The sequence below is a fragment of the Pinus tabuliformis genome, chromosome 8 (genome assembly GCF_031772625.1).
Source record: "Pinus tabuliformis cultivar Carrire ecotype Pingquan chromosome 8, CPIR1, whole genome shotgun sequence".
NCBI classification, from domain to species: Eukaryota; Viridiplantae; Streptophyta; class Pinopsida; order Pinales; family Pinaceae; genus Pinus; species Pinus tabuliformis.
Window position 1 is genome coordinate 159313651 of NC_142294.1, and position 144179 is coordinate 159457829.

The 144179-nt window shown below is 38.5% G+C and overlaps 1 protein-coding gene across 2 annotated transcripts; it reads right to left on the bottom strand.

The window, feature by feature from the left end:
- Positions 1–39148: 39148 nt before the first annotated feature.
- LOC149234623 (pyruvate dehydrogenase E1 component subunit beta-1, mitochondrial-like) lies at positions 39149–114378 on the bottom strand. Of its 2 annotated transcripts, XM_089371890.1 has the most exons (16): positions 114025–114378; positions 113722–113815; positions 111834–111907; positions 111470–111547; positions 77093–77173; positions 76942–76968; positions 76742–76804; positions 76531–76617; positions 69721–69846; positions 69439–69572; positions 69156–69228; positions 69002–69067; positions 40769–40807; positions 40563–40687; positions 40347–40461; positions 39149–39654 (listed from the first exon to the last, which is right to left on the bottom strand). In XM_089371890.1, the coding sequence occupies exons 3-16, from the start codon at positions 111885–111887 to the stop codon at positions 39586–39588; spliced, it is 1137 nt and encodes a 378-aa protein (XP_089228016.1). In that variant the 5' UTR covers positions 111888–111907; positions 113722–113815; positions 114025–114378; the 3' UTR covers positions 39149–39585. The 2 variants fall into 2 exon arrangements, with proteins under 2 accessions (XP_089228016.1, XP_089228015.1); XM_089371889.1 differs by lacking the exon at positions 113722–113815 and having other exon boundaries at positions 114025–114373.
- Positions 114379–144179: the final 29801 nt, after the last annotated feature.

The following is a 144179-nucleotide window of genomic DNA, read 5'->3' on the forward strand; positions in this document are numbered from 1 at the left end:
ACGGTCCAATCGGACTTCAACCTTTATGTGTCGAAGCTTATTTTCTCTGTCGAATCTGGTTTCCCATTGGGCGCAATCTCCACCATTAGATTTGGGGCCTCCATATCCTACGGTTATCGCTCTTATCGCGCGGTTGACTTGCTCGGACGTTAGCCCGCGATGAGAGCGGTTTTCTCTCTCATCCGCCAGACACACATCAATCACTGTATGGCATCGCTAGGTCCTCTGACAATTCCGCTTACCACCCAAAACGCTTCCGATATTCCACCAGTTTTGGAGCACGGGACCCACCTGTCGTTTCAGCGCTTTTCCCACAGTTTTCAGGTTTTCCTTGTGACCATGCGCTCGGGGCTTTTCCTTCTCGAGGGGTTTTTCCCAGCGATGCGCAAATCGTGCAAAGAAACAGCCTCCATTTTCTGGTCTGAGCCTCCTAACTGCCATTTTTACGCCATGCATAGTCCCCATGGGCCATCGGTCAATGCACTTTGACCGAAGGTCCTCGTTGCTCTGTGCTGGCTGCAAATTGTCGTTGTTCAAAGGTTATTTCTGATAGGCTTCGACATCCATAAGACTTTAAACTTCGGTATGAGATTTTACAGAGTTCGGGTAGCTTTAAGAGAGTTTAAGGATCCAATTTCGGATCACGCCTTCCCACTAAAAGAACTTTTGGTCCACCAAAAGACTGATATACTGATATGAGCAGTAAATGAGAGTAACAACACCCTCTTCTTTCAGCCTCCCTACACTTGCCTTTCCATAGTGCCTCTGAGCCAAAATATCTAACCACTTCCCTTCTTGGATGGGTTGGTCATCTCAGGAAGAATGGTTTTCCTCCTTGACTTCATGCAGAACTTCTGCTGTGAAGTTTATAGAAGGTAGTTTGAGCTTCTTTGCCTTGATCCTTGATCCAAGGTGGCTCAAACAAATGTGAAGTACATCTGCTCCACAAAACTTTCATTTGTACCTGTTTGAAAATCTTCCAACAACAATTGTTAACAACAGCAGGCATACAGACAACAATTGCATGGGCTAACTCCTGCTTCAACAAAGAAACAGATTTCACATCTTGTGAACCCTTCCATGTCTTACATCTGCATACAAATGACAAGCCAATAAAACATGCCTTTACAACAAACGACCCTTCAAGTCGAGCATGTAGGAAAAAGACCTTTAGGACTCTTTTCCAAAAGATGAAACACTTCATCCTTATCTCCATTTTAGGAACCAAGTTAACTTCTCCCAAGCCAGCATCACATGCATCTCATGCTCAGGCATGCATTCCATCTTTCAACTTTCGCTTAAGTACACTGTACTTTCGAAGCTGAAATGAACATATTGTTGCAGCAATAAAGTGAGTTTCCTACTCAACTTCTTTCTATTTACCATTTGGTAAGATCCTGCAACTTGCATTTATTCCACAAAGAAATGCAAACAGATGCATCACTAGACATGCAGCCTTAATTGGATAAGAATTCTAACCATTTCTTACCAATCCATTTCAAAGGTCCCTCCTTTGTTTGCACATCAGCATCAATATGTGAATCATCCTGAACCACATCAATCATGGAATCTTTATTTCCATCCTTTCCATTTTCTTTTTCCACCTTCTCCTTCAGCTTTGGTGGAAGCAGCGCTGGATTCAAAGTCCAACACCTTTCAACAAGATGCCCTTGCTTATGGCAGTAAGTGCAACACACGTGCATCCTTTTGACAGCATGATTTTCCTTGTCTTGTGGACCTTTGGCTGCTTGCTTCTTTTCCTTCAAAAGTTTCCTCTATGCGGCCATCCTCTTCCAACATCTAGAAACATAATGGTTATCCAAACCACAAAAGGAACATGAAATTCTTTTTCCATGCTTTACAAAATCAAAAGGAATGTGTTTAGAACCAGATTTATACCTGCCTCTTTCACCTTTATTGCCTTCAGGAGGAGGTGAGACAAATGAAGAAGTAGCTCCCTTTGGAACACTATCACTTTCTTCAAGGCTGTCAGAGTTTCCACAACTCTCTGGTTCAAGTATGTGCTTTTGAACACCTGCATCATGCGAATGATGTTTTGAGCTATTGCATTCCTCCTGAACACAATCCTCACACTTCTGAGGTAGAGTACATGCACTGAAACTCCTTTTTGGAACTGTTTCAATGGCCTTCATGGCAACTTTGGAACTCTCTCCATAAGACTGTCCATAGCCAAGACCCAAATACTTAGGCCTTTCCTCAACCATTATTGGCTCAACAATACCTTGTGCATGTTTTCCCAATCCTTTTCCTTCATAGCCCATCTTGGACATTAGCTTGGAACCTATGCCTCTAGTATGTTTTTCAAAAGAACCAATATAAGAATTCTTAGAAGAATTTGAAGACAAACAGGAATGGTTTACCTCTTCTTCAAGCTGATACTTGGCCAAGGCTTCTTTTGCAACAAAGAGTTGTGACTCCAACTCATGCATCCTTTTCAGGTTCATACTTGCAATATGAAGTTGCCTCTCCATTTCCTGCAATTTGTCAGAAAGCATCTGCTTCTCTTCCTCCATGGAATTCAACTGCTCTCTAAGTATGTTGCTCTTCCTTCCATCCTCATACATTTCTCTCACCATATCCAGCATGGTGGACAAGTCTTGCTTCATGTCTCCATCAAAGGAACTTCGGGAGCAAGAAGAATTTGAGAACTCACTTGTAGAAGTTGTCATTTTCAAAATGCATAAAAGAACTTCAAACAAGATTATTAAAGAGCTTACTCAAGCAACCTTTTGCAACAACCTCTTATGCTTCAAGGATCGCCTTGAGGTCCTTTGGGATAGAAGAATGCCTTCAGCCCTTCTTCCTTCTTGTCCTTCCTGGACTGAGCTATCACTAGCTTTCCCTTCACCTCTACAAACTCAAACAATAGTCAGTCTGCAACCAAGCATACAATCGATGAGGCAATCAATCCTTGACTGTCCAAACACTTTTCAAACAAGCAATCTTTGCCCTGTCAATCAAGCATTCTGATACAACCTTCTTTGAAGGTGGGGTTAATCAATCTTAAGCTCTGATACCACCTGATCTGAAAATGGGGCTCTTAGGCTTCTTGTCTAACTTACAAGAACCTCTCCCACTTCCAAAGCTTTAAATTTTCCCAAGTCTATTTGATTAACCAATGCGGAAATAAGAAATTCTTGACAATATGGGTGTATGCTTGTATTTGTTTTCAACTGATTATTTACTTTAAAATCTGTTGTTTGTGTTGATATGGGAAGGTACTTAAACTGATATATAAATGCATATAACAGTAGTTAAAGTAGCAATAAAAACAAAGACATAAGACAATGGTATAATATGGAGTTCACCCTAATATCTTGGGCTACATCTCCTTGAGCTCTAATCAACTCGATTAGGCTCTCTGGGATTATGGCAATAGTTCTTTTACAAGTGCCTACACTTAACTCCAATGTTTTATACAGGAACATTGGGCTCAGAACACCATCCTATCCCTTGGCTCTTGGAGCTCTTCGGCTTTCTAGCTCTAGCTCTTGGCTTTGGCTCTGGCTCTTGCTCTGGCTGTGGCTCTGACTCTAGCTCTGGCTCTGTGGCTCCGGCTCTGGTTCTGGCTCTCAACTCTCGCTTCTGGCGCTCGCTCTGGCTCTTGGCTCTGGCTTCTCTAAGCTCTTTCTCCCAGCCTTTTACATGCCTCTGTGAGTCACTCGACTTCCAAGCAACTCCAACAGCAATATGCTACTGTCAATTGAGCTCTCTGGCTTTTCCACTCGACCTCCAAGTGACTCCCCAGACTCTCTACGCATTCAGCGTCTTCTCGTTGTTTGCTTTTTTTTTTCTCCTCTTCTACTCTCTATCTGTTCGTGGCTCTTAGAACCATTCCGTTCCCCGACTGTTCATTTCCTCTCCCGGCTCTTCGGATCGCCTGCCTCTGTGCTGGAATTCCCTGCTCTGCATCATCATCACTGTAACGCTTCACAGAGAGGTGGCCACTTGTCTCCTCATGAGCTGAGCCAACTCTTCCTCAAATGGTTTGTTACTTCGGTTACTCTGTGAAATGATTCATCCGCCAACTCAGTGGTCCAATCAGACTTCAACCTTTATGTGTCAAAGCTTATTTTCTCTGTCGATTCCGATTTCCCATCGGGTGCAATCTCCACCGTTAGTCTGGGGCCTCCAGATCCTACGGTTATCGCTCTTATCGCGCAATTGACTTGTTCAGACATTAGCCTGCGATGAGAGCGGTTTTCTCTCTCATCCGTCGGACACACGTCAATCACTGTATGGCATCGCTAGGTCCTCTAACAATTCCGCTTACTGCCCAAAACGCTTCCGATATTCCACCGGTTTTGGAGCCAAGGACACCCCTGTCGTTTCAGTGCTTTTCCCACGGTTTTCGGGTTTTCCTTGTGACCGTTCACTCGGGGCTTTTCCTTCTTGAGGGGTTTTGCCCAGCAAAGCACCTTTGCGCTAATCGCGCATTAGAAACAGCCTCTGTTTTCTGGTCTAAGCCTCCTAACTACCATTTTTGTGCCATGCACAGTCCCCATGGGCCACCGGTCAATGCGCTTTGACTGAAGGTCCTCGTTGCTCTGTGTTGGTTGCAAATTGTCATTGTTCAAAGGTTATTTCTGATAGGCTTCGACATCCATAAGACTTTAAACTTTGGTATGAGCTTTTACAGAGTTCGGGTAGCTTTAAGAGAGTTTAAGGATCCAATTTCGGATCAGATAGTATGCAAGAACCTGGAATCTGCATCCACCAACAAAAGACATATATCAGCAGTGTCCATTCAAAATATCATCAAATGAAATAAAGTACATAAATGAAGGCATGGAAATTTATTCTAAGAGCATAAATGACAATTAATTCATGAAATACAACTAGTTAAACAAAAATATCTAGGGATAAAGTTACAAATATTATACAAAAAGATGCCCCATGGCATCAGATATTTTCTTTGTAGAACAATTTGAGCAGTTGGTTGTTCGCAGGTAACTCAAGTGGTTCTCCATCCAAAGTGATCAAATGGTAGGAATTTTCTCTAGTTGCTTCCTTGATAATGTATGGGCCAAGCCACAAACTGTCAAACTTATCATGATTACCTGGCTTTTCATTCCTGCGATCCCATAGAAAAACCATATCATTGTTAGAAAACATTATATTCCTAGATGATTTTTCAAAATTTCTTTTTACCTTGGATTGATTTTTACAACAATGCTCAAAGGCTCTTCTTCTAGTTTCATCCAATTCTACGATTTGGTCAATCCTAAATTATACAGCATCTTTATCAAATGTAAAACTTTGTAGCAATTGGTAAGCTAGTAGCCTCAAATGCACATGAAGGGTAACATCCAGGCCATAAACTAACTCAAATGGAATATTCCTAGTAGAACTCTTCTTTGTTATCCTATCAGCCCACAAAGCATATTTAATTTTACTATCCCATGCCTGTTTGTTATCCCCTACTATCTTCTTGATTATGGTTATCAAATTCTTATTACTAGGCTCTGTTAATCCATTGCCCTGAGGATAGTAGTTTGATGAATGGCATAAAACAATACCATACTTAAAGAAAAACGATGAGAATTCAGCGTAGCTAAAATCCCAGGCATTGTCAGTGGTAATCTTGGAAGGGACACCAAAATGAGTGATAATCTTATCTTCAAGAAAATCTATCACTACTTTGTCGGTGGTGTATTTTGTAGGGATAGCCTCTACCCATTTAGTAAAATAATCAGTGGCAGTTATAATCCATGAGTAGCCATTACTATAATTTTCATTAAATTTCCCTATAAAATCTAGCCCCCAATATTGAAAGGGAGTGTTCATGACCACAAGTTGAAAAGGCAAAGAAGCTAACTTTTGCGTCCTAGTGAATAGTATACAAGCTTGGAAACCTCTAACATACTTGTGTACATTAGCAAAAATAGAAGGCCAAAAATAACCAACTCTCAAGATTTTGTGGGTAGTAGTCTTAGCAGCATAATTCCCTCCACAAAATCCTGAATGAAACTCAGATAGAAGCTTTTTGGCTTCAACTTCATCAACACACCTAAGTATTACCCCCTCTGGATTTCTCCAACCTAGACCATCCTTCATAATGCATTACTTAGTTTCTCTAATCCGCAATGATCTTCTCCTATGGCCAACTAAATGGTTAGGACATGACAAATTTTGCAGATAACAAATAACGTTTTTATACCATTCAAGTTGACCCAATCTTTGAAGTTTTGATGAAGTTAATTCCTAATTATTTTGACAAATCATTCCTATCGCTTTCTCATTCCCTTCAATCGAGATTTTGGCCAATCCCTGGCCTTTCACAAGCTTGGTAGGTCTAATATCCAAATCATACTCTTGAATCTTCGAGACTCATCTAGCTCGAGTTCCTAAGCAATCCGCTTGGACTAAAATATCCTTTACAACAGAGTGGGGAACAAATGCAATTACCCTATAATACCCCACATAAACTCTGAATTGTTTAAGAGACTTGACTAAAGCATAAGCTTGCTTCTCCATGGTGTTATACTTCAACTCAGACCCTTGAAAGGACCTACTCATAAAAGCAATATGTTGCTCATGCCCTTCATTATTATTTTGAAGCAACACCCCATTAATAGTATCTTGGATGCAAAAGAGAAAACCAAAATCTCCTTTGAATTATCAGGGCTTACTAGAACAAGTGATTTGACAATAGAATCCTTTATTTCCTGAAAACCTTTTCTACTTTCGTTTCCCCAAACAAAATTAGCATCTTTCTTGAAGAGGGTTTGGATGGGTTTGGAAATCTCAGCATAATTTGGAATGAATCTTCTAAGAAAAATAATCTTTCCTAAGAAGGATTGAAGGGTTTTAATATTATGAGGCAAAGGAATCTTTTGAATATCTTCAACTCTTTCAGGGTCAATCTTGATCCCATCCTTTGAAATGATGTGACCAATCAACTTCCCTTCAGTCACTCCAAAAATATATTTAGCGGGATTTAATGATATTCCATACTCTCTACACCTATCAAAAATTTTCCTTAGATGGCCTATATGGGAAATTCCATTTTTAGAAAAAAAAAAAGTTAAATCATCATAATAGATCTCGATAAATTTCCCAATTAGACCCTTAAAGGCATAGTCCATAGCCCTTTTAAAAGTTTCTTCAATGTTCGTTAATCGAAAAGGCATCCTTAAATATTCAAAAGTACCTCATGGAGTGGTGAATGTTGTCTTATGTCTATCTTCCTTCTTCACCAAGACTTGGTTGTATCCTGAAAATCCGTCTAACAAAGACATCATTCCAGATAATGTTACCCTTTGCAATAATGTTTCCATATTAAGTAAAGGGTAATTATCTTTTTACAAGCTACATTAATATTTCGAAAATCTACACCTATACTTATTCATCTATTCTTCTTCTTTACAATAACCAATTTTGAACACCATGTGGAATGCCTAGTGTGAGCAATAATACCAGCCTGAAGCATATTTTGCAATTCTTTTTGCACCAAGGGGGCTAGCTTAGGATTGATTTGCCTAAGTTTCTACCTAAAGGGTTTGGCATTTTCATCTTTAAGAGGGGTAGTATGTTCCATAACATCTTCCCTATAACCTTTCAACTCATCATATGAAAAAGCCAAAACATTTCTATATTCATGAAGTAAATTTATCAAATTATTCCTTTCTTGCTCATTGGTACCCTTGCCTATTTTAATAAGCTTTGGATCATGAGGGGTACCAATATTCACTTCAATATATTCCCTTGGGTCAATTTTCTTATCATCTTTTCTCTTTGATGCATCATGTTTGTCAAACACTTGCTCCAAGGCTACATGTTCCCTAGGAGTGGGATTTGTCACCACATTACACTCCTCATAATCACATCCTTTCTCTTTGTAGCCAGCCTTAAATTCAGAAAATTCCTCCATGTTGTTTAAAAAACGAATCACATGGCTTTCATCATGAAAGATTTGCCAATTCTCAAGATTATCGGGAACTGACGGTCTAAAGATAATCTCCATCTTAATTTTATCAACCATCAAGTTCTCTCCAAGCTGTAACGTAGATGCAGCAACATCTAGCTCTTCAGCTTGTTTATTTCCTTCCCTAGGAATTGTTTGAAGGTCTAATGCATCAAAATATTCCATACTATCCCAAACAACATTTCGATACTTCTTTAATCTATCATTCTTACATGCAAATTGATTCTTAGTTTGAAGAATGACTAGATCATAATCCCCCTTGATACTCAGAAACTTTATCCTCAAGTCTTTTTCCAACTCAAGACCCAACAATAGAGCCTCATACTCTGCTACATTGTTGGTTGCATCGAGTTCCAAGCTATAGGCAAACTTGAATATGTGACCAAGAGGGGAGGTAAGGACAATTCCAACACCCTTACCATCCCTAGAACGGGCACCATCAAAATTCATGTGCCAAACTCTATCTTTCTTACAATCCATCTCCTTCTCCAAAGGTGGAAAAGAATTAGCTAGGATAGCATAGTTTCCCAAGTTATCAGATTCATACACAATTTCATTATGAGGCTCCTTTGGATTTTCTATATGAAACTTTCTCTCCAATTCCCTATCCAACCTAACCATGATTCCCTCACTATTAGGGATGGTAGCATAACTTAAATCTATTTGCAAACTACCCCCAATATCAACGCCCCACTTTCTAGACAATAACATCCCCCAAGCATCAAGCACATCAATCACCACAATATCCATGGCGATCATAATGTCAGGATGTACAACTAAGTGGACTTGAAGATCTTTTATCAAACCACAAAATTCAATGATCTTTGAATCCATTGCACAAATGTTGTGGTAGGGTCTAGAAATCCTCAAATTTAATTGATTCTTGACTTTCTTAGTCATGACACAAGATGATGCCCCACATTCAAACATACAATTGTGTAAAAGCATTCCATTGACCAACATAGTGATGAAAAAATTTTGGTGGTCTTTGTTATCTCTACACATAGCACTACTTTGCAGAGTGATAGGGGCATCCTCATATCTATCCATAGACAAATTAGACATTTCTTTTCCATTGGGAGCATCAATGGCTTTCAACAATTTATATCTTTGGGAGGGAATCTTCATGATTTCAATGACAGACACTAAATTCTTAGCATTATTAATCCATCCTCCCAAGTCAATATTCAACTTTGATGTGGGTGGAGTGAAATTTTTACTATAATTTCTTTCTTTATTCTTTCCCCTTTCCTTATCCTTGGCTATCTCTAAAATCTGAGTTGACGAAGGCTTCTCTCCATATAACTCAGTGATCCTATCCAAATCTTCAAAAATATTTATACTATAGGAGGATGGAGACTTTTTATTTACCTTTTGGCTATTCTCCATAACTCCCATCCAATTTTCCAAGGACAAATGATGCTCTTTTCCAACTACATTGATTTTCTCGCTTGTTCCCACCATATCGCCTTCTAGGATACTTCTTGCATAAGGACAAATGATTTCATCATGTATGTCATCACAAGGTCTACAATAAAGCATGGAATCATCAAATAAGTTTGTCGACTCAAGTGGATTAGGTGGTATATGGTCATTGGGAGGTCCTTTCTTTTGTCATCTATCATTTCCTCTATTTGGTAATCTCTCACCTTGATTTCTTTCCATAGCCACTAATCGATTTTGGATAGCATTCATTTGACTGGTGTGATTTGCCTCCATACTCTTGATGAGTTGGGTTAAATCCTTAATATGATCATGTGTAGTCTCTTCTTTGGCCTTGCCTTTGGAATCATTCTGTTTCTATGGCCCTCTAGTGAAACCATGAAGCTCAAACTTTCCTGATTGTTTTCTAGCCTTTTTCATTTTTAAAGTTTTAGTTTGAGCTACACCTAAATTCACAAGCTCCTTCTTCCTCAACTCATAAGCAGTGTCAACACCAAAAGCATCCAGATATGAGTATAAAAGAAATTCATCAGAAGGTTTAACAATAGCATGCATGATTTTTACTAATCCATTGAATCTCTTGTTAAGCTTCTCCATGGTTTCGTTTTCATTTTTCTTCATATTGCTAATGGCGTTGATCAAATGCCTATTTTCTTTCTTCTCTCCAAACTTATCTTAAAATGTAGTTAGAATGGCTTGTAAAGAGTTATATGAGTTAGCAGGTTGCTCAGTGAGCCAATCAGTAGTATCCTCTTCTAAATATAAAACAAAAAGTCTCATCTTCACATCCTCATAGTTAGCAGAGTTAAACATTTAAAGATACAAACATTAAATTTTTCACATGTGATGTAGCACTAATGGCATTGTTATTTTGAAAGGAAGGCAACTTTTCGATAGCCTTTTCAAGGATATTGTGAGGATAGCCATTTAGGTTAGTGAAGTCACAAGGATCGAAAAGATCATTCATAATGTTAGGCTCTACTTGTTCTTGAAAAAAAAATGAATATCAGAATTAACATCTTGCCCAAGACTAGCAAGAGCTCTACTATGAGAAAGTATATTCAACCTCTCTAAAAAATCTTTCAGGATTAGAAGAGGGTCTAACTAGACCACTTGAGTTTCTTTTAGTAGAGATTCTTACAAAATTTGGATTGAGTGGAGTCGCCACTAGAGAAAAATCTAAATCTAAAGTTCAAAAATGCTAAAACCAAAAGGTTATTCGATTTCCCAGGTGCAAGAAAGCTTGTCCCCAGAAACGGTGCCAAAAATGTTGACCCTGTCGCCTACACCTACCTACAAGTCAGTGAGAAAATCCTTCAACCCCAAAAGGTGTGGTTGGTGGCAGGGAAGTCAGAGAAAGGGTTGTCAAACTAACACTGACTCTCTCTGTTTGAGCTGTCTCCTAGGTTAGCTAAGCGGGGTGGTCCCTAATGAAAAGTTAAGATAAAAATATGTGAGTTTCTAAGAAAACTGTTAGAGTTATATAGATTATTTCTTTAAGATTTATAAGCAAAACGGATATGAGCAATAACCATCAATACATAAGATAAGCATGAAATACATAAAGAACTAGTGCCTTCAAAGTATTGTTCTTTAAGAAATGAAATTGTATTTCCTTAAAATGAAGTGAAATGATCTCAGATGGAAAGCCAACATAATCATGAAAAGTGAAACAATAAATTGTTAGCACAAGATATTATAAATGTTTTTAAGAAGAATAAGTCTAAAAATCAAAGAATGGAAATTATCTTCATCAAAAAGATACCATTAGAAATCTACCTTTGAGAATGAGATGATAAAAAGAACTCAAATAATAGACCAAGCTAACAACATGCAATTAAGTTTACAACCCCAAAATAATAGTACTTGAAAGTGAAATAAACCATTCATGATAATATGCAATTAAACCAAAAGATAAGCCAATTTCTAAGTACAACAAAATTAAAACTTATTGCAAAATTAAAAGGGATTACATTGCTTGCATTCAAAGTGTCTCTTGAAATAAGATTTGAATTTGAGACTTTAAACCATCAAGATAGCAAGAAATTTAAGAAACGCAAAGAAAACAAATGTGATGAAATGTTGTTCTTGTTTTATTTTATTAATTAGTGTTGAGGCAAAGTTACAATTGAACTTTAGTCCTCAGACCTCATCCTCGCCCAAATATTTGGATCTCACAATGAAGAGTCAATAGAGGTAGAGGGTCCCTAAAACTCTATTAAACCAACTTAAGTTGGAGGTAATTTTTAGTGAGGCTTGAGGGCTTCCTATACTAAAATGCCTAGATGAAGTGCAAATTGTGTTAATTCCCCATATTAAACTAATGCAAATGCAAATGCTTCAAAGATAAATAGTTTGCAAAACTTGAGACGCTAGAATGTAAATAAGCTCATATGTGTTTGCACCATTGAATAGAAAATAAGCAAGTAAAATGGAATAGATTTCTTTAAGCTACAATTGTTTCAAATAAATGATAGTGATCCAATAGTTTTCATGACATATAGCATAAATTGACCAAGTAGTGAAGCATATACTTGAAGAAATTATGAAACAATTAAAACTTGCCAAAGTATGAAGTGTTTACACATAAGATGAGATTTTCTCAAGTTTACAATTTGGAAGCGTATGCATGTGGGAATTTAAATACAAGATTAGTAAAAATTTGCATGTGGAGTGAAATGTGTTGATTTTAAGCATGCACAATATGAAATTAAAAGCTAGAAAGCTAAAAAAAACTAGAAGCAAGATTAGGCCACCCACAAGATTCCCTCCTCTAAATGAGGAAAGGGGATGTCATGGGAAAAATCCCAAGTTCCCTCGAACAAATTTTTTTGTCTTTTATTAGCACTTAAAACGAGTAAAATGGCCTCTAAGAGGGCAGCCCCACAATACGGTAGAGATATTTACAAAGATAAGACTCAAACAAAGCTAGACTCTCTCCCCAAAAAATATAACAACAACAAACTTGAAGATGGAAAAAACTCTCCAAAAGAGATTCATAAGGCTCAAAAGGCCCACAGCCTCAATGAGTTTGCAACTCTCTCCCAAGTGCTTATGGTCTCCCTATAAATAAGTCCTTGGATAGCGTGAAGGGATCCTGCATACACACAAGTGAGTGGTTTTCCAAAGCTTCTCCTCAAACTCCTTGCTTCCCAATACTCAAGCATATGGGCTACAAAACACAAAAAATACCAATTGTCAGTGTGAAATTAGGAAAAATAAACCAAAATCAAACTTAGAATTTAATTTACAAAGTACTGGCTCAAGTAATGGAAATGAACCCCCATACTTGCCTAGTTTTGGAAATGACTCTTGAATAGGAGACATAACTTTGAAAGAACTAGAATTAAAGAAGTATTTTGAATTTAAATGGATGATCAAGTAGCTATAGAGTAAAAAAACTCTCTTTTTCTCTTTGTTGGATGGAAAACTTGAAGCGAAAAAATGGTTGAGTCTTGGCTTGTTGTGACTCTAAGAGTGAATTAATCTAATTGAAATTTCTCCCACTTCCAGATGGATTCCTACACACAATACAAAAGATATTTCCTACACACTTGAACACATATTAGTTTGCACAAAATTGGAGCAATATAATAAATAAGATAAATCAAACATTCCTCCTAAAATGAATTGGCAAGCTTATCCCTAGAATACTACTCTAAATCAATGATATGTGCAAGATAGCTTGCACACATCAATCCAAGCAAGATGGAAAGTATAAACTAATATTAATTCAACATGCGAAAGAAATTAAACACAATAGTAGTAGCATGAAAAGACATCATCTCATAATGCCAAGAGAACACCACCCATATAGCCCCAAAGTCTTGATTATATTAAGTATGCAAGTACAAAATGGCAAAGTTTCCTCAAGCCCAATAGCTTATTACATGATACAATATGAGAGAATATAGACTCATTATACATAGAATTGGGAGCAAATCCTAAGGAAGAATGCATGTGAGAACTGAACTTGGAGAAAATCTCAAAGAAAGATAAGTCAAGTTTGACGTGGAAAAGATAGAGACATCAGAGAAAAATTGAATTCCAAATGTGCACATCAAGGGAAATCGAATTCCATATATGGCATTGTAAACTCATCCATGAGTGATAACAAGTACCATGATAACTCCAGTCAACAAATGCAAACTCGAACTAAGTGATGCCACATATGTAGATGATCCTCAGATAACTCTGCGTGATTCCTCTATGTGCAACTCGTAGTCCTCAAGAGTGAAGTTGCTAAGAGTAGAAGAACTTGAGATAACTGTGAGATGAGGCCCCACCTAATCTTCAGTCCAAATATACTATGGTATATTCCTTCAGTGCATGAGCTCCTCTAATAAATTTGATTTTCCACATGTGCAACTATTGCTTTACCTCTGGGAAATTCGATTTTATGAAATAATGGTGTATTTATGATGCAATATACTCAGTCATCTTCACATGTCCGTTGACTCAACTATTTGACTCATGATAATTTCCGAGTCATTTTCACGTCATTATGTCACATGGAATATTTTATGTATCTCTATTTTATTTAATTCTAGCCTAATTGAACGCCACAATTTCCACTAAACTTAGTAAATGTGGGCTTTTGAGGGTCCAAAACACATTATTAACCCCTCAAAGTGTGTCATAGTAGAAATTTGAGGGTGAGATGTAATTTTGATTACTCATACCCCATACAACTTCTCTAGACTACACTTAGTACAATTTAAATACAATTTTATTTGCAATTTTTTACTTGCGGGAAATATAAAAATAAATAAAAAATGATTGCCTAGACCTAACCAAATTCCACGAAATTTTTTGTGTGATCTAGTATGGTAATATGAATCAACTCTAGACACTAATATGTGTTATGAGCTCAACCTTCAAACCGTCACCCCGGCTTTGGGGTAAAAAGTGAGTGAAAAAACCGAGAAAATTATGTGCCTCTGAAAAATAAGGGATAATTAACTAGATAAAAAAAACACTCCAAGGTATACTCATTTGCTGATCAAGTCCCAACATCCTAGGTCTGTCACAGAGTCAAAACTCATCATAAAGAGTATCACTTATTACAATTCCCCGTGGGGTGTGGAATATGGGTACAAGAAAGATGATTAGAAGATAAAAGGAGAGTTTAAAACTTTGTTGACTAATGATATCTTATGGTACAAGTGTTCTCTGGATCATCCCTGGGCATGGAGTATTTCATATAATCATCAAGTATCATCCCAGTGGTCAATAAGGCTGACTTGGTGTGGAGAAGACTAAATTCATTTTTGACTTAAAAATAATTTCTTTTACATGATTTGAAAGTCCAATAAGGCTCTATTTTAATGGACAATGACTCTAATGACTCAGAATAAATCCTAGAAGTCCTCAATGGGGATTTTGACTTAAAACAAGATGACCCAAGCATGAAACCCATGCTTTAATAAGTCATAATAATAATAATAATAATATTTTCTTCATTCTTTTGATAAGTACAGTTCATTGTAACTAAAATACATTTATGAACACTGAACCTAGTTGCATATTTCAACACTCCCCCATAATGACAAGTACAAGAAAGATCTCAAAATGCATGAACCGTGAAGAATTTTAAGCACCACAATGCCATGGACTAGATTCTTGACCAGTGCAATCTATCCAAGGTTCTTCAACAGTTTAGGCACCGTAATGCCATGGACTAGATTCCTGGCCAGGGAAATCTATCCAAGTGGGACTAAAATGGACTAAAGCTTTCAGCCTCTCTAGGTACCATAAGGCTTACTTACTAACCATCAACCCAGAGATCTTGGTGTGTATCGGAGGTCAGAGCTCCATGACCAATGCCACCCTCCCTACTTCGGGAAAGAGATATCAACACAAAATGTCAACTAGATGTCCTATGCATTGTGTCTCACACACAAAGCCTCAACTTTCCCGATTATTACAATCGGTAATAAATTCTCCCTGATGAAACAAATCGGTAACAAAAAATATCTCCCAATCAAAATGATTGATAACTCTAAGCATGTAAAACATGTTATCAAGCCTCTGAGAGATTTACCTGTACAAACACAACCCTAATCAATAACAAACTTCCAAATATACATAAATAAACCCAAACCTTCGAGATCTTTCACACATCTTGATGTTGATTCTAAACTTTTCACAGTAGAACTTAGAGCTTTCCAAATGAATCTTGATAGAAGATTTGTTAACCATACACGCTTCCTTTCCTACTTTTCATGTAGCAACATATTCTACAAATAGTTCTGACTTATCTCAATAGACCATCAAAATAGATTCTTTGATTTCTTCTTTCAAGGTGTCCATCATGACTATGATATCACCTCCCTTTCAACTAGGGAGCTTCCTTTCATCCAAGCTCTCTCTCGACTTAGGGAGATTTCTTTTATTCAAGCTCCCTCTTAACTTAGGGGTCTCAAATTCTTTTCTACGACATCGGAGAATCTTTCATGGCTTCCATCCTTCTTATCAAAGTTATCATGACCATTATCATTCACATCATGCTTATCATATCAACTTTACTTTAAGAACATCTTCACCATTTTGAAGATTAGGTACCTACACAACTTAGGTAGAAAGTACAACCAAAAGTATAGAAGCATGAAGTTAACCATATCAAAATCATGGAAGCATTCAAATTTAGATATCAAATACCCAAACTTAGTTACAAACAAGAGACACATACTTTTCAACTTCTTGGTAGGGTTTTTGTCATAAACCCTAGACCATATTATCAAGACTTTGAGCAATTCATAACAACCTTCATTACATCTAGGGTTTCAATGTTTCTTCCAGAGGTACGACATACCCTACTACATCATATTGCAAACCCTAGAAGAAAATTCAAACAAATATAGATCTATAATGTATCTAACAACTTTAGAATTCATATGTTAGACTTCCTAGCGAAAACCTAGATTTCATGAGTTTTAACAATCAAAATTAATCATAGTACAATCAACAACATGACTAGCCTCTACAAGGGTTTGTTGTAAACCCTAGATTCTACTAATTCTCAACAAACATAACTAAAATTCAGATTTCAGCCATCTTACACAAATCTCAAATTATCACATTGCCATCATATATCAAAGATTTGAACTTCTACTAAGGTTTAGTTACAAAACCCTAGAATTCACAAATATTATCATCCTAGAGAATCAAATTTCGACTAGGGCTTAGTTCTAAACCCTGTGACTCAATACCATCAAAAATTAGGTCAACATATATATAGGACTTCATCATCATACACAGGCATATCATATCGTGTGTTTATTCAAACCCAAAAACACAAATATCAATAAAAGTTAGACATAACAAACTTGATCAGACTAGGGTTTGATCAAACAAACACACACATGCCAAGAATTTCATTTCTATGACATTATAAGGGTCTTGCTTATACACCCTACAAAACCCTAATGATCTAGGGTTTCAATATAAAACATAGAAAACCCTAAATTACCAATACTTCAAATGTTTGAGATTTCAGAAATTACCATTCAACCCTAACTTCCATAACCATACCAAAACCCTAAACATGACATTATCAAAGCATCGGGTATTTTCTTTTGACTTCAATAATAACCCTAAGTAGGCTAGTGTTCCACACATTATTATCAATACACCCTTAAGTTAGGGTTTTCACAAAGAACATTTCTAGGGTTCCACGAGAGTAATCAAAGATATAAGGAGGGTATATTTATCTAATGATGAATCACCCAATCAAGAATCTTTAAGATTCAAGAAAGATAGACACAAATATGTTATTAATAGTTTATCAAAAATTAATATGAAGAGAGAAAAATCTTGTAGTTCAAGACATATCTTTTTGTTTCTTAACAATCCTTGCAATTCCAATGCTTTGTCTTGTAAGGCCTTCCTCCTTGAGTTTTCAGCGATTTTTCCTAAACAAGGAAAATATGAATAATATGAATAGAAATGTGATTAGTACTTAATGCAAGCAAAACTAGAAATGAAAAAGGTAACAAGATACTTATCTTTGGAGATTGGTGAGGGCTCCCTCCAAGCTTAAGGGATACCAATAACCTTAAGAACAAAAATAAAAAATAAAAAAAATGTTTTTCTAAAATATGTCAAACCTACAAATACTAAAAATCAAAATAAAAATAACTAGAGCTTAGATCAAAGGACTTAGTAGTGTAAGTCCCTTATATCCAGTTCTTCGGGCTTAGTCTTCTTTGTAGATCCATATTCAGTAGCATTGGCTTGGTCTCTGCTTCTTTTCTTATTCTTCGGATTGTCAGGACAATAACTTCTATAGTGACCCATTTTGTGGCATTGGTAGCATTCTATCTTGGACATATCGACCTTCCTTCTTAGCCCTCATGACTTCTTGGATTGTCATTTCTTGTGAGAAGCAGAGTATGCATTTGAAACCTTTTCTTCTTCATTGTTGGATACTAATGAGATTCTCATCTCTTCTTGGGTGCAAGCATTCCATAATTTCTCGAAGATAGGAGCGTATTTCCAATTGTTGAGACCTAACGCAAAAGAACTCCAAGAAGGTGGTAATCCCAATAATGCAGTGATTATTAGCTCCCTTTCTAGTACAATTTCATCTATGGCTTGAAGTTCAACTCTAATTCTAGATATCCTTACAAAGAAGAAAACCACAGTATCATCCTTTCTCATTTTTGAAGTCCTTAACTCATTCTTCAAACTTGCTACTTGACCGATGTTTTTGATAGTGAATAATTTTGACAAAGCTTCATTAATTTCTTGAGCATGGTCTATATTGGATATGTATGGGAAAATATTGTCCTTTATGTTTTCTACCATCAGTGTCATAGCCAATCTCTCTGACTCTTTATACTTCACCTTGTCTTCATCACTGGATTCTTTGATAGGTCTCTTCACCTTTCCTTTGACCAAATCCAAGACCTTGTTCTGTTCAAGAATGAGATCAATTCTCTTCTTCCAAGACTTGTAGTTTGATGCTCCTTCCAATTTTTTCTCTCTTTATTGTGTTAGGCATTGTCCTTGAAGATAGTGAGCTTCTTTTCTTATAAGATCTCCTTATATGATCCCTTGATCAGTCCTCTAGATTTCTTCTAGTAAATACTCAAAATTGCCTTTTTCCTCCTTTCACCTTAGCGTTGATCCCATGTTAGAAAATCAAAAAGGCGGAAAGATTTTCTTATATAGATAATTACGTTTGATTCTTTTATCTTCATTTATCTTTTAGTTCATCAAGCAATTACCAAAACAATAACACAAGGACAACAGATGTAGGTGGACAGCCAAGACAAAACCCCTATCTAGGGAAAACCCAGCCAACAATTCTTCCTTCAATAGTACCTCAAGATAATCCAAGACTCTTTGACCTAGACAAAGAATTCCTCCACACCAAGTCAGTGCTCAATCCTTCTTGCATATGATAACCCTTCTAAAGCAACTTTGACCTAGCAGCATCAATCATGTCGTAGTAGCTTCGACCCCCAGTAACAGTGACAGTAGCAGCAGCAGCAGTAGCATCGACTAGACTAGGAAAACTTAGATCTCCTTTGATGCATCTCAGAAGTGAGAGAGAGTTGGCCCAAAATTTCAATCTTGGTGTCTTCTATCTTCCTCCAAAAACTCGCACTCCTTTCCAACTCTTCTTCTAGCCCTTTTCCAACTTCGCACTTCCCAGCTTCCAGCTTCAGATATCGAACTATGTGTGAGAGAGTGAGATGCTCCAAATGAATTCGAACTACCTTGTATATATAGCCTTCCAGTGAGGTCGAATTACCTGTCTTGAGGCTGACTTGGTGTGGAGAAGACTAAATTCATTTTTTACTCAAAAGTAATTATTTTTACATGATTCGAAAGCCCAAGAAGGGTCTCTTTTAATATACAATGACTCTAATGACTCAGAATAAATCCTAGAAGTCCTCAATGGGGAATTTGACCTAAAACATGATGACCCAAGCATGAAACCCATGCTTTAATAAGTCATAATAATAATAATAATAATTTCTTCATTCTTTTGACAAGTACATTTCATTGTGACTCAAATACAATTATGAAGACCGAACCTAGTTACATATTTCAACACTAACCTCTTGGCCTTGCCTAGAAGAAATTGTGCTCAGAAATGACCTCTTTTTCCCACACGTGCAAATACAAACTTGGCCTTCAGAAACACTTGCGCACCAGAAAAATATCAGCCTCCTCAAACAAATCGAACTGATATTTTTTCTCCCTCTAGATGTTAGAAACTCAAAGAAAATGATAAAAAAAAATCTCTTTGGAAATATTCTACTCAATCATTGTTCATTCCTTGCTACTTGGTGTCCTCCATGCTATCATTGCGCCCTTGTTCTCACTACAAATATGTGTCTCGAATTTGTTCTCCAAATGCCTATCTATCTCCTCTTATAATCTCTCGTTGAGCAATCAATGACCAGGATCTAACTCCAATGGATGGCTAAATTCATCTCGACTCCTAAAATGACTTTTCTCTAAGTCACTAGAGGGAAATCAATTTACCTCGGTTAATCTTGATTAATTAAGTCATTTCCCTAAGTTATACTTAAGAAAAATAATAAACTGGCTAATTCATTCTAATCAAGGCAATTTTCCTTAGAAAATTTTTCTAGATATTAGAGACAATTAATCCGTTGTGTTCCTTAGCCTCATGGACACCATTTGAAACTAGAACACTTGTTCGAGCTACATAAACTAAGACTTCCTCTTAGCGAGGAAGGTGTTCTGCATAACATCCATCTCGTCTCTGAAGAAGATGAATCTCGCCTTACCTAGTGCCTTTGTCAAAATGTCTGCTACCTAGGTGTATATTGTAGCTGAACAATCATGTGTTGTACATAATCCCTAATGAAGTGGTACCTGATGTCTATATGCATGGACCTATCGTGAAACACTGGATTCTCAGACAACCTAATGCAACTATGATTGTTGCAATGTATCATTGTCATCTCTATCCTCTGAGCAAACAAGGCTACTAGCATCTTCTAAAGCCATATGGCCTAGCATGTACCATGCTTCTTGTTATATACTCTACCTCTGCAAAACTAAATGTCGTTGACTTATGTTTCCGATTGTATCAAAAAGTTACTCTTTACCCCATATTGAAGCAGCGCCCTAAAGTGCTTTGATGATCCACTGTATTACCTGCTCATTTTGCATCAGTATAGCCCACCAACTTGATACTGACACCTCGATCAAATCAAATTTCATACTCGATAGTACCACACAAATACCTCATCACATTTTTTTCCGTTGTCCAATGCACTCTCTTCGGTTCCACCACTATCTAACTGAGAGTTTACTGCATAGGATATATCTAGTCTGGTGTTGACCAAATACATGAGAGAGCTAATCAACTGTCTGTATAAGGTGGGGTTTGCATCCTTCTCCTTGGATGCGTCTAACTTCCTCCAATTCATTATCATGGGTGTAGACATGGTTGTGCAATCCTCCATCCCGAACCTCCTCAAGATCTCGCTACAATAAGGAAAATCTCTTTATCTGTTTGCCACACCTCCATACCTAGAAAGTAGTGCATGAGCCTCAAATCCTTCATCTCAAACTTTGTTGCAAGATCCCTCTTGCATTTTTCTATGAGCTCCAGTGAACCTCTTAGAAACAAGTCATCCATGTACAAGACAAGAAGGAGAACCTCACCCTCAACCACCAAATAGTAGAGGTTGGCATCTACCTCACTCTTCACGAAGCTCATTCCCTGCAAACATTTGTCAATGCGCTCATACCACACCTTGGGAACTTGCTTTAGCCCATACAACGCTCTCTTCAACCTATATACATGGGTCTCATTGTTGTGTCCTACAAAACCCTTTAGTTGCTCTATTTATACCTCCTATTGCAACTCACCATTAAGAAATGTCGTCTTGACATCCATCTAATGGATCTGTCATCCCATATATGTTGCTAATGAGATCACGGCTTGTATAGAAGTATACCTGGCCATAGGAGCGAATGTCTCCTCATAATTTATTACCTCCTTCTAAGAGAACCCTTTGGCCACAAACCTCGCATTGTATTTTTTGATAATACCATATGCACTGTGCTTGATCTTATAGATCCAACGTGATCCAACCACTTCCATATCTGTCAATCTAGGCACAACCTTCCAGACATCATCTACAAGATTGAGGTGTACTCAACCATAGCATCTCGCCACACCTGTTGTGTAGTCTCTTGATAATTGGAAGGCTCGCTATCTACTAACTAACTGACCAATGCCATGCATCCAGTGTACCTCTTTGGTTGTCTCTGTTTCCTATTGCCCGTTTTAGGAGATCCCACAAACTCCTAAGCATCCATGAGTGTCTATTGAACCTCACAATACCTCTGTCAACTATAGATGATAGAATATCCATTATTATGCCCTCCTGATTCATCTCACTGATATGCTACATTCATACTCTACAAACTCTCAAGAACTCTTGCACCTAATCATGTGCTTGTACTAGTAACTATACTCGTGCTTTGTTGTCCCTGATCCTGCTGCTAAACTCTAGGAGCTTTCGTTTGTTTCTCACTCCATTATCTACTGTTGGAAAATATCTACACCTCTTGTATGCCTTGCCTTCCATGAACTTGACATCTCATCTGACAATAATCCCCCTGGCCCCCCAAATGAAAATATGATATGCCTTAGAGGTCTCACTGTACCCCACAAAGTACCCCCTCTCTGCATTATGATCTAAGCTTAAAGTGTGTATCTTCTTAAATGTGACAATACACTAGGCTACCAAATACCTTGAAATGACTAACATCTAGCCTCTTCCCTATGAATGCCTCTTCTAGTATCATCTTGCCCAATGTTGTATGTTGAACCCAGTTTTGAGCGTAAATTGTCGTACTTCATGCCTTTGCCCATAAGTAGTGTGGCAAATCTTGGTCATACAAAATAGCTCTCCTGCCTCTAATATAGAACGATTCTTCCTCTCAACAACCCCATTATGTTGTGGGATGTAAGGAGATATCCATTCGCTCTTGATTCCTGCCCTAGTACATAATTCCTTGAACTCATTTCCTATATACTCACCTCCATTGTCCAACCAAAGAACATTCACCTTCATGTATGTCGCATTCTCTATTAGAGCTTTGAACTCTTGAAAGCCACTCAAAACCTCATCCTTGTCTTTAGAAAGTATATCCAAGTCTTCCTGGAGAAATCATCGATAAAAGTAGCAAAGTACTTGTATCCCCTGAGATACTCCGTTGACATTGGCCCGCATATATTTGAATGCACTAGATCAATAACACCCTTCGATTTGTTGTCACTCCTTGGAAAAGTTGTTTTCGCAAACTTCCCCAACACAAAACCTCTGCAAACATCGTCATGTTATGTGCTCACCTCCAAAACACTTATCACAATCTTACAAAGTGTTGATTTGTGGCAGCATCTGATGTGCTCTAGTCATGAAAATTGGTGGAGATGCTAAGGCACATAAGATCTCCAAGACCCAGAAATGGTTGGAGGAAATTCCACCCAGTTGGAGAGATATTAAAGTAATTAATACTTCTAATGGGGTTCCTAAGTCTAAACTTGGAAAAAATAAAATATTAATGGGTATTAATATAAAACTAGGTGAAAATGATATAAATGACATGTATGAAACCAAATCTAATCTTAGTTGTTGATAAGGGACTTAATCTGAGTTGTTGAAGCCTCAACAGGAAAAATATAAGAGGAGGCTTCAGGGTCAATTGGAGATACACCAAGATTGATCAATCAGTTCGATTTTCTGAAGCAAGGTTTTGCTGAGATAATTAAGCTAGTGATCTGTTGCAGCGAGAGGCAGTTCCGAACGAGGCCGAGAATACATAGCAGAGAGGCAGAGATAGTGCCAGAGAGGCAATTCAGATTTTGGAGACGCTGACGCAGAGGCAGCTGGGACTTACACAGAGGTTGAGGAGGTCAGCGTGAGTGACGCTGAGGGCCAGAGGGATGATGCGAAGAGCCAAGGGGCTGACGCAGAGGCATTAGTAGCTGCGCAGAGGCTAGCAGAGTTGACAAAGGGCCAAGAGGCAGCGCTGGAGATTTTCATGAGTTAGACTGGCGCTGGGGAGGGTGACACAGTCCTTAGCTGAGTGACGTAGAGCAGTGGAGAAGCTTGCAGCAGCTTTCATTGTCCAGTGAAGGAGCTGCCATAGTTGTTGTGGATCGATCATTCGTTAACTAGCCAAAATATATGTCTCCAAGGAGAGGCACTTCTGCCGAGGGCATTCTCCATTGGGTGAGCCATTTCTGGCACCCTAGTTGTATTCAAAAATTGCATAATAATAAAACCCTCATATCTGTTGCACCAGTTTTCCCGCATTGGGTTTTTCCGGTGACGATTGTCCAAAAATAACAATGTCCCTTGTGTGTTTGTCTCAGTTATTTTAGTTGTTGCTCTGTATATGAGTTAAAGCTGCATTTGTGTTTATTTCAGTTATATTTATAAATAACCTGTTGATGGAATAAACAAGTAAGAGAAATTAAACCAAAAAATGCAGTAGGGATTTCTAACGTGTCAATCTTCGAAATTTCAACATGGTATCAAAGCATTGCAGATCACAGGGGAACTGAAGGCACCAGCGATAATCTGAAGAATTTGTAGCAATAACAACTGTCCCGAGAGACAGCGTTGTTCCAGAGCAGAAGCAGCAAAGAAGAAGTGACACAGAGGCCCTGTGTCATCATTTCAAGCCAGAAGGAGGGTCAACGCAGAGGCAGAGGGGCAAATCAGACCTACGCAGTGCCCGGTCATCTTTCTCAGCCAGGAAGGATCAATGTTGTGGACAGGAGGAGCATATTCTGTCGTTTCCGAGATTGCGCAGAGCCTGAACAGCTCGGTTTCTTCAACTATCAGGGCTTGGGGAGTTGTGGGCAGATTGTGATTGAGACGCTGGTGGGGTGTTGTTTATGCCGGTGCAAAACAATACCTAAGGGGACAAAACCAAGGTAGAGGGAGTCACTACCTTGACGGATTGCTAGCCAAGAAATTCAGATCCAAGTTGTAGTTGCAAGGAGGATTGGAGAGGAGTGGTTCGACATTTGACGGGAGAATTTCCAGCAGGGAAATCAAGACTTAGAGAGAGATTTCCATGAGGGAAGTCGAAACTTAGAGGGAGTCCAGAAGATTAGCGAAAATGGCAGTGAATGGACTAAGGGATCAGGATAGGTTGGACGAGGCTTCCAACTTTGTCATCTAGAAGACCAGGATCCTGCCAGTCCTAGATCGACATCGCATCAAGGACTTTGCCTTGAGAACTGTGGCTATCCCGGTCGACCTAGCTGAAAATGAGTAGTCTGAGGATGCAATGGTAAGGGCAAAGTGCATGATCCTAGACAGGGTCAAAGATCATGGCATACCACATATTGATGAAAAGAACACAGCAAAGGAGATGTGGGATACATTGACGACCTTGTATCAAGGCACTTCCGTGCAGTGGAAGATGCTATTGGAGAATCAGTTGTGGTCGTATCAGACGCAGAAGGGAGATAAGATAGATTTGTTCCTCCTCAGATTGCAAGAGATTCGTGACCAACTTACTTCCATGGGGTCTACACCGGATTCGAAGTTCATGGTAAGGACTGCCCTGAATGCAGTCTCTGAAGAGTGGGAGACATTTGTCCAAAGTATTTTGGGCAGAACCACTCTTCCAGGATGGAGGAGATGTGGGTAGTTCCTCGCCAAGAAGAGATCAGACGGATGACCAAGGTGGGGAGTAGTGGCAAGGGAAGTCGCATCAAGAAAGAGGAGGAGGAGGATGCGGCTCTAACATCTGTGGGACAGCAGGGGAAGAGGAAGAAGAAGGACATCTCCAAGGTGAAGTGCTTCCACTATGGGGATCTGGGACATTATGCATCCCAATGTCCCAGGAAGAAAAACAAGGAAGAGGCTTCCAATTTCAAGGCAACTCCAGCTAAGGTGGATAAAGAAGTTGACACTGATGATGATTGTGCTGAGTGCTCATGCACCTCTAGAGAAGAGGTGGGGAGACATTGAGTTGTGGTCAGGAGGACTACAAATAGGGGCAGGGTCCTTGAAGCGCCCAAACTCATAGATCATATCCGGCTATGGGAGCCCTTAATGACAGTAGCAGAATGACAAATGTTGGGTGGAGAAAATCGTAGTGGAGCAGCAAGGCAGCTTGGGTGCAGAAATATGAGGTAGTGCAATAGAGGTTGAAGCAGTGCGAGAGGCCCAGAGGTATACGCAGTAGCGCAATGGCAGCAGAGGGAGCACAGGATAGCAGCAGAGGCAGCTTCAGTTTCACGTGGCTTCTAAACTCACTGGGATGTCAATATTTGGGAGAAGTCAGTTACCTACTTCTCGGTAACTGAGTTGCAGTGTAGCAGTTAGCAGTGGCAGTGCTAGGGGCAGCATGGGCAACATATTGAGAGGGAGATGCAGTACAGATGTGGCAATGGAAGTGGTAGTGTCATGGGCAGCAGTATAGGAAGCAGCAATGCAGATGATGTGAGGCAGCAAGCCAAGCATGAGCACAGGTATCGGTGTGGAGAATCAGTGCGAAGTTTCAGTGATGGAGCATTATTAGAGCACATTCTTCGCTAAGAGGGAGCGTTGATTTGTGGTAGCATCGGAGGGAGAGATATTAAAATAATTAATATTTTTAATGGGGTTCCTAAGTCTAAACTTAGGAAAATTAAAATATTAATGGGTATTAATATAAAACTGGGTGAGAATGTTCTAAATGAAATGGATCAAGCCAAATCTAATCTTAGTTGTTGATTAGGGACTTAATCTCGGCCATTGAAGACTCAACAAGAAAAGTATAAGAGGATAATTGAGGGTATGTTGGAGATACACTAAGATTGATCAGTCAGTTTGATTTTTTGGAGCAGGGTTTTGCTGAGAGAATCAAGCTAGTGATCTGTTGCAACAAGGGGCAGTTCGGCACGAGGCCGAGAATACATAGCAGAGAGGCAGAGATAGTGTCAGAGAGACAGCACAGAGTCTGGAGAGGTTGATGCAGAGGCAGCTGGGAGTTACGAAAAGGCTGAGGAGGCCAGCATGGGTGACGCACAGGGCCAGAGGGCTGATGCAAAGAGCCAAGGGGCTGGCACAGAGGCATCAATAGCTGCGCAGAGGCTAGCAAAGCTGACGCAGGGCTAAGAGGCAGCGCTGGAGATTTTCGTGGGGCAAACTGGAGTTGGGAAGGGTGACGCAGTCCCTAGCTGAGTGACGCAGAGCAGTGGAGAAGCTTGGAGCAGCTTTCGTTGTCCAACTAAGGAGCTGTCGTAGTTGTTGTGGGATCGATCATCCGGTAATTAGCCGGAATATCTGTCTCCGAGGAGAGGTACTTCTACCGAGGGCATTCTCTGTTGGGTGAGCCATTTCTGGCACCCTAGTTGTATTCAGAAATTGCATAATAATAAAACCCTCATCTCTGATGCACCGGTTTTCCCGCATTGGGTTTTTCCGAGGACAATTCCAAAAATAAACGGTGTCCCTTGTGTGTTTGTGTCAGCAATTTCAGTTGTTGATCTGTATGAGTTAAGGTTGCATTTGTGTTTATTTTAATATTTATATTTATAAATAACTTGTTAATGGGATAAACAAGTATGAGAAATTAATCCAGAAAATGCAGTAGGGATTTCTAACGTGTCAGACTTAGAAATTTCAACACGAAGCAATCTAAGTGTTCCATATGTATATGGTCCATCCTCCTATGCCATAGCTCCCCCTAATCCCTCGGATCACTGCTGCTAACAAGTGCCTTAGGAGTACCCATCTACAACCTATATAACCAGCCATTCCTAACTCTAATCGTTATAGGTGATCTTCAATCCTTGTACCTAATCGGTGCCTACACCCCTCTAAAGAGTACATCATATCCTTTATCCTTGAGGATGGAAACAGGAAATCAAGTTCATACCCAAGCCTGACACATGTAATACATCATGAATAAGAATTGTCTTTTCATTCTCCCTCTAAAATAGAACAATTTCTCATGCAACTGGATTGCACTTATGTTCCCTATCTGAATCTGGAATCTGATGTTTTCCTCCTTATAGTTGGATAAGTACTCTCTAACTCATGTCATGCGAAATGACACCCCATTGTCTATATACCAAACACCTTGTGAGATCAAGCTAGATAGGCAAGCAATAAGTGCAAAATTCCCGATCCATTTTGCTGGAGAGCTCATCTACACTTGCTAAAAGTGGTGTTTTCTTCTTTCCTTTCTTCTCAGTCTTCTTCCTCTGTGGACAATTGCTGACATTGTGACTGAACTCGCAACATCCATAGCATTTGATCTTGGAAAAGTCATTTTTCTTCTCACTTTTTGGGTTCAATCTATTACTAAAAGCCTTCTTCGCTTTTCCTTTCCCTGCTAGGGCCACATTCTCCTCCTTCTCCTCACTCTTTTGAGTCCTACTATTGTTGCCACTGACAAAACTAAGTCTAAGCTCCTCCTAAGTGAAATCACTCCATAATTGATTCCAACTCGGTAAAGTGTCTCATCCATTAATTACTTGAACAAAGAAATCTTGTTGCTTCATAAATCCATTCAAGGCTATACGCACCATCTCGTCATTATCTAGTTTATCTCCCACTGAAGCTAACTCATCATTTACCAATCTAAGTTTGGTAAAGTAAATTCTAGCGTCTTCACCCTTGTTCATTTTGGTATTCCTCGACTTTCCTCTTGGAAGTGGCTTCCTATTTGTGGTAGCATCCTAGAACAGCGTCAAAATAACACCCCACACTTGCTTCGCTATATCTAACTCAGCGATATGCAGAACTATATAATCCTTGACTCCATCAAGGATCATTCTCCTTGTTCTGGCATCTTCCTTCGGGTATGTTATAAGCTATGTTGGATCCAATAGTATGACTATCACACTCATTGCATACTTCTTGAAACCATTTTCTTCCAACGGCAAAATAATTATGGCTTTCCAAACACCAAAATTTGAGGTTCCATCTGTTAAAATTGGAAACTAGGGCCAAACTCCATGTGGGTCATCTTATTAATGGCAGCTGATATTTTTCTTGGATCCCTCTCATCGAGAGGTGTAGGATTGATCTAAAGATCATCCGATTCCGATAAGTATTCATGGAGATACGAATTTATTTGTGATATGGGACAATTCACCAAGATCGGCCAGCAACCAAATAAACCCCACTTGTGCTCAACATTTTAGTATAAAAAGAAGTGGCTTGCAAGTCATTTGCACACTCTTCTTGTGATATCTTCCTCTCCACTTGTCTTTGGGTTTTGGTGGGAGGAGTGATCCTAAGAGTATACACTAGCCTAAGTTTTATGATGCCCTAGCCGCAGATGAAGAGGAGGCTCTGGCCGCAGTGCTAGAGTGGAGATCTAGCCCTAGCCGCAGTCAAAGAAGGCAGCCCTAGCCGAAGTCAAAGGGAGCTCCAATTCGCAGCCAAAAGGATCCCTAATCCGCTGTCTAAAGGAGGCCTAAAATGCAGACTAGAGAGACCTAATCTAAGGTCATCTATCTGCAGTCAAGAGGCCCTATTCGATGCCAAAAAGAAGGCCATAATTCCATAGCAAGGAAAGGCCACATTTGTCGCAAGAGGAAAGGTAGAAGAAGCCCTTAACTGCAACTAAAGCAAGCCCTAGCTACAGCGAGGTCATTTGAGAGCTATTTCAGGGGTCCATTTAGAGGACAGAATGACTGTTCTTGGAGGTCGAGGCAAGGAGGGTTTGCTGGAGGGTGCAACAACTATTTTAGGGTGACAAGTCCATACGTTGGGCTTAGCACTGCCCTCAAGAAGCATGGAGGGCAGCATCCTATTTAAGGACAGTCGCAACAAGAGGAAGCAATTATGGGTTAGCTTGCGGGTTGTTAAGGACAGTGGTTGGTTGCCCTAACCAATCCAGAATTGCAACAGCCTAATTACCCTAGAACAATGAGCTAGTGCACACATCTTGGAATGTATCTTGTATGTGTTGAGTCAGTTTGATGGTTGTAAAGTGTAGCCATAATCCGCAGCAAAAGGAGGGTTGACCAGCAATGGAATATAAGCTCTATATACAGTTTGAAGGCAGCCCCAGTCCGTTGTTAAGAGAGGTCCATTATCAGTCTTGTAAAGACTCTTACTCACTGCCCAAAGAGACCTAGTTGTAGTCACTTTAACTACTATCATAATACCACATTGTTGTAGGTGATAGCATGGCCTAATTGTAGACTATTTGGGCATGTTGGTGTAGACTCTATAACTCAGTGTTGTTGGACATATTATGGGACAGCAGCATAGTACATGGGACTGCTGCGATGACACTAGGACAGCTGCAAGTGGGACCACTGCAAGCTTGGTGACACATAGAACCGCTGGAAGCATGAAGAATCATGGACAGCAGTAGCATGTTAAAGCATGGACAGCAGCAAGTATATTGGGACAGCAGTAAGCATGGTGCAGAAGTGGCACTATGTATAGCAGTGCTAAAACACTGGGACAGTAGCAGCATGAGGTCCAACATGGTGATGATGGGTGCAGCATGGTGCAGCATCGTGAGGTGCAGCATGATAACGAGATGCAGCACAATGATAGGTGATGGAGTCACCTTAGAGAATCAGTTGAAGCAGCGTGTCTTCAACTGATCTCATGTAGAGAAGATCTATGATCTTATCTAGATAAGTCAAAGTATTGACTTCCGCTGTAAATGTACTATCTCTCTCTCTTTGTTGAACTATTGAAGAACATATAAGAAGAATCGATCAAGGGTTTCCCCACATTGGGGTTTGTCCCTGGCTAGCGTCACATCTTGTGTCCTCTTGTCTTGGCTTGTCTTCTGCTATTTATATTTATGTTCTATCTACAGTTTATTTTAATGCTGATGTGATTGCTAATCTGGAAAAGATATTAAGATAACTGTAAGAATTGAAATAAATTGCTCTAGCATAGAACATACCTAAACTTAACATGGTATCAGAGTTGAGGTGAAAACAATGCCCAAGCAAGAGTGAAAGAGCAATCACCGAAGAGAGTTGGGAAAGGACAAAAGGATCAATGGATTCCTCATCCCTCTTCAAATTCACCTAGGGTGAAATTGAAGTAGAGAACATTATGAGAATAGCGCAGCGGAAGCTTATGATGGCCTACCTAAAGATCACTTCATTGGGAAGTCCGGATCTAAGGGTGGAAAGAAAGGCAAATGACTTGTTTGGCCATTATGCGGGAGTGTCTGAATGGCAGGGACACATCACTTGATGATGATAACAATCATTCCAGGGACATCTTCAATGATCAGAGGAATGACGAGTAATGCAGGTCATCAAGGAAATGGCCAACTCTTCAAAGAAAGCAACAAACCCCAGGTATGGAGAATCAAATGTTGTTTCTGATAAGATAAAGCTATCTTGTATTAGCCCTCTCCTTCAGATTCTGTGGAAATTCGGCTTATTGATTATAGTGCTTCAAGGCACTTCATCAGATAGAAGGGTGCTCGATCGAATTTGGTAAGAGATGGAAACAGTCGTGGGATTATACTTGGAGCCGATGCCACCTATCCCGGATAGGGTGTAGGAAATGTTACCCCTCAATTGAATGAGGGTAACTCGATTCATTTATGGAATCTCTTTTATGTGCCTAATCGCAAGAAAAACCAAGTGTCCATTTCGGCAATGGAAGTCAAAGGTTTCATGGTGGTATTCATTGATGGAAAGGTACGTATTTGAAAATAGAATTTTCAAAAATGCTTTTTGAGTTCAGGGTTGGCGTTTGTATCAAGTTGTAGGATGGTCCATTGGGGACCATGTCAGTTGTCACATCCAATCTATAACACCGAAGGTCTAGTTATTATGGGGCGCTACATGATGTGAGTCAGATGGTGACAGGGATGCCTGAATTCAAAAGGAGCATGAAGGTACATGTCTGAGATGTACCAAAGGAAAATCTTACAAGAGGACCATTCCCCTCATATAGCAGGTCCACAGGTTTGGCACAACCAGAGGGGTTTGAGATTCATGATCGGGAATCTCATGTACGCTGGTGGAAGAAAGCCCTCTATGGCTTGAAACAAAACACCCTTGGCATAGTATGAGAGGATTGATCACTGTCTAATGAAGTTGAGATTCACTAGGAGTGAAGTCGATCCAAACCTTTGCTTGAAGGTCATGGATGATAGACCTCTCATACTGACACCTTCTGAGGATGACCTCTTTTCTGATAGGTGCAGACCCTCTCATTTGCAGAAGTAAGAGGGAGTTGGATTCCAGATTTGGAATGATAAACTGCAAGCCCGTGACTACCTCGAGGATCTTAACTTTCAGAAGTTATATGGTGATGATGCCGAACCAGATTTGGAAAATGCTTCTGAGTTTCATAAACTCATTCGCATTGATGTTCTTGGTGAACTTCCGTCCGGACATATGTTTTGCAGTTAGCATGATGAGCTCATATATGGTTGAGCCTCACTAGATTGGTGCCAAGAATCTTCTGAGATATCTTCAGGGCACAATCTCTCATGAATTGAGATACACTACCAGAAATGTGAAGCTGCATGATTATTCGAATGTTGACTGGGCAGGCAATGTGGAGGATCAAGAGCACTTCTAAGCACTGGTTCTCTTTGGATTCTGCTTCGATATCATGGATGAGCAGGAAGCGAAATTCGGTTGCTATAAGCATCGCCGAGACCGAATACATAGCCACGAGTATGATCTCGTGTGAAGCTGCCTAGTCGTGGAAGGTCTTTAGTGAGCTATTTGTACACATGATGAATACCATTGTGATTCTCTGTGACAACCGAGGGGGATTCGATTGTTGAGGGATCCTGTATTCAATCATTGCTCCAGCAGATAGACATCAAATACTACCTTATCTAGGATATGGTAAGTCGATGAGCGAGGAGGCCCCATTGCATTGAGACTGATGTGCAAGTCGCCAACATTTTTTACGAAGCCCCTGGGAAAGGTCAAATTCTTGACTTTCCGAGAACGACTTGGTGTCGTTCAAAGACCCTCTTATGAGGATCATGTATGATGCACACATTGAGCTCTAGGAGCTCTAGGGGGGCGCAGGGTACTTCTTGGAACTACATACGACCACAGGGCAACTCACCCTCCCCTGGTGGTGCACTATGTACAGGATGATTAGTTCTCTTGTGGGCCGGGATGATTAGTTCTCTCGTGGCGACTGTGGGACAGGATAATTCATTCTCCAGTGGACAAGATGATTAGTTCTCATGTCGAGGCATCCTGCCCATGCAGTCTGGGACTCATGGGAAGTACCTCTCATATGATCAATGAGTAGGGAAATGGGGTAGGGACCATTAGTAGTACTATCAATGGATGCATCGTTGTATCTACCGTACTCCCTATGCTAGGATGACCTCCATTGATTTGGGATCAAATCAATATGAGTGGTTTGAAACACTCTCTTGTGATATTGATCTGGGATCAATGACACTGACTTCGGGTCAGTATAGAATGGTACAAGACATTCTCGATCAATTCTTCTTTTTCATGGTTTAGCAGAGCAAGGCTCAACAGAGCCGAGCAGAGCAGTGCAGGACATTGATGGCAGAGATAGTACAGTCGGACATATGGATCAACAAATGGAGTTCTCCCTAGTTGAGAAGGAGTGTTAAAATTGGCAACTAAGACCAAACTCCATGTGGGTCATCTTATTAATGGCAACTGATATTTTCTTGGATCCCTCTCATCGAGAGGTGTAGGATTGATCTAAAGATTATTCAATTCTGATAAGTATTCATAAAGATACAAATTTATTTGTGATATGGGACAATTTGTCAAGGTCGGCCAACAACCAAAGAAACCCCACTTGTGCTTAACGTTTTAGTATAAAAAGAGGTGGCTTGCAAGTCATTTGCACACACTCTTCTTATGATCTCTTCCTCTCCACTTATCTCTGGGTTTTTGTGGGAGGAGAGATCCTAAGAGTATACACTGGCCTAAGTCTTATGATGCCCTCGTCGCAGATGAACAGGGAGATCTAGCCGCAATCCTAGAGTTTAGATCCAGCCCTAGCCGCAGTCAAAGAAGGCAGCACTAGCCGCAGTCAAAGGGAGCTCCAATTCGCAGCCAAAAAGAGCCCTAATCCGTTGTCTAAAGGATGCCTAAAACGCAATCTAGAGAGACCTAATCTAAGGTAATATATCTATTGTTAAGAGGCCCTATTCGCTGTCAAAAAGGAGGCCATAATTTCATAGCAAGGAAAGGCCACATTTGCCACAAGAGAAAAGGTAGAAGAAGCCCTTAACTGCAGCTAAAGCAAGCCCTAGCCACAGCAAGGAGAAGTATGGACAGCGTGATCAATTGAGGGCTATTTCAAGGGTCCGTTTAGAGGACAGAGTGATTGTCCTTGGAGGCCGAGGCAAGGAGGGTTCGCTGGAGGGTGCAACAACTATTTTAGGGTGACAATTCCATACGTTGGGCTTGGAACTGCCCTCAAGGAGCAGTGGAGGGCAACATCCTATTTGAGGACAGCCGCAGCAAGAGGAAGCAATTATGGGTTAGCTTGTGGGTTGTTAAGGACTATGGTTGGTTTCCCTAACTAGTCCAGAATTGCAGCGGCCTAATTACCCTAGAACAGTGAGCTAGTGCGCACATCTTGGAATGTATCTTGTATGTGGTGAGTCAGTTTGATGGTTGTAAAGTGCAGCCATAATCCACAGCAAAGGGAGCGATGATCAGCAGTGGATTATAAGCTCTATATACAGTTTGAAGGCAGCCCCAATCCGTTGTTAAGAGGTCCATCATCAGTCTTGTAAAGACTCTTATTCACTGCCCAAAGAGACCTAGTTGCAGTCACTTTAACTGTTGTCATAATACCACATTGTTGTAGGTGACAGCATGGCCTAATTGTAGACTATTTGGGCATGTTGGTGTAGACTCTATAACTCAGTGTTGCTGGACATATTATCGAACGACAGCATAGTACATGGGCGCATGAAGAATCATGGACAGCAGTAGCGTGTTAAAGCATGGACAACATCAAGTACAGTGCAGCTAGTATATTGGGACAGCAGTATGCATTGTGCAGAAGTGGCACTATGTATAGCAGTGCTAAAACACTGGGACAGGGGCAGCATGAGGTCTAGCATGGTGATGATGGGTGTAGCATGGTGCAGCGCCGTGAGGTGCAACATGATAACGAGATGCAGCACAATGATAGGTTGAGTCACCTTAGAGAATCAGTTGAAGCAGCGTTTCTTCAACTGATCTCATGTAGAGATGATCTATGATCTTATCTAGATAAGTCAAAGTATTGACTTCTGTTGTAAATGTACTATCTCTCTCTCTTCGTTGAACTACTGAAGAACATATAAGAAGAATTGATCAAGGGTTTCCCCACATTGAGGTCTATCCCTGGCTAGTGCCACATCTTGTGTCCTCTTGTCTTGGCTTGTCTTCTGCGATTTATATTTATGTTCTATCTGCAGTTTATTTTAATGCTAATGTGATTGCTAATCTGGAAAAGATATTAAGATAGCTGTGAAAATTGAAATAAATTGCTCTAGCATAGAACATACCTAACCTTAACACCATCCAATCTGTCATGATCTCTCAAACCCATTGATGCCATTTTACAAACCCTCGGAAATATAGCAAAACCCAAATAAACTGAAGAGTGTGAATTGGGTTTTAAACCCTCAGCTTTTCTCTTCCTGTGTCTACACAAAGCCGCCTTCTACACTCAGATTTGCTTTGATACCATGTGAAAAATTTAATACTATAGCAGTCACTGGTTATTATTCACCTATCTGAAAACATTATTTATCCTCTGCAATTTAGATGTGGCAAATATTGAATAAAACATTATTGCAACTTCACATAAATCAAATCAAAGGAACTAAGAAATTATTGCACACATAAAATAATGAACACCAATATTTTTGGACAAATGTCCATGGAAAAAACCCTAAAGGGAAAACGAGTGCAGCGAATTATTATTCTTATTCAGCAAACTCTGTGATTGATATTTTACAGTGGTTTGTTGTAAACTGGCAAAACTCCAGTGATTCATTTTCTCCAGCTACCAACATATAAAAATACCTAGAAGGAACTTGGCCTCCCTCTGCAAGATAACTCGACCCTCCTAAGATAATTCGGCCTCCCTTTGCAAGTGTGTATGGCCTCACATGTATGGCCCTGGCTAAAGGAAATTCGACCCCACAGCCTCCAGTAAACTTGGCCTCCTCAAGTAACAAAATTTGGCCTAACGTCTTAGCCTTCCGTACAAGAAATTGTGCTTGCCACTTTCTCCAACACGTGCGAATACAAACTCTGCCTCCAGAAACCCTTGCACGCTAGAAAAATCTCAGCCTCTTGCAGAGAAATTGAACTAGGAATTTTTCTCCCTCTAGACCTCCGAAAATCGAAGAAATTGAAGAAATTTCTTCAAAAATCTTCTACTCAATCTTCGTTGATTCCTCGTTGCTTGGTGTCCTCCACGCTATCACTGTGCCCTTGCTCTCACTACAAATATGTGTCTCGAATGTGCTCTCCATATGTCCATCCATCTCCTCTTATAATCTCTCGTTGAGCAATCAACGGCCACGATCTAACTCCAATCAATTGCTAAAATCATCTTGACTTATAAAAATGATTTTTCTAGAAGTCACTATAGAAAAATCGATTTACCTCAATGAACCCTGATTAATTAAACCATTTCCCTATGTTATACTTAGGAAAAATAATAAACTGGTAATTAATTCAAATCAAGGCAACTTTCCTTGGAAACTTTTCCTGGGTATTGGAGAAAATTAATCAAATTAATCCACTGTGTTCCTTAGCCTCATGGACACCATCTGGAACTATAATACCTATCTGACTACATAAACTAACATATTTTTCACTTATTTTTACAGATCTAGAGGGAAATAAAGATCCTTCTGTCATGATTCACCCTTGATGTATTTAACACTAAGTTGCACTGAAACGGATACGGGGTTTGAAACAGATACGACAAATTTTCAAAATATGAGGATACGATACGGCAAGGAAACGGCATGCATATATATATATATATATATATATATATATATATATATATATATATATATTACCATTCATCTTTTAGAATCTAGAATCTAGAATCTATATCTAAAAATGCATAGTCATCATCATGAATTCAACATAAACAAATCATCATCATCAATTCAGCATAAAAATTGTCATCATCATTAGTGATTATTATAACATTCAACATATTATCATCATCATTAATAATGTAATCAGAAATGCAACAACGTTTGTGCTTTCGGGTCCAACTCCTTCAAAGAATGTGTCATGCATGGCAGATGATATCTATCTTCCTTGCATGACAATTAAAAGGCCCATGGGATCATTGGGATATTCCATCAAGACCTATCTGAACATTTCAATCTTCTCAATGTCAGCTTGGTCTTGTGACTATATGCAGGCACAAGATTGGCTAAAGGAAGATTTGTTATATAGGAGGGATTTATAAAATCAAAAGCAAAATCAATGACAATTAACAAAACCTTAACCAAAATGAAAATTAATCGCTCAAATAAATCTCTTTACGAAGACATTCATCAAACTCTTTTATTTGCATTTTTGAACATCTATCTTTTTCTTAGTAAGAATTTTTGATAAATATATGGAGTGTTGTTGTTTCTAAAGATTTAGAAAAGATTTTATGAGACTCTGTTTATAGTGAGTTTATTTGCAAATCTGATTTCTTCATTTTTATTATGTATTTACGGCTATGCAAATTTTCAAGCTTTTTAACATTTTAAGGGTGGATTCTGATCACAATTTTCGTGGATCCGTTTTACCGGAAGCAGATCCAAAAAAATTTAAATCCCTTGGAAACGTATCCAATTCCAAATCTAAAGTTTCCGATTTTTTGAAACAGCACAAAAACGTTTTTACAGTGTTTCGGACAAGAATCGTATGCGTTTATGTATCGGAAACGGGGATCCTCGTTTTTGGGAAATTCTTCAGGAGTTTCCGGTAACTTAGATTTAACAGCACTGTGTGATTGAGTGGTTTTAAATATTAGGATGCACCAGTGGAACAATTTGCTGGTGTAGACATTCCAATGCCCTATGATAAAGATTTGGAGCACTTAGTTGTTCTACATGTTTTCCCCGAAACACTTGAACTTTCCGGTGCCACTCGTCAAATAATAACCTTCTTTCAAAATGGAAATTAAAATGTCCCAGTTAAATCTGAGTTGAGAATAGCTTACAGAGAGAGGTTATAAAATGATTTGCTTTTACTAATATTTTATCTAAGTGATCGAGTTTTTAATATTTCAAATCATACCCACGCCGAGTTATACCAATCAAACAAACTGATTAATGACCAAGTTTATGGCAGTATGTCCCTAACAACAAACCCTTTGATTTCACACAGCATAACAACATAGATAACATCGACAAACAACATATTTCAAAGTTTACATCTCGTAGTGCCTATCAAGTGGTCATATGGCCAGTATGTGGTTTTCTGCAGACATCGAAAAGCGAATTTATAATAATAATGGATACTTTCATTGCTACAAATTGGTCATGTCTTACACCGCTTCCTATGACTTCAAGCTTTCCAGCATAATCGAAAGATACATGGATCAATCGAAGGAAACTGTATTCTTTTATTTGCGGGCATCCGAAATGTACATGGTTTCAAATGTAACTTTTAAATGAACTTCAAAACCAGCGCACATTGTTTAGTAATTCCGTAATAAAATCAAATAGCATGAATCTCTTCAAACAACACCAAAAGGTTAAGCCTATTTAACTTGGCATAAAATATACTATTGAAAGCCCAATCAGCAGCCTTCAGTTCTACCTTTTCTAGCTGTGAGAATATTTACCGTAAACCCAACTCGGAAAGGATTTGATAAACCGTTGGGACAGCTTCATTTTATGGTTAACCACTTTATTGATTATTGCGGTCCCACCTTTTGGGATCTTAGGGATAAAACTAGCCCCATTTATTGGTGGGACTCTAGTGTCACATGACATCTAGGGTACACACATTGCATACACATAATGCTTGTGCTCATTGGGATCATCTTACAAAGATGTGCTTCATTGTTCAAAGGTGTTTCTGAACCCCATGTTCCACTCAACTGAAACACTAACAATGTGTCAGAACCAGATTATCAAGGGGAATAAAAAGGAAGACGTGTGTAGTTTGCAACCTTATTTTGTATGGATATGACAATGCAGTTCTAATGTAGCTACAGCAAGTTTGTGATGCATGCCCTAGCTTGTGAATGCCACCTTCATACATCTTTCAAGTTGTGTTCAAGTTGAACATAGATGTGAGAATATTTAATTTAAAACCACATGATCAGTTCCTTGGACCTTTCGGATAGCTTCATTTATGTTTAACCATTTTAGTACTTATTATGATCCCACCCTTTGGAGTCCTAGGGGTAAACCCTAAATCTATTTATTGGTGAGGTTCTACCCTTATGATATGCACACTACACATATCGCACACAGAATGCATCACGTTCTTTGTAATCTTCTTCAAAAGATGTGCCTCACTATTTAAAGATATTTTTAAACACCACCATTACACTCAGTTACCATGGACTCATCTTGAAACCCTAACACTAGCCATGTCCCCACATTGTAGTCTTGAATTAAAGAATATGGTGGAATTCGATCAGATGCTGGATTGCAAAAAGAATGTCACTGAATATATAATGAAACAAACTGCAGCACATATAATGAGAATGTGAATGGGAGCTTCATCTTAAACATAAAATTATATCCAGCAAAGTGCCCAGAACATTGATGTACTTATCTAGATTATATCTGAATGCATGTGCAGAAATTGCTTTAAAATGTGCTATATATCCAAATGAAATGTCATTTTTTTCTGAACGGCTAACATTACGAACAACCACTGGTATTCGATCATTATTTTTTGAACTCAGAAGAATGAGCTGGCACCAATTTCTCAAGAACCAGGCATACAATAATAGTGCATATATTGAAGCTGAACCAAACAAGGATCGATTCTAATCACTGGACTGATGGAAAACATGTAGAATGAACATACTTTTTCCAACTCCAGAAAAAACAAGCCCTCTCTCCATGTGACCTTCGCGGGCACTAAAATAGACAGTGCCGACAATCTTAACATAAACAAAAGTTAAAAATGAGCTTGCCATGTGCCTTAGGCAGATTCCCATATATAGAGACTTTGTTCACCAGTATACAAACTTGCATGACGATGATCAAAGAAATCAACATTTACACTACGCAACTGCACTCATTGGAACTGCTCTATAACAAGCTCTTTTTGAGGCACGGATGATATCTTCGACCTGAAACAAGTTGAAAGCAAATTAAATACTTAAAAAGATGCAAGCATGTTATTATTAAGAATATTTCAATCATAAAGAAGAAATGTTTTCTGTTCATACTTTGCAGATAGATATTATTAATATATTTGGATATTCAGTAAGTCAATTAACGTTAAAGCTTATAAACTTCTTTCCAAGTTCCAAGACAAATCTAACAGACTTTGACAAATCTGGATACTTAAATACTGGAAAATTAATGATCATATTATCAAAATATTAATATTTCAATCTAAATTACAGAAATTTCCAGCCCAGACTTTGCAGATACATTTTATAAAGACATCCAGATATTCAACGACATTAAAGCTTCTAAACTTCTTTCCAAGAGATTTAGCTAACATCAAGAACTCTGGATAATATAGGCTCTACAAGACATCACACCCAAAAAATGTGATATTCTTTCATCTTTTCTCAATATATTTTATATTGAAGTGATTTTATGATGCATCACATGAACCCAACCCAAATTATATTTCTTTGCTGCAAACTATCTGTAATTATGAACTATACTATAACGAATTTGAGTAAGAGAAACTAAATTGCAAGCCTACACCACTAGGCAAGATGACATCAAATACAATTACAAGAAATTTTGAAAAAAGGTATCCAACAAAACTGAAACAAGGAAAGCCATAAAGCATTTTAGGGGAAACCTGTGGAACAGCTAAGCGCTCCAAATTTGCAGCATATGGCATAGGAACATCTGCACCGGTGATTCTTTCCACAGGAGCATCCAAATATTCAAAACTTTCCTCAACCACAGAAGCGCTGTCAAATACACCAAGTTAGGATCACAAGAGAACTTATAATTTCCATGCAAGTTAAATTTATTTGAGAAATAGGAATGTGAGGATAGCTAAAGAACTGACCAGATCTCTGCACCAATTCCATGTTGTGGAAAGCCTTCTTCCACTGTCACAAGTCGACTTGTCTTCCTAACGGATGCATTAATTGTAGCTCTGTCCAATGGTCGAATTGAACGAAGATTTATTACCTGCAGAAACACATGCCAAATAAGAATAATTTATCTAGTAAATTCCAAATAAACAATACCCAAAATAATCTTGGGACTCACCTCAGCACTGATCCCTTCCTTTTCAAGCTCTTGTGCAGCCTGGCATATGCAATGGTTTAACAGAAAAAAAAAAAAAAAAAAAGTCAACACTCTTGGGACATAGTTTATTCATGAACTAACAAGTACTTCTGAAAAATCAGAAAATTTATTACTGCTACCAGCACACAGAACATTCAAAGCCAATAAAAGTGCAGTTATTATCTCTATATTTTGTTTGCCTGAGTCCCTGCAATTATTTCTGCTGTTGCTCATATCCTGTGTTTACGAAATTGAATTATTAATTTAATTGTTATAACTGTCATATTTGTTGCTTATTTTTCTTTCATATGCTGTAAGACTGAAAGTGCATGTGTGGAAAAAATGTTCAAGGAATCAGATTGGCATCGTTAACTCTTTAGTGTCTCAAAAATTAATTGTTTTTGAGAGTTAAAGCACAAGTGTTAATACAATATATTTAAATGCACTCTGTATATAACATTCGATTGATTTCATCTGCATGCTACTGCTACATAAGCTGTCCAAAACACTTTTCCATGTAAGTCCACCCAACTTTCACCAACTATCATGATCTGCCCTCAATTTGGAATTTTTCACCACCTCAGTGTCCACTGTCATCCCACAAACCAACAAAAGTGAAAAAGGAAAATTAAAAAACACACCAAAAGGGCCCAAGATAACAATAGCCTCTAATCCAAGTTCTCATCACAGGACTGAGGATAGACTCTCTGGACCACAGTAACAAACTTATCCAAGCAAGAAACATACATCTCCAAGTTAGCAATCTCCTTGTCTTCCTGTGTATGAGATTCTCATCAAACATCTCACCAAGGCAGAAATATCACTTCCTTGGAAAGAGTGTTCAACCTGTAGCTTCTAGAATATCCCAGCAAAAGGCCTTCTATTTGACACTCTTATTACTCCTATAACTTGAGTCATTATAGGCCAATGATTTGGAAAACATTTTTGACATTAACGCAGTAGTCAAAAACTAGAGGACCACAGGCCGTTTTGGCATCTTGGCTACTATGCATAAACTTGACGATGGAATCATCATGCAGCCTGAGTTCGTAGCTAAACAATTGATATTAAAGATACTTGGGGTTAGAAACATCAGGGACTCTAAAGTAAAAATAACTCTCTACTTGAATTTTTGCTTCTCACGAGATTAATCACTGTGGAAATGATCCAACCATAACCACTCTCCATGGCAATGCTCAGAGGTTACTACAGAGGGTATGGAAAATCTCTTCCTTCTCTTTGAGATTCAATGTCAACTGTGACAACCGATAGGTAGCTCATTTGAATAGGCTGACAATAAAAGATCACTGCTGGAAATTGTCTAACGTTGTCCTCATATGGATTAAACAACAAAGACCTACCAATTTATATAACAGTTATATATATAGATCTTACATCCCAATCACCTCCCCCAAGTTGTGAGACATTGTAGTGTTTACTTTATATAAGGAAAATAAATGAGAAGTATCTAAGAGAAATTATGTAATGTAATAAAGTGAGAAAAAAGTCATGCATAATAAATGACATTTAAGTCGATGTTATATTAATGAGATTAGGTGGGCAGTTCCTAAAGAGTAACGCAACTTTTTTGACATATAAATAACACCCTTCTATGTCATATCTAAGCACAACGATACAATATGATATTTCTTTACATCTCTTTTGTCTCTTTACATATTCTCCATAGTTGAGTTTAACATGATATCAGAATCATGCCATTGTGCATGGCATTTTGGTCATTTACAAAGAATTGTGTTAAGTGAAAGTTTGACACAATTGGAGAAACAGACATCACTGAAATTGAGTTATTTATCATTTATTAGAAAGGATGAATTACTTGATGCGAGTTCAAGCCCCCCATTCTAAGTACCAAAAAAGGTGATTGTGCGCAAGATGATGGGTACCCAATCAAAAAGATAAATAAAGCAGGCAGCATAAAAGACTTCATAAGATTGGTTGAAGGCATATTTAGTATCCTGCGAAAGTAAGAAATCAACCACTATAATAGACCATAGACAATGCAACCCCCGAGCTGCGAAGACATGCATGCATAACTGTGGTGGTATTTCACCATGAGACAAAGACTCCCACTCAAATCGGCAACTGCAAACATATCCAAGTGGCATCCATACATTAGTATCTCTGGCGTTGTGATGACATAATATACCAAACACTGCCACCCATGTCTATTGACCAGCGGCATAGCATGCAAAATGGTGGTTCTTAATCAATTCAATCACAAAAATTGGCAATTTAAGAAAGCACACAGTAATCACTCTCAAAGATAAATAAAGTTACGGTAATCCACATTTTCTGAAGTCATATAAAGTATATCCTCGGTAAAACCTCTGCAAACTATACCCATGTTTATTGACCAGCAGCATAGCATGCAAAATGGTGGTTCTTAATCAATTCAATCACAAAAATTGGCAATTTAAGAAAGCACACAGTAATCACTCTCAAAGATAAATAAAGTTACGGTAATCCACATTTTCTGAAGTCATATAAAGTATATCCTCGGTAAAACCTCTGCAAACTATAAACTTTTCTCTTAAACTGCTCTCTGTTTTCAAACCCTCAACAAATTATCAACTACAAACCTTCACTGTGTTGATATTTTCAGGCTTCCTAGACTGGTAATTACTTCCAATAATTTGGTCATTAGATTATATTGCATCAAATTCATTATTAAGTAATTACACAGAAAATCTTCAACAGTAAGACAATTATGACAGTAGAATCATGAAGAGACAGCCAAACATAAAAAGGAGACACAATTTATCCTGTGAAACCCCCAAACCAGGGGAAAAAATCAGAAAGTTTTTCTTATAGAGATTTATCCATTCAACAAGGAATACATCTGTTCTTACCAGTCAAATAAGAAACAAAATAATCAGAATCAAATCCAGGTCAAACCTGGTCAACCACCATAAGAATAGTCTCAGAAATTCAGTCAGCTTGAGCCTCAGAAATTTCGCCCTTCTTTCCAGCACTAGATTAGGCCTCAGATTCGACTTTCTTTATACCTTAGATTTCATCCTCTTCTAGCCTCAGATTCGACCTCAGACTCATCCTTGTGATGATCCAAATTCTGCTTTAGAAGTGATCTGAATTCATGCTCTGTTGAGGATGACGAATGGCTTATATATAGCCATTTCAAAAGCCCGAACAAGTGTGTCCCTTCACTGGTTCCGACTTGACAAATGGAGGAGTCGACTTTACATTTTGGAGGAAAAATTCATGCATTTCAAATTCAAATTTTCTTTTTATGAAGCAGACTAGGAATTCACATATATATTTATCATTTCGTAAATATTTGGAGGGCTAAAACTCAGTGAAACAGGAATCGGCAAGTCTAGAGATTAATCGCGACTCAAAGTCGGCTCAGCCACCAAACGGCAGAGTTGGCTCTGCGCAAGTCAAACTCACGTTGACCAAGTTTGACTCGTGGTCAACACGGGTTTAACTCCCAACTTGGTGATTAGATGTGACTTCTATGACTTCAGCAATTATCCCAAATTGACTCGGAAAGTTTTTAGGTTAATTCGCTGCAGTTTTATTCGCCCGTCATTTACACTCTGCGCCATTTCACAGTCACAGATAGGCTGCCACTTGGATTTGTTAATTTTAGGTATGTTCTATGCTTAGAGCAATTTATTTCAATTTTCACAATTAGCTCAATATCATTTCCAGATTAGCAATCACATCGCATTAAAGTAAATTGCAGATAGAACAAAAACATAGATCGCAGAAGACAAGCCAAGACAAGAGGACACAAGATGTGGCGCTAGCCAGGGACAAACCCCAATGTGGGGAAACCCTTGATCAATTCTTCTTATATGTTCTTCAATAGTTCAGCAGAGAGAAAGAGAGAGATAGTACATTTACAACCGAAGTCAAACACTTTGACTTATCTAAATAAGAGCATAGATCATCTCTAAGAAGATGATACATGATGTAGTTGAACTCAGTTGAAGACATGTTGCTTCAACTGATTCTCTCAGGTGACTTCATCACCCATCATAGTGCTGCACCTCATTGTGCTGCACCATGCTGCACCCATCATCACTATGCTGGACCTCATCATCATACTGCTGCGCCTTATGCTGCACCTTCCTGTACTGCAACATCTTGTTGTACCTTATCATCTTGCTGCACCCACCAGTGTTGCCGTACCCATCATGCTGCATCTCATTGTTGCACAATGATTGCTTGCTGTCCCATGTACCATGCTCCACCAAGCATCATAGCCTAGCTGTCCCAATGTGTTTGCAGCACCATGCTTGCCACCATGTACTTGCTGCACCTTGTTGTTGCTGCTGTCCCATTGTGCCACTGCTGCACAATGTCATTGCTGTCCTATTTGTTAGCATGTCATTGCGCTGTCCCATCATTGTTGCTGTCCCAACATGCTGCTGTCCCATTGAACATTGTTGTACCATGCTGCTGTCCCAATTGTAGCACCATGCTATTGCTGCCATGTGTTTGCTGCAAGTTGTTGTTGCTGTCCCATTGTAACCTACAGCAACCCAACAAGCATCAAAACAATAGAACAGCCATACCTTGCTTATCAACAATCTGTTGTCCTCCTTGTCCTTGAATTCTGTACCTTCCTCTGTAATCTCGGCCCTCTGGTTAGGGCTGACTGTAACCACTATTACAGCCCTAAAACTTGGCCGTCTAAGCTTCCAGGACTGTGGATTTTCTTCCCAAACAAATCCTCCCTACTCGTTGTCCATTACACCACTTACAGCCCTCCTGTTTAGGCTTTCGGTCCCTCCAAAAGTGCCCAGACAACCAGCGTTTTGTTCCTTCTTTACTCGGTCTAGTAGCTAGCCCTCTTGGCCCTAGAACTCGGCCTCCTATAGCAGAATTCCTCGGTCCTTCTTCCAGCAAGAACTGGCCTGCGTCTAGGGCATCGTAGGCCTGCGTCTAGGGCATCATAGCCTGCGGCTAGGGCAGCGTATATCTTGTTGAGGTTTCCTCCATAGCTGCGTTAAAATGACTGCGTTAAAGGTAAGGTCTCTTCTAGGTTAGCGTATCTACCATAGCTGTGATTTGACTTCCATTAGGGCAGCGTAGGGCCTTCTCCTTTTGACTGCTCCTAGGGCTTCATCCTCCTAGATTTCTCTTCCACTAAAACCCAAAACAAGTGGAGAGAAATCAAGAGTGAAGTGTGTAGAAATGACTATCAAGTCACCTCCTTTTATACTAAAATGTTGAGCACATGTGTGGGTTATTTGGTTGCTGGCCGACCTTGACGAATTGTCTTATAACACAAATAAATTCATAACTCCATGAATACTTATCGGAATCGGATGATCTTTAGATCAATCCTACACCTCTCGATGAGAGGGATCCAAGAAAAATATCAACTGCCATATATAAGATGACTCACGTGGAGTTTGGCCCTAGTTGCCAATTTTAACACTCCCTCTCAACTAGGAAGAACTCCATCCACTGATCCATCTGCCAGACTGTACTATCTCTGCCATCAGTGCCCTTCACTGCTCTGCTCTGCTAAACTCTGCTCTACTGAACCATGAAGAAGAAGGATTGATCGAGAATGTCTCATACCATTCTCTACTGACCCGAAGTCAGTGCCATATGAAGAGAGTGTGGCATACCACTCTTACTGACCCAAAGTCAATTTCATTGATCCCAAATCAATATCACAAGAGTGTGTCTCAAACTACTCATACTGATCCCAGATCAATGGAGGTCATCCTAGCATAGGGAGTACGGTAGATACAACAATGCGTCCATCGATATTACTACTATGGTCCCTAACCCCATTTCCCTGCTCATTGGCCAGATGAGAGGTACTTCCCATGAGTCCCAGACTGTATGGGTAAGATGCCTCGACAAGAGAACCACTCATCTTGTCCCTAAGTCGCCACAGGGTATCACAGGGGAAGGCTGAGCCATTCACCCTGTACACAGCACACCATTAAGGGAGGGTGAGTCGCCCTATGGTCGCTTGTTGCTCCAAGAAGTACCCCAAGCCCCCGGGATCTCCTAGAGCTCAATGCATGCATCATGCAAGACTGTAGTATACCTAGGGGGGATACTATGGGGTACAGAGGGAGGTACCCAAGGGAATAATGTAATAATGGGATGGGCCATAGTAATAAATAAAGTGGTTAACCCGTATCATGTAAGAGACCACAAGTAGTTAGCAATAATGTAATAAGCCCATTGTCTTAGATTGATGGTATTGAGGGAACCATGGTAATGACCCATGGTATTTTATGTATGAGGCCTATATAGAGGCTAGAGACTCGCCATTGAGAGATGTCAAGGATTATTGTATGAACAAGCATACGGCTTGTGGATTGTTCTCCTTCCTTAAGGAGTGATTATATGGTGTTGCCCTATCATTCTTATTTGAAGGCATGTCCATTTCTATCATCCTTGTCTCTTCTTGAGAACATCTAGTCAGCAATTCTTCAAAACTTGGAATCTTGTCGTTGTTGAGGATAGTAGTGTTGAACACATTCCATTCACGAGGAAGTCCTCCAAGGGCAATGAGAGTGAGCTCCCTCGCAGCAATAACTTCTCAAATTGAAAGAAGATCATTTTTTATCTTGGTAATCCTCATGAAGTAGGATTGGACATCTTCACCTCTTCCCTTCTTTATGTCCTTCAACTTGTTTTTGAGAAAGAGGACTTGGTTTGCATTGCTAACCTTGAACATGCCAACCAAATTGTCATACATCTCCTTGGATATGTTCAAATCAGAGATGTATGCAACCAAATGCTTGTTAATAGAATCCCTGATGATCTTCTTTGCTTTGACTTCACCTTTCTTGTAATTTGTCTTAGCAGCAGCCGATGCATTTGAAGGAGGTTCGGAGATCTATTCCTGCACATAGTCCATAACATCATGCTCTTCCAAAGTCAAATCAAGAGACGTCTTCCATACATAATAATCAAACTTATCATTGGGCTTGTCATTAGGCTTGAAGTAAGATGCGGAGGCCATTGACCCTTGTCCTTGTTCAACAAATTTCAATGATGGCTCTTCTCAGTGATTGCTCTTTTCACTCTTGCTTGGGCTTTGTCTTCACCTCAGCTCTGATACCATGTTAATTTTAGATAACAAAGGTATGTTCTGTGCTTAAGAGCAATTTACTTCAATTTTTCTTATTAGCCCAATATCAATTTTCAGATTAGCAATCACATTAACATGACAGTAGATGCAAATAGAACATAAATAAAAATAGTAGAAAACAAGCCAAGACAAGAGGACACAAGATGTGGCGCATGCCAGGGACAAACCCTAATGTGGGGAAACCCTTTGATCAATTCTTCTTATTATTCTTCAAAAGTTCAGCAGAGAGAGAGAGAGTACAATATACAAAATTCACTTGCCCAATCAAAGTCAAATCTTTTCAGTCAAACAGCAGTGACAAGAAGCCCTAACCAGAAAGTCAACGTTGGTCAACGTGGCAAAATTTCTCCTCCAAATCAGCTTGATCAAACTCAATCAACTCAACCTCCGACAATAGTCTAAATAAGCCCAAAACAATCCAGAAAATACCAATCAAACTTGGTCAACACAGAGTCAAACATGCGGTCAACACTAGTCAAACATCTCTTAATGCCTTGATTTCTGTGCCCTGAAATGCGGCCTGCCCAAACAAAATATTCCCTAAGAAAAACAAAGTTAAACTCGGTCAACGCTAGTCAAACCCTACTGCAATTCGGTTGACACCCAAAAGAGAAAATTGCAGTCTTGTCCTTCACACGTGTGGAGAGAGAGGTTGCCCAGAAATGTGTACGACCCAATCAAATGAGAGAGAGATGTGTGAGAGATGAGTGTCCAAATGAAGTAGATGCTCCTTCTATTTATATGCAACATTGAGGATGAATAGACGTGTATTTTGGGCTTCTAAGCCTACATTAGATTGTTGGCCGACCTTGGCAATTTGTCCATAAACGAAATAAATTCATAATTCCATTTGTACATGTCATAATGAGATGATCTTTAGATCAATCCTATGCCTCTCAGAAAAAGGAATCCAATGAAAATATCAGCTCCATCATATTAGTTGTCCAAGGCGGAGTTTGGCCCTAGTTGCCAAATTTAACACAAGTGCATTTCTAAATGGGGATTTTCAAGAATTGTGCATGGAGCAATGCAAAGGATACATTGTTGAAGGAGAAGAAAAGTTGGTATGTAAGCCAATGAACGCCTAATATGAATTAAAGAAAGCCCCCTGAGCTTCATATGAAACGATTGATAAATGTCTTAAATCAAGTGATTTCAAAACAAAGTACCTATGATCCTAATTTACATATCAAAGAAAAGGAGAAGGAAGCATTGTTATGGTTGTATATGTTGATGACTGAAACACTACAAGTAACACTTACAACTTGAATAAAGAAGAAAAAAATATTTGCAAATCATTTGATATCATTGACTTGAGATTACTACATTGTTGTCTAGGAATTGACGTTTGGCAACAACAACAACAGCAGCAAAAAATTCTTCTCACAAGCAAAATATGCTTTGTAATTTTTCAACAACAAAGTGGATGACCACAATCCTAGCAAAACACCAATGGAGGTAAAATTAAAGCTTTCAAAAGATAATAAAATAAAGGTGGTGAATGAATTGTTCTGTTTGTAACCAATAGGAAAATTAATGTATCTTACAACAACCAACAAAACGTTATAATTGGTACGTTATCAAGGTTTTTAAATTGTCCCTGGGAGAGACATTAGAATCTAGCTAAAAGAGTGCTTAGGTATGTCAAAGGTCATAGTTGGGTGTTGTACTTAAGAATGGCTTTTAAGATGCATATTACACAAGTAATATGGATGAGAAAATCTATAAGTTAGGATTTTCCTCTCGGTAATAACACGATTATTTCATGGTCAAGTAAAACATAACCTTCGGCAACTCTTTCAACATTAGAAGCAAAATACAAAGCAACAATTGGAGAACATGTGAAGCAATCTTGTAACCTAGGATTTTATATAATTTCAAGCTTCAACAAATGCAACCAAAAACTTCACATTGTGATAATCAAAGCACAATCGAGATGACAAAGAATCCAATCTATCATTCAAAAACAAAACTTCTAGATATTCACCATCATTACATCAAAAAACAAGTGCAAAACAAATGGAGAGAACTAATTTATTGAAGGTCCTAAGACCAAATAGTAGACATCTTCACTAAACCACTCAATAAGAATAAGCTCAAATGTTGAGAATTGTTAGGACTCGAGTAATGGAAAATGAAATAAACATTGAGATTGGGTGTTAGATCAGATAAGATAATTTTATTAATGTCCAACAAATGGCCACAAAAATAGGTCAATGGGACTAAAGGATACATCCAATATGAGTACAATGTGGGAATGCAAACACAACTCCTAGAAAATGCCAAAGTTAAATCTAGGTTAAATTTTAAAATGAAGTAAAGAAGGATACAACAATAGGAAAACCTCATAAACGTGCATATAACCGGATCAAGAAGACTAAGTGAATAAGTCTAGGGCTAGAGGTCAATGATGTCAAGAATGCTCGAGTCCCAACGACGAGGGGGGTGACAGTGGCGTTGGCTCAGTATCGGAGCACTGTGGGTCTAACAAGGTGTTTGGCTGCACAATCCTGGGCAGTGTAGAAGCAATGGATACTCCTAGCATTTGAGGCTGAAGGAAAGAAGCTCTAGATAAATCTTTGGTTGCTCTGGTAGGGCTGGGTAGGAGTCCATTAGGAGGGGTGGTGTGTGGGGGCGGGCGGGGGGCCTTTGCTCGACTACTGTTTGGAACTAATGCCTATGACGCTCTCAGTGAGAGTGAACTGATGTGTTGTTCAACACCTCCACAACAGTCTCGAGGATACCAATTGGACTCCCAAAGGGGGGAGGGGCTAAGAGGAGATCCAAGGTCTCATTGTTATACTATCTGAAATACCTTGAAACTCAACTCGTCACATGTTGCTTTAGTCAGCTGGATCAACCCAAAAGTAGGATGTGATCGTCTAAATCACCCCGAGTGGAGTAGGGTATGTAGGTTCTTAGATTTGTGTCTAAATATCTCCTTGTGAAGAGGGCTAGGCATCCCTGGTCAAGATAATGGAAGAAGGTAGAGATGGATCCTCTTGAATCTCTATAGAGACAGTGATAGCGCCCTCTGAACTCATAGTATAGGGTGGCACCTAAAATGAGGTGTTGCTCTATCTCTGGCTCTTGAAGGTGACACACTTGGAAAATCCTATCAGATCTTGGTATATGGTGGTTAGTCTCTACACGGAGTCAATGAGAACCAACCCAAAGTTGGCCCAAAAGGATCCTCAATGAATGCATCCAATGTGATGTTTATTTTATCCAAGGACAATACGCACTAACATACATAAGATTTAAGATGTAATACACTAAAGTGAGAAGCAAGTCATACATTATAAATTAGATTAAGGGGTCAACTCAACCAATTGTAGCCAATGTTGTTAATCATTTGGCTAGTTCCATTCCAACAGGTCCCCAATTCAAATAGCCTTGGGTAAGGCACGCTAGTCTACATTGACAAGTTTACTAAGGATGACATCCACAAATGTAGGAAGCATCTCTTTGGTTTCCTCACAAGGTTTTCCTTGAAAAGAAATCATATGTAATAAATGGCATTTAAGTTAATATTATATTAATGAGATTGGTTTAACAAATCTAATAAGGATAACAAAACTTTCTTAATATATATAAATAACACACTTATGTCATTTCTAAGTATAATGATATAAAATGATATCTCTTTGTCTCTTTACATATTCTACATAGTGTAGTTTAACATGTCCCCAACATCAAAACAATGCATGATTAATGAAGATACCTATTAAAATTGGCAACTAGGGCAAAATTCCACTTTGGACAACTCCTTTGGGAAAGATAAATGCAGCATTAAATTCCTCTTTTCGAGAGGACCAAAATTGATCTAAAGATCGTCAAATTTGGATAAGTAAAAGTGGGTTTTTGAATTTATTCTCTCACCAAATATTATCAAGGTCAGCCTTATCTCTATGTCGGCTCAACAGATCAAATAGACATGTCTCTTGACCCTCTACCGAATTGTATAAATAGGGGTGCTTCCACCCTCATATTAAAGTCATCTAAGGAGCAATTTCATCACAAAGGTTCTCTGATCTAGCCATAGGAAGAAGGGACTCCAAGCGAAGGAGGAATAGGGCAGACGTTTGGGTTTTTCATGACTGTTTGGTAGACCACATTCAAGGTAGAAGGCCGCAGGCTAGAAGGTGAGAACATGGTTGTTCTGGGCATTGTTTTGTAGTCATTTCTCTCTCTATTTTTGGGCCGCAAGTACCTGTGTCAATTGCAGAAGGTTGTGTCTCATTTCTGGGGTGCCAAAAGACCTAAGAGCTACCCTCTCATCAAGTCGCAATAGATGAAGTGACATTGTTGTTCAGAAAAGGAGAACGCTGCTCCTTGCTTATCAATCAAAGCCGCAGTTAAGAGAATAAGTCTTGATGCAGTAAGAAGGGTCTTCAGCAACCCTAACCAGATAATCCCTCTTCAGTAGTATGTCTCCAACTCATGCCTGGATTGCAGTTTTGAGTGGACCACCTATTTGTCTAAGGGTTGTGATGTGACATCTTCTAATCAGCAAGTCAGTTTTGACTTTAAGTCATTGTACTCTATCTCTCTCTCTCTATTGAACATTTGATAAATTGATAATAAGAAGATTTGATCAAGGGTTTTCCCTAGCTTGAGCCAAATTCTTGTGTCCTCTTGTCTTGGCTTATCTTCTGCACTTACGTTTAATGTTCTTTCATTAGTTATTGTCATATGATGATGATTAATGTGATTGCTAATGGATTAATGGAATTGATACTAGGCTAATGATCTAATGAAGTAACTAACCTAAGCAAAGAACATGTTAACTCAAAATTAACAATACCAAATTTGGAATTTATCAATCTTATGTTGTACCATTCATTACAACCCTAGAGTAGTTTAAAAAACTTCAAATGTCAAGCAATTTCATCATGCCATCCTTTACATGTTCATCCTGTCAAATACATATGCTTCACAATGACCAACCTATTAAGATTTCACCTAGAGAGATCTTCTAAAGTAACTTGAAGATGAGACAAAATGGCTACCAATTTATTGATGCCACTTTTTATTTATGTAAGTTGCTATCATCTTTTTGAACCAAAGGACCATTTTACCTACAATTTATCTAGTTTGTTATGAGATTGGACAAAAACTTTACTAACTTATAGAAGACAATGCTCTCTAACCTTAACCCTATGTAAGAATTGGACCGTGGTGCACAATGACACCAAACTCGGCTATGTCAAACCCACTTTGCTAGTTTAACAATTTTTTGAGAAAAATGATCCAATTAGAGGAGACCATGTCAGTAGTTAACGATTGAGTCAAATAGCATTTTAGTCGATTTACTCCTAGAAAGACACATTAGTATGCCAACAAGGCCCAAGACATTATAAACAAACAAACAAACAAAAGCAAAAAACAAAAACTAACCTACCTAAACTCTAAATCTACCTATCTAAAACCCCCTATCTCTAGACTTTTCTCACCTCATTTCATTTCTTAGACCTTGACTTTGATATACTGAAAGATGAAAAAAAGAAAAATAAAAATAAAATAAAATAAATCTCGACATAGCAACTTTCTATTGGAGCTGATTTGGCATCAAGGAAAGAAAATTTTAGAGGGCATTTAGGGGTGTTAATGTATATGATTTGAACCTGGGGAGGGCATATATCGGGTTAAATGTACATGTAATGTGTAAATGTATATATAATAGAATTTGTCTAATAATAAAGGGACCACATGAGTAATGTGTAAATAGATATATATAGAGATCATGTAGTCAATATTGAGGACATGTGATTTGGTTGTATGCATATAATTGGATATTTGGAGGATTTTATCATATTCTTTTAAGGAGTTATTGTGTAACTAATCTCTCTTATCCATCTTAGATTTGTGCTCCATGCTCAATTGGTGTACATGGTGTGTGCTTCTGGTTTCTTATGATATTTTGAGTATGTGTATTTGGAGCATAGTAAATGGTATCAAAACAGTTGTACATGGTGTGTACTTCTGGTTTCTTATGATATTTGGAGTATGTGTATGTGGCGCATAGTAAATGGTATCAAAACATAAAATCCCCGAGCTTTGTTGCTCCAAAGGAATCATCTTGACAATTTCATTATAACTTTTTTCTAGGAAACATCAAATCATGAAATGTTGACGAAACTGAAGAGAAATATTCAAGTACGAGTGGTAAGAATTCAAGGTGGGGTTACCCTGTGGAAGTTAGGGTTTGTGACTAATCATAAAATCAAATTCAAACGAGTCAACTTGGAAATTTCACTATAATGTTCGTGTAGGAAGCCTTAGTTGCATGTCTTGCATTATTTACAATAAAAAGGAGTATCCAAGGGAAAAAAAATCAATATCCTTATCAGCATGAACAAGGAAAATTACATTGATATTAATTTAGCAAATCAATTATCAATCCGTGAACCAAATATAGGTGAAAGGAAAGATATTTTTCGCAAGAAACATTATCAAATCAAGGACTTGCAACTAATGGTAATTATGAATGTATATCTCAATTCATTTTTACAACTATGTATAAAGAAGAGCTTAAGATACTTCTTAGCTTACCATGGTTAGAAACACTGGGTTCCTTCATATTAAACACAGAGAAAGTTTTTCACTTTTATCAATAAGAAGATGATGACACTTCGAGACATCACAATGAAGTCAGAGTCTAAAAGACCTTCATTCAAAGACCTAAAAGATATATCAATGGTGATCAGTCGGGAAATTCAAAAGTCAATATCAAACATGCAAAAAGAATTTAACGAAGTTATCATGGATAAAAACAAAGAAATTTCTCGTTTAAAATATCACAATCAGAAATTACTGACACAAATCAAGAAGACCAAGGCTATGAAGTAGAAATTAGAACAAGAAAAGGAAGATATCAAGACGAAACTAAAAAGGCCTATCAAAATGGGATGAAGATGTTAAATTTCTAATACCAGCCAGATTTATTTTCTCACGGCAATTTAATTTATCCCCAACAATTTATTTATTTAGACAAATAAACATTGAATCACTAAAAAATAAAATCACTGGTATTTCTAACTTCTAGAAATAAATTTATGCAACGGAAACAAACCATAGAGATCAATCACACATTGCAAATTAAACTTACCCACAACAATTCTTCGTCATTTAATTATCTAGAAAATCTAGGTTTTTCGACCCGCATAGATACAAGGGAAAATATAAATCTGGAACCTATAACTCGACTCCCTCATAATGAATTGGGCCCAAGAGCCTCAAGGAAATTAGCCTCCAGATGAAATTGACCTAGAGATCTCAGGCAAATACTCAGCCAGCAACTCGACCTGCACCCTCCTCACGTGCCACTAATGCGCACTAAGGGAAACTCGGCCCTCCAACAACTCAACCTCCTCTAGATAAAATCAATCTCCCTCTAACAACTCAACCCTCTTGAATTTGCCCCAATCCACTTGCATTTCTCCTTCTTTATGCTCCAGGTCCATAGAGCCATTCACACTTAGGGAAAATCACTTTCTTTGAATGATGAGTCGCTCACACAACTTGCGTCTTTGCCTCCTTGCTAAGCTCCCTTTATAAACTTCATTTTGTCCAGATCCCTAACCTAATCGCCTTTTTAGAAACATCTTGGAGAGATCTATGGTTGAGATTATTTCTACGTCACTTAAATAATTAAATTATTTATCCTTAAAAAATACCTCAATAGTCCACAATAATTAATTTACTTTAATTATTGTACTTTTCCTAAGTTAGACTTATGAAAGAAGACATAAATCACTTACTCCACCAAGCAAGCACCTAGAAGAGGCAAATAATGTCTTTCACATGTTAAGACACCAAGCCTATGCAGAAGACCTTCAGAAGCTACCACTCACTTCAATAGAAGAAAATTCTTGCTTGAAGAGTGTTAATAAAAGTTAATAGAAGATATTAAAACATTAAAAAATGAGAAATATAACTATCAAAACATTAAAAACAAAATTGATGAATCAGAAGCTGAAGAACTTTTGCATCTCTGGCATCATAATCAAAATCTCCTTGTACAAAACAAGAACTTAAAAATGATAAAAAAAAAATCTTTGGAGAACAAATTAGAAGAATTTATCAAAAAAGTGTTGAAATTTTGTACCGGAGGACAGGTGGTTCCCTAAGGCTTTGATCTTTGGCCTAGGGAAAAGTGTCCAAAAGAATTTAATTTTTTCTCCTAAAGTAACTTTATAATTTTTTATAAAGTTAAATCTAATTTGAAAGTGACTTTAAGTGATAAAGTTACTAAGTCTAATTTTAAAGTGACTTTTATAAAGTCAATGAAAAATTAGAAAGGAAAAGTGACTTTGGAAATAAATGACTAAGTGGGTCTTTATTAAAGTGGGGTGAATTAAAAAATAGAAAGTGAGATTTAAATGAGCATTTAATCTCAGCCATTGATCTAAATCTATTTCAGCCATTGGATTTAGGGATCACCCAAAAGTCATTTAGGGTTGGGTTAAGGGAGGAAAATGAGGAAAAGATCATTCATTCTTTCACGAGCAGATTGAGAGAGAGAGAGCAAGAGAGCAAGGGAGATTTCTGGACAAGGAGGAGAAGGAGGCAGCAGCTTGGCACACATACCAAGGCAGCATTTAAGCAAATCCTTACAGCTGAATGTGCAAGCAGTAAAAGGCAGATTTTTCTTGACCAAACAGCAAAAGGCAGATTTGTTTTTGCACAGAAATCGAGGCAGCTGATTTTCTGCACAAAAATCGAGGTTCGTACAGCCTGTCCGTACCGTCCGTACAGCCTGTCCGTACAGTCCGTACAGCCGTCCGTACCGTCCGTACAGCCACCCGTACCGTCCGTACAGTGGCCGTACAGCATTGTGTTGCTATTTGGAAATTTCTGGTGGGCTGTGAGGCTCAGAAATCGAGATAAGTTGTAAATTTGGTTGCTGATTTTTGCTGATTTTTGCTGAAAATTTCTCACTGTAAAAAGGCATTTCCAGAAATAAAGAAGAGCTCTCAAACTGGTTTTCCCCAAGAGTTGTAGGGGGTTTTTCCAGGGTCAAGTTGACCAAAAATCACTGAGTTTAAATGTGTTTTAATGGCTGTTTTTAATTGCTGATTTTTATTTCTGCAATTTCCAGCATTCTGAAAAATTTCCAGAATTTGTGTTTTCAACAATATTTATTTTTTCAGTCTGTTAAATGTATGGTTATGGGAATGGGCATTTAACTACATGGGAGAAATAAGATGAAACTGAAAAACCGGGGTGGGAAACAGAAAATTTTACATGGTATCAGAGCTTGAGTGCTGAAGGGCAGTTTGGGACAGCAAAAGGAAAAAATACAGCAGCTGATTTTTTCACTCAGAAAATTCCAGCAAGCTGATTTTTCATAAACAGCAGTTTTATCTTTACCACAGCAGTGCTATTTTTCAGTTTTAGGACAGCAAGATGTCATTGGGATTGAGGGTGGAGGATAGGTTGGATGGGCATACAAATTACAGCGTTTGGAAGGAGAGAATGCAGAGTATCTTTGAGGAGGCAGAAGTCTGGGATATCATGGTGCATACAGCACAGCACCCTGTTGTTGTGCCTACTGATGCTACTCAGTTGGCAGCTTATAATAGAAAGAACAACAAGGGTAAGAGGCTGATTCTAGACGGAATCAAAGACCATTGCATTCCTCATGTGAGAGGAAAGAGCAATGCTCATGAGATGTGGACAGCATTGTCCAATCTCTACCAGAGTACCAATGAGAACCGGAAGATGGTCCTGAAGGAGAAGCTGAAGAACATTAAGATGGGGAATGATAGTGCAGCTGGATATCTCACAAAGATTACCAATGTGAGAGATGAGTTGGCAGCGATTGGAGAGGCCATTCCATCCACTGAGTTGGTGCGTATTGCAGTGAATGGCCTCCCCCGTTCATGGTTGAACTTTGCTGATGGGGTTTGTGCACGTGAGACCCTTCCCACATGGGAGAGGTTTTGGGATGATTGTATTCAGACAGAGATCAGGAAAGGACAGCTTGGGGCAGCCAAGCCAGTTGAGCAGGATGAGGACGTAGCACTGGTGGCAGGAGGCAAGAAAGGCAAAGGGAAGAAGCAGGCTTCCACAAGCGGTGGTGGAGGCAAAGGCAAAGGTAAAGGTAAACAGGGTAACTCACAGAAGGACTATTCCAAAGTGAAGTGTTGGAATTGTCAGAAGATGGGACACTATGCAGTTGTGTGTCCGGAGAAGAAGAAGAAGAAGGGGAAGAACCAGGATGTGGCAGCTTCAGCTGAGATTGAGGACTTTGCAGGTCGTTTTGACCGGGAGTTTGCGTTCACTACATGTGAGTCCTCTAGTGCAGGATCCCCTGCCACACAGGTTCAGAGGGAGCATGCTTTTCCCTCGATTAGCGGAGCATCTACAGGTATCTGGTATGTGGACAGTGGGGCTTCACGTCACATGACAGGAGTCCGGGAGTACTTCTCAGAGCTTTCAGAGAGTGGCACTGATATTGAGGTAGTACTCGGTGATGACAGAGTTGTTAGAGCAGTCGGGGTGGGTACACTGACATTTCAGAGGGAGTCCAGACCTCCCTTGAAAGTGTCAGATGTTCTTTATGTGCCAGGGATGAGGAAGAACCTCATATCCGTCTCAGCTTTGGAGGACAGAGGATATGAGGTACTGTTCAGGGGAGGACAGGTGTTGATGTATCCCAGGGGCACTCCAGCTGATTCAGCTAGAGTGATAGGTGTACGCCATGCAAAGGTGTACAAGTTTGCATTCCAGCCCCTTTTGGCATTGAGCAGTAGTACCGACAGCAGAGCTAGCAGTTCTGAGCTGTGTGAGATTTGGCACCGCAGGATGGGACACATGTATCATGGAGCCTTGAGGACATTGCGGGAGATCACTACAGGTGTGCCAGATTTCAGTACTGATCACTTTGATACTTGCAGAGGTTGTGCGATGGGCAAGTTTGCCAAATCCCCTTTTCCCAGCAGTGACAGCAGAGCGACGGGGATACTTGATTTGATTCATTCCGATGTGAGCGGTCGGATGTCTCATGTTTCCTTGAGTGGATATGAGTATTATGTTTTATTCATTGATGATCACTCCAGGAGGACCTGGATTTATTTCTTGAAGACCAAGAGTGAGGTCTTCAAGCGGTTTCAGGAGTTCAGAGCTCTTGTGGAGACTCAGACAGGTCGAAAGATCAAGTCCCTGAGGTCGGACAATGGAGGAGAGTACACCCTTGGAGAGTTTGTTGATTATTGTGCGGAGGCAGGCATTAGGAGGGAGTTCACTGTTCCTTACAACCCCCAGCAGAACGGGGTTGCGGAGAGGAAGAACAGATCCATCATAGGGGCTGCCAAAGCCATGTTACATGATCAGGGGTTGCCATTATTCTTGTGGGCAGAGGCCTGCAACACAGCTGTTTACTTGCAGAACAGGAGTCCGCATCGTGCCTTAGGGCACATGACTCCGGAGGAGGCTTTCTCTGGGAAGAAGCCTGATCTTGGTCATCTTCATATCTTTGGATGCATTACATACTCCTATATACCCAAGGAGAAGAGGACCAAACTAGAGCCCACCGCAGAGAAGGGTATCTTTGTGGGCTACAGTGAGACCTCAAAGGCCTTTCGGATTTACATTCCTGCACAGAGGAGAGTTGTTGTCAGACGGGATGTGAAGTTCGAGGAGGACAGGGCCTTTAGGAGGTCACGGGAGTTAGAGTATCTGGATCAGCCAGACCCTCAGCAGCAGTTGAGTCAGTCGCAGGGATCCAGTGGGCAGGGATCAGGAGGATCCGGAGGTACATCTATGAGGATGTCAGGTCCATCAGTGAGCAGTGGCTCGCCGAGCCAGAGGGGTGGTGCTCCGGGCAGCATGCAGAGCAGTTCACTAGGGAGTCCACTGATGGACAGTTCACACGGTACCTCAGCTTCTACAGGTTCAGGTACAGGCAGGAGGACAGCAGACAGACAGTCAGGAGTTCAGGCTACTGATGGTGATGAGGAGGAGGAGTTTCATTCTCCTATGGGAGAAGCATGCTCAGGGAAGAGGAAGCCCAAGTGGCTTCAGGACACCTTGAGAGATGCCACATCTGTTGCTGAGCCGAAGAGGCCGGTCAGAGAGAGTAGACCACCTGAGAGGTTTTGTAGTTATATGGCGATGGTTACCAGCATCCTTGACTCTGAGCCTTCTAACTATGAGGAGGCAGCTAGCCAGCAGGTCTGGAGAGAGGCCATGCAGGAGGAGTATTCTTCTATCATGAAGAATGATGTTTGGGAGGTGGTGCCGAGGCCTAAGGGCAAATCCGTGGTTACTTCCAGATGGCTTTACAAGGTAAAGCATGTTGCAGATGGCAGCATTGAGAAATTCAAAGTGAGGTTTGTGGCTAGAGGGTTCTCCCAGATAGAGGGAGTTGATTATGAGGAGACCTTCGCTCCCGTGGCTCGATATACTTCGATCCGCTCCATTATATCGATAGCAGCAAAGATGGGTTGGAAGATCCACCAGATGGATGTGAAGACCGCATTTCTCAATGGCTTCATACAGGAGGAGGTGTACATTGAGCAGCCACAGGGCTTTGAGGTGCATGGGAAGGAGTCCCATGTGTGCAGATTGAAGAAGGCCCTTTATGGCCTGAAGCAAGCTCCCAGAGCTTGGTACTCCAGGATAGATGCATACTTGCAGGGGATGGGTTTCACAAAGAGTGAGGCAGATCCGAACCTTTACTTTATTGTGATTGGTGAGGAGCCTCTCATTCTGGTGCTGTATGTGGATGACTTGATCATTACAGGTGCAGAGAGACTCATAGAGCACTGCAAGAGAGATCTTGCGGCGGAGTTTGAGATGAAGGACATCGGCTTGATGCATTACTTTTTGGGTTTGGAGGTGTGGCAGGAGGAGGGGCATTTCTTCCTGGGGCAGGGGAAGTATATTGTGGACATCCTTAGCAGATTCCACATGGAGGATTGTAGACCCATGTCGACACCGATGATCACCAACTGGAAGAAGCTTCATGCTTCGGATTCCGAGTTGGTGGATCCCACATTGTACAGGCAACTGATTGGTTCCTTGATGTATTTGGTCAACACTAGACCAGATATCTGTTTTGCAGTCAACACGATGAGTCAGTTTATGTGTGAGCCTAGGAAGGTTCACTGGTGGCTGCAAAACACATTTTGCAGTACTTGCAGGGGACAGTGGATTATGGTCTGGACTACAGGCAGGGAGATGGAGTGAGATTGGCAGGATACACTGATTCTGATTGGGCAGGTTGTGCTTCTGATAGGAAGAGCACTTCAAGGTGTTGTTTTGGGTTGGGTTCAGCAGTAGTGTCATGGTTCAGCCGGAAGCAGCAGTCAGTAGCACTGAGTTCAGCGGAAGCAGAGTATATGGCAGCCAGTCTAGCTAGTTGTGAGGCCATCTGGCTTCGCAAGATGTTGTTTGGCTTATTTGGTCAGCCGTTGAGACCTTCAGTGATTTACTGTGATAATCAGAGTTGCATTAAACTCACGGAGAATCCAGTATTTCATGACAGGTCAAAGCATATCGGGATCAGATATCATTTCATCAGAGACTATGTTCAGAAGGGAGCTGTGAAGCTTGAGTATATTTCCACTGATGAGCAGGTTGCAGATATTCTTACCAAAGCCTTACCACGGGGCAAGCATGTCTACTTCAGAGACAAGATGGGTGTGGTGAGGAACACCTTCCTCGGTAAGAGGGAGTGTTGAAATTTGGTACCGGAGGACAGGTGGTTCCCTAAGGCTTTGATCTTTGGCCTAGGGAAAAGTGTCCAAAAGAATTTAATTTTTTCTCCTAAAGTAACTTTATAATTTTTTATAAAGTTAAATCTAATTTGAAAGTGACTTTAAGTGATAAAGTTACTAAGTCTAATTTTAAAGTGACTTTTATAAAGTCAATGAAAAATTAGAAAGGAAAAGTGACTTTGGAAATAAATGACTAAGTGGGTCTTTATTAAAGTGGGGTGAATTAAAAAATAGAAAGTGAGATTTAAATGAGCATTTAATCTCAGCCATTGATCTAAATCTATTTCAGCCATTGGATTTAGGGATCACCCAAAAGTCATTTAGGGTTGGGTTAAGGGAGGAAAAGGAGGAAAAGATCATTCATTCTTTCATGAGCAGATTGAGAGAGAGAGAGCAAGAGAGCAAGGGAGATTTCTGGACAAGGAGGAGAAGGAGGCAGCAGCTTGGCACACATACCAAGGCAGCATTTAAGCAAATCCTTACAGCTGAATGTGCAAGCAGTAAAAGGCAGATTTTTCTTGACCAAACAGCAAAAGGCAGATTTGTTTTTGCACAGAAATCGAGGCAGCTGATTTTCTGCACAAAAATCGAGGTCCGTACAGCCTGTCTGTATCGTCCGTACAGCCTGTCCGTACAGTCCGTACAGCCGTTCGTACCGTCCGTACAGCCGTCCGTACAGCCACCCGTACTGTCCGTACAGTGGCCGTACAGCATTGTGTTGCTATTTGGAAATTTCTGGTGGGCTGTGAGGCTCAGAAATCGAGTTAAGTTGTAAATTTGGTTGCTGATTTTTGCTGAAAATTTTTCACTATAAAAAGGCATTTCCAGAAATAAAGAAGAGCTCTCAAACTGGTTTTCCCCAAGAGTTGTAGGGGGTTTTTCCAGGGTCAAGTTGACCAAAAATCACTGAGTTTAAATGTGTTTTAATGGCTGTTTTTAATTGCTGATTTTTATTTCTGCAATTTCCAGCATTCTGAAAAATTTCCAGAATTTGTGTTTTCAACAATATTTATTTTTTCAGTCTGTTAAATGTATGGTTATGGGAATGGGCATTTAACTACATGGGAGAAATAAGGTGAAACTGAAAACCGGGGTGGGAAACAGAAAATTTTACAAAAAGAAGCTTCGAAGTCTTAAAAAGTGAGAGTCCAAGTTGAAGAAAATGGAACAAATATTGATCCAAATAATATCACGATTCAGAAAATTCCCAATCCAACTAAACTAATGACATACTCAAATGTTGCAGTGAAAACCGGAAATTCTAAGAAAAGATCGAGTGATCAACCAAGCAACACCAGTGAGTTATAAAGTCATATACCTGAAGTAAATCAATAAATCGCCACAAGCATGATAAGGGAAAATGACACCACAAAATCTCCTTACATCCAAAACATAAGAGCAGACATCTCAACCAGTGAACAAATCAATATCACTAGGGCAGAAACAATTGATTTGTGTTTTGAAAAATATTGATACCAGTGCAATTAAGTCTTTTAATAATAATTCAACTCGGATATCAAGTACAAAGTTCCAAAGAGGATTGAATTGGGATGATTAGATCATTTTTCGATCCAATTTCAGAACTATGAAGTTTGTATCATCTTGTGTCTTCATTTTCAATGATGATAGCTCCAAAAACAAAGATTCACAGAAAAACATCACAAAATAGGAAAAAATTTAAATGACAACAAGCATTTCCATAAATATGCTTTGCGAGAAAGCAATTCTAAAGGGGAAGGCAATGTTATGAACATAAATATATAAAAATATATATAATTAATTTATAAATAATTAATAATAATTAGTATAATGAAAGGACATGACAATTCATGAGAGGGCATTCCGCCTATATATTATATATATATACCATTGGCACCCTCATTGTATTACATCATATCAATTGTGTTCAAGCATATATATATATATATATATATATATATATATATATATATATATATATATTATTCATCCTTATGGATATTTTCATATTCCATATATTTTGAATAATTTGCATGTGAGTGATATGATGGAATACAATGAGGTACCCCTAGCATATGTTGAAAAATGTAACTAGTAGCAATCTTCATAATTGTATTGGAGTCTTGTATTTATCAAAAGAAAGAAAAAGAAAATTTATTATAAAAGAAAAAATATTTATTAGCATGGGTTTCATGCTTTATTATTTTATTTTTAGGTCAAAGCCTCCATTGAAGGCTTCTAGGGTTGAGTCATGAGTCTATGTCCTCGTCATTATGGTCTAGACCCTTATTGGGCATTTTGTATCAAAAGATAAAATTATTTTGATGTAATTCTCCTCCACCATCAAGTCGACCTCAAAGAATAGTCACAAACCATTATATATACCCTAGCATTCAACCTAGTTTGGGCACAGACAAGCAATTCAATCCGCAGCTTTTCAGTGAAGAAGAGGATGTGAAGTATCTTAAAAGGAGAAGAAAAAGGTATAGCGAAGAAGAGAAGACTTCTAGAAGCCGAAAATATTTATTGTTCTGTCACACGTGAGAGAGAACCGAATTACAGTTGTAGAGAGGACCAAAAATATCAAGGTTACAGAGAGGACCGAAAATCTCAGGGTTGCAAAGAGGGCCAAGACCCTAGTTCACCCTTCTTAGAGAGTTGATCTATGTTGACTTTTGAAGATTTGACTACAATTTGACTTGTCATCATAAGAGGCTGAATTGATTGATTGTGGAAGGTCTTGGTCTTGGTTAAAGGGTCTTGGTTGTCTCATTTGATTTGGTTCTTGAACAGGATATTTTTGGGTTTTCCCCTCAAGGAGGGGTTTTTGTAAGAACCAAAAAACAGATGCAAAGAAAAACAGTAAGGGATTTATCATGAACCTGTAACATTTTCCTGAAACCTGACAAAATCAATTAACGGGACTGTTGAGGTACCTACCTGCACTCCTGCAGTTGAAGATGCCTCCGGCTGCGCTGCTACAGTTACCGAAAGACCGAATCCACCCAGCCAGACTGAGCAGAGCCTGGCTGCTCAATCCAGTAAGCTTCTTAACAGAAGCTGACTGTTCCCCCGTGCCCAGAACCTCAGAACTCTCAAGCTCTTCCTGTGGCTGATTCCCTTCTCCTTCACAATTCTTCCCTCTGGTTTGTGTCCCCTTCCCAAATCCATGTCCCGTGGTTTTATTCTCTTGTTTGGCAGTGGCCGCCCTTCCATCTGCAGCCACCGCTCAACCTGTTGATGACACGCCCTCTCTTACGTATCCCTCCCTTATCTCATTTAAGGTCGTGAATGAATATCTTTTATGTTTTGAAATCATATGATATTTTATTAAATATTCTTTTAGTATAACCTTTATATCGTATATACCACATTAGGATTTAATATATCATTAAAACATTATAAACATTATATTTAACATATCACATTGTTTTAGTATATATTTGTTTTAATTAATTACTTATATATATTTTAAAATTTATTTTATTAATTTATTAATATAATTTTTATCAATAATCTGGAATATATAATATATATAGTCCTCTTTTAAGATCTACCCATACATTAAACAATATTGATGAATGAGTAGAACCTCTATTCCAAGAAGTGTCATGGTATTTAGCACTTAAAATCAATTTAGTATAAAATACTAGTGCGGCGTATGCGACACATGCATATGTAGTTATCATATGCATGTACCGTATACCTGCTACTATGCTTGTGTTCTTTATATTTATAGATGGGTCGTTACAGTTTTGCCCTGGCTAAGAGCCTACATCTTGTGCCATTGATCTTCAAGTTTTGTTTTGGTTGTTGCTTGATGATAAGAAGACATAAAGAAATTAAAGAACTATAAGAAAATAACTAAAAGATCACAAATAATTATCAAGTTAAGAAAATATTTCTTCCTTTATGATTTTCCAACATGGAATCAGAGCTAAGGAGAAGAAGTAGAAAAAGGCAGCCTTGAAGATGAATTGCTCTCATCTTAAGGAGAAGAAGAATTTCATAGTTTGACTTTTAAAATCAGTTTAAGGAACCTGAAACCCATAACAGTGAGAGGAGCCGAGTAGCTTTTTGGAGATGTAAATAACTAGGCTATAAGAGCAGTCAAGGCCAAAGATCAGGAATCATATCTGCAATAATAAAGCCTGCAGTCATATCTGAATAGGATAAAACTAAGTTTTCGAGACCTGGAAGTAGGCTTACATGGATAGCATGAAGAGGAAGATTGATGAAAAACATGAATATGACAATAGTTAGGCCGAATTTGTAGTGAAAGATGGTTGAATCATTAAAAGGAATTATAAGGAGTTCTTAAACAGTTATGTGTATAACTAGTAATCCAAACACGAAAACATGCTATTGTTGCAGGTCAATACAAAGATCCGAAAACTTCTATCAATTGCAATCTTTGCTATACTATATATGGTGCAAGTTACTTTTCAGAGATGCAAAATACATGACAGAGATACTAGACATTCCAATTGTGATTTGACAACGATATGTTTAGTTGAGATTACAAAAGGGCCATGCAATAGTGATACATTCAAATCTAAAACTTTGTTATTCACATACGATGTGAAGTATGGAATCTACCTTAGCACAACTAAATAATCCCAAGCTCTACTATGAAGTTCTAAGGATCTGAAATCTTGAAGTATAGATGGTGTGATAACAATCTTTGTTATTATGTGAGTTGCTACTACAAATCAATAATCCGAAGTTTATGTTGTATAAAAGTACATAAATTAATCGTTGAACTTGGCATCTTTGGAAGAAGAAGATCTCAACCTCAACATTTTTGGAATATTCATGGCATCTTGAGGAAATCATTGCAGCAAACTTATTGCGATCATAAAGGACTAAGGTCAGTAGTCCTTGAGGTACGTATAATCATTTTTCTAAGGTTTGACTCAATTTGGATTAGGGTTTTGAAATCTCATTGTCTTGATTGTTGATGAATCTAAATTCATGTAAAACCTAGCTGGTTGAAAAACTTTAACCCTATTTTTTAGTTTTGGTCTCTAGGGTTTGTTGAAAACCTAGTAAGTATAAAATTAAATTTGAAACCCTAGAAATTCTAATGGTTGAACAAGTAGTTGATGTGTGGATCTCTCCCTATGAAGTTTTGAATATTTAACAAGCATGCTTGGATTGATAGGGAGAGATGAAGTACCATAAAACTGCCTGTATGATGGTACTTTGGAGGACATCTTGGTCAGCCCATGATGATGTCTAGATCTCGGTGAGGGAGGGTATCATTGGTCTTGTGGAGCTCTGACCTTGGATATGATACCTAGATCCCTATGGGTAGGTGTTATGATTGAATCCTAATGGTACCTATAGTGGTAGATGCCTGGATAACACCTTAGTCCCAATAAGTGTCTTAGATCCTTGAATGAGTGTATGGCACTGGAATCCCTGAATTGGATTCTTTGTATTACTGTCATCACACTTGGATCTTTGATGTGAGATACCTTGGTAGTGATGGTATCCCTAGCATTGTGTATGTTGTTGTACTCTTCTTGGATTTGGAACACTTTGAATTGAGGTCAACCTTGTACCACTTCAACAATTATGAATACCTCCCTAGTTAAGAGGGAGTGTCGAGAAATGTAACTAGTATCAGCCTTCATAATTGTATTTGAGTCATGTACTTATCAAAAGAAAGAAAAAGAGAATTATTATAAAAAAAAAAATTATTTATTAGCATGGGTTTCATGCTTTATTAATTTATTTTTAGGTCAAAGCCTCCGTTGAAAGCTTCTAGGGTTGAGTCACAAGTTTATGACCTTGTCATTATGGTCTAGACCCTTATTGGGCATTTTGTATCAAAAGATAGAATTATTTTGATGTAATTCTCCTCCCCCATCAAGTCGGCCTCAAAGAACAGTCGCAAAAAAACTATATATACCCTAGCATTCAACCTAGTTTGGGCACATACAAGCAATTCGATCTGCAACTTTTCAATGAAGAAGAGGATGTGAAGTAGCTTAAAAGGAGAAGAAAAAGGTACAGTGAAGAAGAGAAGACTTCTGGAAGCCGAAAATACTTATCATTCTGTCACATGTGAGAGAGGACTGAATTACAGTTGCAGAGAGGACCGAAAATCTCAGGGTTACAAAGAGGACCGAAAATCTCAGGATTTCAGAGAGGATCGAGACACTAGTTCACCCTTCTTAGAGAGTTGATCTTTGTTTACTTTTGAACATTTGACTACAGTTTGACTTGTCATCATAAGAGGCTGAATTGATGGATGGTGGAAGGTCTTGGTCTTGGTCAAAGGATCTTGGTTGTCTCGTTTGATTTGATTCTTGAAGAAGAGAAGATTTTTGGCTTTTGCCATCGCTGAGAGCCTACATCTTCTGGCATTGATCTTCATGTTTCATTTTGGTAGTTGCTTGATGATAAGAAGGCATAAAGAAATTAAAGAACTATAAGAAAACAAAAAGATCACAAGTAATTATCAAGTTAAGAAAATCTTTCTGCCTTTATGATTTTCCAACAGCATATATACCTAGGTGGGATGCCCTTTCATTTATAGTCATGTCCTTTAAGATATGTCCTTTCATTATACTGATTATTATTAATTATTTACGAATTATTTATTTATATTATTTTATATATTTATGTTCATAACATTGTCCATTTTGATGTCAAAATATATGCAAGTTTCCATGTTCAACAATTTCCAGAATGATGAATCCATTTTTAAACAATCCACAACTGCTGAATTAATTAATAACGTGAATAACTACAGCTTTGACTCTTAAACATGCATTTTTGGTAAACATTGTAAATCATTTTGGTGATATTGTAAAAAAAAATTGCAGGGTAATCAAAAAGTCAAGATTGGAATATATCATTCATGGTATTTTCTTATGAGTTCAACCAGGAATTTGTTTTAGTCTTGACTCTGATGAACATGTTTGCAATGTTCTATTCATTTGTGATGGTTCAAGCAGTAAAAACTCGCAACTATGATGTACTCAAGCTGTTAACCTTCTCATCTGTCTACAAGCATCATTTGAACCAACAATGTATAAACCCAACATAGAACATAAATAAACTGTTTAATCTTCTCCAAGAATGCAATAGATATACGAAAACCTAGATGTAGAAACACCATTTTCTGCTCAAAAATATTGCACAATATCAAGGAAACACCCTGATCAAATAATGTGGAACTGGGATGCTTCTGCCTTGGCGCCTTGAGCACATGAATATAACATCTTTGAAAACAAATATACTCAACAATAAATGTGCAGGAACTAAACGACTACATATGTGGAGTGCAAAATATGTCTAATAAGTATGATAGTCACAATGAGTTGATTAACAATATGCACTGGAAAGCCTTTTTGAATAAAAATGAATAAAAAAAATGCTCACCTGTAATGCATAGCCAACCATTTTAGAAAAGGCAGTGATCGTTACATCTTTTCCTTCTCGTTCAATCTACATGGAATAATATCCAGACAAAAATCAACACAGGGCAGTTGAATAGATATTGTTTTCATACAAGAAGACTATAAAACAATTTTACCTTTGCCTTCCCAATGGGGAGACAGAAGCTAGGATCAAGACACTCTGCTGAGACTGGAAAAGACTCCCCATACCTGACATGGCCCAAGGACAAATCATGAAAAACAACCTCATCGTTGAAATATGTAACATCATTTATTTCTGATTACAATAGAAATGCATAGTTCAAACATTAAATTTAAACAGTTTTTGTTCCAAGATACTTCACTTGAAATGGTTCTATAGTCAAGCCAAGAGAAAAATAAAAAAATATGCATCAATGCAAGCATGCTTCTTATTCTTACAGCAATTCATTTTCAAGAAAAATGACAGGATCTGGATCACGGATGGCAGCTTTCATCAATCCACGAGAATCTTCTGCTGAATAGGGGGTCAAAACTTTCAGCCCTGGACAAGAAGCATACCATGCAGCATAACACTGCAAACAAAAATCACACCAACAGAATAACCATCTCCTCCACATCCTCAGAGGGGATAAAAATCCAAAGCATGAAATTGCAAACTATCGAGAGAATAGAAACTGATATAGAAAATAACCACAAAGGTTGTAGAGACATGTAAGATACCTGTGAGTGCTGAGCACCAACACCAGCAGCAGCTCCATTTGGTCCTCTAAAAACAATGGGAACAGAAATTTGACCTGCAGACATATAATATGTCTTGGCTGCAGAATTTATTATTTGATCAATAGCCTGAAAACAAAAATATCCCGTTAGGAATATGGAAGATATCCAATACTTCTAATAAAAGTGAATCTAAATGATGTGATCATTAGACTGAGAACCAGAATATCCCAACATCTAGAAAATCCCATGCAATTTTTCAATTGACAAAGTAATACATATACAGAATATCCCAACATCTAGAAAATCCCATGCAATTTTTCAATTGACAAAGTAATACATATACAGAATATCCCAACATCTAGAAAATCCCATGCAATTTTTCAATTGACAAAGTAATACATATACACTAAGTCACCTGGTTCATCTTCGAGTTCGAGTTCGACGACTTTAAAGTTTGACCAAAATTCGATACTTAAAATTTTGAAAATAAATATCAGTATTAAGTTCAATATAATAAAAAAATTGAAAACTAATATATATATATATATATATAATATGCTAAAAATTGTTGCAACTATTTTATATATAATGCTAAGAATTGTTGTAACTCTTTCTTTTTTATATATAATGTGAAGATACAAGTGTGTTGTGTTTTCAGATTATATATATATGACAACCAAATTTAAAGATTAAAATATTTTTTAATATACATATGTTTCTTTTATATATTAGTGAAATATTATACTTCTATTATAACAGTTTATAAATATCTAAATTTATATTATTTAACTTTTTAAGTGTACATGGTATAAATAAATAAATAATACACACATTCAAAAAAAAATAACAACAAAATTTAAAAAAAAAAAAAATAATAATAATAATAATTTACACGTTTCTTTTATATATTCAACAGTTAACTTTTATATTTCATTGAAATATAGCACTTCTATCTTATAACTGTTTAAAAATATATAAATTTATATAATTTAAGTTTGTGTGGTATAAATTCCCTGGGCACAGCTCAATTGGTAATTGAAGTGATGTGAAGTCGTGCAAACTAAGAGATCCAAGGTTCAATCCCCCAGTCATGACCCGGTCTACAGAGAGGACAGGTAATATGCCTCAGAAGTATAGTAGTAGTGGCCAGATTCGTGCTACTTTTTCTTGAAACTCTGCAACTACTTAGATGAATAACTGAAAACAAGACAACTGACAACTGAAACCAAATTTACTTTCACCAAGATACACAGTTTCTTAACAATCAATAATCAGCAGAAAATAATCGAGAGATAAAAACACATTCACACAAATTGACACGCTTGGTTACCCAGGAAACCCAAAAGGGAAAACATGTTTTCTTTGTTGTGGTATTTTATTGATTGTTCTTGAGCAATTGGATCTATTACAAAGGAATTTGTCTCTGAGAAAGTGTTCATGTAAGATTCCATCTTGAGATTGAACGAAAATACCAGTGTTTTTCCGAGTTATATGGTTTGTTTCGCTGAGGTGTTTTCACAAACAATTTGAAAACAATGCACTGTAAGTGACTTTTGGCCTGTTGTGAAGCAGTCTGGTTGAGGAAGCTCTTCAGTGAGTTGTTTGAGCACGTGCTAGATACGATCGTGATCTCCTGCGACAACCAGAGTGGGATTCGTTTAGCAGAGGATCCTGTGTTCCACGACCGCTCCAATCATATTGATATCAAGTACCACTTTATTCGGGATATGGTACAATGGGGAGCAGTTAGGCTCCAATGTATTGGAACAAAAGAGCAGGTTGCAGACATTCTCACAAAGCCCTTGGGGAAGGTCAAATTCTTAACCTTCCGAGAGAGACTTGGAGTCGTGGAACGACCCTCTTATGAGGGTCCCGTATGAGTTGAACACAAAGCTCTGGGGGCGTGGGGTACTTCTTGGAGCAAGCTATGAGCAACCATAGGGTGAGTGGTTCACCTTCCCCTAGTGGTGCGCTAGATACAGGGTGAGTAGTTCACCTTCCCCTAGTGGTGCGCTAGATACAGGGTGAGTAGTTCACCTTCCCCTGTGATACCCCATTATGGTTGACATGTGTGTAGGGTGAGTGGTTCACCTTCCCCTACCTGGACACATGTATGTAGGGTGAGTGGTTCACCTTCCCCTACGATTGACATATGCATAGGATAAGTGGTTCACCTTTTCCTATGGTATATGAGCAAGATGAGTGATTCACCTTCTCATGTTGATGCCTCGACACACATCCTACCCATAGGGTTTGAGACTCATTGGAAGTACCTCTCATCTGGCCAATGAGTTGGGAAAAGTTGGTTAGGGACCATAGCACTACCAATGGACGTATCGTGTATTGCCATACTCCCTATGACTAGGATGCATGGTGTTCAACAATTTGATCTGGGATCAAGCACTGACTTTAGTTAGTGGAGAGTGGTATGATACACTCTCGATCACTTCTTCTTCATTATTTCTTCATGGTTTAGCAGAGAAGAGCAGTGATAGCATGATAGGTTGGCATGATGATGGATTGCCAGGTGGAATTCTCCCTAGTTGAGAGGGAGTGTTAAAATTGGCAACTAGGGCCAAATTCCACCCTATCATAGCTCATATGATGGAGATGATTATTGCATTGGATTCCTCTTTCGTAGAGGTACAATTTTGATATAAAGATCATCTCATTCTGACAAGCAGAAATGGAATTATGAATTTATTTCTCCTATGGACAAATTGTCAAGGTCGGCTCCAGTCAAATGTAGGCTCATGAAGCCCATCAAATGTGTCTTTTCATCCTCAAAGAAGTGTATAAATAGGAGAGACCTTTCCCTCATTTGGACATCATCTCATCACAACTTCTTCTCTCTCTTGATTGGGTCGTACAACATTGGAGGCTTCTCTCTTCTTCTTCGCATGTGTGGCTGGGCAGCTCTCTCTCTACTTCGCACATGTGGCAGGAGGCCGAGTTTTTCTGGGCAGATCAGGCCAAAATTTCAGAGCGTTTGACCAGCATTGACCTCTGTTTTTGGGCCAGAATTTATTGGCACAAAAGTCGAGGCATTTGGAGTGGTTTGACCAGCGTTGACTTCAGGTTTGACTAAAGAAATTACAGCAGACTTTCTCTCTCCTTTGACTTGGTTTGACCGAAGAATTTGTGCTGATTTGAAGGCCTAATTGAAATGCTGATTGGAAGACATTTTGGGGCAGCTTTGACCAACGTTAAATCTCTGTTTAGGGCTGATTTGACTGCTGATTTGGCAGATCTGTTTTGGGCTTATATTTGTACTCTCTCTCTCTGCTGAACTATTGAAGAATAATAAAAAGACTTGATCAAAGGGTTTCCCCACATTGGGATTTCTCCCTGGCATCCGCCATATCTTGTGTCCTCTTGTCTTGGCTTGTCTTAGGCATATGATTTTATGTTCTATCTGCATTTACTGTCAATGTTTATAAGTTAATGTGATTGCTACAGGATATAATTGGATTTGTCATTGGGCTGCTAAAGGAACATTGAAGTAAATTGTCTTAAGCATAGAACATACCATTGTTATCTAAAATTAACAAGGTTTTTATCTCTAGTACACTTATGCTAGGGCACCTTTTCTCTCTAAGGAGTGCACAGCCCTACCATTGTTATTTCTCCTTTATTGTGGGATTTTGGATTGGTTGTTCGGTTCCATTCAATCCTCACTCTCTTGTATGAATCTCAGTGTGTCTGAGGCCCCCGATATTTACAGCAGGCCCCTCGATGCCTTTACATCTTACAGTGATCTTCCCCACTACTCGTGAGTCATTACTGTTCTCAGTATAATCAGGCTATATATTTATTGTTTATAAATGGAAATTTAGGGTTTCAACTTTCACTCAGCTACTACATTTGATCTGCACCTTCTCTGGTGATTACAATGCTGTCTGGTTTGTCAATGTTGTCAGCAAACTGTTGCTGTGGCAACTCACCACTTTTTCACCAGATCTCCCAGATATCACTTCTAGAATTCATCCATTTTCATTGACTTTGTATTCACTCATTTTCCCACCTACATTTCCATCATCTAAGTCCTCATTGACTCTATGAAGCTTCCAACACTTGACCAAATTTCATCCCCTCATTCACTCCTGATCCTCAAAAGCATGGGGCAAGAATTTCCATAGTGACCACAGTTAGTTGAATTTCCATTACGTGTTATAGTCACTTCTTTTCAGCATCTATAATCCTGCCTTTCAGACTTTCTGCCTTCCACCTCCAGAATTTAGATTAACGGCACCAGCAATGCAGCCACATCGGCATTGCCACTTTCTTATTGGCACTCTTTATCAACCATTTGGACTTTTAGGTGTTAAGAGTTTACCTATGTTGCCCAGTCAGTATTATTGTCAAGTATGGCAGATCCATAAGCAGTGGTGCAATTCATAAGATCCATCATACCTCAAGTTCTGTGCAAAGCAGATGGGCATGTTGATGATGGTGCAGCACTAGTTTAATCTGGGAGGCAATTTATAGCTATGTAGAGAGTTAGAGGGCACATGCATGTTGCTGCTATGTTACAGTTTAATAAAGTGGTTTCATATTCAAAGAAAAAATGGGAGGACATCAGCAACAAGGCAGCACTAACTGTAATGGCCCATCTAAACTAATCCACTATATAAAGTTTCAAACTTTATAATAAAAACAAATGTGATGAATTTTAAAATAATAAAGTTATTTAAAGTTTTATAAATATAATTTTTTGTAAACTTTATAAAATATAATTCTAAACTTTATAAAATATATAAATATTAAACTTTACAATATATATATATTAATTTTATAAAATATAATTATAAACTTTATAATATATATATATATTAAACCTTACAATATACAAAGTAACTTTATAAAATATAAATTATAAGTTAAATGTTGTAAAGTATATAAATGGAACTTTACAGATTATATGTAAAATTTATATGCTATAATATAAATAAATGGACTTATGAAAATACTATGCGATAACCTACCTAAAACTCATTACTGAAACCATTAACGAGGGCGCGTCCAACCAGCTGAGAATTTATAGCAGAGCGGCTTTGCCAGGAAAGGATCTGAGAGAGTTAAATTGCATGTGGAGGCGTGTCAGGAGGAAGAAGAGCGGTGGCCGGAAGCAGGAGGGTGGCCACCGCCAAGCCTGCCATTATAAATCGCTATTCTGAACCGATGAAGGGGGGGGGAAAATGGAGCAGTGAAACCAGAGGAGGTGGAGCAGAATTTAGCAGTGACAGAGATTTACTATTGGATGAGCTTTAATCCGACTGAGGTTCTGGGCACGGGGGACAGTGGGCTTCTGTGAGAAGCTTGCTGGATTGAGCAGCCAGCCTCTGCTCAATCAGGTTGGGTGGAATTGGTCTCCCTGGGTAATTGGAGCAGTAATTGGAGCAAACAGCAGCAGAACAAAACAGCAACAGTATCGACAGCTTCACAGGATCAGCTAGCAGTTCAGGTAAGTGCAAAAATTAAGTTTTTAAGCTTCCTGTTTTCCAGTTTATGAATATTTACATGTTTTCTGTATTTCGTATTATGGGCATTACACTAACCAGAAATTGCTCATAAATCCAGTCAATGACTGACATCCAATTTTCCAGCTAAGTTTTTGCCAATGGTAGTTTCACAAGGATAGTCAAATGTTGTTCTTCATAAGTTCTTAACTATCCAAATTTAGGAAATAGAAGTACTTGCATGTTTGGTCGAGGAACTGGAGTGGAGGATACCCAAAGGTTAAAACTTAAGGCTGATCGAAGGGGCATTAATCTTCAATATGCAATCCTTCATCTGATGTTAAATTTAATTCTTGTGTGTCAATGATAAATTTAAAGGAGAAGTAGAACTAATTATTGTTGCAATAGGAAATGTAAGGGGAGATTCCAAAGCTGAAGGTGCAAGGTGTGCAGATAAGTTTAGAAGGTGGAGAGGCATTACTAATATAATTATACTCATGACAAATCTTTATATTAATAGAGCGAGGAAGAAGATTGGGCATCAGAACATTTAGAATATTTGTAGCAAGCTGTTGAAAAAGGGCAAGTGTCAGTCTGAATGGAAAACAACCTGCCAAATCATCATTTGTGGATGGAAGCAAAAGTGAAGTTGATCATTACTGTTTACGCTATAGAGGAAAGACATGACACATTCTAGCATTTTACAGGATTCGGGGAGAGAATTTGGAAGTGAATCCACAAGAGTTGTTTATTGAACTCACCCGATCTGGTCTCACTGATTAGACAACTGTCAAAATATTAGTGCTTGGCCAATTCATCTATAAGCAATTACAAAATGCTGTCCATCATCCATTGCATTTATCTGTGTCTGCAATGGACAACATCGTGTATCTGTCTTCAAAATGCCAAATATGCAGTGTCACCTACACTGCAGACACGAAGGAACAAATAGCGACCAACTTCTGAAGAGCTATCCTGAACGAGCCAAAGAAATGGTAGACTCCAGGCTGTTGTGGTGCCCGTCTAAGTTTACAGAATTATACTATTTTTGTAATTTCTGTATCATAACTGAAAAGGTTTAATTTTTAACTATGCACCAAAAATGAAGATATGCTACACATTTCATGTACATAAATCATAAAGTTGCTCGAAAACAATAAAAAAAGCTTTCATATAGGTTGATGCAGTTATGTGTGAATTTAGAGTATGAGTAGAAACAACTCTAAGATCTTGCAAGATTCCAACATAATGAAAGAGAACCAAATAAACCTGGAATTAAAAAGTAACGTGAGAGTGGAGACTCAATAGCAATTGAAACCAACAAAAAAAAAATAGGAACAAAAATAGTAACCTGCATGGCAAAATTGAAGGTCATGAACTCCACAATTGGTCGTAGCCCATAGTATGCTGCGCCCACAGCAATTCCAGTAAAACCCGCCTGCCATAGCAGCATAGATACAAACATAAATTTGCCAAGATATATGAATCATAAAGGATGAACACATAAAAAGGCTTTTGTCAACTTTTAGATTGGCACATTTTGTTTCTTCAACTTCACACACCTCAGTGATTGGGGTGTCTAGAACCCTGTCAGGTCCAAACTTCTGCAAAAGGCCTTTTGATATCTGAAGGGAAATCCAGATATTGTTAAAAAATGGTCTGAAATTCTCATAGTTTAAACCGCTTGCAGCCATGGCAAACAGGATTTTAACTATTTATAGGCTTTAAATTTCATCTGATTCATACTCCAAAAATCAGTTACCTTATATGCTCCTTGGTATTCACCAACCTGGTAGAGATACACTGAGTAACATCAGTAGGAACATACAGAAAATAAGATGCACAAAATTCTACAAATCAGAGCTCCCGAGGCTTATGTATAAAATTCTAAATCCCATAAGAACAGCACAAACCTCCTCTCCCATTAAAAAGACTTTTGGATCTGCAGACATTTCTTCATCAATAGCTGAGTTAAGAGCATCCCTCACAGTTATCTGCACACAAATATTCAATTATAATAAAAAACATAATACTTTTGTATAAAAACTTCATAATCATCAGGGCCATCAGTTATCTGAAAAAACCAAAAAAATAAAAGAGACACAAACTCGGAAGGATTTACTTATAACAAGGGTTAGATCCAGTATTAATCCCAAGTAAATTTCTGAAAATTATCATACAGAAAAGTAGCTATCTACCAATAAAATGTTCACTAGAAGCAGAATATAAGAATTGCAAGCCTCACAGCATTGACCCTTTAATCACAACAGCCGATTAACATCAAATGATACTCCAAGATAAATATCAAAAGCCTCGGGAAGTCACAAATTAAAACCAGGAATTTTAAACACTACTTAGTCCAGGTGAGAAACATTAAATTGTTTAAGGGTAAGAAGGGTCTTGGGATTCTATACGATTATGGTAAGGTCAATCTGCAATAATTGTGCATGTACTCTTTATCAACTTTGTACTGACTGCCATGTGGACACTGGAAACGCATGCCCTTGTTTCTCATAGATATAATTAAGATTCAGGAATCATAGAGAATCATACCACATGTCATAATGCTCCTGTCCTGGAAGTAAAACTGGTCAATCAAGGTATTACTGCCAAGGAAGAGAACCCAGAATTTTGTGCCCAAAGTTTACAACAAGGCAAGCCTCTTGAATGTAATTCTGTTTGGAACACTCAAATATTGAGCAAGTGATACATGGTATCAGAAATCATACTTTAATTGCCTATTGTGTCAGTAAGCTCACCCCACCCCCAACAAACAAACCCCATAGTAGTTCTGAGAAAATGGTTCTGTGCCTTGGGACGTTTAGGGTTGGCAGGCTAAAACCTCCAGAAACCTTTCTAAACGTTTTGTTATCATTTACTTCTGAAATTGCCTTGTCAGTCAAGCACATTCCTTTTTGTGGACCCAGTTCTGCAAGAAGGCCTGGCAGTATGCCAGAGCTGAGAACCTGACACTTTTTGGTATATTGTAGTGTCAATGTCCTGGCTGGGTAGAATTCCAAAGATGTCTATGTACTTGTAGACATTTTTTGCCATAACTGACTGTCAAACTCAGTAAATTTATTTACTCTGCAGTTGTTAAGCCATATTGCTCAAGACCACGGGCGAGAGCTTGCATAAAAAATCGGATTTATTAAAAGAGCTTGGAGAGGAAATTGTAATATAATGTGGATCTGATTAAAGACGCATAAAGTGGTTTATCTCTACAATCCAAATGCCTGCTTCAAATGACATGATAGATCTCACATATTGATTACTGTGCCCTGTTTAAAACAAAACCTAGGAACCAGAGCCTATGCTCCACCCCTAATGGCTGAGGACAGAAGACAGATAAGATGCAAAGGAAGAAAGATAACGGCGAAGATAAAAGACCCCAATGAAAATTAGCAGGGGAGGCTCTTCTGCAGGCCCAAGCAAACCACAAGCTCCAAAGAATTCAAGAACCAAGCACAGTCAAAGGGTCAAACCTAAGTTACCGGAAACTCCTGAAGAATTTCCCAAAAACGAGGATCCCCGTTTCCGATACATAAACGCATACGATTCTTGTCCGAAACACTGTAAAAACGTTTTTGTGCCGTTTCAAAAAATCGGAAACTTTAGATTTGGAATTGGATACGTTTCCAAGGGATTTAAATTTTTTTGGATCTGCTTCCGGTAAAACGGATCCACGAAAATTGTGATCAGAATCCACCCTTAAAATGTTAAAAAGCTTGAAAATTTGCATAGCCGTAAATACATAATAAAAATGAAGAAATCAGATTTGCAAATAAACTCACTATAAACAGAGTCTCATAAAATCTTTTCTAAATCTTTAGAAACAACAACACTCCATATATTTATCAAAAATTCTTACTAAGAAAAAGATAGATGTTCAAAAATGCAAATAAAAGAGTTTGATGAATGTCTTCGTAAAGAGATTTATTTGAGCGATTAATTTTCATTTTGGTTAAGGTTTTGTTAATTGTCATTGATTTTGCTTTTGATTTTATAAATCCCTCCTATATAACAAATCTTCCTTTAGCCAATCTTGTGCCTGCATATAGTCACAAGACCAAGCTGACATTGAGAAGATTGAAATGTTCAGATAGGTCTTGATGGAATATCCCAATGATCCCATGGGCCTTTTAATTGTCATGCAAGGAAGATAGATATCATCTGCCATGCATGACACATTCTTTGAAGGAGTTGGACCCGAAAGCACAAACGTTGTTGCATTTCTGATTACATTATTAATGATGATGATAATATGTTGAATGTTATAATAATCACTAATGATGATGACAATTTTTATGCTGAATTGATGATGATGATTTGTTTATGTTGAATTCATGATGATGACTATGCATTTTTAGATATAGATTCTAGATTCTAGATTCTAAAAGATGAATGGTAATATATATATATATATATATATATATATATATATATATATATATATATGCATGCCGTTTCCTTGCCGTATCGTATCCTCATATTTTGAAAATTTGTCGTATCTGTTTCAAACCCCGTATCCGTATCCATTCCCGTATCCGTTTCAGTGCAACTTAGGGTCAAACAAGTGACAACAGCAGTGTCAGTGGCCACTGCTTCTAAGAGTAAAGAAACCATGACTGTAAGAGATCCACCTCCTATAAATCATGTAACAAGAAGACGTATGTTTCCTGAGGATTCAAAATCCAGTTTCCTAAGGGAGATGAACAGACCTACAAGGACTACAGATGGCCATGGCACGTTAGACAGTTTGTTGTTCAAAAGTGATAAGCTCCACCCAAAGTTTACTGCACTAAGTGCTTGGCCAGTATACAATGGTAGGATAGACTTGGAGAAAGCTTCCAATGATCACCATCCTAAGCTACAATGTTAAAGAGCTCACCAATCCTTGTTGAAAGTCAATAACAAAGACAGTGAGAAATTCGATCATTGACCTTGACCTTTTGTGGTTGAAAGAATTTAAACGTTGGGTTTAAGGCTTAAGCTACAGACACCTTTCAACTACATCTCGCCCAGCTGTAAATTGTTTACTCCAACCATAAAAGAAGGGAGGGATAGACTAACTATTTGCATGCCTCAAAACCTTGGGAGCTGTATTTACTATTACCCAATGGGAAACTAATCCAGAATATAAGGTAATCTGGATGGCCCTCTGTATTCATGAACAAATAAATGCATTAGAAAATATATATCCATGCATCCTCAAGTATTGAAAATGAGTAACTGAAAACAGTAGGAAACAAGTTTCCTAAAATAGGTACAGCTATGGTCCAACAAGGGCAGTCAAACTTGTGTAGACTTCATGAGAAACAAAAGAAATGGGAAAAGCCTAGAAAAAGAACATTAAGATCCTCAGTGCATAACAGTAACAAGAACACCAACACAATTCTATGCCAAAAGAACTCTATCATCCACCCCACTAGAGGGGGGAAACTCTCCTAAACCTTCAAGGAGGCAACCTCCCAATAGTGCCAAAAATATGACACACAATACCCAATGCCTCAATATAAGCTTCCCTCCATATTTTTAGACTTATATCCTGACCCTAGTCATAACCACTAATGGCCCTTATTAAATGACTTGGCCATAATATATTATTTAGCGTAATGGGTTACATTCAATAGCCACCTACCTATCAACTTAATTAGATATAATCATCGAGGTACATAACATCACTAGATAGGATCATAACATACCACACCAGTTTGAAAAGCTTTTCCCTTGATGCTTACATTAAAGAAAGCCATCGATAAGCCAAGGTCACATATAGGGATACTAGACTGACTCCCAACTGGTGAAACAGGAAAGCTGCTTCTAAAACCATGGAATGAATAAGTCAAGTAAACAATCTGAATTAGTAGTGTCAAATGGCTAGATTCCATATCAGTAGAACAATTCCCAGCTCATCAATCATGCCGACTACTATGAAATGTGCACTGAAAACAATTATAAGAGTTTTGGAAGACAACTATTGATGTCTCATCCTCTACATGAACTAGAACACCCACTCAATTTGTTGTCGATTCAATGGCAATAACAAGGGTTGCTTCCACTTTGTTGTCAGAGCTAGAGTTTATGACAATATTCTCTTCAATAGGTGCGTAATTTTTGGGTAGAGACAAATTGGAACATGGGCCAATCCCTCCAACGTAACTTGGTGAGTTGGCAATCAAGTAGGAGTTCTGGACTAACTGCTTAAAAGGTTTGAATGATACTGGTTTTCTCGTAACCATACTCTGATATGTTGTTAAAATTGGCAACTAGGGCCAAACTCCACATGGGTCATCTTATTTATGACAGCGGATAATTTTCTTGGATTCCTCTCTCTGAGAGTTGTAGGATTGACCTAAAGATCATCCGATTCTAAAATGTACAAATGAAGATATGAATTTATTTATATTATGGACAAATTGTCAAGTTTGGCCAGCAAGCAAAACAGGTATTCAAATCCCCAACTCATCCTCAACGTTGCTTCTACTGTTTATGTTTATGTTCTATCTGCATTTTACTATCATGTTGATGTGATTGCTAAACTGGATATTGATATTGGGCTAATAAAGAAATTGAAGTAAAATTGCTCTTAAGCATAGAACATACCATTGTTACCTAAAATTCACATGGAATCAGAGCTGAGGTGAAGACAAAGCCCAAGCAATAGTGAAAGAGCAATCACCAAAGACAGTTGGACAAGGACAAAAGGCTCAATGGGTTCCTCATCCCACTTCCCAGCTGAAGACAAGCTCCGTGAAAAATCTGACTATCATGGATGGAAGATGTCTCTTGATTTGACCTTGGAAGAACAAAAAGTGTTGGATTATATGAAGGGTAAAATCCCTGAACCTCCTTCAAATGCACCGACTGCAGCGAAGGCTAAATAGTAAATAAAATAGGGCTGAAGTCAAAGCGAAGAAGATTATCAGAGATTCCATTAACAAGCGCCTGGTGGCCTACATCTCTGATTTGAACACCTCCAAGGAGATCTACGACAGGTTCGTCAGCATGTTCAAGGTTAATGATGCTAATCAAATTTTATTTCTCAAAAATAAGTTGAAGGATATTAAGAAGGGCAAGGACGAGGATATTCAATCCTACTTCTTAAGGATCACTGAGATCAAAAACGATCTACTTTCGATTGGAGAGGTTATTCTTGGCAGGGAACTTACTATCACAACCCTTGGAGGACTCCCACTCGAATGGTATATATTTAGAACCATTATTCTCAATAATGATTGAATTCCAAGGTTTGAAGAATTGATGTCAAGATGTATTCAAGAAGAAATAAGAATGGTGGAGCAAGAAACGCCTTCTAATAAAAGCAACCCCACTGCTTTCTCCGCTCATGCCAAAAGGAGAAATAATGCAGGGTTTAAAGGTCATTTCAATGGAAAGCCTGGATCCAAGGTTGGAAGGAAGGGCAAGTGCTTTGTTTGCAATAAGTTTGGCCACTATGCAAGGGAGTGTCCAAATAGAAGGGACAAATCACATGATGATGATCACAATCATTCTAGGGGCAACTTCAACCACAACAATCAAAGGAATGGCAGGTACAATGGCAAAAGAAAAAGGAATACAGGACATCAAGGAAATGGTCAACCCTCCAAGAAAGCAAGGAACTCCAGCTATGAAGAATTAAATGTTGTTAACAATAAGAAAAAGGAGTACTATCTTATATCGGCCCTCTCCACTACCTCTCCACCACCTCTCCACCGGACACTTTGGGGAATTGGCTAATTGATAGTGGTGCCTCAAGGCACTTCACCGGATACAAGGAAGCTCTCTATAATCTGATAGAGAAGGAGACAAACATTTAGATTATCCTTGGAGACGATGCCACCTATCCTGTGAAGGGAGTAGGGAATGTTACCCTTCAATTGAATCAAGGTAATACGATTCATTTACAAGAAGTTCCATATGTACCTGATCTCAAGAAGAACCTGGTGTTCATTTCGGCAATGGAAGACAAAGGATACGAGGTGGCATTCATCGATGGAAAGGTACGTGTTTGGAAAAGGAATTTTAAAGATGCTTTTACTCTTGGGTTCAGGGTTGACACTTTATATCAAGTTGGAGGAAGTCCATTGGGAGCCATGTCTTGAAACACATCTCTACAATCTGAACTATGGCACTGGAGGTTTGCCCATCTTCATTATAAGGCTCTACCCGATGTAAGACAGATGATGACAGGTATGCCCGAGTTCAAAGTAGAGCATGAAGGTGTATGTTCGAGATGTGTCGAAGGAAAACTTACAAGGGGACCATTCCCCTCAAGTAATAGCAAGACCACAGATATATTGAAATTGATCCACTCCAACATATCTGATATGATGCCTGTAAACTCTTTGAGAGGATACTTATATTATCTCACCTTTACGGATGACTATTCTCGCAAGACCTGAATCTATTTCTTGGAAAAGAAGGATGAAGTGTTCACATGGTTCTGTCACTTCAAAGCCATGATCAAAAATCAATCCGAAAAGAGAATCAAGATATTGAGGACTCATAATGGGACTGAGTACGAATCAAATGAATTCCATGATTATTGCAGAGACACTGGCATTAAGAGGGCGACTACAACACCATACAGTCCTGAGCAGAAAGGTGTGTCTGAAAGGAAGAATCGTACTATTGTAGAAGATGTTTGTGCCATGCTTCATGATCAAGGGCTTCAGAAGTTCCTATGGGCTGAAGCTGCAAATATCATCGTGTACGTTCAAAACTAGTGCCCTCATCAAGAATTGGACTCCAAAACTCCTGAAGAAATGTTCACTGGTTAAGAACCCGATGTCTCTCATTTTAGAATTTTTGGAAGTCCCATATATTTTCATGTGCCGAAAGAAAAAAGAAGCAAATTAGGTGTGCATCAGGGAAGAAACGAATCTTTGTGGGCTAGTGAAAATTCTAAGGGTTATAGAATTTATGTGGCTGGTCAAAGGGAAGTTGAGATAAGTCATGGCTCTCAGCAAGATATGGCTCTCAGCAGATCAACAACCTTCCTATCCCAAGGAAGGACAAAGAAGTTGTCATCAGAAAATAGGGTGAAAAAGAGGACAAATCGATGCCTGATGTTGATGAACCTATGGATCCTATAGATCCTCCTCCTCATGAGCCTTCCTCCTCCAAGAGGAGACCCTCATGGCTTTAGGGAGACTCTCGAAGATGCCGAGAGACATATTGCACCAAGGGGGGCTTTCCGTGAAAGCAAGAAGCGGAACAGGTATTAAGGATACTCGACTGTCATGAGCACTATCATTCAAAATGAACCTTCATCATTCGAAGAAGCTGTGAAGCAACAAGTATAGAAGGATATTATAAATGAAGAATACGAGTCAATTATGAATAATGATGTCTCCGATGTGGTTCCTAAACCCCAAGACAAATCGGTTGTCACCTCTAAGTGGCTCTACAAAATCAAGCATGGAGCTGATGGAAGTGCAGAAAAGTTCAAGGCTCGCTTTGTTCCTCGAGGCTTCTCTCAAAAGGAAGGTGTAGATTACGATGAGATATTTGCACCTGTTGCCCAATACACCACCATCCGCTCAATCATAGCCCTTGTTGCCTCGCAAGGATGGAACCTACATCAGATGGATGCCAAGACTGCTTTCTTGCATGGTTCGATCAAAGAGGAAGTCTATGTGGAACAACCTGAGGGGTTTGAGGTTCATGACCGGGAATCTCATCTATGCAAGTTGAAGAAAGCACTCTATGGCTTGAAGTTGAGATTCACTAGAAGTGAAGCCGATCTGAACCTTTACTTTAAGGTTGAAGATGATAAACCTCTCATACTGGTAATTTATGTGGACGACCTCTTTCTGACAAGTGCAGACCCTCTCATTCACAAATGTAAGAGGGAGTTGGCTTCTGAATTTAAGATGAAGGACCTAAGACTGATGCACTACTTCCTAGGGTTGGAGGTCTGGCAAACGCCAGGAAAAATTTCCTATCTCAAGGAAAATATGTTGTGAAGATATTGGAAAGATTTGAGATGGTGAACTGCAAGCCTATGACTACCCCGATGGAACTGAACTTTAAGAAGTTATGTGGTAGTGTTGTCGGACCTAAACTGAGAAATGCTTCTGAGTATCGTCAACTCATAGGAGCATTGATGTTCTTGGTGAACTCTCGTCCGGACATATGCTTTGCAGTTAACACGTTGAGCAAATATATGGTTTAGCTTCATCATATACATTGGATTGGTGACAAGAATCTTCTGAGATATCTTCGGGGCACAATCACTCATGGACTGAGATACATTGCCGGAGATGTGAGGTTGCATGGTTATTCTTGATGTTGATTGGGCCAGCAGTGTGGTGGATCGCAAGAGCACTTCTGGGTGTTGTTTTTCTTTGGGTTCTGCTTCGATATCCTGGATGAGCAGGAAGCAGAAATCGGTTGCCTTGAGCACCACTGAGGCCGAATACATAGCTGCTAGTATGGCCTCCTGTGAAGTTGTCTGGTTGAGGAAGCTCTTCAGTGAGTTGTTTGGACATGTGTTGGATACCACCGTGATCCTCTGCGACAACCAGAGTGGGATCCGATTATCAGAGAATCTCGTGTTTCATGATCGCTCCAAGCATATAGATATCAGGTACCACTTTATCCGAGATATGGTACAACGAGGAGCAATAAGGCTCCATCACATTGGGATTGATGAGCAGGTCGTCAATATTCTGACAAAGCCCCTAGGGAAGGTCAAGTTCTTAGCCTTCCGAGAACGACTTGGAGTCGTGGAGAGACCCTCTTATGAGGGTCCTGTATGATATGGACATTGAGCTCTGGGAGCTCCGGGGGGCTTGGGGTACTTCCTGGAGCAATGAGCAACCATAAGGTGAGTGGTTCAGCCTTCCCCTAGTTGTTTGATGTGTACAGGGTAAGTGGTCCAGCCTTCCCCTGTGATACCCCTTAGCGACATGTAGGCAGGATGAGTGGTTCATCCTTCTCCTGCTGAGACATCCTACCCATGCAATCTGGGATTCATGGAAAGTACTTCTCATCTGGCCAATGAGTAGGGAAATGAGGATAGGGACCATAGTACTACCGATGGACGCATCGTGTACTACCGTACTCCCGATGCTAGGATGACCGATATTGATTTGGGATCAATTGGAACTGACTTCAAGTCAGTACGAGTGGTATGAGACACTCTCTTTTGATTGGAACTGACTTTGGGTCAGTAAGAGTGGTATGAGACACTCTTTTATCTGGGGCTAACTTGGGTCAGTTGAGAATGGTATGATACATTCTCGATCACTTCTTCTTCTTCATAGTTCAGCAGAGCAGAGTAGTGCATTGATGGTAGAGATAGTATAGATTGGCAGATGGAGTTTTCCCTAGTTGAGAGGGAGTGTTAAAATTAGCAACTAGGGCCAAACTCCACATGGGTCATCTTATTTATGACAGCTATATTTTTCTTGGATATTCCTCTCTCCAAGAGGTGTGGGATTGATCTAAAGATCATCTGATTCCGACATCTACAAATGAAGATATGAATTTATTTATATTATGGACAAATTGTCAAGGTTGGCCAGCAAGCAAAACAGGTATTCAAACCCCCAACTCATCCTCAACGTTGCATATAAAAGGAGGAGACCTCAAGTCATTTTATCATCATCTCATCTTCACACATCTCTCTCTCCTCATCTGATTGGGTATGCATATCTGGGCAGTTGTCTCTCACACGTGCGAAGGAAGGACGGATTTTGTTGACTGCGTTGACCAACATTGACCAAGCTACAGGATTGTTGTTTGACTGCATTGACCTCTAGCATTGACCTGTTTTGACTGTGGTTTGGGTGAGGTATCTCTGTCCTAGAAGGCCGCAGATCTGGGCACTGAAATCGAGGCAATCTGACCTCTCATTTGACTAGTGTTGACTGCCCTAGGGCTAGCCACAGTTTGACTTTCGTTGATCAGTTTTTGACTGGACATTTTCGGACTGTTTTGGGCTGATTATGCTTGCTGTTGGAGGCCAAAGTTGATTGGGTTTGATCAAGCTTATTAGAGGAGAATTCTGCCCCGTTTGATCAGCGTTGACTTTTCTGGTTAGAGCCTTTCTACTGCTGTCATAAATTATCAGATTTGTAAATTGTACTATCTCTCTCTCTCTGCTGAACTATTGAAGAATATAAGAAGAATTGATCACGGGTTTCCCCACATTGGGGTTTGTCCCTAGCTGTTGCCACATCTTGTGTCCTTTTGTCATGGCTTGTCTTCTACTGTTTATGTTTATGTTCTATCTACATACATTTTACTATCATGTTGATGTGATTGCTAAACTGGATATTGATATTGGGCTAATAAAGAAATTGAAGTAAAATTGCTCTTAAGCATAGAACATACCATTGTTACCTAAAATTAACTGTTGTTCATAGCCCACAGCATAGGCAAGGAAACTTATGGAGGGGCATCTTCCACATAGGTTTCAATAAACTTGGATATTCTTCAATGAAGAGGACTAATATATCCATCTAGATAACATGAAGCTATTGGGTGCCTTTAGTTACTGTAATCAAATCTCTTAGTAAGTGCATGGAATAAAGGGGTATGCCTACCCAAAGGTCTCACATATTGTATGACCTTTGAATGCAATAAAAGTGGCGAAAATGAGTGAGAAGAGAAAGAACATGACGTCTTCTCATTTACAAGGATTCTTAAGAAAAATCACCACACAAAAACTACAATGCAACCCAAAAATTCAAAGCCTCGAGACTTTTACATACATAATGGCTACAAGGGACAAAAGTAAAACACCTTAAGCAAAAAGTCCTTTATAATGGTCGGTTAATCTGTCAACCCAATCTTTAATTGGTTTACCTTCTAAAGTAGTCAAATCTCTATCAATTTTTTTCTGGAAGAAAAGGATTAAACTTGAGGACCCAATTTTACCAAGTGAACCATGCAGCCATGACACCTGCTTGGTTTTGTGAAAAAAAATTGAAACCATGAATTTTTAGGGCTCTTAAATATAAGAAAAAATAACTTAAAACAACTCTCTAACCAATATGACCAAAATCATATGAGAATTTTGACCAACATGATATGTGATTGCACAAATTCTTCTCCCTATCTGTCGATTTGTGTTAGATTTTTTAATCTTTGATATCATAAAAGCTTTGATACCATGTTAGATTTTCAAATCTAAGGTATCATAAAAGCACTAATACCATGTTAGATTATTATGATATAAAAGATTCCATGTTAGAATCTAGTTCTGAAAAAGAAGCAATAATAGTAATACTACTTGCAAGCTTGAGAAAAATTAGAAAGAAGAGAGAAAATAAGAGATTAATTCAACTAGAGACAGGAGAGAGAATAAATTGACAAACCAAAGAGATCAACTCGAATTCATGGTATTACTGTTGGAATTTCCACACACCCCAGATCTGGCCTATGCCTTTGCTAGAAACATAAACATACTGAAGAAGCCCAACCACAAACAACTTTGCACAACAGAATATAACAGCAATGAGATCAACAACAGTACACAGTATTTATGGCCCAAACATGTTCCTTATTAGTCCTTCAATAAGAAAACATTAGAGCTCCCGTACCACGAATCATGGCCCTTTACAAACCCCAGTACAATGCTATAATACAAGTCTGTCCTTTGACTAATACAACTAGGGTTGAGGCCAAGTCTGTCACTGAATTAGATTTAAGAACCAGAGCCACCTGGTGGAATGTATGTCACTGAATATATGCATACATGAATTGTGTGCAAAAAGCTTTTAGTTTATTTGGTTGAAATGATATGTGCCAACATGAAATTATTTGAAATAAAAAAGCTTAATTGAAAATTTATACGAACCTATATTGAATATTTTTTTAATATTCCAAGAAAAAAGTTTTAAAATTTATAAAAATAATTTTAAAATATTAAACATCATATGTTTTATGGTTTATTTATTTCTTTATTCACTGCTTTTGTTTTTTACTATAAATGTATTTTCCGCATGTAAGCTACATGTAGAAAATGTAAAAGAAGTGGCATTGCCACCACTTGGCTCTTGTTATTATTATTATTATTTTTAGTTAAATTTATTTTTTCAAATGATACATTTTTTCTAAATTAATTGATATTTTTTATTAAAAAAAATTATAATTAAGAAATAAATATGTTACAAAAAGGTTTATTTCTATTAAATTTAAAAATTTAAATAGTAAATAAATTCTAAATGAGATATAAAAATTAAAAATAAATAAATAAATTGAATAGAAAAACTGAAAAAGTAAATAACAAAATTATAATAACAAAAAAATATTAAATTGAATAAAAAAGTGAAGAAGTAAATAAGAATTATAATAACATACTAAGTGGGCTAAGTGGGTCTCTTTATGACGTAAATTTTATACTTAATATAAAAATATTGTTTTCATAAAAATATTAAAATAGAAACAATATATATAGCATCAAGGGAAGCAAGGATAGTATCAAAGATACTATTACCTCTAACTTTAAGGACAAGATGTGGGATGCTAAAGAGCTAAAGGGTAAAAGGAAGCTAAGGTACTATAAGGAGGTGATCAACCCCACCCTTGATAACCAGAATTATCTCTCTATGTTGACTAGCACTAAGAAGAAAATGAACATCGCTAGGATTAGAACTAACTCTCATGAGCTTCGAAGTGAGACCGGGGTGGTCTACTCCCAAGACTCCCTGGGACAATAGAATCTGTCAGATTTGTGATACTAAGAAGGTGGAAGATGAAAAGCACTTCCTTTTAGACTACCTGGCTCTTGCCCACATCTGCTCTCAATTCCCTATCATCAACCACACCTCCAATCTTCTTGACTTATTAATCCAGCCCAACTATAGCAATCTTGGAACACTTATTTCCCTGCTCTTTGATCACAGAAACAAGATTTTGAAGAATGACAATTAGACTCTCTTTTCTTGAGGTCCAATAGACCACATTGGTCTTAGTGGACGTTAATCATCATCATCATATATGAAGTAACATTATCTTGTCTTATTTTATTTTATTTTTTAATAAATAAAAATGAACAATAACATGTAAAAAAGATTAAATAACATTTCATAAAATCCTATATTAAGTATTTTAATTTTATTTTTTATATTTTAAAAAGATTATATTAAAAAATTGTATATTACCAATAATTTATTTAACTGAAAAATAAATAAATGAAATTTAAAATATAATTTTAATTAAAAAATCAATTTTATTTATTTTAATATTAGATTCTTTTAATAACACAAAGGTCAAAACTCTGGAATATATAATCTTCGACACGGACTTAAAAGTTAAATACCATTAAACAGAACACAATATCTTCCCCGCAGTAATGGATACTATCGTGACCATCAAAAAACAAGCCCCTAGTACAGAGATTTCTTAATCTTCAATAAAGTTTAATTTAATTCGAAGATTTAAATGTGGGTATCAATCCAAAGGTCACTAAAATTCCGGGTAATTAAAACCACGTGATCACAGGCTGGGTGCCAAAAGATTTCCATGGTATAGAATCGGCACAACGATTTAATAATCATGGCCAGTTCCTTCAGCAAAACAAAACCGACAACGGCCAATGTCTCCTTATTTTTAATAACACAAAGGTCAAAACTCTGGAAAATATAATCTTTGACACGGACTTAAAAGTTAAATACCATTCAACAGAACACAATATCTTCCCCGCAGTAATCGATACTATCGTGACCATCGAAAAACAAGCCCTTAGTACAGAGATTTCTAAATGTTCAATAAAGTTAATTTAATTCGAAGATTTAAATGTGGGTATCAATCATCCAAAGGTCACTAAAATTCCGGGTAATTAAAACCACGTGATCACAGGCTGGGTGCCAAAAGATTTCCATGGTATGGAATCGGCACAATGATTTACTAATCACGGCCCGTTCCTTCAGCAAGACAAAACCGACAAAGGCCAATGTCTCCTTATTTCCTGTATCTGTATTCGATCCGGACTCTGCACTTAATAACTGCCAATTATTCATTCACTTCTTTTATAAATCCAACACGAGAGCAATTCTAATAACTTTGCAGACTGAACATCTTAATATCTTTTCCTGGTTTTAGATTCGCATTTAATTTGGGAATTCATTAGAATGAGATGTCTGTAATTGATATTCAACCTCACAAAGATCTGATATTGAGCTTTGCAATTTATGAGGTCAGAATGCCAAGGCCATCAGGCAAACAACATATCGGGAGGTATATTGTAGTGGGTCCTTGTGCGCGGTTGATTGCAGCCCTATCAATTACAAACATTTTATGGGCATCTTTGTATCGATTTTTTCTCTCCAGGTGGTCATCCCATGAATCCGTATCCAGAGTACTACTACCAGCTAATGTGGTCAGTACATCCCAATAAATTAAATAAAGGACAAAAATTTTGAAAACCAGTACACAATAATAAGTGCTGCAACAGAGTTCAGTGTGATGGCCGCCGCATCGGGCTTTGTAGCCCTGATGCGACGGCGCTCCTACCGTCATCATCTAGGAAAAATAAAAAATGAAAGTGAACCTTGGAAATTGCTTGAAATCTCTGCAATTTTTTGTACGGACTGAACTAATACAAAGGCATCGATGCTATACGTCACTGCTATGCAGTGATATAACAAAATGAGAAAAGGTATGCAACAGAGTTCAGAGTGATGGCCGTCATCATCTAGGAAAAATAAAAAATGAAAGTGAACCTTGGAAATTGCATGAAATCTCTGCAATTTTTTGTACGGACTGAACTAATACAAAGGCATCGATGCTATACGTCACTGCTATGCAGTGATATAACAAAATGAGAAAAGGTATGCAACAGAGTTCAGAGTGATGGCCGTCATCATCTAGGAAAAATAAAAAATGAAAGTGAACCTTGGAAATTGCATGAAATCTCTGCAATTTTTTGTACGGACTGAACTAATACAAAGGCATCGATGCTATACGTCACTGCTATGCAGTGATATAACAAAATGAGAAAAGGTATACAACCTGGAATGATCCTTACTTCTTAGTAGAAGTACGATCGTGGTCTTCCACTCAAGGTAGTTAAATGGAGGAAAGATCACCGATATGGTGGGATGCTCCATTCTCTGTGTGCGCTTCAATCCAATGTCACATGTGGTACGGAGTATGTGCTTCCTACAAGCTCCTCCTATTCTCCAATACCATGTTAAATTTTTGAATCCTTGATATCATAAAAGCTCCAATAACATGTTAAATTTTGATCACAAGCACACAATAATTTAGTTGTGAAAAAAAAAAGGCATTAAAAGTACTTGCAAGCTTTTGACAAATTAGAAAGGAGAAAAAATTATTGTGAAAAAAAAAAAAGCATTAAAAGTACTTGCAAGCTTTTGACAAATTAGAAAGAAGAAGAAGAACAAAAAAAAAGGAGACTAATTCAACTAGACACAATAGGGATGAGAGCTAAAATATACTGAGAGACCAAAGAGATCAACTCGAATTCATGTTATTACATCTAATGCCATGAGTGAGTACATATTTATAACACTCTCTAGAAGAGAGTATCAAAATTTGCATTAGGATGGGGTTTCTTATGCATGCACAAGAAGCAAAAAGCAACACATCCATTAGTTCCAATTAACTAGACCCAAAAATAGAGTTGTGATAGAGTTGACTAAGGATAGGATCAGCCATAAAAAAAAGTGAGAACTTAAGAAAGAACTCACAAATGCAACTCCTAACTCTAGAAATAAAACTAAATTCCAAAAATAGGACTACATATCAGAAGATAAGGTTTCCAAGAATAAAAGGATAAGAGGATAAGGTAAATGGATCAGGTTATCTCCATGAATAGGAAGGGAAGCGAAAACTTGTGTAAGAGGCGAAAGAAGTGCACTCAAGGTGCCATGTCACTCCCTAGTCACTGGCTGGTCACTACCACATGTCATCTGACATGGCAAGACCTGCTAAAAATAGGCATACTAAAAATAGAAACAGCTATAAATAGCCATCCTCCTAAACAATGTGCATCCTGCTATAAACAGGTAATGTGCATGTATTCCGACAGTGTGCATTAGAAACTAATGTGCAAGTCAATATTCAATGGCAATATGGTAGTTGCAACTGTGAACAATCTAATTTGCAATGTCAGAACCTTACTAATCTACTCCCAAAGAAAACAATATTAAATTGCTCATGTCCTTTCAATTGTTCCGAACATAACATTCTTGCAAATGACAATTTCGACAAAATGCCAACTTTAAATGTGTTTTAGTGCATAGAGATGGGAAATTATTTATTTCTCGTGCCGAAATTTTGTTAACGAGTGTTCCAGCTAATTTTAGTGGTGTTCCTTAAAGAAAATGGAAACATCAATAACTGCACCAAAATGTTGAGATTTGTTACTGTGATAGGCCTAAAATCCCTACACAACTAATCCAGGCCCATTGCAAAAAAAATAGATCCAAGAAACATTTCTTCAGCTAGACTAGACGTTGTTACAAAAGGATAATAGAGATTATTAAGAACCAAAATAACATGCCCCAAACGATCAACACACTACAAAATTACTGGCAAAGTGAAGGGCAACTTGTGGCCACAATATCTTAGAAGACCAAATGAGTAAGATATTGAAGAACGCAAGTCCCATGAATGAAGCATTGAGACTAATCAAGGAATAACTAGGGGTTGTGTCATGGCTCCCTTGAAGGATTTAAGAAGTTTGACATCCATAAAAGGTCTAATTCATGCCAAATACACACCTTGATTTATGGACACGTGAGGTATGGTGCACGAACCAAACTCAAAAAGAAAATGACAGTAGTCTTCTTTAAAATAAACTTGGGTCATAGAATTGCAATTTCGAGATAAAGAATTGTCACATTGACATAGAGCTAAAATAAAAGTGGTTTGAATGCTATGCTTCCATCAGTAAGTCATTGTATAGTATTGCACTCCCTAGAACACTCGAAAAAATTAAAATACTTGAAATCTTGAGAGCAATAAGAGGGACAGAAAAATACACCTAAGGCATCTACCACAGCTATGCTTGGAAATCAACTCACAACATTTCAATGTGTAATCAATAAAATATGTTAGTAATGGGCATTAAAAAATAGGCAATAGAGTTTCTTTTGTTATTTTTCCACTCAAGACAGTGAGATCTCAAAAAGTTGAAAGCATGTCAAGCTATGATATGGATACAAGACACTCAATGGTGGAGGATAGAAGGAAGTATACAACAACTATAACATAAAAAGAGTGAGTTCCAAAAGGTGCTCTAACTAAGGTATGTGAATGTAACACAATGTGACATGGTAACAATGGAGGAAAAAGAAAGAGTGGAGGAAGGTAATGCAACACAATAAAATCAGAATAGAAACAACTAATTTACAATGACCAATTTGATGCCTTGTGTTTTAATCACAACTCTAGAAGGATATAAGATAGTGTTGCCACAAATTTCCCAGAAAAGCACTCACTATCTCCAATAACATACCAGTGATGGATGTTGTCCAACATATTTGAATTTCCTTTATGTAGATGAAAGATTAGGAGAAAGAAGTAACCCAGATTGTTGATTGTGGAGCAAGGATAGAAACACACAAGTGATGGATGTTGTCCAACATATTTGAATTTCCTTTATGTAGATGAAAGATTAAGGAGAAAGAAGTAACCCAGATTGTTGATTGTGGAGCAAGGGTAGATATCACTAAACGCACACAAAATCAAAATCAATGTTATGCCAAGTTTCCAGAACAGAGGGACGCAGGAACAGGGAGACTCATATGAGGGACATGTGGAAGCACCCCCAAATTTTAGGGAAATTCAAGGGGGACAAGGGGGCGTCGGGGTGTATATATATAAACATGATTCAAATTCAAATTCAATAATGAAATACATTGATTCATACTTCATAAATGATTCAATGAAATAGAAATAGTAAAATATTGTATACATTGATTTAAATTCATCATTCATCATTCTAGAATCTACATTGATTTAAATTCATCATTCATTATTCTAGAATCTAATTAGTACTAAGCAAAATAGTAGATACTAAATTCTGAAGATTGGAATAATAAATTGAAATTACTCCGACTTAAACACAGTGAATAATGACAAGTCAAAGACTCGGTTTGAGGTCATCAATATCTAGAGTCAAGACTCAAAAGTTAAAATTGAAAATGAACAATGGACAAAGAACCAATGTTATCAAAACCAAAACAGTCATCAAACCGATTGACCCCAAAATTGAGAACCAGAAAAAAAAAAAAAAAAACAAAACAAAAAACAAAAAAACAAAAAAAACAAACCAAAAGACCAATGGACCAAAACATACATAATATTCAAATTTTTAGAAAAAAATACATCAATATTCATGTGCGTCCATATGAATCCAAACCATTACACACAAATACGCAAAGTTTCTCATATATATAGCAAGGGTGCATGTAACCAAAATAGCATCGACTCCTATACATCTTTAAACAAAAAATACATCAACAAAGATCCTCTAGATGGCCTCTATAGTCCAAAAAAAAAATCATGCTACAAGCCTACAACAAATACCTTCATATCATCAAATTCATTGCCTATATTGGGATGCTCATCATCAATATCACCCTCTAAGCATTTAAATAAGATTGAAAAAGCTTAACATGTCAAATCGAGATTTTGCTTGAGTGACCAATACATGTTTACTAGGATTAAATGCTAGTTCCATACCCTAATCGTAAATACATAACAGAATCCAATGGAAACATTACAATCCCCCCAATACTGAAATCCCAAAAACTGATAAGTCAGTCATATTTTGAGTGAGATATAAAATTATACTTTCTCCATATGAAATCCAATGAGGTTGGAACCACTCTCAAACATCCCGAACATTTTATAATAATGTTAAAAATGTCAATTTTACTTTAAGAATTTAACATTACCATTAATTAAATAGCATTCGTAGGACCCTAGGGTTGAATATCAGTGTTCCCGACTCATAAATTATTGTTTTAGGCAAAATTCAGTGGGGACCACCTAGCTCTTTTTGAGGGGGATGCCCACAAGCACCCCTTTGTGTAAATGTGCCCCCCACATTGGGGAAATGTTTTCCCTTGCGTCTCCGAGTTTCGCCAAAAGGGGGACGTGGGAAACGTTTCCCCAAGTGTCCGCCATCTCGAGAGGATGGGAAACATACAGAGCATGCCCCCCACCCTAGGGGATGCGTCCACGTGGAACACTAATCAAAACACCAAAAGTAGAAGCCAAAGGACAAAAATATGCTTGTGCATTCTTTTCTTTTGTGAAGAGAAGATGTACCTCTAAGTTCTGGCTTGAATACGTAGCATAAGTACTTTGCATATTCTTCACACTTTAGTACAAAATAAATCCATGACTCTTCTCACCATGACCCCATGAATGAAGAAAGAAAAAAATTGATTTCAAAAGCTCCTAGTTCACTACTTTGATGCCACTTGGTAAGATCCTAAATGTGTTATAGTAACAACTTAACAAGAACATTAATAAACACAATGTGATGCCAAAAGAACTCTATTATTCACCCGATTCAAGAAAATGGGAACCCTCCTAACCCTTTTGAGGAGGCAACCTACCAATAATGCTGAAGACCAAGATAAAATACTCAATGCATCCACTATGAGCTTCCCTCGTTATTATAGACCTACACCTTAACACTTGTCATAACTATCCATGATACATTGTTTACCATAGTGAGTTACATCAATAGCCTACCTACTACTCTATCACCTTAATTAAATATAGTTATGGAGGTACATAAAAAAGGCTTTCAAAAACATGAAGAAAATAGTTCCAACAAACCCTGTCATTAACTATCAAATTCATAATTTTTATTCAGACATAAAACAATAAAAATATAAAACACAATTTACAAATTGAAACTCAATCTATATAGATGAAAAGACTTTTTCTTGACCAAATTGAAATTTAAACACACTATTCAATGTTCTTAATAGTTAATATGTCTATTTAAGGGACAAACCCTTAAAGCCCAAGGAATTAGCTCAATCGATTATTGCTAATGTTGTTGAGTATTTAGCTAGTTCTGTTCTAGCAAGTGCCTTGTTTAATTCCCCTTGAATGAGGTGCACGAGTCTATACTGACAAGTTTACTAGGTACAACATCCACAAATGTGGAGAAACATCCCTTGAGTTTACTTACAAAGTTTTCCTTGGAAAAAATGGAACAAACCCATAAAATTCTAGATGGAAAATGCCTAACACTTTGTGACTTGATCATCTATTGCATGGTTGCTCTCAAGTAGTGCATAAAACGTCCAGAGCTTCAACATAATCCTCATCGTCATCTAGCCACAATGGCTCATGCACTTCTTCCTCTATTGGCAAGTGAACAATGTTGAAAAATCCATTTTTGTTTTGCTCAACTTATCGTGCATCCTCTACATCATAGTCCCAATGAAATGTTGAACCTTGCAAATAAGTTGTTTTTGGGAGAATTTACCCGAACGTAACACCCGATATTTAATTCCAACCAATTAATTACTGAACAAATACACGGCTAAGTTCCTAACACATAAAATTCAATAGAAGCAAATTACGATCTGAATCACATAATCATAAACAAATTTATGCCCAACAAATCAGTTCTTCATTAACAAAAACTCGAAACTTACTTGGGCTCTTGTCCTAGGATAATGGCCCAGCTGAAAAATTACAGATTACAATATGCCAGACCTGACCTAATCCAACAGATTTGCTCCCTTTTGTACATTTGGATCTCCAACCCCTCCACACTCTTAAACTCAGCACACGCTCATTGAGATGTCGCTCTCAAACTTGTGTTGTTGTTGTGTGTCTTCTCCTCACATTGACCATGCCTTTATAGCTTTACAATGAGCCAAAACCCTAATCCTAACCCTAACCCTAATGTCAAAATGATTGACCGCCAAGATTAGATGTCACCTCACTTGAGACCAACAACTAAGATTAAAACTTATTTACTAAAGTAAATAATTTACTTTTCCTAGGTTTTATTATAGCTCGATAAGCCAACATATTAATATGTGTTTTTCCTAAGTTAAACTTTAGGCTAAGTTACATCAACAACTTGCTCAACATAGAGCAAGTGCTCGAAGGTGATGTGGGTGACTTCTACATGCCTAGACACAAGGCCTATGCAGAAGTACTTGCCCAAGCTACAAACTTCAACACTCCATCTTAGCGAGAGAGTTGCCTATGGAAGAAACTCCTCCACCTAGATTTGTCTCCAAGCCCATCTCAGTACCTGTAGCTACTCCCTCTAACCCTGACGCCTATCTTGCTACCTCCCCTGAAACTTGAGCTGAAAACCTGTCACAACTTGCCATGCTTTGAGGAGTCCTATCACACTTCTAAGTATCTATCAATGTCATATCATATAGAGTTTCCTAGCAATACCTAAAGAAACAATCTTCCTAGTCAGTTGTCCCCTCTCAATACCTGACATTGATCCTGTATCCAAGATCCCTTTGAATACACCCACATGATGTCCCAACAACCTGTAGGACTGCACTTGTTTGATGCCAAGCATCATTGTTGCATCCAAGGTCACTCCCTCTGAATATAGAAGCATTTGTCCATCCCGAAACAAAACTCTATATCCATCATCCTCCAAGGCCTGATACTGAGAGCACGTGTATCATCATCCCTAGAATAAATAACATCCCTATAACCTCCAGAAATCTCCTAAATCTAGCTAAAATCTAACACATCCAACCCCCTTTACTGCATGCATGGTACTAGTTCCACAACTCGCATGGCAGTCTTAGCCTGTCTCTGAAATACTACGAAACACTAAACTCATCCCCGCCATGTGACTAAATTCTCTACTAGCTAGTAGTCGTAACTAACACTGATCTTGTATCCAAGGTCCCCTCAAATATACCCATAGGTTGTCCTAGCAATCTATATGACTACACTCGTCTGATGCCACGCACTACTCCTACATCCAAGGTCACTCCCTCTGAATATAGAAGCACTTGTTCATCCCGAAACAAAACTCTATATACATCATCCTCCAAGGTTAATACTGAGAGCACGTGTACCATCAGCCTTGGAACAAGTAACATCTCTATCACCTCCAAAAATACTCGACTCTAGCTAGAATCTAAAACATCCAACCCCCTTTACTACATGTGTGGTGCTAGCTCCACAACTCACATGGCAGTCTGACCCTATCTCTGAAATATTGTGAAACACTGACTTCATCCCAATCATGTAAAGGATGCTCTATCGTCCACTAACCATAACCCACTATCCTCATACACAGCAGTACTACTGCCCGAAATACAGGGGATAAGAGAAAACTTTTTCTCAAATTTCTTGGCAAAGTCATTAATCTCAGTTTATGTCGATGTTGCTACCTGTTACTCTTTCTTCTTCTTCTTATATGGCCATTGGCTCGCATAATGACCAATCTTGTGACATGAAAAGCATTTTGCTTTGCTCATGTCCTTCACAAAAACAAATCCCCCACTTCCCTTTACCTTGCCTTTGCCTTTGCCCTTTGCAGTAAGAGCAACATTTTTCTCTTCTTCCCCGGACCCCACCATGTTGCACACCACTCTTGGCATTTCGCCTTATCTCCTCTTGATGGAAATCATCCCACATTCTTCCCCAATCTAGAAGATGCTCACAAGCCACCATGCCATCAATGAACGTATCCCACTCCTTGGAAAAACCACTCATGGCTTATCTAACTAACAGCTCATCAGTGACGGTTTCTCCCACAGCTGCCAACGCATCTCTCACCTGAGTGATCTTGGTGAGGTATGAGGAAATAGTGTCGATTAGTTTTTCCAACGGTACCATCTTTCTGTTCTCATTAGTGCTCTAGAAAAGTTTAATCAAGGTTGGTCTTCCCCAAAGCATGGGGGAATAAGGTGGTCTTTAATAGCATCTAGAAGGAGCCTCTTGGATTTAACATTCCTCTTGTTAAAATCAGTCAGTTGTACTAGATCAGTGGGTCTTGTCACTGCCCTCTCAACAATATCCCACAGTTCAAACTCCTGAAGCACCCTCAACCCTCGACTAAAATAATTAGCCCCATTTAGCGGCCAAACCCATGGGGCTCCTATTAGGCTTTAAATTTTTAGAGACTATATGATTTGGTTCATACTGTAGTGAGGCACAATTGCAAAGGGGGAATTGAGCTAAGTCCATACCTAACTGGTGGTTTCTCTTTGTTTAAAACTTTTTTTGGAAATGTTGTTATCAGCATCTACAGAAAGTAATCCTATATAATTGATAGAATTACAAATTTTCCATGCAAAAAGAAATAAAAGAATTAGTTAAAAAGATTGTGAAGAGAACCATCAGTAGAGCTTGGAGAGTGTTGAGAAAGATAATTGTGTTGTGATAGTACTTTTGCATGTTGTTCGTTGTGCATTGTTGCTGATAATGTTGACTCATGAATCAATATTGCGCATACTATTGAGACTTAGGCTTTAATATCTTGGAGACCTATTCACTTTGGTTCAAACTGTAGTGAGGCACAATTGTAAACTGTTGAAATGTGTAACTAGGTTTGGCCTTCATAAATATGAAATGTACTTTTGATTCTTGCATATTGTAAAAAGATATATATATTTATATATGATTGTTATTTTGTAGCATGAATTTCATGCTCAAGGTCATTTTATTTAGATGTGAAGCACCCATTGAGTGCTTCTAGGGTTTGTCCAAGTGTCAAGAAGTCAATAGAGTCATTGTCATATGAATAAGACCCAATTGGGCACATGTAACATGTCAAAAGAATTATTTTGGTATTTAAAAGTATCAAGATACCCTCCAAGACCAAGTCGGCCTGGCAGCTAAGAAGTCGGCCTCATTAGGGCATGTCATCCTCCTTAGAAGCCTATATATAGGAGGGTACTCGACCTCCTATGGAAACTCACTCCCTTCTCATCATCTAAGTGAAGGAGAAGCGGAAGAAAGGCAAGCGAAGAAGGATAAAAGGATGAAGGACGAATTTCTTGGGTTATTTCTCTCTCTCTCTCTCTCTCATACGTGTGAAAGGAAGGATAGCGTTTAGCAGCTGCAAGGTCAAAGTTCTAGAAATTGCAAAAAGAAGGTCGAAGAAGGGACTCTTAAGTCACCTACAAGCCCTAGAAGGAGAAGGAACCCAAGCGAAGGTCAAAGGAAGCCTTGGAAGCCCTGAAATTGCTCACACGTGTGGAAGCAGTAACTGTTGCAGGGGCCAAAAATTTCAGACCTACAGTGGAGGCCAAAATTTTGTAGTTGGGGGTCAAAGTTGTGCAGCTGGAAGAGATTTGATTGGGTTTGACTTGGATAGAAGAAGCACATCATCAAGAAAGTATGGCTTGGTCTTGGAAGGGTATTGGTCTTGGTCAAGAAGTCTTGGAATTCGTCATTTGAAGAATCTATAAGAAGATAAGAGATTTGTGGATTTTCCTCTCAAGTGGAGAGGTTTTGGCCTTGGCTTGCAGCTTATATCTTGTGTTCGTGTATTGTTGATCTTCTTGTTTTGGTAACTGTTTGATGATAAGAACACATAATAATAAGAGAATAAGCTAATAATCAAGGAAAAATAAAAATACATCACAAGCAGTTATCAAGTTTAAGAGGAATCATCCTAATTGTAGCCCTATAGATTTCTCAACATAAAAAGGGTAATGAGCTAAGTCCATACCTGACTGGTGGTTTCTCTTTGTTTAAAACCTTTTTAGGAAATGCTGTTATCAGCATCTACAGAAAGTAATCCCAATATAATTAATAGAATTACAAATTTTCCATGGAAAAAGAAATAAAAATCTTAGTCAAAAAGATTGTAAAGAGAACCATTGGTAGAGCTTGGAGATTGCTGAGAAAGAAAACTGTGATGTGATGGTACTTTGCATGTTGTTGGCTGCGCATTGTTGCTGATAATGTTGTGACTCATGAAAAAATATTGTGCATACTATTGAGATTATAAACCACCTTTTTTTTGCTGTACACTGTGCTGTAACTAGGTTATGTAAACACACTCTGGAGCTTTTACTCTGAGAAAAAGTTTGACAGTGTAGTGCGAAAATTTATTGCATGAAGGCATTCGAATTTTCCAGACATTGATGTACTACTGTGTCAAAAATAAACGTTTGAAACCAGTTAAAAACCACAATTAAAAGGTGTTGACACCTAATCCGAAACGGATGGGTGAACTGGACAGTCATCAGGAAGATGAACTAATCCGTTGTATTTATGTATATAAATATGAGTTAGCTAATGAATAATATATCAGTTTTCTCTCCCGCTCATTCTGGAGTTACCCTGGCCTGACATGGTATCAGAGCACAGGGCCCAGAAATAGTTGTAACTCCTACTGTCCTGAGAGCTGCTCATACCTGAGCGTTTCTGCCTCTGTCCTGAGACTGCGCACTGTCCTGAGACTGCGCTCCTCTGCCCTGAGCACTGCCAACGCGTCTGTCCATATTCCATAATGTTCTCTGTCCTACGCTGCTCTGCCTCTGACATGGCCTCTGGCATCGTTTTTGGTTCATGAAACGCCACTGCAATCTCTCCATAACGCTCTCTATTCCATTCTTTGAATCCGATTCAATAGCTGGGACTACCTCTTTTTTTCTTCTGCGGAAATTTGAACTCAGGATTTCGTATCTGAGACCAACCCTTTTTTTGTTGCTATGCTGGGGAATTGATCTCAGCATCACCACAGTGGCCTATGCCTGGTGCCTCCACGCAGGATCGAACTGCGGACCTTCAGTTTACAAAGCCGTGAATATACTGAATATTGCTGAGACCGCGGCCTTGGTTATTGTGAGTGCTCGATAAGAGCGTGGAGGTTATTGGTATCGCCCGACGTTTTGTGATTCGCAGACCCTCTCGCTTTCTTTTTTTCAGAGTTAGAAGTATATGTATGCAGGGTGTTTCATTTGGAAATGCCAGCGGAAATACGCTATATGTATTTCTGAGTGTTCTGTTCGTCGAAAAACCAAACCCTCTGTCTGGTCGGAAGTTGTGTGGTATTTACATTGGGCAGCGGCTTTAGGTAGATCTGCACGGGCTTGAATCGGCCTGAGAGGTACATCTATTGCGAGGCCTCCTCATGTAGCAGGAGGGATCCCTCTATTGCGAGATCGACCTCTCTTGGATGCGTTTCCTAGAATCTCTAACTCCTCGTATAACCAACATCATTGGCTCTTTCCTACTCTACATTGAAGGCTGCCATCTCATTCAAATATGCCATTAATATGCCAGGAAATTGTGTTGTGTTATATGTTGTGAATTATGCGTTGAATGTCTTTTTAAGGTCGTGACCTGGTGCATTTGAACTGCTACATGTGTTTGAATGGTATGTGACATCAAAGACTGTGTATGGTGGTTCGATGAGCGTGAATTATTTCTGCATTAAAAAATGAGATCATGTTAGTTATTGTCAATGCTACATTAATTGTGGTATGCATTGGTCTCTGCGCTGGCCTGCCACATTGTTTTTTTGCAGAGCCGAACGGATGTGGATCATCTTTCATAGTGACGTAGGTACAAGAGAGATGATTTTAATGGCGGTATAATGTTGTGCTGTTGATATGCATTTATGATGGCAGTTTTGAGTTTGGAGGTGATATAGTGATATTGCACAGTTTTTTATTTTTGGTAATGCTGTATTGAAGCATAAAGTGATATAATATTTCAATGAAATTCTGATGCCTTCTGTCACACATTAGAGGGATTTGTAGAAAATATAGTGCATAAGGCTGTAAGGAAGTTTTTTATCAAGCAGAAGTATTTTTTACAGAATGCATTCAATCATCTCTATGGTCGGAATAGTTCTCACTGGCAAGGAGAACTATTCTGAATGGTCTCGGATGGTAAAACACACCCTCATCTACAATGAGCTGTGGAAAGGAGTGTGTGTCGGAGAAGAAGACAAAGACCCTGTGCAGCCTACATCAGATAAAGAACTTGTCATTTGGGAAAACAAGAACAGCAAAGCCTATGCATTGATCGCAGCATCTGTAAATGAAGAAGTAAGTCGTCATATTTCATCCTATTCCAATGCCTTTGAAGCTTTACAAAAGCTGAAAGAACTCTATGATTCACATTCTGCACTTGAAGTTGTTCAGCTCATGATTAAACTCTTCACTCTTGAACTGAAAAATAATGATCCCCTTGCTCTTGCATCTGAAATAAAGTCTATAATGCATGATATTAAATCCACTAAGGTGGAGCTGGATATCTCTCTTATTGCCTTTCTCAAAGCACTCTATCCTACCTACTCTAATTATCTTGAGTCTTTACAAGCAAATGGAAATCTTAAAGACATAACCTTTGAGTCTCTTGTGAAAAAGTTTGTTGAAAGAGAGAAAGCCTTTGGAAAGAAAACAGTCCCTGAATCTTCTGAAGAGACTGTTTGCCTTGCTCATAAAGAAAAGCATCCTGCTCAAGATTCTACAAGAGGAAGAGGTGGACGAAGAGGAAGAGGAAGATACTTCAGAGGCAGGGGGGGCAGACATTCTCAAGCAGAAAAGGCAGATCTGCATTGCATTCGCTGCAAACGAAATGGATCACATGATGCTTCTACATGCAAGCTACCATGGGACAAGGTTGAGCAGAGAAGAAACCAACAGAAAGGTAAAACTGATGACACAGACAAAGGTAAAGCACCTGAATCCGCTCACTATATTGAGGCACAATGTAACATTGGAGTAAATGAAGATTTGTTTAATGCTTCACTTGCTTCTTCGAAAAATGATTGGTTGCTTGATTCAGGAGCAACCTGTCATATGACTCATAGGAAAGATTTTTTTGAAGATTTCACTGACAATGTTGATGGAGCAATATACTTTGCAGATCAGTCAAAAATCAAGCCATCAAGGCTTGGCACAATCAGTCTTAAACTGCCTGGTCTTCCAGACTTTCTTCTGGATCATGTTCTATATCTCCCACAGCTCAAGAGAAACTTGTTGTCCCTGGTCCACATCCGCCAGCAAGGTCACTCCATTCATATGTTTGATGGAAAGCTTGAGGTAAGAAAGGCATCTGACCATTCACTTGTCATGAGGGGTATAGAAGAAGAAAGACTTCTTAAACTGCAAGGAACCTCTGCTCATGCACAACATTTTTCATATATTTCTCATCATGAAGAAAGTACACTTCCATCAAGTTTATTAGGGCATGCTAGATTTGGACATTTAAACTATGATAGTCTCCGCTTGTTGAAGAAAAATGGTGTTGCTGGTTTGCCTACAATTCCTAGAAAACATAAGCAATGTGATGCTTGCATTCTAGGAAAGCATAGCAAACAGTCTTTTCATGATTCAAATTCAAGAGCACATAGAAAGCTTGAACTCATTCATTCAGATTTATGTGGTCCAATGCCTGTTTCTTCTGCAAATGGAAATAAATATATCATGACATTTATTGATGATTACACCAGAATGTGTTGAGTTTATTTATTGAAGAACAAATCTGATGCTTTTCAAACATTCAAGAATTTTCATAAATGGATTGAAAATGATGCACAATCTCATATTGGGTCTATTCGCACTGATAATGGAAAAGAATATACATCAAATGAATTTGAACACTATCTTCGCCAACATGGGATTAAACATCAAACAACTGTGCCTTATAATCCTCAACAGAATGGTGTAGCTGAAAGAATGAACAGAACAATTTTGAATATGGTACGATCCATGCTTTTCTTCAAAAATGTAAAGACAATGTTTTGGGCTGATGTTGTTCTATGTGCTGCATATATAAAGAATAGATGTCCATCTAGTGCTATAAGAAACAAGACTCCTTATGAATTGTGGTATGGACATGTTCCTTCGGTAAAACATCTCAGGATTTTTGGTTCCACCTGTTATGCTTTAATACCAAAGGTACATAGAAACAAACTTGGTGCTAAAAGTCGTAAGTGTATCTTCCTGGGGTATTCAAACACATCTAAGCATACCGCCTCTATGATGAAGTAAATAAAAAGTTTGTTTTATCTAGAGATGTCATTTTTCTTGAATCATCCAAATCTGACAGTGTTGTTGAGCGGCAACTTGATCGCTTGGATAAATTCACAAAACCGAAATCATTTCAAGAGTTTGATAATCAGATTCCACATCTTGAAGGGGGGATTCCTATACTAGATCAACATGTGGAATCTTCTTCTGAAAAACAATCTCCCCTGCATGACACTCCAACAACGGATGATGCTTTAAGTGATGTAATTGATAGAATTGGGAGACTCAATCTTGATTCAGACCCAACTCAATCAACAGAGCAGCCTGGACCATCTCAGAAAGGTCCCCCAAAGTGGCTGACAAAGGCACTTGAGAGTGTTCATCCTGATGAAATTGGAAAAACAGGAACCAGAAATACAAACCGACAAGATGGAGGTGATGTAGATAACTCTAATTCACCTGTTGATATGGATGTTACTTATGATTGTGAATTGAACTTGTCTACAGATTTTGAACCAACTTCCTTCAAAGAAGCTGCTTCTCATGATGAATGGAAAGAAGCGATGCAGAAGGAGTATGATGCCCTCATAAAGAATGGCACTTGGAAGCTGGTTGATCCTCCATTTGGAACCAAACCAATTGGCTGCAAGTGGGTCTACAAGAACAAATACAAAGCTGATGGCTCACTTGACAAGCACAAAGCTAGGCTTGTGGCAAAAGGTTTTGCACAAAAGGAAGGGGTCGATTATGAGGAAACTTTTGCCCCCACAGCAAAATGGGCCACCATCCGGACACTCTTTGCACTAGCTGCTCAAAACGGTTGGAAAGTCCATCAAATGGATGTAAAAACTGCATTCTTGAATGGAGATCTAAAAGAGAATGTGTTTATGTCCCAGCCTGAAGGATTTGCTATGAAAGGACATGAACACAAAGTATGCAAACTTGTGAAGTCCTTGTATGGCCTCAAACAAGCACCACGAGCCTGGTATGAAAAACTAACTGAGCATCTTCTGAAACTCAACTTCAATCATTTTGATCTTGATGATGCAACTTTATTTGTCAAGAAAGTTGGCAAAATAGTTGTATATCTTGTGGTATATGTAGATGATCTTTTAATGACAGGGAACAATGAAAGCTATATTGCATCCATAAAGAAAGAATTAGGAAAAAAATTTGAAATGACTAATTTGGGCTATGTTCATTACTATCTTGGCATTGAAGTAACCCAACATCCAAAGTCCATATTTCTTTCTCAAAAGAAATACATTGGAGATTTGTTAAACAGATTTGGCATGACAGAGTGCAATCCCCTTTGTACTCCAATGGAACAAAACTTGAAGCTCACATCTATTGAAGGAAAGGAATTTGATGATGCAACAAAGTATAGACAGCTTGTAGGAAGTCTCATCTACCTCACTACTACCAGACCAGACATTTCATTTGCTGTTGGAATCCTCTCCAGGTTTATGCAAAAGCCTTGTGAGGGACATTGGTCTGCTGCAAAAAGAGTTCTAAGGCACTTGAAGGGATCTCAAGACCTTGGAATCAAGTATACACAAGTGGACGACTTCAACTTGATTAGATACTCTGATTCAGACTTCGATGGAGACAAAGACACTGGGGTATCTACTTCAGGATATGCTATGAGTCTTGGATCAGGAGCTGTCTCCTGGAGATCACGCAAACAATCAGTACCAGCAGATTCCACAACAGAAGCAGAATATGTGGCAGCAGCTGAAGCAACGAAAGAAATTGTGTGGCTCAGGAAAATTCTTGAAGATTTGCAGGTAAAACAAATACAATCAACTCCACTCATGATTGATAACACATCTGCAATAAAGTTGGCCAAGAACCCAAAGTTCCATGATCGTACTAAGCACATCAATACTAAATATCATATGATCCGACATCATGTTGAGGCCAAAACAATTCATCTCCGTCATTGTTCCACAAACGAGCAAATTGCAGACATCTTCACCAAAGCGCTTGGAAGAGAAAAGCTTGAAAGATTCAGAACGATGCTTGGACTCACCAACATCCCTTCATATTAAGGGGGGGAATGTTGACACCTAATCCGAAACGGATGGGTGAACTGGACAGTCATCAGGGAGATGAACTGATCCGTTGTATTTATGTATATAAATATGAGTTAGTTAATGAATAATATATCAGTTTTCTCTCCCGCTCATTCTGGAGTTACCCTGGCCTGACAAAAGGAGCTGAATACTGTGTTAAAAGAAGGCTGTCATGTACAATAAATCCTTCATGTGTATTGCAATGGAAGTTGTCTGAGTAGTTTAGTTTCTTCACAATTTTGAACTATTCTTTTAACATCTTGGAATTGTTATGATATGAGGGCTGGCCTGAGGCTCGGCAAGACTTGCAAACTCAGAAAAACTCGTTTCAAGACTCGGCAAAACTCAGAAATAGAAGAGGAAAAAAACTCAAAATATAGTAATTGGGCAAAAAAATAATATTAATGACATTTCCAATACATATAAACTATAAAACAACAGTCTATACACAAATTCATATGATCATCTCATATAATATGATAATACAAAATTTGGCACTCAATATTTATCTGCAAATCAGTAAATTGAAAGTTGAAAGATGAATCAACATTGGAAATTCAAAACATGCAATGTCTCCAAGTCCAATCTCAAGCCTCATGAAGGACTACGAGGAGTCACAGTCACTTCTACATCAAATACAAGAATGAAATTATGGTATATGAGACTGAAATGAGAGGGTGTTTCTATTTAACATTGAGTTTGGCGTTTATCTCCAATTACTGCTTCTTTTCCCTCCTAAACCTGTTTTAATCATCAAAATTTTGCATTTGGGTCCACTTCCGTGTGCTGGGTCAGACTTGCAAGTTTGGGCAAATCATGGCAAGTCCGGCCAAGTCCACCAGTCCCAATAGCCTAGGTAAGTCTGAGCCTAAAATGCATCTCAGCAGAGACTTGGCCAGACTTGAAGGGACTCGTGAGACTGAAATGAGAGGGGGTTTCTATTTAACATTGAGTTTGGCGTTCATCTCCAATTACTGCTTCTTTTCCCTCCTAAACCTGTTTTAACCATCAAATTTTTGTATGTCCACTTTCATGTGCTGGGCCAGACTTGCAAGTTTGGGCAAGTCATGGCAAGTCCGGCCAAGTCCACCAGTCCCAATAGCCTAGGTAAGTCTGAGCCTAAAATTCATCTCAGCAGAGACTTGGCCAGACTTGCAGGGACTCGTGAATCTCCCATGAGTCAAGCAACACTGGCGGCAGTGTTCAGATGCCTTCTCTATAGTGCTAAAAATTATTTAAATGGCATGTAAATGGCAGCAGTTTCACTATAAGTTAAACATTGAAAGCACTGTTTTCCATAAGCACTGATTCTTTTTTAAGAGAATACAGGCAGAGCAATACAGATGTCAATCTTCTTGTGAAAATCTGTGGAATCTTTTTCATACAAGACACTGATGTTTTTCTTGCAAGGTGGCTGAATTTGTGGTTTCCTTTTGCTGATTTTTCATTCACAAATTTTGCAGAATCTCTGTGAATGATGATGTGATGTAAGGCACAGAGGAATGGCTGGAGAGTACTGGCATTGCAATCAACGACTTTGTCATAAGAATAATCTCTTAAAGTATACAATATATAATTCCTTTTAAAACCTATTTTAAGTCCACCTATTTTGATTTAAGCCATGGTCACTTGAGGAAAGAAGATTAGGGGTTGTGACCCTTGGATTTGTTGTGTGTGAATGTGTGAATAGAAAAGTTAACACAAGAAGTCCTTCGCTGTGATGACTGACAGTATTTTGATCAATGGGTAAGAAAGTGTTAAAATTGGCAACTAGGGCCAAACTCCATGTGGGTCATCTCATTTATGGCAGCTGACATTTTTCTTGGATTCCTCTCATCGAGAGGTGTAGGATTGATCTAACGATCATCCGATTCCGACATGTATTCATGGACATATGAATTTATTGGTTTTTCCTGACAATTTGTCAAGGCCGGCCAACAAACAAAACAGTGTTTCACACCCCCAACTTATCCTCCACAATTCATATAAAAGGAGGAGACCTTGTGGCATTATTCCACTCATCTCACCACACATCTTCTCTCTCTCATATGCATTAGAAGAGCATCTCTCTCTCACGTGTGGCTGAAAGAAGGACGCAGATTTCTGTTTTTAGGGCAACGTTGACTTGGGGTTGACCGTGGAGCAGCAGGGCTGTATTTTGCATGCGTTGACCAGCAAAGAGGAGGTTTGACTGCGTTTTTGAGTTGGGCAGCCTCTCCTAGGCTGGCCGAATTGCTGGACAGTCAAACATTGACCTGTTTGACCACAAATCTGACCAGCGTTGACTGGTTAGGGCTGACTGCAGAATTGCTGATGCGTTGACTGCTGTTTGACTGGGTATTGTGGACTGTTTTGTGCTGCCTATGCTTGCTGTTGAAGACCGAGTTCTTCAAGGTTGACTTGAGGTCATTTGGGAGCTGTTTGACCAGCTTTGACTTTGCTGGTTAGGGTCTTATTGCTGTTGTTGTAAAATCACAGATTTGTGATATTGTACTATCTCTCTCTCTTTGCTGAATTATTGAAGAATATTGAAGAATTCAAAGGGTTTCCCCACATTGGGGTTTGTCCCTAGCTGGTGCCACATCTTGTGTCTCTTGTCTTGGCTTGTCTTACGTTGTTTACATTTATGTTCTATCTGCATTTTCCTATCATGTTAATGTGATTGCTATACTGGAAATTGATATTGGACTAATAAGAAGATTTGAAGTAAATTGCTCTTTAGCATAAGAACATACCATAAATTAACAGAAAGACAAATTTTAAGAATGTTCACAGATGACCAAAGTAGGTCAATGAAACTTGAAATTATATCCAGTAGAATAGGAAAGAACTAGGGTAGGAAGAGCCCTAGGTACTAAATGAGAGGTTGGGAGATGAAACCTCTCAGTCATTTTTTGTACAATTTTTCACAAAGGTTATAAGACCCAGGCTAAAGAGTTTTTGTAGTCGTAGCCACATCCATAGGCCACAAGTTGAGGAGAAAGGAATTGCAGATATACAGCTTAAGTTACTTCTAGGTTTCAATCCTTTTAGAGAAAGTGGATCCTCAGGTGACATCTTTGACCCTTCAGGTTTGTCTTGCTAAAATGAAGTAACAATTTATATGTAGCCGTTTTGAAACACCAAATACCAATAGAACAAAAAACCAATAAAACATGACATACTGAATGGGATTTTTTCGGAAGAAAATGCATAAAGAATTGATTCCTAATTAATATGTAAGTGTGTTGAAAATAGCAATCATTATATTACACCAGTGACCAAATATTACTTACTGCCAAAACACTAAGGAACTTGAAATGTTTTTTTCATACATTTGATTTACCTCTTTAGCAGCAGTAGATAAATTTCTTAAGGGTGTGGATGCCATAGGCACCAACCTCTCCAAAACTTGACCATGTCTCTGAACATCAATCCAACACCATATTAGAAACTAATAAGGTTTAACCAAACAAAACAAGCTATGAATTACCACACTAGCATATAACGTTTCTATTCTTAACAAGAGATGCCAATTCACATTATCATCTCCTCAATAGATTTAGCAGCACAGACATGACACATCCCAAGCTAGAATGATTAAGTAACGGCAGTCTAGAACATTATCACACATCACCAACTAGCCATATAAAGAGGAAAAGAACCAAGCCACTTTAATAGCCAGTTAAGTAAAAGGTTGACAATTATACCAATGAAGAAAAAAGAGTTGTCATGCCAGATTTTTGCCGCAAAGCGCCCCACATCTTCTCTTCTTAGAGTTTAACTGCAGTCAACCACCAATTTTTAATGTAGCATGAATAAATAACACAAGAATATACAAAAAAACACAGAATCTTCTCATAAGAATATTTACAAATAACTAACAATAATTCTTACCATAAATCATGGTATACAGGCATATAATATGGCTAAGGAGATGTATCAGAATTAATCATTATATTATAAAAGCTAACCATCCAGTCCAACAATGAAAGGTATCAGAAGATTGATGGGAATCTCTATACTAGACCACTATTAACACTTCTCATGGAACCACAAGTAGCAAAAACTTTACTTTAATTTACATGCCAATGTCGTATCACTTTTCACACCTGGGAATGACATTATAAAATTAATTAGATACAATATTTTGGGAAGAATGATCTAATCAGCTTGTAACTCGTAAAAGAAGCTAGTTAAAATTGCATGCACATTGAATGTACTCCGTCTTACTGTCAAAATTCCACATCATTATACATCATTGAATGCACTTCGAGCTTCCATCATCAAAGCGTGTTCTCAACATGGTTATTGATCATATTTCAGTAATGTTATTTTTGGTGTGCAGTAGAAAATAGACATCGTCGACATATAGTCTATTACTGAACTTCAAATTCTATTAGAAAGAAATCAATGAACAAGCTGGACTATGACAGATTATAACAAGAACCGTTTCCTGCAGTGGCTATAACCACTACCCATGACTTCAATCCATGTACTGAAACATCATACGCACATTGGAGATGGGCCTCATAATTAACGGTGGACTGTAAATAGGTAACAGATTAAGCAAACGGAACCGTACGTTCATTCCTCATCTATGAGGCTATTGATGATGTCTTCCACATAATCCTCACCAAATGAATACCCTACGGAGTCTCATTTCCACAATTTAAGTGCATAGACCTACCAAAAACTATAGATAGAAGTCGATGAAAAGATTTTACCAAGACAATAAGTCCTGGCAGTTGAATTCCCCTGGAGTCTTTTTTCACACCCACGCAATAATGCATAGAAATAAATAATAATTCTGCACAACACTGAAACAACATTTGGACCGTGGCTGTACGCAACGCGAAATAGGCCAGCCACCAGAAAGACATATATGGGCAAACTACTGATAAGCCTATCCATAGAGTTCCTGTCGCCATGCACACAATGTACAACAACTTTAGGTACAATGCGAAACCCAAAATGTCTCAAAGCCACTGAGCGGAGACATGACAAGAATCCTGAAATGGACCAAAATTAATGTTCAGGCATCCGACTGAATAGAAATAAGACCCTCCGCCATCAATGAATTAAGTAGATAATAGGAGTACAACATAGGATCCAGATTAAACGCCACAGGCCAATCCCTTACATCTCAAGAAGCTCTGGGATAGACCCTGCACCAATGAACACAAAATTGGCACGAACACTTATTTGAAAATGCTACATAGCAATCACACCATGGAAGAACATAACCACTAAACATACATAAATATATCTCAAGAAGCTCTGCCAGTGACCCTTCACCAATCAAAATAAAATTGGCACCAATACCTATCTAGCAATACTACATAGCATTCACACCATGGGAGAACATACCCATTATATATAGATATATCTCGAATTTTAAATCTATTATCATGATTCATTCATCCCTGTCTGACTGCCAGGCAAAAACACCCCAAAAGACTATTTTAAGAAGAATCTCATTTGCACGTCATTTTGCCTGCCATCTCATGATCTGAATGTAAAACTCAAAAAAAAAAATATCCAATACCGAAAGTATTCCAATACGTTATCAACAAGCACTGAATCCCATGCACTTACATGTAAACCTACATATAAATTTCAACAAAAGATTTCCAGTTCGCTAATCAGATGCCATATTTACGAATACCTTTGCACCTTACAATAACAGCAACTGCAAATTGAGCGTTAAACATTAGAATCCCACAAGGCCGATTCAAATTAAACCAAGTTTTGTTATGAAATTAGGATCCAGCACATCGTTATCATTAAAATTTGAGATATTGAATCTAATGGCCAAAATTTAAAACTTGTTCACTACACTCAAATCTTTGCGCAATCAAACATTCATTCATTCTATGATCTGATGATAGGAATCCTGACCTGAGAAGATTGAATAACACTGTCAATGGCCGATTTGCGTCCGACGCAGGAACCACAGAACTCGCAGAAAAAGGAAGTCGGGTCAGACAAAGAGTCGTCTTCCTCACCAACCACACCCTTGTTGGTTACTCCCACCAAACCCTAGGCTCTTTTCTTCTTCCTCTGTCCGTCTGCCTGCGTCTGCGTACAGCTAACCTTCACGCTTTCACCAAACCCTTGAGTCTACCCAATAATAATGATGATTTCGTCAAGTAAACCGTGGGGCATGTGGGTATTGGGTAGCTTTACGGAGATGCTCGTATTTCATTTATAAACACGAGATATGATTATATTGACTTTCAAGAAAATGGTTCCGAGGGAAATTGGGAGAAGATATCGGTAAACGAGTTAATAGTACAGGTTTTACGATTCAACTCTCACTTTTCTCTTGAGAAAATATACTTTTTAGTCGCGTTGATTTTAAAATATCATTTCATTTTTTTTTTTTTTCATTTTTTCTTTTGCGGGAAAGGTGATGTGATTTAAAAATATTTTCATTATTCAATTGTGACAATTAAAAAGATTAATAAACTTTTAAAATTTTGATGACATTTAAATGGAAGGAAATTTATTTATCGAATATCTATTATATGAGGTGGAAAGAAAGAAATAAATTTATTTTAACGTCTACCAGGAATGTACTTTAAAAAAATAGTTATAATTAAACTGATTTATTTAATTAAATTAAAAATTTTATAATAATTTAATAAATGAATAATTATATTATCTAAAAATAAATAAAAATGGCCCATAAAAAAATTCCAATTTTAACTAAATAAATTTTTCAATTCATTTATCGAATATCTATTATCTGAGGTGGAAAGAAAGAAATAAATTTATTTTAACGTCTACGAGGAATGTACATTAAAAAAATAGTTATAATTAAATTGGTTTATTTAATTAAATTAAAAAATTTATAATATATTAATAAATTAATAATTATATTATCTATAAATAAATAAAAATGGCCCATAAAAAAATTCCAATTTTAACTAAATAAATTTTTCAATCTTTCAAAGAAAGAAATAAAGAAATTATTTTAGTGTCTATGAGGCTAAAGATAGTTTATGGGACAGATTGCTTCTTCATATGCTTGAAGTATTCATCCCTTTTTCTGTGAAGCTTCACAATAAATGCTCTCAGTTTCTCGACAAACCCCTCGCTAAATAGATTATCCCAAGAGCTAGCTGCCAGCATATCTGCATAACTTTCCATGTTGTCTTTGAAGGCCTCACATTCTAAAATGAAATGCTTTTCTATTTCCACTTTTCCAGAAGAACAAAAAATGCATACTCTTTCCTCCCACACTTTTTTTGGCTTTTTCCAGCGCCCTGTTTCACAACGGAGTTGATGAGAATTAGTCCTTAACTGAGCAATAAGAATTTTAGCTCTCCAAGAGATATTGGCCTCTATGTATGCTTTTGGATAATGACTATGAGTGGGATTAAACACTTCAATATAGTATTTTTTTCTTTCTTCCTAGCTCCTTATCCCAACTATGCTTGTGGAACATATCCATAACAAAAGTTTTTATCTCTTTGTTGTTTATGGAACACATGTTTAAGCAAATACCCCATTTACTAAACCATTTGTTATTTTGTTGCATCCAAGTTTTTTTTTTTTGCACAATCTGTCATTAAAGACAACCTTAGGCCATCTACTCTCTTCCATTTGCTCAAATTTTTTAAATGTCTTATGACTCGCACCATAGCAATTGCTTCAATAGGAGCAGCCCATGTTTCACTTAACAAGATAGCATAAGGAACTACACTTTTAATCTTGAATTTGTTTGTAACCAAACGCTTCTGAATTTTCTCAATTTGTCTCCACTGAATGTCGGATGTACTATTGGCCCATAGTTCACAACCATAGAGAATCACCGGAATCACTAGAAGCCCAAAAAGAGTTTAAGTGGTTTTTCAATCCCATAACTCTGCCTCTCTACACCTATTTTAAAAAGCATAAAATGTTTTCCAACCCCCCAAAGTTCTTTTCTTTGTACAACCATACCAACTTATATTTTTGTTGAAGTCAATTCTGAGGTATTTGTAATCCACAACTTCTTCGAAAATGTTGCCTTCAAAGTAGAACTTATGCTGGTTATGTTTTCTATTTTTAGATAAAACCACTACTTTCGTTTTGCTGATATTGACTTGCATCTCCACACTTCTACAAAAATGCTCAAGGGATAGTAAGTGCTCTTGCAAACCAGGAGTCGCTTTAGCAATCAGAATAAGGTCATCTACATACAAAAGAAGTCTTATAACAAACTTTCCCAAATAGATACCATTACCCCCTTGCGAATTTAACCACCCTTCAAGCTTGGCCCTATATAAACCAAAAAGGGTAGGAGACAGTGGGCAACCTTGCTTGACGCCTGTATCGCTTCTAAAACTTTCAGAAATGCCTGTTGAAGTTCTAATTTTGACTTTAACCTCTTCATACAGTCTATGCACAGCTGCTCTCAAATGTTTAGGAAACCCAAGTTCCTCCATTCTGTGCCAAAGCTTATCCCTAGGAACCGTGTCAAATGCTTTTCTGAAATCAACAAAAGACTTCTTCATTTTTCTCCCAAATTTTTTCAATGATGTGCCTCAAAGTTATACAATGATCAACTGTGGAATGTTTAGGTCTAAAACCTGCTTGCCCTTTAGCATGCTTATCTCTTTCTTTTGTCCACTTGCTAATTTTATTTTCTAGCACGCTTCCAAACAGCTTTGCAAACAAAGGGTTTATCATGATGGTCCTATAATTGGAGGGATTATTGACGTCACCACTCTTGTAAAGAGGTATTGCCAAACTAGTTGTCCAATTTGTAGGGAGCCCCTCTTGTATGATGTTGTTGAAAATTTTTGTAATGTGAGGTGCAAGGATCTTTGAGCCCCACTTTAGATATTCCGCTTGGAGTTCAACTAAGTCTTTTTCTTTTCCAACACCCAACTTCTTGATACCCATCTCTACTTCTTGCATCGTGAAGAGTTCAGTATCAGTGTTGACCAAGGGGGAGGGTCAACCTTGGGATCCTTCTCATAGAGTTGTCTTGCATAGTCAAACCATTTAGAAGTTGTAATATTATTTCTAGTTTGTATCTTTCTCAGTTGGAGCTCCTTCCAAAATAATTTGGGATTATTTTTCCCAAGGAAGATTAGTTCTTCCCTCCTTGAAACCATAAAATCGACCTTTTTCTTGCTTAATAACTACTCATAAGCTTTGAGCTTTATGTTATCCTTGTTTGACTCTTTCCCCATTCTCCTTGCCTTTTTGCATTCCTTGACAAACCAAGCATTAACCAGAAAGCAATTTGTTTCAGACTTCTTAATTTTTTCTCTTTTGCACTATGCAAGTGCGCATTGAATTAAATGTGTTAATTCATGACTATGAAGGCCGTGAATTTTGATTTTCTCCTTCTCGAAGAGCCTCTCTAGCATCATTTTGAAGGTATTACAATTTTCCGGAGTCAAAAGAATTCTGCCCTGTGGGAGATTTTGTTGGACATGTTGAATTTTTTACTCTAATTGTTTCTTTCCAATCCAAGAGAAACTTAAATAAATTGGCTTGTGATCTAATTTTAAGTCCCACAGTTGATCTCCAATCAAAACTTCCTCCATTTTCTCACACAAACCATGCGAGAAAATTACATAATCTACTACACTTGCTCCATTGTAAGTATTGCAAGTGAAATTACCAGACTTTTCCCATCTAGTCAAGCCATTACAAATGACTAAATCAAAGGCCCCACATAGAGTAAGAAATTGTTCACCAAAGAGATTGCAGCCCTTGTCCTCTGAAATTCTTTCCCACTGATGATTACTCTCTTTTGTAAGCCAAATAGGGTCGCAATCTTCTTTACAGCAAAGAATGCTAGCTTGCTCACTTGCAGTCCTAGCATTAAAATCACCCACTATAAGGACTTCACCTAGCTGAGAACCCACTATAAGGACTTTACCTAGCTGAGAATATGTTGCAATATCTTCTTTCAAGGCTGCAAATGGATCTTTGTGGTCAATCCCTCTACCTTTGTAGATTTTTTAAACTTGTGGCGCAAAATAGCATGCTGCAATTTTGATGTGGTTTCCATTTTCTTATATTTTAAACCAAATGAATTGCTTATTTGAGTCTTCTTTTTTCTAACTGAATGAGACAACCTTCTTTCTCGCTCACTAAAACCATGATACCCCGTTCCCTTTACCATTCCTTGTTGCCTTGTTCCACACTGACATCTTCCAGTATCCTTCAAACAGAGGTGTCTTGCACCCTTCATGCTCATGTGTTTTTATGAGGCAAATTATGTCTCTATCTTCCGCAATACGCCCTAACCCAGGTCCTCGTCTCCATGGGTAACCTCTGCAGTTCCAACAAACTAATCTTAAGGAAACCTGGGTATGGCTTTCTCATACTGACCTTGCTTCCTAATTTCCCATTGAAGAGTTTGTTGCCTCTTCTTTATTACCATCTTGCTACCCTGTTTTGGAAGGAGGTCCAAATCGCGCTATCACAACTTTTCCTTTATAAATCCATGCTCCCTTGCCTCCATCTCTTGTTGCCCTAACCTTTAACCTTTCCTCCCTCCTTTCTTCCTATTGTCTTATAGTTAAATCTTCTTCTAGGAAAAAGCAAGAACCCCTCAAGAGATGCTTCTTTCTTAGAATGGTATATTTATCATGCAATATAGGCATGATGACTTTTATGGACCTAGCTCTCTCACCGTTAAACTTACCCACCCTCCATGCTTGGAATATTTGTCCTTGCCATAGCGACTTGTCTTTCAAGAAGTATCTTGCAAGGTCAAGAGTACATTCATTTTTCCCATAGTCTTTCACCCCTTTAATAATTATGTTTGTTGCTCTATTTTGTCTTTCCTTGCCTTATCTATCTTGCATGTTGTCAACCTGAATGTTTGCTTCTCCTTCTTTATTAGCAGAATTTCTAATAACTTGAGCCCAAGTTTTGGAAACTTTGGTGGAATCTCCTTTCCTTTCTTCTCTTGCTTTCTCTTCATGGTTGTCTATTTGGGCAATCATTTTCCCTTTATCCTAGGATGATTTCGCATTCACCACCTCTGTACTTTCCACTACAGATTTCTTTATGTTTTGCACATCTGCCTTCATGTGTTGCCATTATGTCTTCCCTATCAGGAGAGCTTCCTGTAGCAATGCCACTTGTTCTTTCAAAACTTTATTGCTTTCTGCTAAAGCCTTGTTCTCAGCTATTATTATATGAATTTTATGATCTCTTTCCTACTCTTTAGCTTCTAAAACCTCCAACCTTTGTTTTGCATTTAACAATTCTTTCACATAAAGATCAGATGACCAGGTGAGAGGTGTGGATGTGGGACTATATAAGGCAGAATCATCAATGAATTTTCCTCTGGACTTCTTGTTGCCACATGCTTGTAGAGGGGACTTGTTTGAGTGCTTATTGCGAAGGGCTCGAGTACTTTCCTTTTGAGACCATTTTTTCCTTGTCTGCTCCCATTTTAGACGGGCTAGTCTTCGTTTTAAAATGCCCCGATATTGTTTGGCATTGACCCAAACCCACTTCCCAACTTTGGCGAATGAGGCAATTTTCACTTGTCCTAAATCATTTGTCTCCACATGTTCTAAAATTTCTTGTCCCGTTGTCATGTTTGAATGCATTTGTCGTCCAACCTGTTTTGAGAAAGATGTAGGTCTATAAAATGCCAAGATTACTTTGCACTGCTCCCCACTGTTTAGGTTATCACTACTCCCTGCTTAGGCTACAGGCTACTCCCTGCTCGCTGCTCGATACTTCTGCTGCATAAAAGCTCCCTGCTCTCACACTGCTCATTGTTCACTGCTCGTTGCTCTCACTATTGTCCACGTTGCTTGTTTCTCATCAACATAAAACTTCAAAGATAAAAGTCTGACATTGATTGCCCATGAATTACTGAAGTAGGTGCGGATAAATTCGCCGATAAACAAAGTCTGCCCATGAACAAAGTCTGCCTTCTCAACTTCTCAGAGATCATAGAATAGTGGTATATCATTATCTGCACAAATAAGCATTCATTCTGTCTGTAGGTTGAAGGCACGAAGTGTATAAACTGAAAGTTGTAGCGCCTTCATACTTGCAGTTAATGTTCATGTTTCACTCAATTCAGTTGTCGAGGAAGATATATGATGTCGCACCTTCCCTACAAGACGAAACTGACCTTCTTTTGCTGTCACTTGCCGTTAAAACTTGTATTGATAGAAATTAGCACCTTGAGAGGGTTCATTCGAAAGGGCTCATGGTGATTTACTCGAATCCGATGATGATTTAGATAGGGATAGGGTGCCTTGCATAGGCTCGGTTCCTCACCTCATTTATACCAGAAGACTCTTAGCCACAGAAAAAGAAAGTTCAGAAACAAGGTCTCAAATGATATGAGGCTAAGAAAGGCATTGAACTAGGAAATTTGATATTGTCTTCAATCCTTGCAATAGAAAATCCCTACAAAAACTTTGTGTACAGGAAAAAGTGAATTCCAAAATAAACCATGAATTAGAGATTCCCCAGCGAGTCAATGTTCACTGAATTAGCCAATCGAAACTTCATCAACAGATCTTCAGAAATCGTTGTGCCCTGGCTGCACAAATAAGAAGAATCACGGATCACCTGCAAAAATAACCAATTGAAACCCTTGTCCCTCAAAATAAATTAAAGACCCCCTTCACTGATGACAGAGACCGCAATAGTAATTCATAAAAGGCAAGCTCAATTGTTCCTTGAGTCTACAGGCATGTAGAGCTTGGATGCACCGATCTTCATCATCTCTTATGGCCACAGACAAAAACCCTTACTAAAAAATAATACGATCTTAGGCTCCTAAATCCACAAATGGTTGTTACGACAGCCGTCGAACGTCTATTGTGCAGCCAGCCAGCCAACCTCCCACACTGTGTAATGTAAAATATTATAACAAAAAAAACATAATTAAAGCCTATTATGAGTTTTTTCAACAATATAGTCATTAATTAAAACTTTCGAACTTTGCCCATATAAATTTGTAGAATCCTCAAAAACAACCTAATAAAAATACAAACAATATTTAAAAAATTCCATTTGTAAAAATCTTATTTAAATATGTGAATGTTCTAAACCATGTAAATAGAGAAATATAATAACATAAAAGAAAATTATCTTTAAATTTCACTCTCATATATTTTAAATTCACCAAAATTTATTAGTTGTTATGTATGTTTGCGAAATTTAAAGATTTTGAAAATGCCATTTATTATTAAAATTAATTTAAATAAATAGTGATAATATAGAAATTATAACAAATTTGTTAATAACATAGATAGTAGTAGAGTAAAAGAACAATAACTCAAGTGGTAGCTAGTGGATTTAATTCCTCTCTACCTAGGTTCTATTCTCTCAAGCCATGTTAGTCTGTGTGGCAAAAATTTGAACATGTTGAAAATCACGAGGAATAATTCCTAAAGCTCGAACGAACAAGAAATTTTGAATTTCTTGAAATTGAGGTGAATAGTGACCATCGTTGTGATTTGATCCACCAATTACTATTTGAAAAAAACATAGATACTAGGAGAAAGGATCATTTAAGATCCTAAAGGACAAACAAACATATAATTTGTTTGGGGAATGACATTCACCACCAATAATGAAGGGGAGATGGCAATGGTTTATGAAGGGTTGTGTAAGTCAAAAGAAAGAAACATTGTAATTGTAATGGTTATGGGGATCCATCCATCAAAATTAGAGCCCTCTCATCTTATATTTCACTAACAAATATAAGTCTAACCATTTTTGTTAAAAAATCGATTGCCTTGACCAAAGAAAAATATAGCTTTTTCAAGTGCATAGTTCACAAAATAAATAAAAAAGCGGATCACCATGCCAACATTGATATCCAAACAAAAGAAGGCAGTGTAGGTAATGTAGAGGAGGAATTCATTTACAAATCCATTTCATGATGATAATCAAACATATTTTGAGGCATCCCATGATTGATAGGTGTGAATGTCGGTCCAAGGAATGGGAGATGAAATTAAATCCCACGTGCCATAAGTTTAATACATGTCAACACAAGGATTCATAAGAACCCAAAGGCCGACATATATGCATGCATATGGCTTAGTTTCATTCTGGAAAGTACGGCTCACAAACTATGCAAGTCTTGGTAGCTTTACATATGCTCTATCCAACCCAAGGGTTCTACACACATACTCGATGATGATCTCTGGAGACGTGTTTATTGATGCTTATAGCCTTGATGAGAAGGTAGGGGTCCTAATTTATATCCTCTCGCTTAGCATATTGATATCTTTAAGCAAACATCTCCCCCGGGAATTGGAATACAATGGCCCACCACCATTGTGCACATTATTGTTGTGTGCTTTGTGTTCTAGTGATCGTAAAGAGGAGGTTAAGATGTGTGAACAAGATTTGGAAGAACTCTGACATGCAAGAATAATCACCACAATCAAACAAAAATATTGGAAGAAAGATTAGACTAAGAGGGGCAATTGAACATACGAAAAAAGATTGGATATGGTGGAAGTAAAGGTTTTCATGCACTCATGGTAGTAGAAGAAATACAAGTTGGAGGAATCACCGAGCTTTTTTTGAACTAGGGTTGATATGGTGTTAAAATATTTAGGCGACCCACAAAAAAGCATTGACACTCCTCTAGAGTGAATGGCTATTAGATCCTCTTGCCTGTTTTCGTTAAGATAAAAAATGAAGCCATGTAGGAATTTGCGAGACAATGAAATATAGATGAGGATGTAAGTAAGGTAACAAAAAGGTTCAAGTAAAATACAGTAGAATTGGCCCTTGGGGTGTGTTTTTAGTTTTCTTTGCAATTTAAGCTATGTAATATTAAGTTATTTTAATTTATTTTATTCGTGGGGATTCATCCATGTTATTTTATTTTGTTTTACTTATGGGTTATTTATCCTTCATTATTAGAGCTCTCTTATCTCATATTGCACTGAGAAATATAGGCCTAACCGACTCATCTAGAAATTGTTGGTAGTGATGAAAGAAATATATAACTTTAAGTTATTTCGAGTGTCAACGTGATCAAGATTGGATCATTATATTGCTTTTTATCCATCTAGATGCTTTCAAGGTGGAAAAAATAGAGAAATTGAATTATAGGAGTAATTTTAATAGCAGGACTAATCCAGGTGGATATTGGTGGCCACCCACCTATTCCACTTGGACCCCCAACACTGTTTCTTTCAGTTTTCTTAATTCTAGCACAACTTTATATTTTTGGTAGTTTTTGGGTCCTAAACTTCCGGAGTTGTTTTGAGGTCCCAAAAGACGTTGTTATGGGAAAACGGAGAGACCAAAAAAATGTCAAAATTTATGTCATAGATTCATCTTTTGCCTCCTCGTGGAGATCTTTGAAACGAGGTATTATGATGGCCAAACGGAGATCGCATGCCAAAGTTACAACCCCGGGAAGTTCGCGGTCCAACTTACCCCAATAGGGTCTAAAATTGTCGGCGCTTCATCTCCTAAGGTTAGAGTTTCATACTTATTATTTATGATAAAAAGGCCTCTAAGCCTCGTTGTAACACGGTTCAGAAGGCATGTAGCCATCACATCTCTTCTCATAGATAAGCTACCATTGCCCGAGCTAGTTTGTTTATATTCTACATGTAAACAGTTTTCAGTATTTGTTATTAATAGATTGAAGTTCAACTTTCGTTGTAACTATGTGTTCTGTTTAAGTTTGTATTTCATTTCATTCCTGCATAAATTTGGATCAGTGGTATCATATCGGTATGCTCTTTCTCTGTTTTTCTATGCATGTCCCCAACAAGGTCAAGGTATAAGGAGTTATGACTTAAACTGGTTGAACCATTGCAAGAGCACCCTCGCCGACCCCGATCGCTTCCCATGGCAAAAGAAAATAAAGACGAGGGAGCAGGAGATCCTTTCAAAATATTGCTCAACTAGGCCCTCGAGTGAAAAAGGAACGAGATGATGGATAACTTTTCTCATATCCTTCGGCGGGTATCAACAGGCGAAGCATCTTCTTCCAACAGTAACTTCAAAGGCACCACCCCCTTTAAGGTACAAGTTAACTTTGGCATTTTTACATTTGAAGGCCAAATAGATGCAGATTCTATAAATAGATGGTTAATTTTGTTACAAGGATATTTTTTGGTCCATAACTTTTCCAATAGGGAAAGTATTACTTTTGCACTTCTCAAAATCACGCCCCACGTCAAGGACTTGTGGGAAACCTATTGTGAGCAGAGGGACGAGAAGGTACCCTCACTATTTTCATCCACACCCACTTGTAATTCTTTCCGAGACGCTGTCAAGGAACAATATTACCCTGTCGGGAGCTATGAAGATAAGTACATAAATGGACCACATTGCGACAAGGAAGGGACCAAGATGTGTCAGAGTTCACAAATATCTTTCATACCCTTCGCACGAAATTGGGTATCAAGGATTCTGAGAGGCATCTGGTACTCAAGTACCATGGTTGTCTACACAAATACATCCAAGACGAGATGGAGTTCCTAGACATCTCCTCGCTTGGTGTCGCATACCGATTCGTTGTCAAGATTGAGAAGAAATTTAAACAAAAGAAGCGAGACTTTGGATATATGAATCCAAAGCGAGGAAAAGGCACCCCCAAACTACAGAACAAAGGATAGAGCCAAGGTGTGTTGACCAAGGACAACACATTGAAGCCACAAGTAAAGAATAACACCACGAAGACAAAGAAGGACATAGGAAAATGGTGTGAGTTTCATAAGAGCCCTAAACTCATAACACAAATGAGTGTCGCGCCAAGCAGTCACTAGTGGCTTAGCTGAAAGCTTCAGAGTCTGATGCATGTTTAGACTCTAAGTCGAAACTCGACAAGGGAAAGCAGATTATCGATGCAAAGCCCAACACCATCGTTGCCACCACCAAGGTACAGAATATTGAGCCCGATGATCCAGAGGAGAGGGAGTGTCTCTTCGACTCACATATGTTCAACAAGTACTTCAACAAGATTGATTTAAAGCCCCACTATCACCAAGTTCTAATAGAATCCACAAATGTATGGAAGATCGCCTTCAAATCCAAGAAGGGCCTTTTTGAATGGTTGGTTATGCCCTTCGGGTTGACAAATTCCCTTGCAACTTTTGTGAGACTGATGGATGACATCTTGCGACCCTTCGCCAACTTGTTTGTGATTGTATATCTAGACGAAATCCTCATCTTCAACAATAGTTGGTAATAACACTTGCAACATATTCAGCAAGTCCTTAAAACCCTGTGGCAACACAAGCTATGTGCCAACTTGGATAAATTCACCTTTGGCATGAACCAGATCTAATATCTAGGTTACATCATTGATGAGCAAGGCATGCATGGATCCAGTTAAGATCCAAGTTATTCAAGATTGCCCAACCCCGACCACTCTAATAGAGCTTTTCACATTTATGGGCATTGCCAATTTCTATAGAAGGTTCGTGTTGGGCTTCTCTCATATCACTTGGCCTGTGAGTCAAGTCACCAAGGGCAGAGCGAAAGCAAAGTTTTTATGGTTTGAGTCCCAATAGAAGGTGTTCGTTGGGTTGAAGCACCACCTTTGCTCCGCACCGTGCTCACATTTCCAGACCTGCAACAACCATTTGAAATTGAGGCAGATGCCTCTAACTATGTTATTGGTGCATTCCTTACCCAACAAGGGCATCCAATGGCCTATCACAGTGAAACACTCCCTTATACAATTCATAAATACCCCACTTGTGATAAAGAGATGTATTCCATCGTGCAGGCTTGCTGACAGTGGAAACATTACATTCTAAGGAAGGAGACAATCATCCACAAAGATCACCAACCTCTTCAGTTTATATAGACACAAGGGAAGTTTCAGAACAACCGTCATCAGAAATGGTCCACATACCTACAACATTTCATATGAACATTAAGTACAAGTAGAGCAACACCAATAATGTTATAGACTGCCTCAGTCAGGCACCTGTTGTGGCACTGACCACTATCCTCGACTCTTGTGGGCATGAGACTTCTAGATGGTTGCAACTTTACAAAAATGATCCTAAATTTGCCACCACATACAAGATGCTCATGGAGGGCAAGCAAGTTCCATATTTCCACCTCTAGGATGCACTATTATGCCACATAGGACACCTTTTTGTTCCTTCAAGCAAGCATGCCAAGATTATTTGGGAGGTGCACGATAGTCGAGTCGAAGGTCACTTTGGAGTAGAAATGACAGTGGCAATTCTACATAAGCATTTTTATTGGCCAAATCTCTAACAGGATGTTGGAAAATATATTAGATCTTACACTGCCAGTGTCATCGCCAAACCAACTATTAAGAATCAAGGCCTATATACTCCTTTGTTTACTCTTAGTCGGCCCTAGGAATCCATCTCCATGGACTATATGTTTGACCTTCTTTCTACTAAGCATGGTAACAACTGTGTATTTGTGGTCGTTGATAGATTTTCTAAGATGGCCATATTGGTTGCCTGTAGTAGAGTATCACAGTAGAAACCACTACCAAACTCTTCTTAGAACGAGTATGGGTACATTTCAGGGTCCCATAGACCATTATATCAGATTGGGATAGCAATTTCCTCAACACAGTTTGATTGATCCTCTCGTAATTATTGGACCAAGCTCTCCAGGTCGATTGCATTTCACCCCTAGACTGATGGCCATACAGAGGTTGTCAACAAGATGATTGTGCACATACTACGCATGTACAACTCTAAACATTCACGAACATGGGATGAGAGTCTTCCCTATGTGCAACACAGATACAACAAAGCTCTCCATAGCTCGATTGACCACAGGCCATTTCAAGTGGGTCCAGACTTTCAACCATTATGTCCCCTTGATGTTTGCACTTCCTTTTGCAACTACACAGGAAGAATCTGCCCATTTTAGTCTGAAGCTGATAAAGACACTAGGTTCATTAAGCGCATTCAACACATTTGCCAACAAGTTCATGACATCTTGAATAAAGCCAATGCCAAGTACAAACAACGAAACGATTAACATCGGGTGCCACATAAATTTCAGGTGGGTGACAAAGTTTGGTTACATCTACAAAAAAAATGCCTTGTCGGAACCCATAAGAAGATTCAACCACTCTGATACGGGCCTTACACCATCACCAAGGTTGTGGGAGACAACACTTTCGAGTTCAATATCCCCCCATTCCTTGGCTTGCACCCTGTATTCAATGTGGGTCGCCTTCAGCCATACTTCCCACCATTATTGGACACATCAGACATTGTCAAGCAACTAACACCGACAAAGCTCAACCCAAATTGCATTGAATAGGTCATAACTGATCGGAGCATGGACACATAGATCAAGAACACTCGCAAATAGAGGACCCAATAGTATCGAGTTGTCAAAGTTATCCAACTCCAAAATTAGGGCAAGTGGCTCATCAGGGACCATGTTCAACAGAAGTTTCCCCATCTCATGGAGGCACTCAATGAAATGGGGACCATTGCTTCCTAAGGAAGGAGGAATGATCCAGGTGGATATTGGTGGCCACCCACCTATTCCACTTGGACCCCCAACACTGTTTCTTTCAGTTTCCTTAATTCTAGCACAACTTTCTATTTTTGGCAGTTTTTCGAGTCCTAAACTTTTGAAGCCATTTTGAGGTCCTTTTCTCAGAAAATGGAGAGACCAGAAAGTGCCAAAAATTATTTAGTAGATTCTTTTTTCTCCCCTTTCATGGAGATCTTCGAAATAAGGTATTATGATGGTCAAACAGAGATCGTATGCCAAAGTTACGACCCTAGGAAGTTGGCAGTCCAACTTAACCCAACAGGGCCCAAAACCATTGGCACTTCATCTCTTAGGGTTATGGTTTCACACTTCTTGTTTATGATAAAAATGTCTCTAGGCCTCACTGTAACACGGTTCAAGAGGCATGTAGTTGTCACATCTCTTTTTATAGATAAGTTACCATTGCCTGAGCTAGTTTGTTTCCATTTTGCATGTAAACAATTTTCTGTATTTGTTATTCATGAATTGAATTTTAGTTTTCATTGTAGGTTTGTGTTCTGTTTAAGTTTGTATTTCATTTCATTCCTACATAAATTTGGATCAAGTACCCAATTTGGAGAATTGGGGTCAAAACCTTTCAAATCTGATTTGAGGCAATAAATGATAATTTTTAGGGATAAATATTTGTCATTAAGTGCCACAACCCTCTTTGTTATTCTACACCTAAAGACCTTTCCAATGGTTCAAGAATCGTATCAATTGAAGTTCATACACAAAAGTTATGCCTCTCAGAAGTTGACTTACCGTGATTAACTACCATAATTTGGGAGGATGGAACGTTCACCCCCATTACCGATGGAAAATGTGGTATGCACATGGCCATATGAATAAGGCTCTAGAAAGCTTGAGTTATAACTAATATGAAGGGTTGATTGGGTCAAATTTAACGACTAGTTGGCTATCAGCTGTGTTATAACTAAGCCACTAGGAGGAAAAGGGGTTTGATTCTATTCAAGTGCATTTTGTTGCATAATAGAGCATAGTAGCTAAGAGTGGATACCGAGAGGACATAATAGAGAGGGTTTGTGTATTATAGCAACCCATGGGCCACAAATTTCACTCTTTTGTATTTGCATCATTTCTATTCAGAGAAAAAGAAAGCAAAGAAACGTCACCTTCTAGTTATGTTTTCTCTCAAAAGGGTCTCCCAATTCATATCTTAGTGTTATTATCATTTATGAGTTATTGTTTTTACCCATTCTCTCTCTCTCTCTCTCTCTCTCTCTCTCTCTCTCTCTCTCTCTCTCTCTCTCTCTATATATATAGATATTACATGCATAAATAACGAATAATAGATCTGGAATGTAAACGAATTTACCCTTCATGGTATAGATTCATAATTATTTTAGTAGATCCATCGTAACAAATTGTCTTGTGGATATCCACGATAGGTTACAGATCATATTGGTATTAAAGCAGGTTTCTTTAGGTATATTGTCAGGATTTGCAATGGATCAAATTAGTTTAAGTAGAAAGTTATAAAACCCCAACAATGACCGACAAATCTATTTTTTATAACCCTCAAGATTAGAAATATAAGAGATTTCACAAGGGTCGAAGAGTAGGTTGTAGATATCAACATAATATGAGCCTCCTTATGGCGACTCTACCAAACAAGCTTGGAATTGGTGAAGATGAAGGTTCCAACTAATAGGTTAGATCAAAGGGGAAATTGAGGGATTGGGAAGAACTAAAGAAGGAGTCTAAGAAACAACAACCCAATTCAAGTGTCATGAACCATTCACAGTCCCTGTTCAATATAGAAGCGAAGGTTAGCATCAAGTCATATCAAGGTGAAATTGATACTTTGAAATTAAATCACTACTAGTAGGAATTAGAGGTTTATGTTAGTGTTCACCACATAGAGGAGAAACATAAAATTTTATTTGTTTGTTTGAAACTAGATGGATATGTTGTGACCGAGTGGGAAAGCCACAAATAAATCCTAAGGTTGAAGGGGGATACATAGTTACTAAGTGGGAGGATTGTAAAACTCTCGTAAAGTCTGAATTCTACCCTATAAGTTTGGAAAGGACCAATGGATTTGGTGGTATTACTTCAAGAAGAGACAGGGATAGAGTGTATAGGTGTACACAACCAAATTTAGTAATATGGATATAAGGCATGTTATTCAAACCCAAAGCAATGGAATAAAGGGTAGTCAAGTGGTTCAAACCAGAAGTAACACCAGGAAGCTTCCAAGGAGGGGACGAAGAAGTGGAAAGGGGAAAGGACAAAAAAATAGCAGCCACAACACATTGGTGCATAGACCCTAGGAACCACTATAACAATGATGGTCACACAGAGGAAAAGTGTTGGAAATTACATCTAGAGCTCAACCTGAAGAACTAAAATAAAGATGCAAAGAAGAAAAATCTCATAGAAACATATTCGAGCAATCAGGTGGAAAGCAACTTGGACATAGATAAGAAAATTGTATATACATCAATGCAAAAAGGAGAAAATTTGAGCATCCTTCAACAATATGCAAAGGAGAAGGAGATGACCAAACTATTCCATATAAAGATACAGGTCAAGAAGACAAAATTTAATACATTGTTCAGCTCAGGATTATAGGTGAATCTCATTGCACCAGAGTTGGTCAACAAACAAGGATTGGAGGTTCGAGATCATCCTATCCCATGTCCATTGGGGTGTATAAATAAAGATGTATAAATGAAGGTAACAGAGCAATGTAAAATAAAATTTGTTATTAGTGTTGATTTTATTGATGAAGTAGAATTGGATGTAGTTCCACTTTATGTATGTGGCATTATGTTTGGGGGTCTCTATATGTACATATGAGATGCAATCTTCATGTGGAGAGTCAGCCAGTAACACCTCATTAAGAACATAAAATCTTTCACCATCAACATGGACAAGGGTAAGTCTAAATTCCACTGGTAAGTGCCAAACAATCCGAGAAATTGATCAGTTTTAGCAAGAATTATGCTTTACTATTTTAAAAAGAAACTATATTTGTAGAAGATCCAATGAGAGCAAAGTCATCCTTGTAGGGGTGTATTAAGGAATAGAGACAAAAATTGGAAGAATTGCTACAAACATGCAAGGGAGTGTTCTAGGGGCCAAAAGGGCTACCAACCAAGAGGGAAATGGAGCATGAGGTCTGATCTGATTTAGAATATTAGATTGTTGTGCTAAGATCCTCCTCGGGTTAGAAATAAAATGCTTTCATTATGCTTAAGGATTCATGAATTTTTGCAAGTGAAATGATGAGTTTTTATGTTAATTTTATGAGCAATTTAACATAAATAAGAGATTGAACAACAACATAAACATGTACAGAACATCATCAAAAATGCATTACAACAAGAACATGATAAAGGAGTTCACCCCTCCTGGGCTACGTCTCCTTGGTCCAGCTTCCAATGGCTTGGGCCTCTCTATTATGCTCAAAAGTGTAAAAATATTTGTTTACAATGCTCAAATGCTTCTGAAACCTGCTCCAATGAGTCCAGAATGTCCAAAAATGGCTATCTAACCTCTTTTTGCATCCAATTTGGTGGAAATATAAAGAAGTTATGACCTCTCCTAGTTTTCCCACTATTCGCTCCACAAATTGCTCCAAATTCAACATGATCCTACAAATTAGCTCCAAAAAGTGCTAATTGAGTGAAAATTTCACCGTGCAGTGGTCCATAATCTGTCGGTACCAACTGTCCCATTGCAAATCGCAATCGGCGAGAACCGGCAGGCTTATGGTTTGTGAACGCAGCAGGGCGATGTGCGATTGCAATATGGCGGACCCGACGGAACTATTAACCGGAACTCATAAACTTATCGCATCTGGGATCCTTTCGCAATTCGTCATCAGCGGAGTACCTACAGTATTATATGCGAGACTTTGTTTTCTATGGTGTGCGATTGCGATTATCACATCACAACCCTTCCCTGCTCGGGGCCCGATCGTCGCATCGCAATTGCCGGGGTTGATTCTTTAATGCCTTTCCACTTGCCCTGTTGCGATGTGCGATTGCGATTATCGTATCACACCCTGGCTTGTTCCGAGGCCGATTTTTAAGGTCGACCCACCTGCGATATGCGATTTGTGAAATGCGGGGGCAAATGGCAGCCTGCCACTTGGCGCTTCCCCATTCGCTAAATAGCCCTACGACATCATCTTTTCCTGCCATATGTCCAAGTCAAACTTGAAATTTTACTTTCTCTAACTTGTTCATACGAGCTCAAATTTGAGTGTCATTCACACCGTTGGAATCAGGATGATGAGCTCTTCGATTTGAAGCTAAGTTTATAGAGATTCTGACACTTTGAGTTTTGAGCCTAATTTTGAGCACCTAATCACTCCTCCCCACTGGAAGCCTTTTGGACCCCAAAAGGATCACTTTCAATTGTCCAGCAGGTGAGGGTATAGTTCCCTCACCTTTCCAATCTCGATCCATTTATCACTGAGTTGGAACTTGTGATCTACATGATGCTTATCGTGCCTTGCTATGTACTTTCCTTTGCCCTTTTCAAGTTGTTCTTGCACTGTTTGATGTACCATTTGGAGTCGTTCAATGAACTCTTTGGCTTTGTCCATGTTACTATCAGTAGCAACATCCTTCTTACCAAGATGATACAATACATTATGATGCAAATGGTAAACAAATTCCTCCACTTGATTCCTTTGACTCAAGCTTGAATGTACATCTTGAAAGTATGTATTCTTCTGAACATAAATTTCATGTAAAACAAAATGATGCTTGAGGAAAGTAGTTATACAAACTATAAGACTAGAAAGTACATCAACAAAGTTGCCGCTTATACCTTTCTTATACCTTTTGACCGAATGGAATAATAGAAGAAAACCCATCCAATGGAAGTGTCTTTATCGTTGCAACTTAAACACTTCACCATTGAAAAATTATGAATGAAAATAAATGGGCTTACCACATATCATAAATATTGCGTCCATGACATAGTCGTATACATCAACCTGAAACTTAAATGACTTTTTCAAGTTTAGAAGAGTAAGTATAAAGGCTGAACTGATCTTTTGTTTTAAAGCATCAAATGCCTCTCGTTGTTTGCCTCCCCACTGGAAGACCTTTTACATAACTGCCAACGAATGCAAATGAGATACAATAGAAGAAAAATTAACAAAATATCTCGTGCAACATTGGGCTTCTCCCAAAAAACCTCTTATCCAAATGACTATCTTGAGCCTGCCTGCATAAATTGCGAGCAGAGAAAAGGCATCTGCGACTTCACGAGGATGTATAATTCTTTCACCTGTGTCGACAGGAATGGAGTCAATACCACCACAAATTGTTATGGCCAAGCAGACTATTGGAACGGAGCCCAGAGTGACAGATCTGCAGCTTCCACAGATCCCACTCACTGGAATTATAGTATCGCGCTTGGAAGAACCAATTTCATGGCTCAAGTACATCAAATAAGTTTTATCCAACATATACTTTGACATATTCAGAAACAAATGTTCTTAACTTATGACATCAAGTATTTTTCTTACATGCATGATATGTTCATAGTGAAATTGTTTGAAAATGAAAATTTCATCCAAGTAGACTATCATGTTTAGAAATGGCTTCAATATGTCTTGCTTCATATGCAGGAAAGTAGTAGAAGCAAGGCAAAGACCAAAAAGAATAATAATTCATTCAAACAAACCTTGCTTGGTTTTGAATGTCATCTTCCATATATCTCCTTCAACAACTCTACTTTGATGAAAACCACTTCTTGAATCCCATTCAACGGAATACCATTCTTCTTGGGCGCTAAAATAAGATGTGCACCACAGGGTGAAGGAGAAGGTCGAATGATCATTTTACTCAACAATCCCTGGATTTGCATCTTAATTTTTGTGCTTTTCATTACTGACATCCTATACATGCAAATGTTAGGAAGAAGACACTTTTGCTGCAACTGTATCTCATGTTGGATTCCTCTCTTGAGAGGTAATCCCTTTGGTTCCTGAAACATCTTGTCATATTGGTTAACTACGTCAACCAATTCAGATTCCAAATTTGAATCACAACCTTTAAAAGCTTCATTATCAACACCATCCTTGGGTTTGATCATTAGAAGCACAAAATTCTTGCTTGAATTCACTAGTCTTTTCATCTGCCCTGTATTAACAAGAAAAATATTTATTTTCTTGCTATGATCTCTCACAATATATTCTACTCCACTTTTGAATAAAAGATATTTGTTTTCATGTTTATGGAAGATATCTTTTATGTCATAAAGGTACGGGCTGCCCAAAACTATGCCACATATATCTAAAGGCACAATGTCAAGCTCCATTTCATCTATGAAATTTGCAGTAATAGCGAATCTCAGTTTACACTTTCTAGTAACCTATAATTGCGCATTGTCACACACCCATCCAAGTGGATATGGTTTATGATGTGGAACAGTTTCCAAGTTTAAACTTTTGACAATGTTTTCAGAGATAAGATTGGCTTGAGAGCCACTATAAAAAATCGTATCAATCTTTTTTATGTTTTGAGATCACCCTTATGTGAAAAAGTTCTATTCTCCTCTTTTTTTTTGGAGTTTCATTTTGTGAGTTTGAAGAACTAATGCTAGAAATAGATTATTTTCCTTTTAACACCATGGTTGTGATTTTAGTTTGACACCCGAATCGGATCCCAAATCCTCTTGAATGAAGAGAACTGTCTTTTCTTTTCCTTTGTTGTTGAATTTCTTTGGTTTCATTTAGGGATGAAGCTTCCAACAATGAACTTCATCGTGACCCTCTCTGGAACAATGTTTACATATTGTTTCCTCTCCTTCCTTTTTAATGGATGCATTTTTCTTTCCCTTGAAACCCTTTTCTTTCTCTTTACCCTTAAATGGCTTTTTACTACCTTCTTCTGGGGTGTTTTTCCTTCTTGCCTCAAGATGAGTGGCTTGCACACACACATCATCTAGATTATTGGGATTAAACATTAAGATAGTATACCTAAGGTAACTGTGTAAACCCCCTATGTACTTCAGCAATGTGTCCTGTGATTGCAAATCTATACCTAACATTAAAGACCCTTTTTTTTTTTTTGAATTATTGGGTGCAATCTTGCACATTTTGAACTTTAAGTTGTCTAAAGCTATGCCAATTCATGATGGCTTTCTGCATATAAGATAGAGGGTAGATTTGTCTTTTGATTGCAACAATGAAATCATTCCAATAAATTGATATCTTACCGTGTTTTTTAATCTCCTCTTGGGTCTTTGATTCCCACCATACTAGTGATGGCACCCTCCATTCTCAAGGAAACTAACTAAACCTTTATGTCATCCTCTTGAAGGTTTTGAATCCTGCAATAGACCTCCAATTGACGAATCCAATTATCAAGCTTCTTTGCATTCATTTCACCATTATACATGGGCAACTCAAATTTAACATCAAGTTAAAAAAAAGGTGATTTACCAGTTCCTTTTGAAGTATGATGATGAGTATGGGTAAGGGTTGTGTTAGTGGAAGAGGGTGAAGATGCTTGTGAATAAGAAGATGAAGAAGATGGTGGAGAGGGTGGAGGCTTGTCTCCATTTCCATTACCTCCTTTTCCACTACCTCCTCCTGAAGAGCCTTCTCCTTTGGGAGGTTTGGAACTTTCCCCTTGAAACCTGGTATTCCTCTCTTCATAGAGGACCTTCACCATCTCTGTCATATCAAAGAAGGCCTTTCTGAAGGTCTTCTCATCTTTTGTCATGTTTCTGAAGGTCTTCTCATCTTTTGTCATGTTTGTAGGTTCTCTTTCATGAGACGTGATCTCTGGAGTCTCAACTGCAACTCGAGGTTGAACTGGTGTTGGAGATTGTGGCGACCTTGCTCTCCTTCCCCTTGGCCCAACTTTAGGGCTTCCAACTAGCTTCCCTTCTCCTCTTTTGAGTTTTAACCTTATAAGCATGACATAAACTTGCAAACAATTAAATCCTTCTTTCACAAAGCAAACCTAGAACTCTGATACCAAAATGAACTGATTTAGAATATTATATTGTTGTGTTAAGATCCTCCTCAGATTAGAAATAAAATTCTTGCATTGTGCTTAAGGATTCATGTTTTTTTGCAAGTGAAATGATGAGTTTTATGTTAAATTTATGAGCAATTTAACATAAATAAGAGACTGAATAACACCGTAAACATGTACAAAAAATCATCAAAAACACATTGCAACAGGAACATGATAAAGGAGTTCACCCCTCCTGGGCTACGTCTCCTTGGTCCAATTTCCAATGGCTTAGGCCTCTCTATTATGCTCAAAAGTGTAAAAATATGTGTTTACAATGCTCAAATGCTTCTGAAACCTGCTCCAATGAGTCCAGAATGTTTAAAAATGGCTATCTCGCCTCTTTTTGCATCCAATTTGGTGGAAAACTGAAGAAGTTATGACCTCTCATAGTTTTCCCACTATTCGCTCCACAAATTGCTCAAATCCCAGCATGATCCCACACATTAGCCCCATAAAGCGCTAACTGAGTGAAAATTTCGTCGCGCGGTGGTCCATAATATGTTGGCACCAACTGTCCCATCACAGATCGCAATTGGGGAGAACCCACGGGCTTATGGTTTGTGAATGTGGTGGGGCGATGTGCAATTGCGATATGGCAGACCCGATAGAACTATTAATCGGAACTCATAAACTTATCGCATTTGGGATCCTTTCGCAATTTGCAATCGACGAAGTACTGACGGTCTTATATATGTGAGACTATATTTTTTGCGGTGTGCGATTGTCATCTACGATTGTGATTATCTCATCATAACCCTTCCCTGCTAGGGGCCAATCGTCGCATCGCAACTATCGGGGCTAATTCTTTAATGCCTTTCTGCCTGCCTTGTTGCGATGTGCGATTGCAATTATCACATCACACCCTGCCTTTTTCTGGGGCCAATTTTTAATGCTGACCCACCTGAGACATGTGATTTGCGAAATGCGAGGGTGAATGATGGCCTGCCACTTGGCGCTTCCCCATTCGCTGAAGAGCCCTGCCACGTTATCTTTTCCTACCATCTATCCAAGTCAAACCTGAACTTTGACTTGCTCTAACTTCTTCATACGAGCTCGGATTCGAGTGTAGTTCGCACCATTGGAATCAAGATGACAAGCTCTTCGATCTGAAGCTGATCCGGATTTAAACAGGAATGCAACAAATTACAGATATAACCATATACACAAAGATGCAGCAGAAATAATACTTCATTTCATTAATGGAAAATACTGAAATATGCTTACAACCAGAAATGGAAATAAACTAGCTAGGGCGATGGTAGCTTATCTCTGAGAAGAGATGTGGTGGCTACATGCCTCTGAACTGTGTTATAATGAGGCTCGAAGGCCTATTTATTGTTGATGAACAATGGAAAACCCTTAACATTCCGAAATCTAACCCTAGAAGATGAAACGCCAAATGGTGGGCCCCGTTTGGGTAAATTGGTACATCAATTTCCCGGGGTCGTAACTTTGGCATACGATCTCCGTTTGACGCGTACAATAGCTCGTTAGAAAGATCTATCCGAGTACTACCACTTTGGGAGACGACCCATGACCCATGTTGCCCCAGATTCCCAAAAAAACGTTGTTTAGGGCCTCAAAACGGCTCCGAAAGTTCAGGACCCGAAAAACTGCTAAAAATAGTAAATTGTGCTACAATTTAGGAAACTGAAAAAGATGAAAGAGACAGTTGTGGGGGTCCAAATGGGATAGGTGGGTGGCCACCAACATCCACCTGGATCATTCCTCCCCCCTTAGGAAGCAATGGTCCCCATTGCGTTGAGTTCCTCGCTGAGATGAGGAAGCTTCTGCTGAGCTGGGTCTCTGGTGAGCTGTTCTGTAATCTCTGATGTGTCCAGAAATGGTGGAAAGCATGGTCGATGATGGTCCACATTGAACACTCGGTGCAAGCCAAGGAATGGAGGAATGCTGTGCTTGAAAGCATTGTTGCCCGTAGACTTGGTATTGGTGTAAGGACCATGTCGGAGTGGTCTGAGTTTCTGATGGGTTCTGGTAAGGCGTTCTCTCTGTCGATGCAACCAGACTTTGTCGCCCACCTGAAACTTGTGTGGTACCCCTGTGGGTGAGGAGAAGTTGTTCCTGTGTCTTGTCATGACCGTATCCCTTTGCTGCTGCTGCTGCATGGAGGAATCCTTCGCGGGGGCCATGGATGTAGCAACGATCTTCCCCATACAGATGAATTTCCTGGTCTGGGAGATGAGCTTGCTGCCTTTCTTAGCGGTGATCAAAGATGTGGCGGTAGGTGGGGCTACCTCCGGTATCCTGTATAATGAATTATTCAAAGAAATAATGACAGCACGAGGCCTTGACTCATACACAACATGTCGCCTCCACAAGTATGGCTGGCCTAATAATACATCACAAACATCCAGAGGTGTAACATCACACAATACCTTGTCTGTGAAGGGCTTGATGCTGTAGGGAAGGTGGCATTGCTGGCAAACTTTGATATCTTGTCCTTCATGAAGCCACCCGATACTGTACGGCTGTGGGTGTGGTGTAGTCGGTAGGCCCAACCGCTTCACGACCTCTGCTGAAACGAGGTTCTTTTGGCTGCCACTGTCGACAATGAATTGTAGCGGCGAACCCTTCACCCACATCTGTGAGTGGAAAAGACGCTCCCCTTCCTCTGGATTTTCGGGCTCATCTTTCTGGATCTTGGCGGTGGCAACAGTGGCGCTGGGATTCGCATCAATGATCTGCTTCCCTTTGCCATTCCCCTTGTCAGGTTTTGGCTCAGGGTCGGAACATGCATCTGAATCGGAAGCTTTCAACTCAGCCACCAGCGACTGCTTGGTCCGACACTCACTTGTGTTATGAGTGGGACTCTTGTGGAACTCACACCACTTTCCTGTGTCCTTTTTCGGCTTCGTGGTGTTGTTCTTTTCTTGCGGCTTCGACGGGTGGTCTTGGGTCACCCCGCCTTGGCTTTGTCCTTTGGGCTTCGGATTTGCAGATCCAAAGTCTCGCTTCTTCTGTTTGAACTTTTGTTCGATTTTGACAGCGTATCGGTATGCTGTGCCGAGTGAGGAGATGTTCAAGAACCCCATCTCTTCTTGGATGTATCTGTGTAGGCAGCCGCGGTATTTGAGTACCAGATGCAGCTTAGAATCTTTGATACCCAACTGTGTGCGAAGGGTATGAAAAATGTTTGTGAACTCTAGCACATCTTGGTCTCGTCCCTACCGTAGTGTGGTCCATTTGATGTATTTGTCCTCATAGCTTCCAACAGGGTAGTACTGCTCCTTGATGGCATCCCGGAAGTCATTCCAAGTAGGTGCGGCTGAAAATAGTGAGCCTGTACTTTCATCCTTCTGCTGGCAGTAGGTTTCCCACTAGTCCTTGACGTGGGGTGCTGCTTTGAGAAGAGCGAAAACAATCTTTTCCCGACTTGAAAATTCATGAACAGAAAAATACCCATCTAGCAGATTTAACCATTTATCTACGGCATCTGCGTCTATTTGTCCCTCGAAGATGGGTATTTCAAAATTAACTTGTACCTTAAACGGTGTGGCGTTTCCAGAGTCGCTGTTGGAAGCCGATGCGTCGCCTTTGGGTAGCCGCTGAAGGATTTGCGCAAAGCTATCCATCATCGCGTTCCTTTGCCGCTCGAGCGCTTCTTCGAGCAAGATTTTGATAGGATCTCCTGCCCCCTCATCTTTCTTCTCATCCGCCATGGGAGGCCGTCGGGATTTGCGAGGCTGGTCTTGCAAAGGTTCGACCAGTTCAAGCCCTAACTCCTTATATCCCGACCTCGTTGGGGACATGCAAAGAAAAATAGAGAAAAAGCAGACCGCTCTGATACCACTGATCCAGATTTAAACAGGAACGCAACAAATTACAGATATAACCATATACACAAAGATGCAGCAGAAATAATACTTCATTTCATTAATGGAAAATACTGAAATATGCTTACAACCAGAAATGGAAATAAACTAGCTAGGGCGATGGTAGCTTATCTCTGAGAAGAGATGTGGTGGCTACATGCCTCTGAACTGTTCTGAACTGTGTTATAATGAGGCTCGAAGGCCTATTTATTGTTGATGAAGAATGGAAAACCCTTAACATTCCGAAATCTAACCCTAGAAGATGAAACGCCAAATGGTGGGCTCCGTTTGGGTAAATTGGTACATCAATTTCCCGGGGTCGCAACTTTGGCATACGATCTCCGTTTGACGCGTATAATAGCTCGTTAGAAAGATCTATCCGAGTACTACCACTGCCCCAGATTCCCAAAAAAACGTCGTTTAGGGCCTCAAAACGGCTCCGGAAGTTCAGGACCCAAAAAACTGCTAAAAATAGTAAATTGTGCTACAATTTAGGAAACTGAAAAAGATGAAAGAGACAGTTGTGGGGGTCCAAATGGGATAGGTGGGTGGCCACCAACATCCACCTGGATCAGAAGCTAAGTTTATAGAGATTATGACACTTTGTGTTTTGAGCCTAATTTTCAGCACTTGATCAAGATCCGATTGTTGCCAAACTCCTCATTACCAAACATTGAGTTGTATAGGAATTTTGTAATAGAAGCAAGCAAGGAAAAGAAGGAGTTATAATAACTACTCCAAGAGGGTGTTATTTGACCAAGTACCTCACCATGTGGGTTACCCATCATAATTGTGCCTAAGAAGGATGATACTTGGTGAATATGCATTGATTATAGGGCATTGAATAAGATTATGCTCAAGAACAAGCACCCCCTACCATGAATAGATGATCTATTAAACCAATTGCAAAAAGCAAAATACTTCACCAAGTTGGACTCAAAATCAAGATGTCACTAGATTTGATGCAGAGAAGAAGATAGTTGGAAAACCACATTCAAAACCATACAAAGGTTTGTATGAGTGGTTAGCCATGCAATTTGGCCTATGATGTATTGATATACAATGTCGCATAAGAGGAGCACAATTCACATTCGATGCAGGGTCTAGGGACATTTAAGAAGCACCGGTTGTTGGAAAATCTCAAGAAATGTGAGTTTGCATATTAATCTTTTATGTATTTATGATATGTGATTAGTGGATGGGAGCTGAAGATAAATCCTACCAAGATGGAGGCCATCATGAAGTGGCTAGTGCCTACCAATGTTTTTGAGATCATTAGTTTCGTTGGGGCAACACAACACCTGAGGAAATTCATAGCCTTATTTTTAGTAGTAGCTACAACGCTCCACACCATAACAGCTAGTGGCAAGAGTTTCCAGTAAGGGAAGAATCAACATAAGACCTTAGAATAGTTGAAGAAGAAAATCAGTTAAGTAATGGTTCTTGCATTACCGAACTTGCAACAACCCTTTGAAGTGGAGACAAATGTGAGTGGGTATGTTTTGGGAGTGATGTTGATATAGGGGAAAGGCACGTATGCTACCATTTTAAAGTATTTCATGGGTCGATTCTCAACTACCCTACCTATGACAATAAGCTATATGCCCTGGTACAAGTTATGAAGAAGTAGAAACACTATATTATAGGAAATGGGATAGTCATCCACATATATCACCACCTACTATAATACATGCAAGCCCAAAGTAAGTTATAACAGATTAGACATTACAAGTGGATGGGGTTTTTACAATAGTTTCATTTAGTATCAAGTGTAAGAAGGGTAGCACAAACAAGTTGGTTTACATGCTTTCAAGACCACCCACATCAAACATCACAACTTTGGGAACTTTTATGCACATGGAGCTTTCCACCCATTATGCATTCGAAGATGCTATACAGAGGATGAGGACTTCAAGGAGGTGTTTCGACAGTTGCAAAGCCATAGTCATGTGCATGATGTTGATAACATATTTAACTATCATCTCCATAATGGGATACTCTATAGGCTGGACAATTTAGTTGTTACTAATGGTGAGTAGCTATAACTAAACAAATAGGCTCACACCTCTAAGGTTGCAAGACATTATGGTGTAGGAAAAATAGTTGCCAACTTACAATGGTATGTTATTGACATAGGATGCAATAATATGTAGTTAGGTTCATAGTGGGATGTATGCTTTAATGTACTAGCAAGCATAGTAACATGAAACAAGGTTTGTGTTGAAAAGTGTAACTAGGTTCGGTCTTCATAATGACATGTGCAATTGTGATTTTATGTAATTGATGTAAAGAAGAAATAAAACTATTTTTGTAATGCTTGAATCATGGGTTTCATGATCAAGGAATTTTATTTATAGTTAAGGCTCCCATTGTGATCTCTTAGGATTGGTCATAAATTCAATTTGAGTCAATGTCATGTATGAATGACCCTTATTGGGCATGTTACATATGTATGTGAGTCATTGAAAAGATTAAAAAGATACTCCAAGACCAAGCTCAAGAACCTCCAGCATGTCAGCCTCAAGATGAAGTGATGAACCTACACCAAAGGACATATTAGCCTAGATCTCAGTCAAGTCAACTTATGTACATGGGCAAACCACTATAAATAGGCAACTCAACCTTCATTTGTGGACAAGGAATTTGGTCAAGGTATGAAGCAAGAAGAAGTGCAAGAAACACATAAGAAGAACCTCCATCTAAGCGAAGAAGAAGAAGAGACTAAAAACTGAGTTATTTTGGATCTGCTTTAGGGCTATTTTTCTATCACACGTGCGAAGGGCTCTAAGGTTTCGATTTGCTACAAATAGGACGAATTACAGTCATACCAAAGTATTTAAGATTTGTATCAACAAGGTCTACTTGGAGGGCCGAGTTCACTAAGAAGGAAAGGAAGGCATAACGAAGGCATAGAAGGATAAATCTCTCCATGATCTCCTCCCTCATGTAACCTAGGGTTTCTGAAGGGAAGGCCGAAAAGTTGCAGAAAGTGCAGGTGAGCCGAATTGCAGTAAAGAAGGACGAGGTTGCAGTAAGAGTGTTGCTAAGATCGAAGTTGAAGACTAGAAACAAGCTAAAGTATAAAGTTGACTTGGTCTTGGAGGAATCTTGGTCAAGGGTCTTAATAGGTCATGGTATTGGTATTCATCAATTGAAGTCTCTATAAGAAGAAGAATTCATTATGGGTTTTCCTCTCAAGTGGGAGAGGTTTTGGCCCTGGCTAATCGCCTACATTCTATGTCTCTTGTCTCTTTATTGTTTATGCATTGGTAGTTGTTTGATGAAGAAGAACACAATAATAATCTAAGTAAAGAAAAGATCATAATCTAGAGAAGTAAAAATCATTCACAAGCAGTTATCATAGGAAGAGAAATCACCAAATTTGATGCCCTAGATTTCTCAACGTTTTGTACCATCCCTTACCTATACCCACTTGTCCTTGGGAAAGCATTTCCATGGACTTCATGGGAAGTTTACTAACCACAAGGAAGGGATATAACTGCTCGTTCATAGTAGTTGACATGTTTAGCAAAATGTGCATTCTCATGCCCTGTAAAATTACCATCAATGAGCAAGAAGCAACAAACTTGTTCTTTGGATAAGTCTGGGAGAATTTTGTGATATGAATGAACATTGTTTCGAATATGGACAAAATATTTCTCAATGTATTTTGGGCTACGTTGTGGGAGAATATGGACAGAAAGTTGAAGAGTTTTTTGGGTATGTTGTTGGGTTTGTAGGGGGCGGTAGCACCTTGGCATGGGGTCGGAGGCAGCGCCTAGATATTTTTTTAATGCGGACCCAATAATAGTTGGGTGGACCCAAGGATGGGGGTAGACCCAAAGATGGTGGACAAGCCTACCCATGGTTTTGTGCATGGGTTTTTCACATGGTTTTGGGCATGATGGTTTTCTTCCCATGGTATTTTGTAGATCCAGTCAAGGGAACTATGGTTATGTTCTAATCCAGGGTTAATGGATTGGGGTTTATGAATGCTTCGACATGTATATATATGTTTTGTAACATTGAAAGGAATATAATGAAAATCAATCTAGTAGTCCCGATTTTGGGATCTAGGGGACAATCTTTGTGTATATATATTTTTTTGTTCTCACCATTGTTTTTTTTGTTTGAAGAATTCGTTTGCAGGTAATTTTTGTACAGGGTTAAAACCTACAAAGGTCCATAACATTCCATCCAAAAATAGTTGAGCAAATAGAAGTAGTTAATAGGACTTTGGTGCAACTTTCGAGGGGTTATAATTAGAAGAATCCAAAGAATTGAGATGAAAATATGGAATATATACAACACTCCTATGACAAAGCAATCCACACTTCTTCTAGTAAGTCCAGATTTAAAACTTTCTTTTAATATTTTCCACCTTCGCCTTTGGATATCACATATGATTAGTAAGTAAGAGTGAGGGAATATATCACAAGGGATTCCTTAAGGGCATAGAATTTTGTTGACAAGATCAAGTAGATCCATCTACAAGTATAGGAGACACTGAAGAAGTCATAGGAAATGTATAAGACCAGGGATGACCAACACAGAGTAAAGAAGTTATTCAAGGTAGGAGACATAGTATGTTTACAATTGATCAAGGATAGGCTACAAGGTCTTGGTAAGAAAATCAAGGCTCTACAATATCGTCCTTTCAAGATACTAAAAGAGGTGGAAGATAATGCCTATAGACTTAATCTACCCCCATACATGCACATTTAATCAATGGTGAATG

Bases quoted from the DNA above. Each gene is read 5' to 3' on its own strand.
- LOC149234623 (XM_089371890.1), bottom strand. From the start codon at position 111,887: ATGTGGGGCGCTTTGCGGCAAAAATCTGGCATGACAACTCTTTTTTCT. The intron at 76,969-77,092 runs GTTTGTGCTGTT...TATCTCTACCAG, and splicing joins TCTTTTTAATGGGAGAGGAG to GTTGGTGAATACCAAGGAGC. The intron at 40,688-40,768 runs GTGAGTCCCAAG...GTGTTTCTGCAG, and splicing joins AGGAAGGGATCAGTGCTGAG to GTAATAAATCTTCGTTCAAT.